Source organism: Tamandua tetradactyla, chromosome 5 (assembly GCF_023851605.1).
Source record: "Tamandua tetradactyla isolate mTamTet1 chromosome 5, mTamTet1.pri, whole genome shotgun sequence".
Classification (NCBI taxonomy): domain Eukaryota; kingdom Metazoa; phylum Chordata; class Mammalia; order Pilosa; family Myrmecophagidae; genus Tamandua; species Tamandua tetradactyla.
Window position 1 is genome coordinate 65,142,685 of NC_135331.1, and position 144,179 is coordinate 65,286,863.

At 38.1% G+C, this 144,179-nt stretch overlaps 1 protein-coding gene across 5 annotated transcripts; it reads right to left on the reverse strand.

The window, feature by feature from the left end:
- Nucleotides 1–13,409: 13,409 nt before the first annotated feature.
- On the reverse strand, nt 13,410–99,822 carry GOLIM4 (golgi integral membrane protein 4). Of its 5 annotated transcripts, none has more exons than XM_077160965.1 (16): nt 98,934–99,821; nt 44,315–44,389; nt 42,869–42,918; nt 41,278–41,331; nt 39,837–39,987; nt 36,696–36,778; nt 36,066–36,149; nt 32,726–32,884; nt 30,300–30,632; nt 28,245–28,498; nt 27,670–27,749; nt 26,191–26,297; nt 23,389–23,556; nt 22,995–23,063; nt 15,414–15,485; nt 13,410–15,079 (listed from the first exon to the last, which is right to left on the reverse strand). In XM_077160965.1, exons 1-16 carry the CDS (start codon nt 99,118–99,120, stop codon nt 14,930–14,932), a joined length of 2,076 nt encoding a protein of 691 aa, XP_077017080.1. In that variant the 5' UTR covers nt 99,121–99,821; the 3' UTR covers nt 13,410–14,929. The 5 variants fall into 5 exon arrangements, with proteins under 5 accessions (XP_077017080.1, XP_077017079.1, XP_077017083.1 ...); XM_077160964.1 differs by having other exon boundaries at nt 27,667–27,749; XM_077160968.1 differs by lacking the exon at nt 23,389–23,556 and having other exon boundaries at nt 27,667–27,749; nt 98,934–99,822.
- Nucleotides 99,823–144,179: the final 44,357 nt, after the last annotated feature.

Below are 144,179 nucleotides of genomic sequence, written 5' to 3' on the forward strand. Positions count from 1 at the left end.
GTATGGCTGTGAATAGGAAAATTATGTCTATGCAATTGAAGTCAAGTTGAAATCAGGCAAAACATGATTGCTATATACTTAGGATGTTAGGTTAAGATGTTAAATTTTAACTCCATGGTAACCACAAGGAAAATATATGAAAAATATGTGCCAACAGAAAAGAGAAGTCATTCAATAGGGTACAACATGAAATACCAAATAGATAAAAAGTAAGCATTGATAGAAGAATTGAGTGGCATAAAATGTATAAGACTTATACACATTAAATAGAAAAATGGCAGAAGAAAATCTTGCATTATAGTCCTGACTTTAAATGTAGATGGATTAAACTGTCCAGTCAAAAGGCAGAGACTGGCAAAATGGATAAAAAAGCATGATGTAGCTATATACTGTTTGCAAGAAACTCACCTTAGAATCAAAGATACAAGTAAGTTGAAAGTGAAAAGATAGGGGGGAAAATACCATTATGCCATGCAAGTAGTAACCAAAACAGAACTGAAGAAGCTATGTTAATATCAGATAAAATAGACCTTAAGAAAAAAAGTTACAAGGGACAAATACTGATATTGGGATCAATCCAATAAGAAGACATAAGGATTATACATTTATATTCAAATAGCAGCAGAGCCTCAAAATCTATGAAGTAAATATTGACAGATATGAAGAGAGAAATCAACAGTTCCACATTAATATTTGATATTTTAATATATCACCTTCGATAATCACTAGGACATATCTAGTCATAAGATCAATAAGGAAATACAAGACTTGAATGATACGCCAAACCAACTAGACCTAACAGACGTATATAGAACACTTCAGCCAGCAACCACAGAACATTCAACAATATTCTTCTATAGTGCACAGAAATCATTCTCCAGGATAGATCATATGTTACATCACACCACAAGACTCAATGAATTAAAAAATACTGAAATTATATGGTGTATCTTCTATTAGCACAACAAAATAAAGCTACAAATTATTACCAAAGGGAAAAATGGGAATTCACAAATATGTAAAATTAAACAACATATTCATAAACAACCATTAGATTAAAGAAGAATATACATAGGAAATATCTCCAAGTAAATGAAAATGAAAATGCAATATACCAAAATTGATGGGATGCAGCAGAGGCAGTGCTGAGAGGCAAATTTATAGCTCTAAATGATGACATTAAAAAAGAATGACTTCAGATCTGAGAACTAACCTCAAAACTAGAATAACTAGAAAAAGAAGAGTAAACTAAACCCAAAGCAAGAAGAAAGTAGCAAAGATTAGAACATAGATAAATGAAGTAGAAAAACAAAAAAGCAATTGAGAGAAAGAACAAAACCAAAACTTTTGGTTCTTTGAACAGATCAATAAAATTAACAAATCTTTAGCCAGTCTGACAGAGAAAAATAGATAGGATACAAATAATGACAATCAGAAATGAGAGTGGAGACATACCAACTCTGCTGAAATAAAAAGAACGATAAAAGGATACTCTGAACAATTGTATACCAATAAATAAGATCACTTATGTGAAATAGGCAAAGTCATAGAACACACAAACTACCTATACTAACTCAAGAAAAAGTAAAAGACCTTAATGTAGCAATTACTATGAAGACATTTAATCAGTAATTAAGGTCTTCTCCAAAAACAAAAAGCCCAGTACCAGAGAGCATCACAGGGGAATACTACCAAACATTACAAGAAGATGTAACTCCAACTCTGCTCAAATTCTTCCAAAAAAAAATTGAAGAGAAGAAAATTCTCACTATTCATTTCTTAAATCCAACATCACCCTCATACCAAAGTCAGATAAAGACACTACAAGAAAAGAAAATTGCTTCTCCCCTGTTGACTGTTGATGAGTCCTCTTCACTCAGTAGGGTCTCTGGCATTGAGGAATTTTGGCCTAGTCTCAGGGACTCAGCCAGAGGGGCAGGAAGGGGTGCACCTTCCAGTGGGCACCCGAACCCCCTTTTCTGACCCATGATAACTTAGACTGCCCCAGAAATGTCTTGGGATTCAGTTGCCAGGAGCCTGGTGCTGCTTCCACAGTGAGGGCTGAGGTGCCCATGGCTCTGTTTGAACATCAATCTCAAACATCAATCGTCTGTTTGTTTATCTGGTTGTGAATGGTTGCTCAAGGGGATGACAGTTGCAGGTGGAATTATTGACAATGCAGCCACTGGAGTTAGTGAACTTGAAAGATTGTAGTTATAGACTTAACCCAGGAAGAGTGGACCCCACTGGACACATCCCAGAGAAAGCAGTTCAGAAATGTGGTTTGGAGTACATCGGTCATCTGGTCTCAGTGGGACATCTGGACTTCAAATCAGATGTAATTTCCCATTTGGAACAAGGAGAGGAACTGTGGAGAGAAGTAATTGGATTTTTTCAACCCCAGAATTCAGGCAAGGAAGGTAGTCTTAATAGAAAAGAAATGCTATCCATGCAACATAACTGCAGGAAAGACATATCTAACATCATGACATGGAGGCAGAATTCTCCTCCTAAAAAGAATGGCATTAGGGACCTAGATTGCAAGCTCTTATAGCAGTCATATTTAGTCTGGAGTGGTAATTATTATTTCTAGATTTTGAGAGGCTGTTTTAAATTTGTATAGCCTGGTATTTAGAGACAAGAATGAAGCTGATCAGGTTGGGATTAAGGTAATTCAGACCAGGGGTAAGGAAGACATTGTCTATATTTTAGAACCTCACCTACTCTTTGAAAGCAAAGGAAGAAAGGTTTAATTGGTCTGGAACTTAAATTTTCTGTAGCACATAATCTAATTCAACTTGTCTGGATAGCTCATTTAAACAATCCAAACACAGGGAGCCCAAAATAAGGATGAGGGCCTTTCATCCTGGATGGCTTAATGTAATGCCTGGATACATCCTAGAATATATTAAGCTGATAATCAAAAAGTATTGGCAATGTCCCTTGAAGGTGGGAGAAAAAATATGCAATTTTTGAACTTTACCTCTGGGAATTGTAACCCATACCCAACTCTGAAAACTGTTCCTCAACTAATTATGGTGCTGTGCTTTGAAATTTACTGCTTTTTTGTATATACATCATTTTTCACAAAAAAGAAAAAAATAGTTGATTGTGATGATAAAAAATATTTGTTTCTTCTAGTCTCCAATTGTTCTTGAGTAGCTAGAAGGAAAAATCTGAGACGATGGTATGGTAGCCCATGACAAACTCTGGGATCTGTCCTGTAATTATTTGTTGAAGACAGTTTTGAAAACTATTGCTTTTTTTTTTCTTTGCTTTGTATATATGTTACACTATACAATTTTTTAAAAGTTAAGAAGTTATACAATCCTAAAGAACACCTAGGGCAATTTATAAGATTCCATAAGGGTTCCAGGCACTAGAGTAACTTGCCAGAAACCTACAACCTCCATATAGGTCCCTGATCCAGATAAGTCCTGACACCTAACCCAGCCTCTACAGAACATCAGATAGTTCCATCTCCCTGCCCCATATCAGTGACAGATCCTTCCAATATCAAAAATTTAGAATTGCCATAGCCCAAACAACCCCAATGAGAGGTATGGAAACATCAAAGGTGATGGTGGAAGTATACATAGAGGATAGGACTTAACAAATGAATATGCATGCTGAAGCATTAAATTGATATCTCTTTTAGTCTACAGTATTTTAGAACAGCTAGAAGTAAAAATCTAAAATCGTGAAATTGTAACCCATGTCAAAGTCTGAAATATGTTCTACAACTAATTGTGGTGTTATGCTTGGAAATTTATAGCTTTTTTGTATACATGTTATTGTTCACAAAAAAAGAAGGAAAAAAAAGTCGATTGGGATGATAAAACACTATTTAAGTCTTCTATATTCTGGAGCAGCTAGAAGGTAAAATATGGGATCATATGGTAGCCCATGACAAACTCTGGGATCTATCCTGTAACCATGTTTTAAGAATTCTTTGAAAACTATTGCTTTTTGTATTTCTTTGCTTTGTATATATGTTATACTATACAATTTAAAAAGGTTTTTTTAAAGTAAATTCTGTCATAATTAGTACTAACCAAAATTTAATAGATCTGTTTATCATATATTTCAAAAAAAAGGAAAGCTTTTCTGTTATGCTAAATATTCATACAAAGCTAAAGTTAAGTTTTCTCTGTGTTCTATTAACATAAATTTGTATATGCTCTTAATGTAAAGTATTTTAAAAAACAATTTTTCTTAATCATCCAAATATTGTATCTAAAATATTTTACATCAAAATAATAATCTTATTAATGTTTATGCTGTCATTATCCTTTATTTCAGAAAACAAACCTTCTAACTCTTAGAAAAAAACTGTTACAAATCATTTGTTCTTTCACCTTATATAAATAAAGTGCTAAGGTACTAAAATAACCCATTGCATAAGAAGTATTTAAGATATATTACAAAAGTTAAAAAAAATTATCTTGTTACTGATTAAACAAATAAATATTCATATATTTAAACATTGTATAAATTCCTAAAAAATGACAATATTCTCACTATCAATGTTATATCCTAATACTAATCTATATAATGTTAAGCAATGGTATAGTGTTGTTAATCCTGGTTTTAATTTTTTTAAAAAGGGTTACAAATCATAGAAACAGCCAATTGTCAGTTGCACTGCTTTGCTCTAGTACTTCTCTAAAAATATGTGTGCTCAATTTAAAAAAAAATGTTAGGCAAATATATATGGATCATATTTTATCTGTTAAATAACTTAACTGTAGTAAATATGTAAAAATATAATAAAACAAAATCTCTGCTATAATTTCTTAGCATAAAAAAAGGAATGACATTATATGTAGTGAATTGCAGATTTTACTTGCAGATCCAGATTGACTTACAGGCATTTATGCGTGTTGGAATGAAACCCTACTACAGCAATCTCATTGGAAAAGCCCTCAGTGACCAGTCATCTGCTAATAAACAAAAGCAAATGTGCACTAGAAATAAATCATATGAATGTCATCAGATTGGTAAATCATTTATTCAAAGCTCTGGTCTTACACATTACAATGGAATTGACATTGGAGAGAAACTATGTGATTGCCATCTACATGGGAAAGCCATCTCCATTATTCTATATTCAGACAACATGAGAGGAGTCACACTAGAGAGAAACCATTTGAATGCCATCCTTGTGAGAAAGCCTCTACTCATCATTCTTCCCTGAGACAACATGAGAGAATTCCCAGTGGGGAGTGATCCTGTGAGTGTCATCATTGTGGGAAAGCCTTTACTCATTATTTTGCCTTTAGAAAACATGAGAAAACTCACCCTACAGAGATACCATAAGAACATAATCTATGACCTTAGACAACATACAGAACCCAAACTGGAGAGAAACCTTATGAGTGCCATATATGTTAAAGGCTTCAGTCAATATTCTAACCTTAGATGACAAGAGAACTCATACTAAAAAATGTTTGACTATGGGAAAGATTTCAGTCCTTGAATGAACCTTTAAACATGCCAGAAAATTCATGTACTGAAGAAAAAAAACCACTGTAATCAATCTGGTAGAGCTTTCAGTCATCCTGATTACTGAATCAATAAGGTAATTTGTATTGGAAAGGACTGATGTAAATGTCACCTATGTATAAAGGCCTTTAGTATCTGGTTATATAACATGAGAGAAATCATAATATGCCTGTAATGAAAGTAGAAGAGTCAACCTCCACTGCTCTACTTGATAAAGGGACAAGTCTTTATGAGAGACTTTATCCCTTGCAGAGAGTGTATGCTGGAGATGTTATTCATATGGCAACATTTGTAGGGAAAGTATGAATTCACGTTGTATAAAACTCATTGGTGTCATGCATGAAAGTATGTCTTCAATGACCACTCATTCCTTAAAATTGATATTCTTTTGCTGAGAAAATAACAACCCTAAAGTCAATTTTGGAAAATCTTCAGCTGGATTTCACATCAGAAAATTCACAGTGTTAAATGAAATCTTTTATATGGACCCTCTAGGACAAGTTCAGCAAAGAGTCACAAATTTTGAACAAGATTTACTATTGAAATTGTATAGGATAACAATGTAGAAATGCAACATGTTATTGATACTATATTAAATGATGAATTTTGTAAGACTGTAAAATGAAGTGAGATTAATTCCATAGATTAGTACTTGCATATTTGTAAGCAACAAATATTATTGCTGAAAAACAGATATTTTCACCATGTTATAGTTTTGTTTTCATGCAGATATAAATGCAGATATTTGAATCAATCAAAAATAATTTTGAATGTTAATTCAAACACAGAATATAAAATTATAATTCTTAACTACTATCTTAGTATTGCATATATGTTCATGTCAAAGATGAAAACAAACTTGAATAAATAATCATCCTGGAGAAGTAGATCATATGGTACATAAATACCCCTCATTTAAGATACTATATTATACTACCACCAAAATTTAGAAAATAATTTAAAACTATTTTAAGTAAAATCAAACACATCAAAAAAAGAAAGAAAAGAAAATTACAAGCCAATATATCTTTGAGTATAATTACAAAAATCCTCAACAAAATACTAGCACACCAAATCCAAAAGTACATTAACATAAATGGAAGGGTGGTTCAACATAAGAAAGCCAATTAACGTAATACACCATACTAATAAAAAAGAGGGGGTTGGGCATGATCATCTCAACTGATGTAGAAAAGGCTTGACAAAATCCAGTAGCACCTCCTATTGATAAAAAATCTTAAAACACTAGGAATATAAATAAACTTCCACAACGTGATAATGGGCATATGTGGAAAGTCCACAACTAACATCCTACTTAATGGGGAAAGACTGAAACATTTCCCTCTAAGATCAGGAACAAGACAAAGAGGCAGACTGTCATCATTATTTTTAAACATTGTACTGGAAGTTCTTGTCAAAGCAATGAGGCAAGAAAAAGAAATAAAAAGCCATCCAAATTGGAAAAGAAGAAATAAAACTTACCCAAGTGCAGATGACATGATCCTATTCACAAAAATCCTGAACACTTCCCAAGAAAGCCCTTAGAACTAATAAATGAACTCAGCAAAATGGTGGGGTACAAGATCAACACCCCAAAATCAGTACTATTTTTATATACAAGCAATGAACAAGCAGAAGAAGAAATCAAGAAAAAAATTCCATTCACAGTAGCAAGTAAAATAATCAAATATCTAGGAATAAATCTAACCAAGTACGTAAAGGACTTATACACAGAAAACTATAAAAGGTTGCTTAAAAAATCAAAGACCTAAATAAATGGAAGGACATGCTGTTTTCATGAATTGGAAAACACAATATTGTTAAGTTGTCAATCCTATTTTAAGTGATTTATAGATTCAATTCAATCCCAATCAAAAAATTCCAACAACTTTCTTTGCAGAAGATGAAAAATCTGATCATTAAATTTATGCAAAAAGGTAAAGGCAATAAATAGCTAAAGCCATCTGAAAATTAGTATAATGTTGGAGGACTAACATACCCAGATCTTAAAATTTATTACAAAGCCACACTAATCAAAACAGCATGGTACTGGTACATGGACAGACATATATATAAATGGCTTAGAACTGACAGCATAGAAACCAACACTCACATTTATAGCCAGCTGATTTTTGACAAGGGGGCAGAGACCACTTAATTAGGAAAGAATAGTCTTTCCAACAAATGGTGCTGGAAAAACTGGATATCCATTTACAAAAGCAACTCAAAATAAATCAGATCTAAATATAAGAGCCAGAACTACCAAACTCCTAGAGGAAAACATAAAGAAGCATCTCCAGGACCCATTAGGTAATAGTTTCTTAGACTTTATACACAAAGCAAAAGCAACATAAAAATAAATAAGTAGGACCTCATCAAAAAGTTTTGTGCATCAAAGGACTTTATCATGAAAATAAAATGGCAACTTACACAGTGGGAGAAAACATTTGGAAACCTCATATCCAAAAAGGCTTTATATGCAGAGTATATAAAGAAATCATTCAACTTAACAACAAAAAGATAAACAACCAAATTAAAAAATAGACAAAAGACTTGAATAGACATTTTACCAAAGAATATACACAAATGGCAAGAAAGCACATGAAAAGATGCTCCACATATTTAGCCAACAAGGAAATGCAAATCAAAACCACAATGAGATGCCATTTCACTTTCATTAGAATGACTGCTTTTAAAAAATGGAAATTAAAAATGTTGGAGAGGATGTGTAGAAATAAGAACATTCATTTGTTGTGGGTGGCAATGTAAAATGGTACAGCCACTGTAGATGATAGTATGGTGGTTCTTCAGAAAGCTAAGTATAGAATATCATATGACCTGGCAATCTCACTACTAGGTATATAACCGAAAGAATTGAAAGCAGGGATATGAAAAGGTATTAGCACACTGATGTCCATATCAGCATTATTCACAATTACTAAAATTTGGAAGCAATCTAAATGTTCATCAGCAATGAATGGATAGATAAAATGTAGTATATACATAAAATAGAATATTATTCAGCTGTGAAAAGGAATAAATTTCTGATACATACAGCAACACGTATGAACTTTGAAGATATCATGTTGAGTGAAAAAAGCCACAAACGAAGGATAAATAATGTATGACTTCACTAATAAGTAATAATTACAATAAGTGCTTAATCTCAGAGAGTCAGAATCTAGGATATAGGTTACCAGGTGATGGAGTGGTACTGGTGGGTCTTGCATAAAGAATGGGAAGGTAAGGCTTAAAATGTGCAGGGTTCCTATCAGAATGACTGAGTTGTTTTGGTAATGGATGGTGGTGATAGTAGCACAACATTGTGAATGTAATTTACAGCACTGAAATATATATCTGAATGTGGTTAAAAGAAGAGATGTTAGGTCTTATATATGGCAACAATAAACATTTAAAAAATCCATGGAACTGCACTACAAAATGAATCTGAAGTTAAACCATGAACTATAGTTAATAGTACAGTTGTGTAAATATACTCTCATCAATTATAACAAATGTTCTACACTAAGGCAAGTTGTTAAAAACAGGGTGGTATTTGGGAATCCTGTATTTTTATGTATGTTTGGTCTGTAAATCCATAACTTCTCTAACAGAGAAAAAAAGGAGAAAATATGAAAGAGGCTATAGGACCAACAAAAGTTTTACTACTTGACCTTTCACAGAAAAAAATTGCCAATCCTTGATGTAGGCTAAAGAATGGGAATATATGAGCATTCATAGCTTCATTTCACTAATTCTTAAGCTTTATCACTGATTCTCCAGACCCCCCCAAAAAATCCAAGGGAAAACATGATGATCAAGAGATTGGCAAAAATATGTCATTATTTGTACATTCATTCAACCAATATTAATTACACACTTGCTACCTTTAGGGCAACATGACTAAAAGCTAAACAAAAGTATTTCTTCTGTTACCCTAATGTTGTTCTCTTCCATAAAAAATTCAAAGCTGAAGTCAGTATTTTTTAGTTTACGAATTACATAAAAAGAAACTCAAGCTATTCTAGGATGGTATTTCATCTATGCCTCAGGTCTGATGCAACTCATGCAAATAATGATTTATTATTTACTATCTCCTGATTTGAAAACCTCTCTACATTCACAACTCTATTTATCTATTTCTTGGGAAATTTTTTACCCTTCAAACTACAATTGGACTTCAAAGAAGATTTTTTCAATGTTACATCTTTCTTTGACCATTGTTTTCTTAGATCAGGTAGTTCAAATTACTTGTTTCCTCCTAGAACCAAGGAAGATGTTCTCCCCACAGCTGAAGGTTCACTCACTTTTTTGTGATTTACCTAAGATTTGTTTTACAAATCCTTTCTTAATATAGGATTTGGAATGTGGCACTGGTCAATGATTACTGTTGGAAACTAACTTAGTAATTAAATTCAGCTGGGAAGAAATCCTAGTTCTGCTTTATATATTGTTTAATTTTGACAATCAATAGCCTCCTTTTATAGATAGGACATTCTCTTAGCAATATTTATTGACATTCTACAATATGCCAGTGCTTGGGGTGCAACTGAGAACAAGAGACACATGGTCCCCACTCTCACAGAACTTTTATGTCAGGGAGAGTATAGGCAAGTATATAAATTATTTCAGTACACTGTGATGTGAAAACCTGAATGCTATGGCAGGACAGAAGGAAGATACCACCCAGATTTGGAAGCGGGGCAATGGGAGGTAGACCTTTCCCAGATAAAATGGTATCTAAGTTGAGTTCCAAAGCAATCAGTCAGACAAAGCAGAAAAGGGCAAATAGGGCTTAGGCAACGTTTTTGGGGAGAGTAGGTAGCATGCATAACATTACATAGTAGAAATAATGATTTAAAGGAACTGGATGCTATTCAAGCATTAATAGGGAACTTTCAGGTTGCAAGTGACAGAAATCCATTTCCAACTAGCTCAAATGAAAAAACATATTGGCTCATTGACCCACTTATGAGTAGACTTGGCTGGCATCAGGGAGAAGATAGAGGGACTTAAAAAATGCCTCAACTCTCTCTTCATCTCTGTCTCTGCCTTTTGATCCACTTTTTGGATTATATTTGTTCTCTACTTCGGTGGACTATCTTCTACAGCTGAGAAGAAAGATGCCAGCAGCACTAAATTCATAAAACAGTAGCTTTGTCATTAGAAAGAAAAAGGAACTGCTATTTTCCATTTGCTCCAGCTTGTGGGATAAGTGATTTTACCCTCCTTTGAAGTTACCAAGTTAGCCTCACACAGTTTCACGGATGCTGGCAGAAGGCATAAGATTCCTGGGTCAGAGACAAAGGACTTTCTCTTGGCACAAAAGTCAGCTTGAACTTCATGTTCACATCAGTTCCCTTTGCTTCCCAAGGATCGTGGGATGATGTGGAGCAGCCCAGGTAGATACTACACACATAGTGGGATTGTGCGCAGCTGAACAACCCTCATTTTAGGAAGCCTTTGACTTTATAAAGGGGTGGTGTTCTAGTTTGCTAGCTGCCAGAATGCAATATACCAGAAACGGAATGACTTTTATAAAGGGGAATTTAATGAGTTAGTTTACAGTTCTAAGGCCGAGAAAATGCCCCAATTAAAGCAGGTCTATAGAAATGTCCAATCAAAGGCATCCATCCAGGGAAAGATACCTTGGTTCAAGAAGGCCGATGAAGTTCAGGGTTTCTCTCTCAAGTGAGAAGGCACATGGTGAACACAGTCACAGTTTCTTTCTCAGCTAGAACGGCACATGGCGAGCATGGTGTCATCTACTAGCTTTCTCTCTTGGCTTCCTGTTTCATGAAACTCCCTGGGAGGTGTTTTCCTTCTTTATCTCCAAAGGTCGCTGGCTCATGGACTCTCTGCTTCGTGGTGCTGCAGCATTCTCTGCTCTCTCCGAATCTCCTTCATTCTCAAAAATGTTTCCTCTTTTATATGACTCCAGAAACTTATCAAGACCCGCCCAAATGGGTGGAGATACGCCTCCAGCTAATCCAGTTTAACAACCACTCTTGATTAAATCACATCTCCAGTGAGATGATCTAATTGCAATTTCAGGCATACATACTGAATTGGGATTAGAAGAAATGGCTGCCTTTACAAAATGGGATTAGGATTAAACATGGCTTTTCTAGGGTACATACATCATTTCAAACCAGCATAGGTGGCTAGAAAATCTGCCCAAACTCTGCTCTTCCAGAAGATTATTTTTATTATGGCAGTCAGGAAAGAAATCTGCTCTCTGACCTGGAGGGAGATTTCATCTCTAGCTTTCAAGGTTATTTGCTATGCAGACATCCTTGAAAAGACAGCCAGAAATAAAAGATGTCACAGTACGTGTAGAAATACCATGGAGAATTACTCTTAGTTTGCCAGGGCTGCTATAACAAATATCACAGACTGGTTGGTTTAAATACAGTAATTTATTGTCTCATTCTCTCAAAGGCTCAAAGTCTAAAATCAAGGTATTGGCAGTATCATGCTTTCTTCAAAGTCCTTAGCATTCTGGTAGTGTGTTGCTGCCATAGTGCAATCTCTGCTTCTGTTACATGGCCTCCTCTCTCGTGTCTGTCTCCTACTACTGTGTCCAAATTTCCCACTTGTAAGGACCCCAGACATATTGGATTAAGGCCTTCTCTGATTGTTTGGCCTTACCTAACTAATAGAATGAATCTTCAAAAGTCTTATTTACAAATGAGCTCACTTCAGAAGACCTGGGGTTATTACCTGAACATGTCTTTGTAGAGATAAAATTCAAAACATAATACCCTCCAACAAAAATTCTCATGGAAGGAATCAAGTTGGTGTGCCTTGGGTCACAAGCCCATCCCTAGACCAAGCACTTAGATAACAAGAGCCAAGAAATTGAGAGGATCATGCTTGATAAAGATGAGCCAGTATATTTTTTATGTGATTCGGTACAATCAGATGGTACAATAGAAGCCAAGGGAAAAGAAATTCAATAATTGACTTGAATAATTCTTCTTAATGACATTCTATAATCTAGATGTCCCATAATGTAATAAAGTAACTAAAAACAAAAACAAAACTAAGAATACAAAACCGAAGTTAAACAATGCCACATGCTTTAGGAAGATAAGGTTCTTCAGTTGTGAGTGAAGTATTCCATCTACCACAGCGGAGAACTGTGGGGATTACAAACCTGCGTGACACCCTATGAACAATGAAAGCAGTCAATAAGGGTCAACAGCTTTCCTTTGTAAAAATGAGTCACTGTGACCTACCCATGGCTCAGTGATCATACTCTTACTCCTAGATCTTTTTCAACCACTGTTACAAGTAACCAGTCATTATATTTGTAGTAATGCAGCTTTTCTGTACTCCCTTATACCAGTTCCTTATAAACAATGTCCTTTACTCCTTCTGATTATGCCATGGGTACCAAATCCTTTGACTTATCAGTTGCACCAAGTCATGGACTAATTGACAGGATATGGATGAGTGACATTTCATTTCTGTTCATCTCATTAATTTGGATCAACTCTGACTGATTAGTTCTCATCCAACATGAGCAAGAACGGCTCTGTAACTTGGTGCTGTACATAGGGTAGAATGATCTGTGACTGTTGTTTTTCAGGGAAGATGATAGATTTTTGTTTATTTATTGTGCACATGATGCTTTCTTACATTTTTGCACCTATTTCTTTTTTCTTCCCCAAGAATTGGCTCAAATAAAATAAAAATTCCTTAGTTCTTTCTTTAGAAAAGGAAAAAGTTATGTGTCAATTCCAAATAAAGGAGCTAAGGAAAATAGAAACAGATCAGGAAAGGACATTTTACAATTTATTAATATGTATCAGTACCTCTTAAAGTGTTTCTTTTCATTGAAAAGAACTGAAGAATGTTATAAAACCAGAAACTAGTAAGAAACCACATACTTTAAAAGATTTACCATTTGCTTTTTATAGCTTTATTGACTATTACCAAGTTTCAGTGTTTCAGATAATTAAATACTGCATTGGGAACATTAAAAATACAAACTAATTTACCAAAATAATTGTATTCTGAATATTATGTACAATATTATACATTTTACATTACATAAAGGGTTTTTATACATAAAGGTAAGATTTATGATTATTGAAAATCCAAAATACAGTTGAACAAAACATTCCTATGCATACATACACAATCTCTCATCCAGGATGATCAAAACCATGCATGAGTGTGGTTATTCAAAAATAAAATTATATTCATATAATGGTAGAAACTGAAATTTATCTTTATTAATCTGAGAGTATTGTTTTTAAAACTACATACATATGAATTATATAACCTAGTCCTTATATATTTAAAATTCTTACGCTTTCGACTGAAATATTGTCTGTTCCAAGGGAAAGTTTTTATTTTATTTTTTATTTTAAGGGATTTATTATGATTCATAATCACTAAATATATACATAGGCAAACAGGAGACCCAATCCCAGTAAAGAGAAAAATCAAGAGGGTCTATCATATTGCCATGTATATGTTACTGTAGAGTTTCAAAAAACAATCCTATTAAATTGTATGGCTTGGTTTGCCTTCCTACCATATTCATCATCAAAGGGATTACAAATTTGGGTGCAGAGCTTACAGGGGATTAGAATTAGGTACTGAAAAAAACAGCACTAGGGAACTTCAGAAAAAAGTACTGAGAACGGGTGCTCAAGTAGAAAACACCATGCATACAGACTAAATTCGATTTTAAACAATGTCCTTCAGAAAGGTTAGTACACTGATGTGTTATACCTCATTTGAACACTGAAATACCTAATTAAGTCCCGAATACTGTCACATGAGTTTTAGTACATGTCACCATTAGATTAGATTCCTCTCAAGCAGAACAGCTATGATTTTCAGTATTGCCAAACACTTTCCAATTGATTTGAAAAAGTCAGAAAAGCAAGCAAAATGCCTTTTCCAATTGTATGTCACTCTGTCTATAGAGATACATAAAATGGTGAAAATTCCACCAGAATTACGCACAAGAATCTGGAAAGGACAGCAATTTCTGCTTAAAGTCTGCATGTCATTTTGCAGCATTCATTGTTTGTATATCCTGCATTTTATCTAGGTCAAACCAACAACTTGGAAAACAGAAGGCAGAAAGATAACAAGTTGAAACATAAACAAAATCAATGTTCTTTCCAACATCACATAAACTATGAAAAATGAGAGAATCAGAGCCTAAAGTTTGCTTTATTGTTTTTCTTCTGGTTCACGTTTGGCTTGAATATAAAAGAAGATCTAACCTAGGTTATCAAAATATATTCATATAAATGAGCGTTTCTAATACAAAAGTTAAAAAAGTCTAAACTCTTAATTTTTTAAATTAAATATATCTGAGAGTTCAGTAGGCAGATTCATTTTTGAGCAGCTTGAAAAGAGCCTGATGGTTGAGCACTGTCAGTGAAGTCGGACACAGCTACATCTCAGCTCTTCGGTGTGATTTCTCAGCCACAGCAGCCCTGTCTTCCTCCTCCTCTTCGTCCTCCTCGTAGCGCTCCTCTCGGCCTTTGGGGCGATTTTCATCTCGGACATCTTGCTCTTCTCCATCATTGTTTTTATCATCGGCCTTAAAGTTAAAACAAAAAGAAAAACTAGCAAAGAGACCCAAAGTAGAGTTGGTGATACAAAGAATTCCCTCTAAAAAAGGGCATGTAAAGTTACTTAATTTTGGAAAAAGGAAACAAGCGAAGAAAAAGATCTTATGGGTACAGTCCCTCCTAATCCTTACATCACAACCTGTGCTAATCCGAGTCTGACCCCAGCGCATGTCGGAGGCAGCATTACCCAGTGGAACCTCAGCGAAGCAGGTAAGCTTTCTTCCGCCAAATTATCCAGCCACACATCTGGCTACCACACAGACACACACACACATAATAGAAATATATATATCCTAAGCATACATTTTCATCATAGGCCTCTTCAGCATTATGCTCCAATTCCCTTTTTTTCTCTTCAGTTAAATCTTCCTGAACCTAAAAAAAAGCAGAGATAAAACATGACACTTATTCAAAATAACAACTTTTGGTTTAGTAAGTTCAAAGTAGCAGAAATCAACCAACCAAACAAAAGACTGAAAAGAGATAAAAATCAATGGTGTGATTTGCCTACTAGGTAAGATACACCTACAATGGTAGCTAATGTGGTTGATTCTGAATTTTGGGACTTTTGTGTCTGAAGCTCTAATTTCTCTGAATAAGGATCAACACTCCCTTAAAACATATGAAGAAACTGAGCTCATGAAATTTAAAATTCCCCCTTTCTAAATGGGGAGAGCTGCAGAAGCTTGAAATCTCTGGTAGAATGTAAGCTCTCAGTATAGTCTGTCTCATTCTATTTGCTATCTTCGTTATCTAGATGTAAACCTGGAACATTGCAATTACTTAATAAATATCACTGAAAGAAGGAATCAATGAATGAACAGATGAATCAATGCAAAAGTATCTGCTCTACAGAGGTACAGTAAACACACACCATCACCTCTATACAATGGAGTAGACAACTGATGTATTTATTCTATAATTAAGAATAAACTTCTTTGGCTCAATTACCAAAAAAAATAAATAATTTCAATTTCTTCATGAAATAGTCTATTAAGCTGCCTCAAATCCTTACTCTCTCTAGGGCTCTAACATGATATTTTTCTGTTTTAAGTAGTTTTTAAATATGCTCTATTATTACTATTTTTCATTGAGCCCAATTATTTATCTCAAAATACAAGTAAAGGAATCAGACTCATTATGTTTTTGTTAAACAATGTATTTAATGAATATACATATTCCACAAAAATATAGGATGAAATATTTTCTAACTTGGTGACTATTTTGAAAACTATATATATGCCAAAAGTTTTAAGTCACTTGAATAATTTGAATACATTTTTAAAAATTGGTGACTACCAGTTAAGAATAATAGCATCCTGGTACCAACTGAAAGCCTAATCTTTTCTAGTGTCATAAAATAACAGGAATTCCTCTAGAATAACACACAAAATTACAGACATCTTTTTTTTTGGGGGGAGGGGACTGCATTAAAAATCTGAACAATGTACACAGGAAAGAAGGTATGCATATGCTGTAATTGAAAAGCAACAAATCAAGGGCCACCTCAAGACATCCAGCCTGGGTGAGACTGGAATGAACTACAACCTCTCAGACAAGTTCTGGGGGAACTTGGCCTGTCAGGAGCCTGAGAAGTTGATTCTGAAAAGATGCCCTAGACAGGGTCAAGCCTTTATGAGGTTCTTCCAACCAGCCCAACGTCGGCCAGACCCACAGCCTCAAAATGACTTTAGCACCAAATAAATACATTTTAGTGAGCAGGGCATGGAGTATCTTTTATATTCACTAAGAAGCACTTATTTCAGATCATATTAAGGTCTGATTAACTGAAACATCATTAAATTGCTTAAGCAATGCTGCTGATCTAGATTGACAAAGACATGTCTTCTATAGCCTTAATAATGAAAATATATTTGTGATCATTAGACATGTTATAATTGGGAGGAAAAATGGAGTTGCCCTTTTTCTGTAAAGGGCCAGATAGAGTAAATATTTTACACTTTCAGGACCATAAGGTCTCTCTTACAAGCACCCAGCTCTACCGTTGTAGCACAAAAGCAGCCATAAACAATACATGAACAAATAGGCATGACAGTTCCAATAAAATGTTACCTATAAATAGACTAGGCCATAATTTGCTGATTACTATTACAGACTATGGAGGTCAGACTGACCCAGACTAAAACTTTGGCTCCACAACTTTTCTGATTATATGAACAATGGTATTTGTCTTTATTGCAAGCAATTTAAAATACACACAAATAGAGAAAATAATTCGATCAGTTTCTTAAAGCTATCACCCAAGTTCTCCTCTACATCCTCCATCCCTTTTCCAATTTTTTTGATAATTAAAAAAAACATTCTAGACAGCATTAATTTCATCCCTACATAGTTAAGTGTACATCTTTAAAAACAATGGACATTGTCTTGAGTGACCACAATATACAATTAATAATTCCTTGGTATTACCTAATATATAGTCCATACTTATACTTTACTGATTGTCTCTAGATGCCTATTTATGGTTGGTTTGTTCTAATCATGATCCAAAGGTCACACTTATCATTGGTTTCACTTTCCTCCTTTTTCCTTAATGCTTATCACCTGTTGGCCTAGAGGATGACCCTCATTCTGGATTTGTTTATATCTTCCTTGGGTATCAGTTAACTCATTCCTCTAATCCCCACATTTCCCATAAATGAAAGTTAGCTTAAAGGCTTGAATAAATTCAGATTTAACTTAATAAGCAAGGGTATTTTAGAGGGGGTGCTGTAAATTTCATGTTTTCATTACATTAGGGAGCACACAATGCTGGCTTGTACTGCTTTCACTAAGGCCAAGGTTGGTCTGTGAGCTGATAAGGTGAAAGCTTGACCCTTCCATGCAAAAGTTCCCAAACCTCAGTTCATCCAGCAACTTCATCCGCTCATGACTGTGGCTGGAATCAATTATTTTAATTAGGGGTTACCAACAGTTACTTTCTAATTCCTTCATTCCTTCTGCATTTGCTAACTTCTCCAAAGAAGAACTTGCCCACACCAACTATATAGTTATCCTAAGATACAGTCTAGACAGAAAAGGCCAGATAGTTCATTTTTTCCTATTAATTTCCAGTGATCAGAGTAAGAGTTGTTGCTTTAAATACCTTCAATAATATCCAATGAGGAAAAAGAGGAAGAGTTATTATCATCATTTTGATTTTTTCCTTTTTTATGAAAAATAACTTATATACAAAAAAGCAACAAATTTCAAAGCACAGCACCACAATTAGTTGTAGAATATATTTTAGAGTTTGACATGGGTTACAATTCTACAATTCTAGGTTTTTACTTCTAGCTGCCCTAAGATACTGGAGACTAAAAGAAATATCAATATAATGATTCAGCAACCATATACATTGTTTAAACCCTACCTTCTCTGTATAACCTTACTGTCACCTTTTATTTTTTTCCCACTCTCTAGGGGTGTTTGGGTTATGCCCATTCTAACTTTTTCATGTTGGAAGGGGCTGTCAATAACATGGGGTAGGGAGATGGAATTAGCTGACATCACTATGATTTTTCTGCCTTCTCTCTATCTTTTGGAAAACTATTATAACCCAAGGTCTTTATGTGTTCATTATTCAATCAATTATATACTTTTTTTTGATGTCCACACTGTTCCATTTTTTGCCAATAGGAGTTCCTTTATATAGGCTCCTGTGCATTTTTGGCATGAGCCCTCCTGTCCTAGTTAACTTGTGAAAGGCACTTATAAACAGTATGAGCCTTACATTCCTCATATGTAAAATGAGAATAAAAAAAGTCTCTTTGTTGCCAGGTGGTTGTAGATGAGGTGATTACAGATACTGTTCATCACAAACCTGGTACACTGCTTGACACCAAATAAATTTTTAATTATGGAAGGTATTAAATCCGACCTGGGTAGGTTCTAATCACGGCTCTAACAATAGCAAGCTGTGTGGCCTTCAAACATTTAGTTAATTTCTCTTGAACAGCAAATTTCTATTTTTCTTTTTTAACCTCAAATTTCTTGTTTGTAAAATAAAGCGGTAGGATATAGAACCAGTAGTCACTAAATCATTGGTTCCATGGGTAAAGCCTGGTCCAGGGATTCGTATTTTTCACACATTCTCCAAGGTGATTCTTAGCTACACCAAAGAAGGAGTGCCACTCCCCTGACTGACGATGCATACCAGGTTAAGAATGTCCCTGGCACATGAGATAAGCCTTTTATGAAATCTTTCTTCACTACTCACAGGATCCACTGTGGAAAATTTAGCTTGTTTACCAGTTGTCAATAACATCTGAGTTGGGAAACACTGATTTAAATTACTAAAGAGTAATTAAAGGACTTAGTGAACCCATAAATTTCATAATTTTCCAGAATTTTAGAAAAGACTCTTTATAGATAGATACACTGAATGATTCTAATAATTTATTTTTCATGTTTGAACAAAAGTAATTCAAACTCATCTTTAAGGGATTACTGAAAAGGAACAAAATGACATGGACTTTCCAATCGATTTTTAAAATATGCTTAAAATGATAACCCAGAAGCTGGATGTGTTTTCTTTATAATGTAGACACACCAATTATGTGTCCACATAATTGGAACCCACTTTTAGCATCTTGCTAAAGCTTTGTCAAAGATTTTCCAACACTGTCTCTCCTTACTCATTTCTATGCATCGAAATTTAATGATTTAGGCATTTTAGAAACCAGCAATATGTAATTTGGAAAAGTTTAGTAATGACCAGAAAAAACCAACAACAATACTAATGGACCCGAGTCTGAAATGGGTTTCGGCTGGTTATTCTGCCCCTGTTTGTGTTATGCCTTTCTTCTACCCATCGAAGCTGTCATGGAATGAGCAAGGAACAAGGAGGCTTAGCCTGAATAATCAAATGGGCTGTGACGAAAGAAGCCCTTCCGCGACCTTAGCCATGGTGATGAGCATCACTGCTTGCTGAGTGATATCTAACAGGAGAGTTTCTACCGTCTGATAGCTTCTAGGCTTGGTGACTAAGAGGACAGTAGTCCCACGTGGGTGTGCACAATTAATTTCTTTTATTTAATTAATTTGTACATTTAGATAATTTTAAAGTATATAGTTTTTTTTGTATGCTGTATGGCAGGGTCCCATTTCATTGTTTCTCCATGTGAGTATCCTATTATTGCAGCACCATTTGTTGAATTTTTGTTGTTTGTTTTTCCTTTGTTTGTTTTTGCGTGTACTTTTGTTTTTGGGAAGCATGGGCCAGGAATTGATCCTGGGTCTCCCACATGGCAGGCGAGAATTCTACCACTGAACTACTCTTGCACCCCCTACATAATACTTTTTTGCAGTGTTGTAGCTTGTCTTCTGCACTCATAAGCAGATAAATATCTGGAGTATAAGGAACATGAGTATGGGATCACAGTGTGAAAGTCTTTCTCCTTCACAATCCCAAACAATAAACAATGCAGGTTTGTTAATAATTGATTATGTCCTAGAAAGACAACACTGCCACACTAAGAGGGAAGAAGGCAGGGATAGTGCACATTCCTAAAAGTTACACTTATTTTGAGTCTTCTACTCCCAGAGTTCAAGCCTACAACTTCAGTAGGCTGTACCTCTGAACAGGTATAGCCCTGGCAAGATGCAATTCTTCCCTAGGAGCAAATGCTAATGGAAATGAGTTTTGACCATGGAATGGAAGAGAGAGGAACTGACAGCAGCAACGGGTCTTCCATTCTAGTGGTTAATTGGGGCAGCTGGAAGACTCTGAGTCCTAATGGAGATTAAACCGACACATAGTTTTGTGACATACTATGATTTTCAGAGTGCATATTACGGTTTCCACAAATGCTGTCTCATACGCATATATACTTGGGAACAACACGATATCTGTTCCCACATATTACTTCCCTTTTTCTTTTTTTTTTCATTATGCTGTAGTCTCTTGGGAACATCTATATCACTAGTCCTTGAAAGGTATTTGGGGACCATTCTTTTCCCCTTTCAAGGGAAGAACTAGGAACAATGGAAAGAATGGGAAGAGCCAATAACTAAATATCTCAAAATCTACCCAAAAGTACAATACAGCCTGAACAAGGGAGGTTCAGGGACAGAAAGGAAAATGTATACAGTATAGGAGAAAGGCATGATGGGCTCCCACCAAGAGTCACATGGAAAACTAGAGCTTAGACAAGAGGGAATGAGCAGGTGCCAGCCATGAGAATTCCAGGCAAGCAACTATGAAAACTACCCGGGGTTAGGAACAGAGAGCAAAGGAGCCCTGCTCAGTTCCCCAGAACCACAGGGAGGTGAGCATGGCCTGAGGGGGAGGCTGCTGAGGATTAGGCAATCACTGGGCAGCAGCAATCTCCTCTGCCTTTTCACCATTCCTCCTTCCCTCTTGCCTCTCTGTCTTCCTTTTCTTTCTATCCTTGACCCATCCTGGAATTCAGGATTTCTCTTTCCACTTCAACTTATCATGATATAGAAATGAAAAATAATCTGTATTTACTGATTAAAATTTTATGTTTACCCTTCTGAATTTTTAAAAAGAAGCCAAGGTGAACCTTTTCTCTTTTAATCCCCCAAAGATCCCCGGCATCTGACATAATGGAACAAAGTGGTATTAGTATAGACATTCTGTTACGAGAGAAGCCTAGTGAGTATCTTTCTTGCCAAATGCCTTAATATTCAAGGCTGCTTCTTTCTGGAATGCTCTCTTCTGAAAGACAGCTCAGGGTTTTGAGATGAACACCAGGATGAGAGAAGGCAGAGAATAAAAAGGCCAGGCCGGTCAGAGTACACGTGACTAGAGATGCTGATAGAGATGCTGATAGAGGATGTGGGATCATTTCCTTTCCTGTTCTCCCAGTACACGCACAAATCACAGCATCAACTCTGAAAAGCTGAAAGATGCAATTCAATAGGGAACGCAGACCTAGTCAGGGGGTTTGGGCACACGGCTGCAGCAGCACATGTACTTGGAGCGGGGTCTCCAGAGGCGGGTGTGCTTGTTCAGGCAGCCACTCATCCATGCGCTCATACACACCTCCTTAAAGCCAAGGGCACACATTTGTAAGACAGCTGGCTGAGAAACGGCTATGAACCAGGGCTTTCATTTAAGGAACATTAACTGGTCCACAGAGACACTACACATGGGACCTTGCCTCACTCATATCATATTCCCAGATACTGAGCTTGATAGTTCACACCATGGAGGGCTGTGGCAAAACTGCTACAATGAATGGCATTCCATCAATCCATTACACAGATATGGCAGCACAATAAAGGGTACAGAAACCTGATTCACAATAATTTCTTGGAAGCCTGTAATTAAAAGCAATCATTATGAATGTTAAGACGTTCCTTCCAAATGCATTTTAGTCAACTGAGTTCCTTACATATTTTCCTTTTTTTAAATTGTTAACTTTAATTAAGATACTGAATTAGAAAGAGGCCAAAAGGAAGAAGAGTAAAATTACAAAACTGTTTGGGGGTGTTCGGTGCATTACAGTGACTTTATGGGCTACTCCTATTGTTCTTCCCTATTTCATGAGGGGAAGAGACAAGAGACAATTTCTTACATTAGGTCATGGAAGCCTTTTTTTTTTTGGCATAGGCAGGCTCCAGGAATCAAACCCGGGTCTCTGACATGGCAGGCGAAGGTCACAGAAGTCTTAACCCACAATTCCTGAAAATGTCTAGTAGTCACAGAGAGATGGATTCCTTTTCTCTGCTTCGATTATCCTCTAGGCAAATATCTCTGACTCCCACGATTACTTCCTCTTTAAACGGCCCTTTCTTACCTTGCCTAGGGCTCTACAGAAGACACGTCAAAGCTGACACTGCTGAGGTTATTTTATAAATAAGGTGAATGGGATAGAACAGATAAGTTGATTAGAATCCTGCATTAAATCCTACTACCTCCTCTTCTCCCTCTTCCTGGTATTGTTCTTCGACATTATCTTCCTGCTGGTCTGGGTTTCCTGCCATCTGTTGAAACAAAAGGAGAGGCTCTTATTACTGTCCATTGGAGATGTGTGTGCAGCTCTGGGAGAAAGAACAAGACCATGGAAAGTATGCTTTCAATGCATCAGCAGGCAGGAAATGATGAATAACCCTTTACCACACAAAGCTCAGGATGTCCGTTACCATTTTCCTCTGACTGCAGACATATCATTTAACAGAATGACCTCTAAACCAACCCAAGTGGCAAACCTTCTGTCAACGTGGGTTATGACTAATCTTTTACAGAATCCAGACACATATTAAAATACTTAGGTTAAAAAAATCACACTTGGTCGTAACATCTGCTTACCACCAAATGCTCCTCCATTTCTGCATTCTCTCGCTTTCGATTATTTTGTTTTTGCTCTTCATTCTCATCTGGCAGATTTTCCTCTCTCACTTGCTCGGCTTCCTCAAATTCATCTTCACCTTGATTATTAGGGTCATCTGCTGGATTTATATCCTCTACCACTGCCCTCTGTAACATTTTAACAGAAAGCAACAACTACTTCAAAATAGAGGATGGAATCGAATTTAATTTGAAAGGCCACATACTGGCTCAAAGCGAAATCACCCTTCACTGGACTCTTCAGACCTTTCCTAGCCATGACTCACTAATATCCACCCCAGGGTCAAAAGAGAAGATTCTTGTTTATTTGTCAGAGGTCAATGAATCAGAATAAAGTACAAATAGCACTTCTTTTCTGCAATTGATTCCAAAATAGTCCTCAAAACTCTGCTGTCACAAGTAATATGAGCCTAATCGAACAGATGAGGGGAAGAGCTATTAAGAGCCAAGGAATCAAGCAAGAGAAAAAAAAATCAATACAAGTTAAAATGAGAGATTTAGTCAGGCATATAGTAACCCCTTTCACTGGTAAGTTGATTTCTGTACAAACAAACTTTACTTTGCAAGCAATTTTTAAGGTGTGAGTAGATGAAGAGCAGGTGAAGGGAGAAAAGGCCCATTCCAGAAAGGACACAAGAAGAGGACCTGAAAAGGCGGCAGCATAAGAAGAAGGCAAACTCAAAGGCAAATGATTAGTTTCTGGTATGGATCAAATGTCTTTGCAACAAACACCACCACAAAACTGAAAGATGCTCCAGAGGCAAGGGGCACAAGGAGAAAGACCCGAGCTAACCTGATTTTTAGCAATATATTTGGAAAAATTACCTCCCCAAACTCACCCCGCCCCCCAAGCAGTCCTCAGTTACTGTGTTCCACAAAGACCATTCATATGATCAACATGAGAATAATATGATTTTTCACTTAAAACTCTCAAAGCACCTTCCAAAATAATACATTTCACTTTAAAGATGCAAAGTTTTAGAGCTTGAGATAGGTAGAAATGCTGAAGCTTGTACAAGCTTGCCCAATTTCTCCAGCATCATAAACAGGGCACTCACTAAAGCACTAAATGTTTCCAAGTGACCGAGAAGGCACAGAGCAAGATTTAGTCTCTACTGGCGTTCTCCAGACAACAACATTCTACTTCAATCCACTTAAGAGCCTTGACCACGAGCTCCACTGAAATCTTAGCTTATATATTACCTGCACGTCCCTGGCCATAGGCTTTTTATTCAAGTGCAAATGGCACTTTATTGGACATGCAGAGTGGCAAATCATCTTTACACTAATTCTAATTATTCCAAAATCTCTTGTCATATGGATTTCTTTTTGTGTTTAACCAATAATTTGTGTGGAAATACAGAAAAATGTAACACATTCTCTTTAGGAAAAAAGCATCAGATGTATTTTGCAAAGGGCTTACATTTTCACTAAAGTTCATAAAAATGGACGTATTAGCTCCAACTCCAATCCAGTAATAAGTGAGGTTTACCAGGCACAGTCTTTACATTGATTTAAAATAATTAGAAGAGATGAAGAGGGGATAAGCAAGGCTAACAATTTCTAATTCACAAAGGCACAGTAGAAAGGCAAATGTATTCCCCAGAACATGTAAACAGATGAAGTGAAAGCAAAGGTTTCTACAGCCAGGCATTCAAAGCATACAGCATTTTCCACATGTATGGATACTCGTCTTCTCCCTACCCCCACCCCATCTCCCCATGCCCCGTCCCAGGATCTAGCACTCTGTCTTGCTTTCCTGCTCTTGCACACTCTCTAGCTCTCTTACTCTTGGTCTTTCCTAAAAATATTATAGGGCTAGAGTGCCCTGGAGCATACTTTTGGAAATTCCAATGTAGGTGACAGTGGACAAATATGTTCTGCCACATCTCAGTGCAAATGAAGTAGAGAAGTGCTTCCACCAAGGTGGCTTTAGGCAGAGATCAGGAAAACCTTCTCAATGGTTATCAAGGAAGGCTATGGATCCTCCTTTCAACACACAGGGTAAGAGTGAACCGGGCCACAATAATAGCATAGACGGAATTTTATAAACATGGTGATGGATTTACTGGCAAATAATGAGAGGAGAGCAAATAATTTGTAGAAAATCATCTGTGCATGAACACCAGAACACACGCACTCAACATTTTCTGGCCTTTCCTGCAGGTGGCCAAGACCCTGGACCATCCAGGTGATTAGGTCTCTACTTATTTATATTCTAATTTTTCTATAGCATCGAGACAACTGAGCTCCTCTTTTCATTTCCCAAACCACACAACCCGATTTCTATATCTATTAAAACAGTCACTGGATTATTACATTACAGAAAGTGACCTGACATATCTAAAGCCCTAGCAGAGGGTTCACCATGCCCAGTCGAAGTGAATTCTCCTTCTCTGATCCCCTCCCCAATTCCCACCTTTGCCTTTTCTTCATCTTTCAAAGTTATTACATCTTTCAATGACTCTCAATTTTGCTTTATTCAATCTTGTTTTTATTATTCTAAAAGTCTTCAGATGGACAGTCTGATGTTTCCCTAGAAGAACTTTTCACCCATTCCCATCTCACACACACACACACACACACACACACACACACACACCATGGGTGAGTCCACATTACTGCTCATATTACATAATTATGCAAACCGTCTTCCTTCTACGTTTATACAAAAGCAAACATATCTGGAGTCATTAAAGCATTGGCATTTCCTTCCTGCCCTGTGAGTGTCTAAGTGCCATGACCAGGAGAGAACACACTTACGTCTGCCTCAGATTCTGGGTCAGTTTCTTGGGGCCCCTGTTCCTGGGGCTCATGCCCATTTTCTGTGTCTTCTGCTTCATCTTGGTGCTGGTTGTTTCTTTCATAGGCTGGCAAGTCAAAGGAACTAAAGTCAGCCTAAGAAGAACTGAACAGGGCTTTCCCTTTATACTCGAAGCAAAGCTAACCCATCACCCAGTCTCCTCCATCTAGATCAACTTGACCCAGCCATGGTATCTCAGCTTTTCTGAATAAAATAGCATCCTTTTCCCAGGCTCTATGTTTAAAGATATCCATGGGTAAGTGACACCATAACCTCCTAAAACAAATGCTTCTAACAGACATTGCATTTTTTGCCCCTACCAAAAAAAATTAAAAATGCACAACAATAACAAAAGCTCTTCTCAATAAAAGAAAGCCCAGTCAATTGGGCAGTACTGAAATTACCAACTATACCTTTTGGCAGTAACAGAAGAAAAGCAAATTACCAAAAGAAGAAATTGATAATGTTTCTGAAAATAAAAGAAAGAACAACCCCATATGTGGAGCTCGAAAACAAACACATCCCATCCTCTATATGACTGTCACCACATAAATTCATCCCATGCTTGTAATCACACAGATATTCACTTGCTACTTTTTTTGAAAAATATTTAAAACAGAAATTAAGAGCCCACAAAAAGGAGAACAAATACCTTTTCTAAAAATAAGTATGACACTAGGGGAAAATTTAAATATATAAAGAATATTAAGTTTATAGAAAATAGAGGAAAACTCACCGTCAGATTTCAAGTGCACAAAGGAACTTATTAAATAAAGAAGGGAAGAGACCATTCTCTAGTCCTACTGATAATGGAACAAAAGAGCTGAAAGTGCTGCATGGGGGATAAGGAAAACAATTTCTTGACTATAAGTGCTATAAAATATCAGAACAGGCTATTGAGGGAGTTTGTGCAATCATCTTCCTTTGGGCTCTTTAGAAAGTGATATATATCTAAGTATTAGTGTTGCCAGAGAGATAGTATAACCACTTTCTAGTTCTACGATCACAGTAAACAACATTTGATAAATGATATCCTAGATGCTCACCAAAAGCAAATGCTATTATTGACTTAATTTCAAAAAAATTTAAGGCAATCTACAAAGACTTCCAAGGTAAGGAAAAAATGTAGTTTTCTAGAGAATAACAGCCTTATGATCATTTGTCAGAAACTACCTATTTACTCTACAAAAAGGCTAAAGACTAGGGAAGAGATGGAAGAGAGCAAGTAGATCAATTTGGGAAGCTTTGGCTACCAGGTGCGCTGTAAGTAAAACAGACAGCAACCCATTAAAACAAAGTTTAATGAAGGAAAGAACCAAAAAACAAAAGGCACACGATTTACAAATCTTCTTTGCATTTTGTTATGCATACAGCTGGTGGATTGATAATAATACCAAGTAAGCCTATTAAAACACTCATCATCTGCGAAGTCTCACCACCTCCATCCTCTTCTGGGATCGGCTGGTCCTCTGCTCCCTGAACCACATCGTTGTCCACCCCATTGTAACGAGCGTGCTGCCTGCGAGAGACACACGTGTCAGAAATCCAGCGGCACAAGTTAAGGGGCGTAACTTGACATAGATCACTTATCTCTAAAGATAGAAACAAGCAAGCATTTTTAATAATAATGTAAGAACAGTAATAATTTAATAGTAATAAACAAGCATTCATATTTTTAAGAGTTATAAAAAAGTACAATTAGGTATAATAAAGATTCCGTATGCACACCCAAAAGATACTTAAAAGGGTAAAATGCCTTTAAAAATATAAAATCAGAGAAAACATAAAGCCTGCTAGATCATTTTGAGACCTAAACTGTCCTGTTGAAGCAGAGAAAAAGGTGGATTATTCTTTTTTAAGTAAACATTTGGCATTTAATCCTCAGGTTGTGATTCCAGCTCAGCGACACTAGCAGGACGAGCCCCTCAAGTTCTCAGGTCACAAATACACAAGGCTACTAATCGGCTTATAGAAACCAGATGGGTCGTGGAAGGCCACCAGGAGGAGAAGCTACCGTAGGCGCTCCTGTTGCAGCTGCGGCCCCTCCTCCAGCTCCGCCTCCCTCTGCCGGGACAGCGCTCCGGTGCGAAGCTCCTGCTGCTGCTGCTGCCGTAACAGGTGTTCCTGGAGCCTCTGCTGCAGCAAAGCTTCCTGGCGTTCTCGGAGCCGCTGGGCCTCCTCAGCCCGTCTCGCTGCCAGTTTCTGCTGCTCTAACTGCTCCTCATATGGAGACTGCAATTTGGGAGCTGGCTTGATTGAAGGATTCACCTGGGGGAAAAGCAAGTTGGCTCTGAGCAGAAGCATTCAGTTCCTCTGGGTTATCCTTCCATTTCTTTCTCCTGACAAACTTTGGAAGGAAGATTGGTTTGTCAGTACCTATTATTTCAGGTGAGCTCTGACTACACAAAAAGTCCAAGGTCACCAGTGACAGGACACCTACTTCACAACTTTGAACCACTCACTCTCGGTTTCTTTTAGCAGCTTAGCTTCCCAGTTTGCTGGCATCAAGGCAAAACAGATTTTCAATGCACTTTCTCTCAAATGGAACAGAGGGCACAAAAGAAAAAGTCAGTTTTAAACCTTATTAAACTTATGTTCAAAAGGTTCCCTTATAAGTGGCACTTGGTAACCTCATACTAATGGGGCAATTTGCAGGCTGATGCTGGAACCCAGGCTTTCCATGGACAATTAAAGACCTAAGGGTACTGGGAGTCAAACACTAGCAATGTATCTAACAATCTCAGGCTGATCACAGCACTCCTCCCTCCCCTAAAAAGAGACTGGGTAAGGAAAGCAGGGAATTAATTTTCTTCAAAGAAACAAAGAATGGCTGAAAAAAATAGCAGGTACTTTCTGACCAAAGGAAAATCTGATGCAGGAATTCTTAATCAGAGCTCCCAACAACACCCCTCCCCATACACAGAGAGCACAACAATTCTCTTTGAAGGAAAGAGGATAAATAGTTGAGGGGAACTAACCTCAGTGGGGAATTAATTTTGAAGAAGGCTAGGAAGGGCATAAGACAGGGAGAGGTTTCTCGATGCTGTTTGCAACCTCTTAAGAGCTCAGCTTTATGCCTTCATGCCTGCCTAGCCTAAAGCACCAAGTAGTTCGAAGTCTTGGGAAGTTTAAGGGCAAAGCTTCAGAGTTATAAATAAAAGGTGGGCACACCTATATAAAGGCTGGACAACCTATTGTATGGTATCAGTTTAGAAGAGGTGGAAGAAAAATACCTACGGGACTCAAGTCTATACTTAGGTTCTTTTAAAGCACTGTTTATAATAAAAACGGCTTGTGTTTTAAGAACGGGGAAGTTTTACTTATGGAGAGAGGGGGATGCAGCAAAGGGAGCCCTCAGCAGAGACTGGTTACACATGATCATCCCTCAAGTGGTAAAAGCAGCTTTATTATCACCTAATGACTGACGTGAAGGTGAGCGTGGAAAGGCCACCATATTTGACAGCAAGCAGAGCAGGGAAAGGGGTACCTTTGAGCATATACGAGACCGTTCTTGGCTCTAAAAGCCTACAGGACTGACAAACTCTGGGATCCGTCCTGAAACTACTTATTGAAGAGAGCTCTGAAAACTATTGCTTTTTTTCCCCTATGTTTTATATATATGTTATGTTATGCAATTTTAAAACTTAAAGCCCACAGGACTTGGGCACATGCTAGGAAGGCACCAAACAGGCGCTCAGCTTTTCTCAGACCCCCGTAATGGGATGTAAGGATACATCTCCCTTCCCAAGCAGTACTGATGGAGAAGCATACAATCACACAACCAATCGCACAACAATCACACTCTGGCAGCACTTTCTCTTCTCCCCAGTTACCTTTTGTTAAATATGTAATTGCTGTGTTCCGATTTTCCCTTTGTTATGTTATTAACATTACAACAGAAAACTTAAACGCAAACAGGTAACATTCCATGAAATCACTCAAATTTGTATTTTGGAGGCTATCATACATGAGGAGGTGTTTTTCTCCGCTGACATTTAAAATAAAGCCGTACCCCCATCCCCACCAGCACGCTACAAGCCCGGTGGATTGGAAGAGGGTGCCGTCACACCTCTGGGTGAGCTCGCCCTTCCAGAAGCCCGGCTGCTTCTCTCTGTGTTCTCTGTGCCTTCCACTCCCGGTCCTGCTCCTCCGGGGAAGGGTCGTGCTCCTCCTCCAGTCGCTCGGCCTGCCCCACCTGCTCCATCGCCTCCTCCTCCAGGGCCCTTCTGTGCTCCTCCGCCACGCGGCGCTCCTCCGCCTCTCGGGGCTCCGCAGCCTGCTGGCCGAGCAGCGCTGGAGCCTGGAACTCCGCCTCCCTCTGGGTCGGGGGGTAAGGCTCGGTCTCTTCTGTCCTTCCAGGAGCTGCTTCGCGATTCTGCCACACACGATCATTTCGAGACACCTAGGCCAAACACAGCACTGGAGAGGACACGCTTCCATTTCAAAGGCAGGGATATAATTTCTTTCCTACCATTTGTTACTAGATAAAGTCCTGGAGTCAAGAGATAGATACTCCTGACTTAAAAATATGGCTGCAATGGAGTCCCTTAACTCTTCTCACGGTGCAGCCTAAAATAGAGATAATGTAAGTACAATTTCATCTTGGCAAAGGATCCTGTAAATAAACTGGAAAGTAAAACCTGCAAGTGACTATATCACAGAGGTGGGCCCTTCTCCCAAAAGCAAGCTAATTCCTGCTGTCCCTTTAGAATACAAGGAAAAAACGTCAAGTTCCAAGAAATGAGATGTTTACATAATTGTCCTCAAAGATCACATTGAGAACAAGCGGGGTGTACTTTTATTAGTTTAGTGAACTAAGAAAAGGAAAAAATACCATTATCAATGGACATCCATGTCAAAAATAGTGCCTGTTATTAGACAAGATACAATAAAATAAACGTAATTCATGAGAGTAGTATTTCTTCAAAAAGCAGAGTCTCTTGTAAATATTTTGTACAGTTAATTAAGAATAGCCTAAATAGAAAAAAGAAAGATCTTTTTTAGAATAATCCACCTCTCAAATTGGTAGATTGAAATCAGTTTTCTCCATGAGTTTTAGAATCTTCTATATGATCTTCATTACTTAGAAAGAAAGAAGAGATAAAAAATCAATACGAAAACTTGTCACCTCTTTCACCCCTTAACCTTCTTTATCAGAAATATAACTTCTTTGGTCAGACTGTTCTCCTATAATTGAAATAAATATGAAGCCCTATTCTTAAATTAGCAGAACTATAATTATGAAGCTTGAGAGACTAGATTGTACAGATAAAAAGATGGAAATAAAACCCTTTCTAAGATATCTGAGACAACTTTTGGAGGTGTACATTTTATGAAGTTCCTCACATGTCTGGCAAGTGTGACTTAACACTGTTCAAGATTTCTATGAAATATTATTTCTCCAAAGAGGTCTAAGTGCCTTTAAACATCTTCACAACATCCCTGTGAGAAAGGTTAGAGCAGATAGCTACTATCTCCACCTAACAGATAGAGAAACTGAAGCTTGGAGTTGTTAAAAGATTAATCTAGTATACTGAGAATCAAATTAGGGTAGAGAATAGAAGCAATTCCCAGGCCTGGGATCTGGTCATATTTTCTTCAGTTAGCAGTATATCAGACACAGGAAAAAGAACTAAAGGTTGATAGGATGCTGAACCTGTCTTTGAAAGAATACTCTGTACAGACTGAAGATACTCATATATGAAATCCACTCAAAATTAACTTAATTATTTCTGTGAAATGGTAACTTGGGGCAGGTGTTCTCAAACGTTCTTTGTTAAAAACAACTTTGTCAGGAAAAAATATAACCATAGTTTCCTCTTTTATTACACAGGTGATGACAAAAACAACTGTAAGAATTAATAAGGGTGACAAGAATTTTGATGTCCCACTTAAGAGATATATTTAAGCAAGGCTTAATTTATATGTAGAACATAGAATAATGCTTTATGAAACTAGCACTCATACCCCAGTAGTTTGATAAGGCTGTTTTATATATATTTGACATGTCCTGTATGGCTCTAGCAGGGCATCAAGTTCAAATATTCACATATATTATCTATTTTAATACTTGAGTTGAGTGGGCTGATTGTCATAATAAACTCATGACCAAATCACCCTATCCTACACCCCACAAAAAAAAATCTTAAAAAAACTCAGAAGCAACAGTTCTATTTAGACAAAGAAATAAACCCACATAAATAAAACAAAGCTAGTAAAATCTTTCCCAGAAAATACTGCAGCAGTGGTTCTCAAAATGTATGAGCTGGACCAGCTGAATCAGCTAGAAATGCCAACTTGGCCTCAACCCAAACCAAATGAATCAGAAACTCTAGGGATGAGCCCAGCAATCTCTGTTTTGCTGGGGATTCTGATATATGCTAAGTTTTTAGAACGACTGTTTTGGAGGAAGATTTGGCCACATTGAGGGCAGTTCACTTGACAGCTCAATAGGGAAAGTAACATAACCACAGAAGGCCAGTTCCCACCTCTTACCTCCCGTGGCTCTTCCGATGGCTTCTGTCTAGCAGGGCTGTAGCCTTGTGGAGAATGAGCCACCCGAGTAACATTTTGTGGCTCTACTGGTTCAGGTTTTCGAAAGCTTGGAATCCTATTCAGAGTATCTTTCAGTTGCTTATATTCTGCAACTTGGGTCTGCGTATAATTGCACAATTGGATGCAAATTGCACAATTTGAGGAGAAAAAAAAACATTCATAGATGGGCATCTGAGTTCACCAAAAGACTAGACAAAAATATTACACCTAAATACCAGCTGGGAAAAAATATGCAGATTGTTTCCATGCATTAGTTTTTCACACTTTGACATGCTTAACCATTTTGAACACATGCAAATTAGAATTAAAGTTAAAGGAGACAGAGAAGAATATCTAAGGCAGATGTTAGGTTTCCGTGCTGCATTAAAAAAGCAGTCAGAATTTTTGAAACTTTCTAAAATAAATATCATTATTAAAAGAGAACTAAGTAATCAGTGTTTTATTGCATTAAAAAATCCAAGAAAAACTCACAGTTATATATAATATTTATATATGTCTATATGTATATAGACAAACATACACACATATAAATCACTCAGAGCATCAGCTTGCCTTGTGCTCAAATAGGGTCCCTTCCTAGCTAGAACAATTCCTGTGCTCAGGCTGTGCAGCTCTGGAAAGCAGTGGCATAGGCTGGATTTTAATTTCTCAATCTTGAATATGACTTTCTTATAAAGTGGCAAAGGTATTAATACAAGTATAGGATTGGAAAAAGCTCACATAGATGCATGTGTATAGACATGGTGTGTGTGTATATGCACACAGGTGCATTTGTGTGTAATATTTTTAATATAAGGATCTGGAAAAGCAGGTAAAAAAATAACTAAGAAAATCAACAGACCCTGTATATACTTGGCTTATCACGTAAACCAACATTGTTCTCCTAAAAACAATGTGTAAGCACGAACTTACATAAACACATACATAAGAATGTAAAAGACTTTTTCTAAATGAACTAATTTCCCAGAAAGGGCCACGTCCCCAGTACACAAAGCAGAGGGAGAGTGGGAACTGAAACCCAGCCAGCATTCCTTGTTGTCCGAGCCATATGCCCTGGCATAGTGGTCTTGCACCTCAGGGAAGGTGCGGGGAAGAGGTGTTTTGTTTTGTTTTGTCTTTTTCTAATTCTTGCAAAGGTAAAGAAGTCTGTTGGCTAAATCTGCCCAGAGGGGGTGCTTTCTTACAAACTGTATAAAGGTACACCATATGGGCTAGCAGTGGCCCTCATCCCAAAAATTTATCAAAACATTTGCAGAGCAACTTTGGAAGTCAAAGAAAATATCAACTGACATCCACACAGTGATACATTAAGATGCACAGGGATGAATCACAAACTAAATTCTACTCTCTCCCCTCTCCTATTCCTGGGTAGTCTTTGAAGGCAGAAATACTGTGGTTCTCAGATATCAGCGGGAATTAAAGTTTACAAAAGGATCATGTTTAAAATGTAAGCTCCTGGGTCCACACTCCAGAAATTATGAGTCAGTAGGTCTCCAGCAAGGCCTGGGTAGCTGGTTTGCAGGTAAATCTCAAAAATCACTGGTTTAACAATCAAGCACGACTTTAATGCTGGGCTGACCTGGCCTTCAAGCTCTGGTCACTGATCTTGGGCTAGTTTCCTGCATTTTAGCCTCTCGTTTTAATTATCAAAGGCTTTAATGTTACATAACTCATAGAGTTGTGAGTATTAAATATGATCTTGAATATAGGGTTCTTATAATGATCCCTGATAAATTATCAACTCCCAAATTCTATTCCATTTATGCTTTTTCCCCCTCCTTCAACTGTATTTAAAATTCAGGTTGTCAGGGCAGAATCTCATGAGACGATTTACATGAAAGGTGTGGATATCTGAAACAGTATTTGTTTTCTCATGAGATCTGGGAAAAGCTGTAACATGGAGACTGGGAATGGGGCTCTTATTAAGTAGTCTACCTACTTCTGACATAATTTCAAAAAGGAGGGGGTGGCAGGACAAATTCAGAGCCACTTCCTCCAAAATCCAAAAAGATATTTAAAGAAATAGAAAACTACACATATGTTAAGCAAAAAAAAAAAAAAATTTTTGTTTTTACATTACAAAATTCTATCAGTAATATTTCCAATGTGCCCACTACAGAATTTGGCTTTGGCCATTAAATCAACAATTTTGCTTATATTTCTACAGATTTTCAAATTATTGCATAGTTAATATTTAAGGCTATTATAGAGCAGAATATTTTGACATATTTTACAGCACGAAGAGCAGCATCATATAAAATTAATGGTTAGGAAGAATTTTATAAAGATGGTTTTGAATGAAATTATCTCTAAAGTCAATTTAATTTATACAAACGAAAAAAATTAGCACACAGTTACAGTTTCGAACGAAGACAAAAACTGATGGCTATCTTAAAAGGAAGTCCCAAAGACACTGAAGCTATAACCTCTGAGATGGTCAGGTTCCAGGATATTATAACTTTTAATAACATTTTTATAACGTTATTATAAAATAAAAAAAAATCATGGTTTCATGATAATCACAGATAGCTGGTTTCCCTTTGCCCTTTCCTCTTAACTCCTCCAGGAAAAGGAAAAGTGAAACCTAGATTCATATAGTGACTAAGCTAACCATTCCTATTTCTTTGCTTCTACTAGAAAGCCGCAAAAAACTCAGTATGGTATCACTTTAACACATTCTCTCAAGTTTTTATTTATCGGTTTCAATAAACATTCAGGAATAACTACTGAGGGTGTGCCTGGGACTGTTCTAGGCTGTGACAAACAGAACTGATGACTTGGTCTTCCTTTTCTGTTGACGTGAGTCTCCTCTCAGTTTCTATAGCTTGACTCCCAACATGTAACCCTGGTCCCAAAGGATTGTCTGTGAGGGCTGGAATGCTGGGAGTTAGGAGGGGCAGAAGAAAATGCTGACAATAAATACTTTAGATCCTATTCCTTTAACAACAGTCAACACATTCCTTTACCAAGATATTGTACAAGAAAATGTCTATAGGATAGTTTCTGTGGTTGAGACAAGTATTAGATGACCACACATAGAGGAGGGTGGGTGGGAAAGGGGACCAGCTGAGAATACTCACACGCCTCCCACAATTAGTACACACATAACCAAAGGTTTATTTGATTTCCTCTTGATTGAAAGCATGCATGATCCCCAAAATCAGGGGAACTCTGTCCTAAGGCACTCGCTGAAGATTGGCTTGTAAGAGACTACATGCATAAAAGAATTCAGAAATGTTAAGCAGACTTTAAAAAGAACCAATAGAACTTTAAAAAGAACCTGTGCAGCAGCTAGCGCACTCTTGTGGTCTTCCAAAGTCACTACAAGTTGCTCATGCTCGGAGAGTAAATTCTTATGCTGTTGCTACACAAAAAAGAATTTTACATGTTGAGCTTTAACATCCTAAGACAAATCCATTGTTGGCTGACAGTGGTATAACCACCCAGATGTTGCTTGCTTATTTATTCATTTGTGGTTGTTGCTGCCACTGTCACTGCAGCATTGGTTAAGTTTAAGAATTATTAAGAGATGACTATGGTTTGTGTAGTGCTCCAAAATTTAAAATATGCTACACCAAATATCATACCCCCTTAATATGAAATAAAAAACAAAGGAGTTCTCATCCTTTATTAATAAACCTATGTAAAATAAAACATCTTACTAAAATGCAACCATCTAATCAAAGAATCATTTCAGCACTGACAAAAATGGTTAGGTCTTCAGACAATTTGTCAGTTTAAGTTCCTGAACCGGTACAAAGGTTGTGTACACAACACTTTATGAAAAGTAAAAAATAACACTCTGGATTTGTAAGGCAGGACACTTGAGGAATGATTTTTGAAATCATCTTACAAAGTAAAACAACAACAACAAAAACACTAAATTGTCAGATGCTTGGTTTTATTTTACCTTGACATCTTGAAGCTGTGTATGCATGTCTTGATGTGCTTTCCTTAGTTGTCTATTCTCTTCTCTCAAATTGTACACGGATTCTAGTTTAAAAAAAGAAAAAAAATGCACAAAGCCTTGAAAATTTAGATGGTGGCTCTATTATCTTCACATCTAAATCCTTATATAACTTGTAGATTGGTTTGGAACCGACAGCATACTATTTCCATTTCGACAGATTATGCCATATTGGCACATGGTGTGAATTTGGCCAGACATCCCAATGCACTCGAGTTTAGTACATTACATACTTTTAAACAAGCTACACAATGTAGAAATTAAGGACCCAAGCCCCACTGTTCAGATATCAGCCTCAGCTGCTTAAAGATTCTAGACCCACCTCTCTTACTCCCTTGGTAATTCTTCCACCTTCCCTGAATCTGGACAGTGCATACTGTGAAGTGAAGCCCTTAGGCTGAATCCAGCACAAAGGCATTTTTTCGGGGGGGGTGGGGGGTGGGCTGCCATGTTGGCCTATACAGTGTTTTCCACACCTGAATAGTTGTCACCGTTTAAAAATCAGAAACCTGGATTTAATAAGATTTGGCAACACTAGCCCAGTAATCAGGTGACAGCCCTGAGTGGGAGCTGAGTGGTGGAGGGGTGATTATAGCATTCATTTTCCAACAGGGGAGCTTCTGAGAGTGAAAGAAGGGACTGCTAATGATTTTGCTGAGATAGCAAAAGTAAACCTGGACTGTCCTGGACAAATCACCCTAAGTGCCAGCCACCCTCTTCAGACAAAGCCCTAACTCTACTGTGCCATTCAGCACAAAGGAAAATATCAGTCACCCCCTCTCTCATATTTTTGGCCACTTCCACTCCTTTATCATTTCTGTGACTCCATTTGTGACTGGGTTTGTAGGAGAAACCAAAAGCTAGGTGGGAGATGTGACCACTGTTTGGGTTGTTCACCAACTGTAATAATGGCTTTTCTCAAAAAAGTGAGAGACCACCTGAAATTCAAGAGGATCTGATGTGTGTCATAGTGAGATGGGGCTTCTGTACACACACACAGACACACACATATACACACATGCACACACATATGAAAGACCCAAACTTTACTATCATTTAAAAGAATTTCAGGTTATAAACTTAATTGTAATGGAATACTTACGGAGTCATATGCCTAAATTTGAAACTTGGCTCCCATGCCTTTGCTACATCTCCTTGAGCAAGTTATTTAAATTTCTTAGGCTTCAATTTCTTCATCTGCTAAATAAGGCTAAACACAGTGCCTACCTTACAGGTTATGAGAATTAATATTACATATGAAGAGTTTCAGCTGGTACTGGCATATAGTAAGAATTTGTTGTGTCAGCTATCAGTAATGATGATAATGAAAAGAACAATTATCAAAGCTTACATGCCATTATCTTACCTCCCCAGGAATTTTAAATTCTCTCTTCATATCACTTTAAACTATCATAGACTCCTTGGTACCAGGAACTTCAAAGAAGTTATGAGGACTGCACTATCTTAGTATCCAGACTCACATATTTGTGCCCTCCTATTTTCCATGGCTCTGATTTCTTACTGCTATTTATAATTTGTTAAAATTTTACTGCACATGGACTCATTTCAAAACAAGAAGGAGTAAATATAAAATAGACATAAGAAAACCTGCTTTTCAGGGCTATTTCTAAAATGTAAACGTGACCATTTATGTAAGGTTCTTAAAGGATGCCAAGCACCAATCAGGCACCCAGTACATTTTATTTCTCATTCTCTAATGAATTTACTTCTTATCAGTATAATTTATGCATTCAGCTTAGCCCAAGTTTTCAAATGCTAAACCGTATCCAATAGGCCAATGTGTCCCACCCCTCTCCATGCAAAGGTTCAGTCTCCAGGTGAATGCCACCTGACACTGGAGTCATCTCATTCTCTTTTCCTTTAAATAGTCTTTGTCATCTTCAGCATCCCCTCACCACCAGCCACATCACCAACGAGCCAAGGACCCCACACATACGTACCGCTGGGGAATCATCTATCAGGGCCACCTTAATCCTTTGTACTATCGCCTTGAGGACTAAGTACTCCACTATGCCTCTTTTTTAAAACTGTTTATTTTGAAATAATTATACATGAAAAGTTAGAAAAATAGCACAGAGAGGTGCCAAGGACCCATCATCCAGCATGGCTCAGGGGTGACATTCTTTATAAATGTAGGACTCTACCCAAACCTGGAGACTGACTGGCACAGTACAATTAATTTAACTATGGGTTTTACTAAGATTTTCACCATTTTTGCATGCACCATGTGCCTTTTAAAACCAATTCCCAAATTTTAAACTTACTTAGCAGCTGAGTATTTGATTATAGAATGCACTGGTTCCCATACTCAGAGAAATGATCCACTTTGTTCCCTATTATTTCAAAAATACCAGATGATGTTGGTGGTGGTGGTGAATATATACTGAATGTCTACCCTCTACCAGTGATTATAACAGATGCTTATTAATGCTTTAATCTAGTATAATGAAATGACTATAACAGATGCTTATTAAATAAATTATTTAATCCTCATGTCAACCCTATGAGGATGAGACTTTTATGATTATTCCAATATTACAGATGAGGACAGTGAAGACCAGGATGATTACACAACTTGCCCAAGGTCATATAATGGCTTTGAAATGAGAGAAGCCAAGATCTATCCAGGCAGACTGAGTCTAGAGCTTAAGTTTTTTGCAGGTACCATTACTGCTCAATAGGATGTCTCTCTGCCCTCTTGGGTCCTTTTAGCAATGTGTGGGGCTATTTTTGGTTGTCACAACAACTGAGGAGCAGTGATGGCATTTAGTGGTAAGGGACAGAGATGCTAAGTTATCTTTTGACACATATAAAAGAACTGTCTTTCCCAAAATGCCCATGTGTCCCCATTGAGATACACTAAGTATTCTATTCTGCTTCCCTAAACAAATTCAAAGAGATAAGAATCAATGTGAAATGCTGCAAAGGAGCAAGGGGCTGGTAGAGGCCACATGACAAATGTAAATCAATCTCTGTGTGAAAACAAACAAACCAAACCAAAGTCTTTTGATCTTACTGAAACACTTATTTTCAAATTAACAAGCTAATTAGATTTCCAAATACCTTTTAGCTTAGAAAGTTCTTGTTCTTTCTCCTGCTGAAGCTGCAAGTATTTTTGCTTGTGATCATTAAACGTTCTACTGAAGTCTTCCCCCTGTTTGCGGTGTACCTCTTCCAAGTCACTGTGCTGTTTCTTCAGCTCTTCATGTTGACTCTACAAAGAAGAGTCGAGCAGAGATACAATCTCTATATATATTGTATGGAAAATTTCTTGACTGCATAGCCTTTCTTTTGCAATATAAGAAAAAATGAAGGAGTAGGCCTGATTTCCTTCGGGTTGCTTTTAATTTGTACAGATCCCTACATTTCCCCTCAACTTCAATAAATACTTAGTGATTATGGCCTAAAATAATTTTAATTATTAACATCAATGGGAACAACAAGAAGTCAGCCTGAGAGAGGGAGAGAGGGAGGGATTTGGGGAAATTTCCTGGGATTCGGATTACTATGAAAACAAGGTAAATCAATGGCAAAATTATCCCTCTGTATAATTTTGCCAAATAGATGGCCTGGATATCTATTTCCATGTGATATTTTCTTAGCAACATATGTGATTTCTTTTCTCTGGTTTCCAGGTTTTTCTGCGACTCAGTTAAAAAAAGAGAGAGAAATTAGCAACGATGACTCTTTTTTCTTTTGGGACAGTAATAAATTGATTGTTTTTGGAATTATCCTTATTTATCTTATTCCTGGTTATAATACTGTACTGTAATCACAGTCTAGATAGATTCTACAGTCTCTAAATGCCCTCAGTGTACAGCTGGTCTCTCTAATTCAAGTACTAGATTTTTGAAAATAGGAATGGTTTTGATATGGGGAAAGTCAACAGCAAACAAAAGGCTGGGAAGACAAGGGGATCAGGCTGGTCTGCAGGCTAGGTGGAACAGTATAACAGTAAGCAGCTCCCCTTCTCTAGCTGCACACAAACAATGAATCAATCTCTCTCTCACTTTCTCCTCCTCTCTCTCTCTCTCTCTCTCTCTCTCTCTCTCTCTCTCGTCTTTCTAACATACAGTAATGAGTTTTACCCAAGAACCAAAGGAGAATCTTTAAATATAAATTATGTTCCTGTGGTAGGTAAAAGGACATTATAGTCTAAGATAAATGAAAATGTCTAAGGAAAACCACAGTGAGAAATTAAACAATGAACTCCCAAAACTCTAAAGGACAAAGAGAAAAACAAAATGAAAAATTAGGTGACTAGAGAACCTGATTTATAAGAAAATATATAAGTAACTAAGTATGTTCTTAGTAATCAGGTGATATATATGATTAGGCATTATAACTGTACATAATTTAAAGTCAAATATGACTTTAATAGACCATACTGCAATGCAAATCAACTTTCTGTAAACTTTGTTTAATCGTTTTAAAGATGGGCAAATTAATCAGTTCAAACACTAGGTAATCCTTTCATTCATTGAGAACAACTTCAAATACTCACTTTCAACATCTGATGTTGGACATTCAATGCACTGTATCTGCTATTGGAATCTTGCTGCAAATTGCAAAGAAAATGATCAACACAAAGATAAATATTCTTGCTAAAAATATAACTTAAAACCCTCAACAGAATAATTCCCCTCTGAATTTCATTTGTGTAATAATTTCATTTGTGTAAGCTAAAATAAATTCTATTCTTGAACTAAGATGACTCTGGAGTTCTCTCTGTTATAGCAAAAGTGAAGTTCTGACACTCCCGTGAGTTCACCAGATTCTAGTAATGAAAAAGGACAAAGACTATAAAATGGTAGCTTGTAAGGGTCCTTAGAACGGATTTAGTTCTGCCTCTCATGGTCAGATGAAGACCTGAGGACCAGACACTCCAAGAGACTTGTCCTGAGACAGAGGTACCCGACGTGGCTCATTCATGTTCTGAGGTACTCCGGTAAGGGGGAGCGGAGGGTAAACCAACTAGGACCAGACCTCACAAGCTTAGTATGGCTTAAGAGGAAAGGGCTTGGAAGAGGGGCAGAGGGGAGAGAGGCACTTTCCTTCACAGAGCTTCAGTGGGTAAGCAATTCTACGTACATTATTTCCCCCACTCCATTTCACAGACTGAGAAACAAACTAAGAAAGTGTAGAGGACATGCCTAAGGATAGACACTGTTAAGCAGCAGAATCAGGACTGCAATTCAAGCCTAAGCCTTCCTCTGAACTTCCTTCTAAGTTCTGAATTCCACATATAACTTTGTGCTCCAGGGGAGCATCTTCACATATGAATCTAACATGTTTTTCAGCCCAAAGCAAACCAAACTGGTCAGTGTACAAAGGGAACCTGGAGTGTTCCCTATGCTATGTGGTTTTAACTTCACATCCCTCCTCCTAGTTTGTAGCACCAATGCAAGCAAACACATTCTTAAGCACTTTCTTTAATATTTGCGTGACTTTTAAAGGAACTGCATTTTCGCTTTATTACTTTATTTTATTGCTTCACTATTTCATTTATTTATAAGGAAATTACATTAGAGTATGTACAACAGAGAGCATACTATATTGGCTAGGGCTTATAAAATCAAGTAAAAGTTGAATACTAATAGTCTCCCAGGCTATCCAAGGAACTGACTCATCTGAGTTTTAATACTACAAAACACCAATATTTTATACAACAAATATCTATTCATTTGTCTAAGAGTAAGAAAAAGATTTAGACTTTAAAAACATTTTAAAATGCCAGTGCTATTCATTTGCTCATTCATTTATTCATTAAGCAGATGTTTCTGAATGCCTACTCTAGACCAGGTATAATTTTAGAGGTGATGCATGCAAAGGCAAACCAAAATAAATTATTACATTCTAGAAACAAACAAGCAACCTTCTCTTTACTGTTAAACACTGAAACTATTCCTTAATTGATGATAATTTATCATTATCATCAATAATGAGATAAGCCAAGACAGGTTTGCAGAGAACAATTTGTAAGGTCTTCCTCTTGGAATTTTTGGCAGCAAAAAAAAGAAATAAAATGCATTTTATCTGTACAACTCTAGTGATGAAAAGAATGAAAGAAAAAGGTAAGGAAGAAAAGAACTTACCCTTCCTTTATTTAGTGTTTCTTGTGCTTCTAATTTATAAACGAGGAAATCTAGGAAATAAAAAATGGAGAAAATAAGTGTACAAGTTACTTTACTATGAAATATTTCAAAAAATAAAAAGAAAAGTTTTTACTCAGACTTGCAAAAAAGTTTCCAGGTTTAATATAATTTACTCATCGATTTAAATAAGAGTTGAAATGAACAATTATATAATCTTGCCCCTTACCTTGAAGCCGTAAATCTTGTATCCACAAATCCACATTATAACCAATTGATAAAAAGTACATTTAGAATATCTCTGTGTTAACTCTCCTCGAAATGAAGATCAAAAAATGAAGCTATACCTAAAGGCATGGATGATTTATCGCTCTCCACTAGATGGCATACTAAAATCATTCAGGACTTGAGAAGAGAAGTCAGGACACCGAAACCATCTTTAACGCTCTTAAAGCTTTATTATCCACTAGATGGCTCTAAAAATCACTCAGCATTTGAAGGCAAGGAAAAATCCAAATCCGATGAAAGCATTTTAATGATGTGAAACTTCCATTCTTCACACAGGCTTAACCGAGGGTCAGTAAAATCTTCTAATCAACACTGCCCTCCCCTGCTTTCCCTCCTCCACCCCATCAAACTAACTAGACAGAGCACCTGTTACTTCAATCCCAAGATTTATCACAGAAGATGAATAAATAAAAATAAGAATGCAGAGAACTTCAAATCACAAGTCCTATGAGGCCTAAGCTTTATAAAAATTCTGATAAAAAATCAATAGCATTGCTTAACATCCGTGCTACTGTGTTAATTTTTCAAACTGAAATAATCAGCTGTGTCAATAAAAGGCTCTGCAAAGTACAAAAAAAAGTGCCTAATTTGAGAGATACAAGACAATGTGATCATTTTATTGTGTTAAAATATGTATATACTTTATAATGCTTGAAATGTCTCTTACAAAAGGCAATTGAAAAATGTTATGCATGTTGTTTTAAAAAAAGGTTCGTTTTATCTGACTGACAATTCATTTTACACTCTATATAATAAAATTCCCACAAGAAAAAAAAAATATGTATATATATTCCAGACTATGCATTCTGTTAACTTTACCTCCACTCCCCTCCCAGAAGTTCTTTGGACAGAAGTTCCAGCTATTAGTAATATATGTGTTTGGTATTTAGTTGAAGAGTTGCTTGTTATATGTGAAATAATATGTATAACCAATATATGAACTAAAAAGGTGGTAGAAACTGAATGAAGGATTCTAAATCCAATCCTGAGCAGCAATTATTGTGTAAAACATAATATACTGCTTGATATCTCTTTCCCAACAACCTTTATTACTGATTTTGAGTTGATTTGAGAAATTTCTCAGCAAAAGAATAATATAGAAAATACATGATGCTTCAGAGAATAGTATGATAACACATGGAATACGCATTATTTATTTACCTTCCTTTGCTTTCTTGTGTTCAAGTCTTTCCTTTTGCAAGGATTTTTCTAATCTTGACCTGTGTTCATAAACAACTGGAAAAACAAAAGTAAAAATTTGTCTTAAAAGAATGAGAAATTCTGTAGCATTTTTCAAAACAGGATTAACCTGGGAGGAAAACAGGTATATTATACAATTAAAATGCATATTTGTAATTTGCATGTATTTGTATACAGTATAAGTTCTATATTCTGGATAAAGCACAGACATTGAAATGTTATTCTGGGCCAACTCCCATATAGTGTGCCCCTTTATACAACCAATACTGTAAAATAGGCTTCTACCTCCTTTTCCTTCTGCCCCTTAAATGTGAGCAACTCATGTTTCAGGGTTCCATTCACAAGTGATTCTTTCTTTTTTTTTTTCTCTTTTTGGCATGGGCAGGCTCCGGGAATCAAACCCAGGTCTCCGGCATTACAGGCAAGAACTTTGCCACTGAGCCACCATTGCCCACCCTCACAAATGATTCTTGATCTAAATTTCTTCCTAAGCAAAAGAACCATGTCCATTCTCATGAGTTCAACTACTATCTGCCCAGCATTTACCCCTACATGTACATTCCCAGCTCATACTTCCCTTAGGCACTCAATATTCCTGAAAGCCTACAAGATGCTTCCACCTAGATGTCCCATTGGTACCACAAAGTCAAAATCATTACATTGGAATTAAGGCCGCTTGGTGAGGACAACCTCAGGAGTATTCCATTAGATGCCCTGAGGATGAAAAAGGAATCAAAAGCCACTGGGTCAGAGACGGTGTATTCCCTGTGTTAAGGGAAACATGGTGGAAAGAGCATCAGAAATGGGAGGAGGGAGGAAATTCTCTCCAAAGAATCTATAAAAGTGCCCACAAAAAGAATGGGACAGGTTTACTATCTGCCATGGTCAGAAAAAACCAACAGCAGGGCGGGCCACAGTGGCTCAGCAGGTAAGAGTGCTTGCCTGCCATGCCTGAGGACCCGGGTTCGATTCCTGGTGCCTGCCCATGTAAAAAAAAAAAAAAAAAAAAAAAAAAAAAAAAAAAACCGACAGCAAATTCATGTCAGTCCTGGTAGATCTTTCTGCACTTTGTCATCCTTACCTACAGAGTCCACCGTGAAGAAGTCAGAAGTGCTTGGTGGAGGGGAGGTAGGGTAGATATGTTGGTGGGAAACAGGAAGAAGTTCATCAGAACATTCTTCCCCACTACAGAGTTCGTAGTTACAGTAACTGGACTGGGAGAGAGGGAGAAGCTTTACCTTGAATGAATAAAATCTATAGATTGGACATAATACTCACTGTATTAGGATAAGAGTTATTGGAAGGTTTTTAAAAATTATCTGAGAAAGATAAGACAAATAACCAATTATGTCTTAGATTATGCAGAGAAAAAAACCCAGAATGGCTTGAATAGGTAATGAGGGAACAGGAGAGAACAAAGTGAATTTCTGATGTATCCTTTGAATCCTGTTTGCTATGGTCACCTGATTTCATTCCCACCAAGCTAAGCCAGACTTGTTACTTGGTACTTTACCAGCTGCAAGCCCCCCATGAGTCTTTAAGATACAGTTTCATCATCGATCATCTGGTAGAACATGTATAATACACAGAACTTCCCCAACCCTACTGCTCACATCCAAAGTTTCTATGGTCACCACAGCTCCCCAATACCTACCCATGCATGACCCCTTGCAGCTCAAAGAATTTTCTGCCCCTTCTCCTGCCTTTTCCCATTATTGCAGCTGCCACTATTACTACAGACTATTGTCTTCCATTGAGCATGGCCATCTCCTGGGGCCTCCACCTCCTCCCCACACTGCATCTTCCATCTTGAATTCCTATATAACCTTCCATTCCCAGGGCTCAGTCTACTAGTATCACAACCTTGACCTCTACTCACACCTCTATTAATTCCCTGTCCACAACTCCTAGGGTGCCTGTCACCAACCAAACTGGTATGACAGGTCCCTCACGTTATGCTTGCCCTAATCTCATCTTCCCTTCAGCCTCAACCTTCCACCAGTCATTGCAATAATTTCTGCCCATATTCTTCCTTCACTAAGATTCCTATTCTCTTCTCCAGATGATCCCTTCCCTAGGAGTTTTGTTAAAAAGGACTCCAATACAGCTCAGAATTCACTAAGCCCCTACTATGTACCTGGCACCATACTAGGAATGGGAATACAAAGTGAATATACACAGGAGTTGCCCCCAAGAAGCTCAACTCTAACAAAGGAGTTAGATTAGATAATTTTTAAATAATTAGAGCTAAAGGCCTATGGCACAATAAATGTATATTTAAGCCCAAAGAAAGAAGAGGATGAGCTCTGGATGGGAGAGGGATGAGGGAAGGCATCTCAGAAGTGGTGATCTCATGGCAGGCTGTGAAAGTGAAGAATGTTTGGTAGGTAGAAGCACCCCAAGAAAAAGCTCCTGGAAGACAGATCACAAGTGCAAGGGCCTAGTGGATGAAATTGGACTAAATGTAATTGTGCTCCAAAACGCTTAGTTTCAAGCCCAATGATGAGAAATCATATTTTCTCAAACATTTATATGCAGGATATACAGATCCTTCAGCCAGTTTCGAAAAGCTTATTAAACCCAAGAGGGTCCTTAGACTGATATTAATAGCATCACCTGGATGTTGGTGGAACATGCCCTGGTGAATCAGGAAATAACATAAAGGTTAGCACTAAAGAACCTCACTAAGACAAGCCCTGAGCCTCATGCTCATAGTCTTAAAGAATTTCAGTCAAGAGATGGGAAGAGACTTACATGAACAGATAAACTGCAACACTGTGATGATATAAGAGAGATGAGAACGGGATGATATAGGAACACCTAACCTCCCCAGTTGGCAGGAAAAACCACATACTTTCAAACGACTGGCCAAAGTTCCCATGGTATGGGGTAGAAGGTCACACAACCTCAACATGCCAGTTAAAAGGGAATCTTCATGCAGTGTGTGGCTATATTATAGACAGGACTTCAGCAAGCACGCACATCACTTTCAAAGGAAGGGACAGACAAAGGAGTCAAGATCTTGCTATAGTGGATTTGAAGTGGCAGCAGCGGGTACCAGAGTCCAGGGGCTCAGAACCACTATGGGAAAACAATGCCAGCCTTGCAATACCCATGGTAAGTTCAATAAGAATAGCAGCATAGTCAAGAAGGCATATGCAAGGAAGGCTGCTCACCACCCAGCCCCAGCTGTAACTGAGAAGTTAGGATTTAAGAGATGATTACGATTATTGAATCATTATATAGACATTCCTTTTTACTCTTTGGTATATTAGAATAGACAGAAGGAAATACCTGAAATCTCTGAGTTGTGATCCAGCTGCCTTGATCTCTGATAATGATTGTACAGCCTTTATCTTGTGCCCTTATGATTGTAAAACCCTGTGACTAACCTTCATTTGTACGCATTTATCCAGTTTTTTGACTTAGAGTCTTGTGATCACTAAAGACAGCCCCTAATGTTCATTCATGAAGTGTGTCTTGGATCAGTTCAAAACTAACTCACCCCAAGAAAACAGTTATCTCGATAACTGAAGCTGGATCTAACCAAATGGACCCACCTGACATGAACAGTAGCACTACATTTTTAATACTAAAACCACATCCAGGGCTGGCGATGATGGCTCAGCAGGCAGCGTTCTTGCCTGCCATGCCGGTGACCCGGGTTCAATTCCCAGTCCCTGCCCATGAAAAAAAAAATCATGCCCATCATCATATTAAGGTCACCATTTTCTTAAATATGTTCTGTGACTAAGCATGTAATCAATCTAGCATGCTCAATAACTAGATCACCTCTAATCACATCATCTAGAACCACTGTGCTCATTATCCTAAAACCTGCCCAACTTTTGATGCTTTAAAACTATCAGAATTATTGCAGTTTGGGGAGATACATTTGGGGACCGATAGGCCATCTATTCTGCCCTGTGCCTACCAGTAAACTCTTTCTCTTTTTGAAACCCTGGTATCTCAGGAATTGGTCACTGAGCACATCAGACAAAGAATCCACTGCCTGTGTCCAATAACACAGTCACCTCAGACTAAATATTAAATGTTATTTTGGGAGATACAGGAAAAGAGTTTAATTTAATCCCTGTGACATGTTCCTTAATTAAAAGCAGTGATAAATGCAAACTCACTATTGTAAACTCAAGGTTGTATCATGGTAGGTAATCAGGAAATTACTTTAGGTTTAGCACACAGAAAACTCATCAATATGATTTAATTCCCAGTGAGAGTCAAGGATCCACTAGAATAAACCAAGTAGAGAGGGACGGTGAGGGGCAGGGGTGAGGAGTATTGGGTATGGCAGGGCGGGGGATGGCATTCCATTATTGATTTTCTTCTCTGGAGTTTGGTCAGGAATGATGAGGTGCCAACAGCTGGTTCCAAATACACATTTATCAAACTGAATCACACAATTGTCTTCGACAGTTTCACGCTCAAGTGGAATTTATATATTCAATAAATTAATAGCAGAGGGTCTCAAGAGCCAGAAGATCCTAGGATACATAGTCATAAATTTTTATAAAAAACTGAATAGGTCCTGTATGATGTCCACATGGAGACAAGTCATCCATTATGGATTACAGTGAAAATTCAATGGCCCTGGGAAATCTGGAGACATAATCATGAATACATGGAATGGCATCACTAATAGCAAACTCTAATGCAAGAAAAACATTTTTGCAAATACAGTAAAAGAAAAGATGTGGTAAACAGGAATAGAGGACATGGGTAGAAACCATGAGGTAATTGTACTATTAATATCATCTTACTCATAACTGATTAAGCCATTACTACAGCACCAGATTCTGGTCCTGAAGGTAATATAGCTTAAGAATGCAAGAGTGATTTGAGGGTTGGAGAACATCACTGAGGAAGAAGAGCCTGCAATAGGAAGGAAACATGGAGAAGTACTTAATCACCAGGCTTAGAAATAGGAAACAGAAAAACAAACGAGAAAAAGAAGCCTTAAGTCTTAGGCCAAGGAAACCGCATTAGATAAAGGAAATAAGATTGAAAATTGATCCCTGAATGGGTATTATGAAACTTTAGAAATTTTAGCAAGAGGAGAAGAGAGCAAGAGGGAGAGGAGAGGCAGGCAGTGACGTAAGCACAGACTCTGGCTCCGGGGTTTAAATCCCAGTTCCGTCCCTTAAGGGGTGAGTTGCTGAACTCTTTTGTACATCAGTTTCCTTATATGCAATGTGGAGATAATAACAGTATCTACCTCTCTGGGTAGATGTCGGGGCGAATGAGTTCATATACTTCAAGTGCTTAGAATATTGCCTGGCACACAGTAAGTGCTATAAAATGTTGAAATAAATTTTCACCTGTCTGTGGTGGATTAAAAGTGCCAGAAGGAATCAGCCTTTCATGAGCCCTTCCAACACTACAATTAAAGTCTAATAATAACAAAGTAAGTATATGTACTATATGATACACATATAAACATATACACACATAAGCACATATAGAGAAGAGTCTCAAAAAAGGCAAAATCATAATACAACATTCATCTCAGTTTCCTTTTACTTTAAAAAAAAGAGAGAAAGCAAATAATTATTCCAATAGCCTATAAAAACCATAAGCCTATTTTTTTCAATAAAAAATGAAAGACAGTAAAACAAACCAGATAGAATCTTTGTGTCCGTGTAGTTCTTCTAGAAAACTTTACTATCAATTAAACATACACACACATGCTATCCTTAATTCATTCAACATGCACTTCTACGCTTTTGAGCTGATGATTTATCTAGATGAGTTTACTGTTTCGCTTAGAAGGAGGATTGCTAATCAATCCTTGTCACCTATCTCTATTTTTCTATTTATACTCTGAAGTCAAGGGCATCAGTTAAGATGAACTAATGCTGGTAGAGCATCTGCAACAAAATGTATATAAATAATATTCGCAAAGCACCAAGCCAGTTAAAGATCATGGTTCAATCTTAGCACTCACAATTTTCAAAGCAGGATAACACTGCAACAGGAATAGGATTTGAATCACAAGAACTTATTGAACAACAAAAAAAATGAAAATCCTAATACCTACCCCCTCCCCGGCTTGCTGAAAAGTAGCTTAATATCAAGAATGGAAGGTTTTACTGCCCCCTCTTAAAAGCACATGAGAGTTTTAAAACACATCAGCTTCCTCTAACAATTTTCTTTGTTGAAGAAAAGAAAGCTTTCAACTTTAACTTTGACTTGCATCTGAAAGTCAGAAGAGAAAATCAGCTGCATATATACAGTCACCTGCAGCATACATATCTGGATTTCATGGCAAACTGCTCCAATTCAGAATTAGAAAACAACACTCTAAAATTAGAGAGAAAACATAACTAAGTCTTTTTTTTTTTTTAACACCTTAAGCCAAAAGAGGACAATGTTTCTTTGGCAGCAGCAAAAATCCATGGAATTCTGCCTTTGGTCCTGACTATAAAATATCTTATTTTTATAAGACAAAAACAAAGAACTGAAGCTTGGTATAAAAATCACACAATTCAACTTATGAGAACAATAAGAATCACAAGTACCTTTATCATTGCTAAAAATTAAAATGAATAAATGTGTGATTTGATAATTGTAGCGTTTTAAAATAAAATAGCAGGAGAAATGACAAAAAAGGGGGGGGGAAACCTGAAGTTAATTGAACAATATTGTGCTCCCAGAGCACTATACTTCTGAGATTTTCTTTAAAGATCTGAAATCACAGCTATTTATTCTATTTTTTAAGAACGGTTATCGGTTGTCCTACTTGGCTGGACGTGACGTGGAAGCCAACCACCTGCCTCCTGGAACAACGAGCTGGTAACGTAACAGGAAGACAACATCATAACTGCATTTATTCCAATCATCTTTCTTTCCTTCTCCCATAACTTTACCTCATAAAGTCTGAGAAAGAAAGAAGACAGGAAATTTCCTTAGAAAACCCTCCCTATAAAACACGTAAGTAAAAGAAAACAGGCAGGGCCAAGTGCTACCATTTGCAGGACTTTATGGACCCTTTGTCCAGTTCCCCTGGGGAGGGCGGGGCATCCCCTGAGGGTCTCTCTCCAGCGCCTCGGCCTGTCTCTTCCAACAAATCCTCCTCAGAGCTCTACCTCCACCTCCCTAACTCTACTATTACCCCTCACAGGTGATGCCTAAACCATTAATCCACTTGTTACTATTCAACAGCCCCAGTTTCACGGCTTACAATACCGTTTGGCCTTTCCAATCTGCCTCACAACTTGCAGTTGAATTTAATGAACCCTTTCTTATTGTCAGCTCCCTTTACTAAAGTATGTGTCTGTGTCCCAGGCCTGAGGTCAAACCCCTCCTATGGCTGCTCACTTCACACTGAGAGAAAAATGTCATCTTCACAAGGCTTTATCTCCTTGCTCCAGCCACAGCAGCCTCCTCCTTGCTGTTTCCTGAACATGCTGCACAGGCAGGCTCTCACTTCAGTGCCTCACACCGTCTCTTCCCTGTGCCTCAGCCTCTCCTCCTTATGGTATCTACATGACTAGCCCCCTCTCTCCTGTCAGCTCTTTATAAAAAGATTCCTTCCCATGAAGTCATTTCCTGGACAACTTATCTACAATTGCAACCTGCTTTCTATCTTTTTCTTCTTAACACTTAATCACTATCTATTGTACATTTTATTTATTTATCTTTGTTATTGCTTGTCCATCCCACTAGACTGAAAGTTCAATTAGAGCAGGGATTTCTGGTTTGTTTTATTTCACAGTCGTATCCCCAACACACTGAATAGTAGGCATTAAATAGATGTGACTGAATGAATGAACGAATGTAAGTTCCTTAAAGACTGCAGTAAATGCTGAAAAGGCAGGGACGGGCTGTCTGCTTGTTTCTTTATCTCCTATAGCCTGAACCATCATTACCACTTCAGTCCCAATATCCAGTTCCTAAAATCATGTGGTATTCAACAATACCTGTTAAATAAATAAATGCATTTGAAGATATTTTATTTTTTTCTTCTCTGGCCTGCCATCTTTATGACCTAGCATTTTAAAACTGAATTCCTACATTGGTTGGCTCATTGGTACGCATGTATCCCAGAATAAATATAAATTTATCTGTCACTGATAGGTCCATATGACTAGAATTAGTTAAATCATAGCTTTGGAATATAGAAGCTGTCAGAATGCTGAGAGAAAAAAGCACAGTCTCATTAAATATTTTTCTACCACATGGCAGTTGCTGTACTTTTTTACTGCACAATAAAGTTCCTACAATAGTTCACACGAGTGTCTATTTTTAAGTTTGCTAATGCACGCAGTTTGTACAGTAGCTTGAATGGAAATATTAACCTTGATTTGAATTGGTGCTTAATGTCTTTTCTATTTTACTAAAACTATACCCGGCCTTTCTCTCATGAGGCTACTTAATTAAGAGTTGGTTTTATCAAACAAGTATTGTTATTAGCTGACTTAAAACATATTTCCTCCTATGAGTTTTCTTTTTGGCTTTCTTTCAAGTGCTGAGCTACTAATATTCATTCTTTTCAGATGAATCTATTCACCCGTCATGAAAGGATTCTTTTCTTAGCTATTCAGAGCCCAGCAGTGTTCCAGGCACCTTGGGAGACACCAAACTGTAAGAACTACTTGTACAAGGAGCTTATAATCAATACATTCAGGTAGTGAGAAGAGGCTAAGACAAGTAAAAGAGTAAGAAGATAATCAGAGATCACCAAAGTTTAGGCAGGCTGAGATAACCAAATGAAAAATCTGTTGAGCTGGCAGATTTTTAAACAATGTCTCATTGTGAGCTTTAAGAAAAATATCTTCTTGTCCTGTGAAAATGTTGCACTCTACAAAATAATATTACATTCTTGAAGACATGTATAAGTATACATTAGACATTTAGGGCACAGCAATAGAAGCGGAAATTATTCTAAAGTTAGAGGTATACAAATAGACCCTGTACAGTAGCATTCTTCTTGTCTAGCAATCAGATTTCAGTTGGTCAGCATCATAGTATTTCTGGGAATAAAGAGAAAGGAATTGAGCAGGGAGAGGCAGGAAGTTACCCAAAATTGATTCAAAGATATTTAAGAATGCCCTTAAGATAAGCTAAAATAAAAGCACACAAGTTTTATAATGGGGCTATGAATTTATGGCTATATATTTCCAAATGGTTGAGCTTGACCCAAACATCAAATACATCTAATTTTCATAAGGTGTCTAATTTTTTCATAAGAACAGGCCAAAGTTTATGAACACTTTAAGTAATAGCAATGTTTCAGTTTGCTAAAGCTGCCAGAATGCAATATACCAGAAATGGATTGACTTTTATAAAGGGGATTTATTAAGTTACAAGTTACAATTCTAAAGCCACGAAAATGTCCAAATTAAGGCACCCAACAAGGAGATACCTTCTCAGAAGAAAGGCTGATTTTTTCTGTCCGGGGTTTCCTTGTCACATGGAAAGACATATGTCAATGTTTGCTGTTCTTCTCTCCCAGCATCTGGTTGCAAACAGCTCTCTCAGCTTCTGGCATCTACTTCTGGGCCTTCTGGCATCTTCTGCATCCCCAAACGTCTGTGTCTCAGCATTCTCCAACATGTTTCCTTGTACCAGCTCTTTTTGGACTCCAGTAAACTAATCAAGATACACCTTAAATGAGCAGGGCCATACCTCCACAGAGATAATCTAATCGAAAGGTCCTAGCCTGAACGGTAGGTCTGTCCCCACAGGAATGGGTTATAATTAAAAGGACATGGCTTTTCTGGGGCACATAACAGTTTCAAAACAGTACAACTGAAAAAAAAAAAAAGGTAACAACCAAAATCTAGTGCTCAAGTGCCAGCCTGAAAAGGTTATCATTGTATGGAATAATGTTTGGGAGCTATATTAGTTTGTTAAGCTGCTGAAATGCAATATACCAGAAGTGGAATGGCTTTTAAAAAGGGAATTTAATAAGTTGCAAGTTTACAGTTCTAAGCCTATAAAATTGTCCAAGCTAAGGCATCCTGGGAAAGATACCTTAATTCAAGAAAGGCCTATGGGTCTGGAATACATCTGTCAGCTGGGAAGTCACATGGCTGTTTTCCCTTGCTCCTGGGTCCCATTGCTTTTAGCCTCTGTTCCTTTGCGGGGTCCTTACTTTGCTTTTCCGGGGCTGGCTTTCATCTCTTGGCTTCCCTTAGCTCTCTACAGGCTCTGGTTTTCTTCAGCATCTCATGGTGACATCTGCTGGGCTCAAAGCATCTCCAAACATCTGTGTCTCTGTTCTTGGAAGCAACTTTTCTCCATCTACAGCTGCACTCTCTGACGACTCTAAGGTTTCTGTTGTTTCTGGCTCTCTCCAAAATGTTTCTTCTTTTAAAGGAGTCCATTAAACTAATCAAGACCCACCTAGAATGGGTGGAGTCACATCTCCATCTAATGAAAAGGTCACCCCCTGTGCTGGTTTGAAAGGAAGCATGTCCCCTAAGAAAAGCCATGTTTTAATATAAGTTCCATTTCATAAAGGTAAAATAATCCCTATTCAATACTGTATATTTGAAACTGTGATGAGATCATCTCCCTGGTTGATGTGATTTAGTTAAGAATGGTTGTTAAACTGGATTAGGGGATGACATGTCTCCACCCATTTGAGTGGATCTTGATTAGTTTCTGAAGTCCTATAAAAAGAGAATGAGAGATTCAGAGAGAGCAACACTACAAATCATAGCGTCCACCAGTCAGCGACCTTTAGAGATGAAGAAGGAAGACGCCTCCCGGGGAGCTTCATGAAATAGGAAGCCAGGAGACAAAGCTAGCAGATGATGCCATATTCGCCATGTGCCCTTCCAGCTGAGAGAGAAGCCCTGACTGTGTTCGCCATGTGCCATCTCACTTGAGAGAGAAACCCTGAACTTCATCGGCCTTCTTGAACCAAGGTATCTTTTCCCTGGATGCCTTTGATTGGACATTTCTATAGACTTGTTTTAATTGGGACATTTTCTCGGCCTTAGAACTATAAACTAGTAACTCATTAAATTCCCCTTGTTAAAAGCCATTCCGTTTCTGGTATATTGCATTCTGGCAGCTAGCTAACTAGAACACCCCCAAAATTGGGCATGCCACATCTCTGTGGAGATAATCTAATCAAATGATTCTACCCTACAATTTTGAATCAGGTTTAAAAGAAATGGCTGCCCCCACAAAATTGAATCAGGATGAAAACATGGCTTTTCTGGGTACATAATACTTTCAAACCAGCACAGGAGCCAATAGTTCCAGAGAATACCCAAAACGAGACTGTAATGAGCCAAGCTATACATGGCCTCTCCTCCAAATCACTGCAGCAGTATACAAGCAACTCCACCTTTATCCAAACTCCCAAGGTCAATTTTCACCTCAAAATCTGAAAATAAACAACACATCTTAGAAAAGGTTTCATAAAACCTAGTTATACAGAGATATTATTTAAGTCCTATTATTTAGATGCAATCCATCTATTGCATGCAGACTATTTCATTCAACAAATCAAACAAATATTTATTATTAAACACCTATTATATACCAGCCTTGTTTGATGCGTGGGAATACACTGTGAGCAAATAGTAAAAAAAAAAATCTGCCTTTGCAGAGCTTATATTGTGGCACAGCAATAAATAATATATTAGAAGATAAGGAGTGCCATGGAAAAAGAACAGGATAAAAGACTGGAGGTGTGGGGAGGGTGAACAGGGAAGGTGATCACTGAGAAGGATGTATTTGAGCCAAGTGAGGCACTTGATTGGGTAAAACCTACAAGTGGGATTTCTAGTCTATAAGGTATGCCTATGTCAGCTTCAGAAGATGCTGTCAGTTTTCCAAAATGGTGTACCAGCTTACATATCATCAGCAAAGAATGAGAGTTCCTTTCTTAATATTCTTGTCAACTCTTTTCATTTTGTGTCTTTTTAAAAAAAATGTTTAACTATTCTCTTGGGTCAGGAGTGGTATTGCAATATCATTTTCATTTGCCTTTCCCTGATGACTAATTTAGTTCAGTACCTTTTCATATATTTAATAACCATTAGGACATACTTAAATTCTCATTCATGTTCTTTGTCCCACTTTTCTTCATTTTCCAAAAATTTTATGTATTCCAGATGCCCCCACCCTCCCCAAATAAACTTTTTTTATTGGATTTCCTTAGGCCGAACTGGGGATCATCTTATATTTGGGAAATATGGTAGTTTAACATTCTTCTTACTTTTTCTAGGTTATTGCAGTGACCTAACTGATCCACCAACCTCCACTGTTTCTCTACTCTGTCTTCACATCATACATGAAGTTATTTTTTTAAACTATACATTCGATCAGGTTATTTGGGGCCTGTCTCATGCATGCTCTCCCCACCGTGACTGCCCGTGTTCCCACCAACCCTAGGCCAAACACAGCGTTCCAGTACTTCCCTATAAAAACTCTATGAGGTGTGAGCAGTACTCGCTTGCTGAATGTCCGTATTACTAGGCTTCTTCCTTGGAAATTTTGATTCAGTGGATTTGGCTTGGGCCCCAGGAATCTGTCCTATTATCAAGCACTCCATATTATCTTTATTTTCAGGGGAGTTTAGAAAATACTGCAAACAGGTTGTGCTTTTGCCTTGGTGTTCTTGCATATTCTTTCTCTACTGTCTCGATTTTCTGACCTTTTTCCATTGTCATATTTCAACACCTACACAAATGTCACCTCTGGTCTATTTTGACTCCTCCATTTTGAATATATCACTCTGCAGTCAATAAATGTCTATACTTGATCTTACTCACAAACCTACTCCACTAGCAGCCATCCCCATCTAACAGAAGTCATATTCAGCAAAAGCACTATTGATAATGGTCCCAAATGGAAACACCATAAATATCTATCAGAGTTGAATGGTTAAACTGTGGTTGTTCATATAAAATGGAATACCATTCAGCAATGTAAACAACCAAATGTTACAATAGACATGAATTTCACAAACATAGTGTTTAGGAAAGAAGCCAGACAACAGAAGGATACTGACTAAATGATTATATTTATATAACATCCAAAAACAGCAAAACTAATCTGTAGTGAGATTATTTATACTGTTTTGGGGTCAGGCAATGAATGGAAGAAGGCAAGAGGGAACCTTCTTGAGACAGTTCACCTTCTTGGTCTAGGTGCTGGCTACACTGTTTGCTTTGTGAAAATTCACTGAGTATTATTTATGATACATGAACTTTTGGGGATTTATAAGTTAATCAAGTTTATTTAAAAATTTAGAGTTGCATAAAACAGCTACTTTTTATATAGCATTATGGCATTCGTTATTTTTAGCTATATAAATGAAATTAAGATTGCAACAATATAAAGCACTTTTAGATGCACTGCTTTTTTTATGTATCCACCGCTCCCAAACCAATTTTATTCAAACTCTTTACATGCATGTCAGACATCTGTGTCTATGTCAATTCAAGTCAGTTTTTTTAGTCCTCTGGCAGTTTGCTGAAGAACAGTTTTCTTCACTTGAGATACAGCATCTGTGGAATCTGTCTGATGCCATCATTGGAAATCTTGTCTGAAAAATTAGGATAGATGCCATTTTTGTTTGTCCTATAGATGCATATTCATACTTTCTATTTCCTTACCTCCAACTGTATTGGATTTTTTTTTTTTTTTTTTTTGGTGGAAAAGCTTGCTTATAAAGATTCTTCACATCTGCAATAGAGGACATATTCCTGGGAATAAATACCCATACTATTTTAAACGTTACTGCATCTTAAAATAAAAATAAAAGATGTCTCAGGTGCCCTCCATAAATATCTAGCTAGCACTGAACATTCTGGATTCATGTGACTTCCTTACACTGTGCTGTGTTTAAAATAAAGCAGTTGAGAAAGCACCCAGTAATATTAGAGGTTTTGCACTGAATCCAATACAAGGCAATTCTCTCTCTATGGAGGGGTAATTCTGCAAGGCAGAATGAATCTGTGGGGAGAGGAACATGCAGAACCAAAATATATTTAGGAAACAGAGTCAAAATGCCTGAGTGATCGATTCAAAGTTCATTATGAAATTGGATCCAAGGATGGTGCCATATACTGGCTTAGGCTACTGTGTGGAAGGTGGATTTAGGATCAACCAGGAATCCCTAATGAAGGTGGCTTGGGAAGGGGAAGGGGTGCAGGATGAATTCCGTTTTGGACATGATTAATGTGATGTCATGATGGCACAGAAAAGTATAAATGACAAAGTCAGAAACACTCACGTTGCTGGTAGCCAGACTTTAAGGTCACTGCTAGGATGGCCTATTTCACTCACCTTTAAGTCTTAGACTTTTGGGTTAGACCTAACTAACACAAGGACACCTCTGAAGTAAACCCTGCCTTCTTCTCTACCTCTTACTGTTCCTTAACTCACTTTCTTTACCCCCCAGCTCCCCCCACCACCACAATGCTTAACTGCTTATACTTACCACTGAGGAACTTAAAACAATGCTACACTAAGGGACCATGGGGACAAAGTCAACACTAGATGTCTAAAACCTGCTGCGCCTGTTTGATTGGAATTCTCAGTAACATCCTGCATTTTTGTTTCATTAAGGACACTTTAAATCCCCTTTGGGATAAGAGCATAATTGGATATAACTATTTTCTTTCATCATATTTGACGCAGAAGATGAATATTTTTTCTTGATGGTTTGGTAAAACCAGATGTGCTATGAACAGGAATATCTTTGGCACTGATATTGGCTTTAGCCTGATGGGGGGGAAGGGAGGGTGTAATTTAATCTCTAATCACTGTGCAGCATGTAAAACGGCCCTAAAAGGAAGGCAGCGATCACTGGATGAGACCCTCCAGGGCACACTGCTTATCAAGAGGTGTCAGCTGTAAGAGTGATGGTGAAGACTGCTAATGATGAGATGTGGGGAGGACGTGTAGGGATTTTCAAAACCCTATTCTGGTGAGTAGGCCATTACTCCAGCCTGCATCACATAAATAAAGTCACCCCAAACTGTAGAAACTAGGGAGAGGTTAGCCTTCACCATGGCCCCCGGAGACTTTCCCAAGGTGGTTTGGATGTCCTCCTCTATTCCCCATGGGGCATTAGGCACATCTCATCCATATTCTTTCTATATTACATTATGTCTAGATTAGTAACTCCCACTAGGGGGATTAGCCAGTTTCTTTAATTAGTGCATTCAGTCACCCAGCCTCATGTCTGATAAAATGTGGGTACCTGCTAAATGTTCGTTAAATGATTGTCGAATACAAATAAATGAATGGCCAAGGCAGCACATAATTTCAACACCTAATATTTCATAAAATTTACACTTGACAATTGTTCATGGTTACATATCAAGATAGATTTCTAGAGTCTAGTTTTAAAAAACTTTACACTGGATACAGCTGACATACCATTACAAGCATAGGAATTTATTAGCAACCTCTAAAGGTAGAGAAAAATACATCCATATTGTTTAAATGACAAAGTACAAGGGATTTTTTTAAAAAAGAACAGTAAAAATTGATAAATACTCCAGGTGTGTAGAAAGATACATGGTTGGATGCTAAAGGAAAGAAACAAAAACTTTAATGATATAAGCATTCTAATTCGCTAAACTGCTGATTTTTCTGTTCAATCCCATCTCATAGTTAACAGTCAGATTAAACCATTGAAAATAAGGAGGACTGAAATGGATTAGCATGGAAAAAAACAAAGAGAGAAAAAGAGAAACAGAGACAAACGGGGCTAATAAATAATTCAACGAGAACTCCCAAGTAGTTTGGAGAAAATAACACTGGCTTGAGCCAAGATTCCTGGGTGCCCCACTGCCCTGTCACTAAACAGTTCTGTGCACACAGCTAAGAAACTTCACCTTTCTGTTTTCTCAGCAATAAAATGAAATAGTTGGAAGGCTGAGTCACCAAGGTCTTTCCAATATTAAAATTATATGATTCTAAATAAGCATATTTACAGTATAGGAGAAAAGTTGTGGCATGGGCAAGACATAAGTCCTTTCAATGTGGTTTCGAATATTCTCAGTGACTTTAAATTTGAATAAGAGAGTAAAGATCCCGTTCAGCAGAATACTGGGAAAGGCTCTAATTTTTTTTCAGGAAAAGGTTTTTGGAAAAATAAGATTATTTCTGATTTATCTGTCACCTATTATTTTCAATAACTTGAAAACTATTATACATAAACTAAGAAGACCCAGTGTCCTATGGTAGGGCTGTCCTTCACTACACGCATGACTGTGAAAAATGCAAACACTTTCTCCTTTTCTGATACTGAATAAAATAAAAGCAATAGAGCACATACGAACAGAACTGCTACTGAAATTGCAAAAGGGTCTATGTGCTTGCTTGTTTTTTTTTCCCTGCCACACATATGAGTTTCATTTTGCTCTTACATAGCATATACTGAGAAATAACCAAGCACTGATTTAGGAGTGGACAAAGAAATGGGAGAATGTAAATGCTAGATGGTCCTTCATGGAGTAAGCAGATACCCACACACATCTACTTGCAAGTATCTGCAGGTAACATGTCATGGTTGTAGAGGTCAAAGTCTAAAAATCCAGAATTTGGGGTTTAATTTTTAATCTGAAGATGATTTGTTTAATGCCCTTTGTTTCATCACTGGTAAAATAAAGGCATTTACCAACTGATTTCCAAGGCCTCTCCCACTCTAAAATGTTGATTCCTGACCTGGTTTAGCAAGCAAGAACACAGAATCAGAATTGTGGAATGACTCGGACAAATTAGAGAGGAATAACGACGTGCAGAATGCTGATCCTACCGAACAAAGGAATCCAGCAGGAATATAAAAGAAGACGAGAGGAGAGGGGCAACACGTCTTTGGATACAGGGCTCAAGACCCTAGATTAGGGTTGAAGGGTTTAAGGCCCTGTTTGTCCTGCAAATGATTAAACTTATTTTGACAGCTGTAAGTAATTGGGAGGTAGGTGAAAACAGGAAGTTCAGTTACAAACTAATCTTACTAGTTCCAGATTTCACTAATTCAATATTTTTACTTAATGTGGACATGAGTAGTTGATGTTTATTATTATATTAAATATTGATTTTCAAACAATAGAGTAAAACCAATTATAACCACTGCCTCTAAAACAAGATCATTAGCATACATGATCCATTAGCATACTAGCACCTCTATTTTATGTTATTTCTTGACAAAGAGTACATCAGAAATTCTCAGGAAAAGCAAATCTTATTACACAGAAGATCTTTATCATCCTATAAATAAACTTGTCAGTAAGAGTTTAAAACATACTTGCAGATGAGTGCTCATATTTTCAGGAAAAAAAAAGTATGTCCTTGTATTTTAAAAACATTTTAGCAGCAATCATAATCAACTATGCTTTTATAGCCCTTTACAGTCTATACACAAAGAGTTTTTATGTCCAATTCACACGTAATTTGTGGGTGAACAAATAAGGTGCTAATTAGGAATTAGGCCTATCTATTCATTAGAGGACCTCACAACCTTTCCAGCTATTAGCTCTTCTTGCATGTGCAGTACTTAAAACTGCATTTATTTAAAATACATTAAAGTTTCCTAAGATTTAGAATGGACTCACATTATTTTGAATTTCTGAAGAGTTAAATTCATTAAGAAAAGGAAACCTAGTAATACAGTGATTTTGTGTCATTCCAGAGACTGTGAGAAAGGACAGCACTGTCTTGAAATTTACTTTAAATCATTTATAAAACATAGTCTGCACCCTCAAAAAATAATGCTGTGTGAATACAAATAAATGTATTTACTGCTGAATATTAATTGTCATAAGTGAATTAGGAAATTTTAAGTTAATATTCATGCTTGCTTCTTTCACTTTTGCTTTCGAACCTTGAGAGACAGATCAGGTGACTTTTGTTTAACATTTTCAAGGACCTGCTTTTAAGTTCTACTTTCAACAATGATAATTTTGTGGCTACTTCATTACCTATTTAATGACCAGATAAGAACAACTACGGTACCTATAAGTAACCTACCCCTACAATACCAATGATTTAAGAATTAAGAATACTAGTCCTTGATCTCAAGCATTAAATATATAACATACATTAGGAAGTTACTTAAATGAATACATAGTAAGGAGTATATGTAAGCAGAACAAAAAAAGAGCTAAACAGTTATTATTAGCTTTTGTTCAAAGCCACCAAATACACAAACACACACACAAAACAAAAACAGTAAAGCAACCTTTTATCTAAAAGTATTTGTCCATGTACTGACAATTTAGTAAATCATCTGCACACTAAATGCATCAGAGAATTCAACAGTCATTTGAGAAATAAAACAAGGCCAAGATCCATAAAAAATTCCTGTAAGGTAAAAAGTATAATTTTATATTCCCAATACGCAAAATATATATTAGGATATTTATCTGTGATGCAGAAAGAAAATTCTTTCATCATAGCTCCTTTCAGTTTTGTGACTCTGAAAAGAAAATAAATGAAATCTTTCAAGAGTATGTTATTTTATGGTCTTGTGTTTCACTAGGAATATGCAAAAATGATTTTACAGTTACTTAACCTCAGAATTAAGATATAAAAGATGATATGCACTTAATTTCTCAAATCTGAATTTAAATGAGTTTACAAAATACCACTACATATCTGATAATAAAGTCACTGCATTATAGAACTAAAATAACTTTCACAAGATTTCCCTCATTAAGTCAATGAGCAATAATTAATTGATCTTAAAAAAAACACAAATATTCATAATTCACAGATGTATTTTTCCATTACACTTGCATTCCTTTCTGTGATGAAAAAAGCAAACATACCAAAAATTATGGTGATAAAAATGCTCACTTCAAAGCTCCAAATAAGAAAAATAAAGGCAAAAATCAAAAACCTTTAAAATTTTGGTTTCTGAATGTTTCCATTTTCAGAGTAACTTTTTTCCAAATTTTGAAAGCAGAGATGTGATTTTATTTATTATTTACATATCAACTTGGTCTTACAGAATAAAAATCATTTTCTGTATACCCAAGAAGATTCTGCAGTGTTGAAAGTTTTGCTTGTTGTTGTTTTAATCATAAAGGGAGGCTTCTTTTCTACTCTTTTTCATCCATTTTTTCTTATAGTTTCTTTAAAACTCAAAACAGAAATAATACATTAAGCAAGATACCATCTGAAAAATTAGGTTAAAAAAAAGAACTGCACATCCATTTACTTTTGATTATGTACATAAAGAATGTACTGAACATCAAAATTTTCCAGGTTTCTTGAGTGACAGGATTATGACTTTCTTTTCTTCTGGCTCTTAAAATTTTTCTATATATTTTTAAACTCCTTACAGAAACATAAACCATTTGCTCTTTAAATACATCGTATCAGTTAATTATGCTGGTATAAAAAGAAGTCCAAGGCACTATAACTCAACTAAGTGGAGGCTTGTTTAGTTTGGTTTGGTTTTTGTACTCAAATTCTAGTTGAAAGGGGAAGATCAAAACCTATTTTTAAAAATCTATTCAAGAGACAGTATATATTCAGTTGAATCTTCTATCTAATCCCCATCTCTAGTGTTGGGAGAGAATTGCTGTTTCCCCTGATGACCATTCCTACCAATGATGTAAAACAAAACAGTTTGGAATGCTTTTTAGTAATATAACTTGAAACCAAAGTATTTTTTTTAACTGATTTCCCTTCCTTCCTAATGCCAAGCCATATTCTGAAAATTCTGAAGTAAGGGAGTAGTTTCCCAACTTCTGTACATTGAATAGTAAATTGAATACTGTTAGTTGAGTGGAGTCCTTCCATCTAAACTGCTGAATCTACTCTAAAGCCAGTCCTTTTGTTTCATTTTGTTCTTAAAGTCAATGGCAAAAATGACAGCTTTCAGTCTGCAGGCCGGGGGCTGGAATTACAGTCAAAGTGGGCAAGAGAATGGGACCTGATGCACATGTGCTATCCACTGCTGACAGCAGTCATCTCGGCCAGTTGGAGGGGGATGGCCAGTGGCACTGAGTCAAACATGACCTAATGAAGCCTTCCATTCACATCACCAGCGTTTCTCAACCTCTTGGCATGCCTGCAGGAAAGGGGAATAGTTCTAAATGAGAGAGGAAACTGAATTTGGAGTCGGCAGATTTGCAATCCAATTCTACCTATCGTTTATTATCTTCGTCATTAGGGACACATTAACTTCATGAGCCTCATTTTGCTAATGTATACGGTAAGTATAAGGACCTGAAATTCAGTGTATTTCATATAGTCAGTACTCAATGAATTTTAGTTGAATTTAAAACTAGAAAAAGGGCAGAATCTTAGCACTGCTCCAAAGGCAAAGACGAGTAAATACAAGAAACGGAATGTTTCAAGACACAACCTGGAGTGGAGGAGCCAGCAATGGTGGGAAGTTCTTCATGGTCAGTAGAAACCAGCCCAAGGAAAGAACAAGGAAATGTGGCAGCAGGAAGAGGCCAAACTGAAATGAGAATTTCTGGGGCTGACCAGATAGTCTGGTCAGCCATAGACACAGAGATGGATCATTTTTGCTTGATGACTGGACTCTTCAGTGCTGACTTCACTGATTTTGCTACCAACTGACACAAAAGGGTGGGTAACCTGAGAAAATATGTAAGGGAGAAGAAAATATAAATAATTACAAGAATGTCATGGTCCTACTTTAATTAGAAAATTCCATGCTCTGAATGTTTTGTTAACTTTGAGTGTCTATAGTGAGATACCCTATGAAATCTGCCTAGACTTATTCCTGTTTATGTCTGAAATGCCTCTGATTGAGCTCTACCGTTATAAATCCCAGACAAGAAGGGTTCTGAACATCAAATATCTTAAGGATCCACACATACGAGTTTGATTTTAGGGCCAGTCTTGGATTCTGGATTTTCCCTGGTACGATTCTGCAGGGAAACTCAATCGTGGAGCATCCCTCAAGTTGCACTGACTATGTTAAAGAAAGGTGTCAGCAGGCCTGGTCTTCTGCTGGAGATAAGCCAAGACCTCCTTGTCAACGTGGCATGCATTATGGGTGTTGCCTCCAAGGCGTTTGTCACTGAGAGTGCATGAAGCCAATTCACCCTGGAGGGGACTGACTGGGGAAGAGGAAACGTAGGGAAGGAAATGCTGTGCCAGGTAGCATTCTAGGCCCCTTACATGTATCATTTACTCTTTACAACCACACTGTAAAGAAGACATGACTTCAATTTTTTTTTGATAAAATAATGAGACTCAAGGATTCAACAGCCTACTTAAGGACATAAGACTAAAACTTGGCAGAGCTATGAGTCAGTTTGACTCCACAGCCAACTATGAAAAATGGAAGAGAACAAAAGTTCAATAGAAAAATCAAGTAAAATAATGTCTTTCCTACCAAGAGAAGTTGTTAAAGTATAAGTGAGTATCAGACAGATATAAAGATGAACCACAATTACTTAAAAAGGAAACTTTATTTCAGTTTGTGGTAGTTAGGGTCAGGTGTCAACTTGTCCAGGTGATGGTGCCTAGCTCTGGTGCTGTGGGCTTGAACCATCGGCATGTGAAGTTCAACTGTGGCTGATGACATCTGCAGTCGGCTAATGGGAGTGCCTTGTGCAATGAGTGACATTTAATTTAATTAGCTGGAGGCTTAAAAGAGAGAGGTCAGAAGAGAGCTCAACGCAGCACAGCCCAAGCAGTTCAGCACACCTCATCTCAGCACTCACAGCTCAGCCCAGATGTTTGGAGATGCAGAAAGGAGTCGCCCAGGGAAAGCTGCTGGAATGCAGAAGCCTGGAGAGAGGGCCAGCAGACATAGCCCTGTGCCTTCCCATGTAACAGAGAACCTCAGCCTTTCCTCTAAAGAACTATGTTTTTAAGTAAATAAATCCCCTTTTATTAAAAGCCAATTCATCTCTGGTGTGTTGCATTCTGGCAGCTCTGGAAGATTAAAACAAAGTCTATATATTCTTATTTTATATAATTCTGTATTAAATTTGGTTATTTGGCTTTCAAATCCACAGCAAAATTAGGTGAAGCAACTTCAAGGAGAAGGAGACAGAATGACTACAGTAAGAAGCAGACATAGGAAGAACCTACAAAAAATAACCACCACTCAGAGAACAAATTCCTACAATGCAGTAATTTTGGGCTATTGAGTGCAGGGACGAACTGCCCTATATATGATGACCATATATAAAGAAACACTTACAATCTCATGTATTTTTAGTCATTTCAGCAAGGTGAATTTTATAAACATATAATTAAGTAATTTGCACATAAGTAAGCCAGGTTTCTTGATTTTTTGTTCAGAAAATATGGTTTCTTTCCTTTTTACATTCTGAGAACCCTGAAAGGAACACAATATTAAGCATAAAATAATAATTGTGCTGACCTGACCCCAACACATCAGAAAGGTGATATATCGTCATGGCCTTCTTCAATTTCACTCTTACCCAGTCCCTATAACTTTTCCCTCTTCTTGATCTTACTTTATTTCATATGCCACACACCATAGTCTGTCCTGCCTTACTAAAATGACTCCTAGAGTTAGGAACTATGACTTACTGGTGTAGTAACTTGAGAGTATTTAGCACTGTGTCTTCTATACAAGGTAAGCTCAATAAATGCAAGTTAAGCTACTGAAATTTATGTTTAGTAACTCAATTTTAGAATATAGGGGTATCTGTAGAAATATCTCCACATAAAATGGTCAAAATAAAGCTTCTCCGGCTTAAAGGTAAACCTATTTGTACATTTATCGAATATTTGACTATCTGCTATATTTTAGGCATTGTTCTAAGTTCAAGGATTAGAATAGTGGACATTAAATACAAGTCCTTATAATTTCATGAGGGAAGACAGGTAATCAACAAGAGAGACAATAAAAACGAAGATAGAAAATAAGATTTCAGATTGTGTTAAAAGTAAATGAGAAAATAATGATGACAAATGGGATAGTGTTAGAGTCAGTGGACTATTTTCTTCTTAAATAGGGCATTCCCTCATATCAAGTAAGAGATGTACTTATGACTCCCATGGATTGTTCAAAGGTGGGAAAACCCCTAATTCCCTAATAATTAAGAAAAATATGAAAGGTGCAGGTTTCTCATGGGCAACCAGTGACATCCCCCACAGGTGTAACAGCCAGCCTTCCAGATTTCCTCTAATGATCACTGCCTTCGGATACTCACATCCCCTCCCGCTCCCCTCCCACTCCATATTACGGTTTGCCTCTGTGACCAATAATATACAGCAGAAGTGGTGCTACATAACTTCCAAGATTAGGTTCCAAAAGACCACAGCTTCCATATTGGGCTCTCTCTCCTCCCTCCTGGATCCTTCACTCTGTGAGAAGCCAACTGCCACGTCATGAAGACACTCAGGCAATCTATGGATAAATTTAGGTATCTGGCCAACAGCGAGGAACGGAAGCCTGCTAACGACTACGAGTGTGAGCCTGGAGGTGGAACTTCGCCCAACAGATCTTTAGGTGACTGCAGACCCATGTGACTCAACCTCAGGAAAGGCCCTGTCCCAGAACCACTCAGCTAAGCCATCCTCGATTCTTGACCATCAGCAAACGACGAAATTATCAATGTCTGTGTGTTTACTGCTTGAAACTAAGTTTTGGGGTGATTTGCTATGCAGCAACGGATAAATAATACAACTACCTTTCTAAGAGAAGGACTTTATAAGCAGCTGAGGTCTGAGAAGAGGCCTGAATAAAGAAGAGCCAATTATGAAAAGATGTCGGGGAAGAACATACTAGAGAGGGAAAACAGCAGTGTCAGGATCCCAAAAGAGTCTGAGCTTCGGGTATTCCTGAAACAGCTAAAAGCCACTTGTGATTGGAATCTTGTTAGTAAACCTCAAAGTGGTAAGAGGAGAATTAAAATTTCCTTCAAAGAGAGAAAGGAAGCAACATTCCCTAATTTATATTTTACATAATTATGGGACACTTTGTGGGAAGTAAGCAAGGAAGCAAGAAAATTAAGTGGAGGACTATGCACCAATCCAGCCAAGGGATGTTAATCACTCGGGCTAGGATGTTAGATAAAGAAAAATGATAGGTTGGCAAGGTTCAGAATATATTTTGAAAGTAGAGTTAGCACAGCTATAAAAAATTTATCCATGCAGACTAAGTCATGCCAACAGGTTCTGGTTTTCAAGTAGCACGGATAACACTAGATTAGACCTAAACAGAGAGAAAATAAGATATAATCTACTGAGATGTAACTCAAGATTTGTAGGTGTGGTAGTGCAAAATTATAACTTCTTATTGTCAAAATTCTGTGGGGTCTGGAAAGAAAGACTTTTCCCTTTACAAAAGAATAAAGCAGGCAGTGGATAGTCTCTTTTAAGATGCCTGTTCTGATCAGTAGCCAATCAGTTTATTTTCTAAAAAATGTTTATGCAATAAACTAGTGAATTAAAAAAAAAAAAGAAGCAATATAACAGCAATGAGGAAGACCAAAAATAAAGCCAGATTTCCTTCCCACAGGAATATACCTCCAAAGGAACAAAGTTCATGACATGAAGTACTTCTTCAAGTTAGAGAATTTATACTTATATTGTTAAATGACAAACTCCTAACCGGTTTCACAGAGCATTTAGAGCTTCATTTATTAGAGCTTAACAAGAATCTACATGTTCCTATTCTGAAAATTTTCTCAACAGGCACTGTTCACAAAGAACATAAAAATGAATGTGTCAAAAAAAACATGCCTTATATTATACATATAAAAAAAGCATGTCAAGACAACTTACAGGAAATACCCATTTCCACACCAAGACCACATCTGTGTACCTAAGGACCAGCCTTTAGTTCCCTTTTTTTTTAGTAGAGAATTCCAATATTCTTAAACTGAAACATGAAGAAGCTTTAAAACATAAAAAATAAAAACAAACTGTTATTCAGTATTGCTTCATGATTGCTCAATACTAAAGAAGGCTAATACACAAACTAGTCCCACATACACACTATACATATATATATACACACACACATACATATATGATCACATATACATATACACAAATATATATATATACAGATCACACATTAAATGAAAGGAAGTAATCTGTGCAATTTGAAAAGAATGTTTTAAAGAAATGTTTAAAATCAGGTAAGTTCTTAAAAGACAGAAAGAAAGCGAACAAACCCAGAGCATTTGCTGCTCTGAATCTTCCACAGTTTTTTCCCTATGGCCTTGGGTATAAACATACATGTCAGTCAATACATGCCAAAACACTGATACTATATATATTTTTTCATTTATTTTACAAAAGAATCTAGGCATACATGCAACAACATTTTAAAAAATGCAAAGGGCACATATGTTCACCAGAAATTCTATGTACGATTTAAAATGACTGAGCTCACCTAGGTTTCCATGCTCTACATTGTTTCAATTATTATTATTTTTACCAAATAAACTACGGTAAACAAATAAATCTTATGTTTTATCATGTCTATTTTTACTGCTAAAATCTGCATGTTAAATGCTGGAATACTTTAGAAAAGAAATTCTATTTATTTCATGTCACTAAAAGAGCAGTACCAGAAAAATCCAATGGGGAGTTAAAGAGCTTCCACTTGACCAAGATGGGAGTGTAAGATTCTCCAGGTTGCCAATCCCCCACAAAATCTTTGAACAACCAGCAAAAACTGGCAAAGCCATTTTCCTCAGAACCCTAGAAAACAAAGAGTTGGAGTACCTGGGTGAGTGCTGAATTAAGAAAATGCAGCTGTTAAAAATGTTAGGAGATGCTTATGGCATCTTGGCTGGCTCCTCCCTCACCCTCTCCCCAGTGCAGTGAGGAGCCAGCTTGGCCTCCCATTGTGGGTCCCTGGCCCTGTTCCTCAGAGAGCAGAGTAACCCCTATGCACATACCACAATGCTAGTATGTTGATGGCAGTCTGCCTGGGGGCAGCCTAAAAAACTAAACCCAAAAACTCATCTCAGGCTCACCTTTCCAGAACCTGCCCTACAAGCAAAAGCTGCTTATAAATAGCTAAAGCAGTGAAAGAAACAATTAAGCAGAAATAGCCTGAGACAAAGGTTTTCCTGCTTTATGCCACATTAGAGGGGAGAAGCAAGTCTATTTCACAGGCAGTAGAGGGAGCATTCAAATTCCTGTAAGTGGAGGAATCATAAGGCCACAAGCAAGCACTAACTCAGGGCAAGACATGGGCTTAGAAAATAGAGAGAGCACCCCTGCACTTCACAGTTGTCCCTGGCTGATCTTGTTAGGAGGGCTGAACTCTAAAGGAGAGCACCTGCCAACACAGGGCCGGTGTGCAAAGACTGTGAAAGGTACTTCCTGCTTTGGTTTGTTTGTTTTTATTAGTCCCTGGCAATCAAGGAAATCTCTCTCATATCACTAGCTTAAAGGAAAGACAACTCAGGAACTAAATCCCAGGGTTAACACCTTAAAATGTTAAAATATACAGTACAAAACAAAAGACTATAAGACTAAGCAAACAAACAGGAAATGATGGTCAATTCAAAGGAACAAGATCAAACTCCAGATACCATCAATGAAGAGGACCAGACACTGGACACACTAGACAAAGACTTATTAAAAATGATCTGATCAAAGAGATGAAGAAAAACACAGAAAAGGAACTAAAGGATATCAGGAAAACACTAAATAAACAATATGAGAATCTCAATAAAGAAAGAAATTTTTAAAAGGAACCAAACAGAAATACTGGAACTGAAGGTCACAATAACTGAAATAAAAAATTCTCTAGAGGGTTTCAACAGCAAACTGAACTGGCAGAATAAAGAATCAGGGAACACAAAATTAGACAACTGAAATAATTGAGGGTGAGGAGCAGAAAGAAAAAATAATTTTTAAGAAAGAGAACAGAGTCTAAAAGATCTGTGGGGCATCATTAAGCATGCCAATATATGCATAATGGAGCCCCAGGAGGAGAAGAAAAAAAGAAAGGGGCAGAAGGCTTGTTCAAAGAAATAAAAGCAGGAAACTTTCCAATCTGAATGAAAAGACCTGAATGTGCACATTCAAGAAGGCCAAAGAAACCCCAAATGGAGAAACTTCAAGAGAACCACACCAGACCCACAGTAGTCAAAACTGTTATTTAACAGTTGGCCTTGGATATGGGGAGAGTACTGAAAGTTGGAACATAAAAGCAATGTTTTACGTACAAAGGAGTTCCAATAAGAATAAGACTTAGTGCCGATTTTTTTCTTCAGAAACCATGGGGGCAAGAAGACAGTAGGATGAAATACTTAAAGTGCTGGAAGAAAACAATTACCAACCAAGAATCTTCTAAGCAGTGAGACTGTCCTTCAAAAATGAGGGAGAGAGTAAGACATTGCTAAATAAACAGAAGCTGAGAGGATTCATCACCACTTGATCTGCCTTACAAGAAATGCTAAAGGGAACCCTTCAGACTGAAAGGAAAGGACAGCAGACAGTGGATCAAAGGACAAAAAGAAATAAAGAGATCTGGTAAAGGTAACAATATGGAAAGTTATAAACGCCAATACTCTTGTATAATATTTTTTGGTATGTCATGCCATGTTTTCTTTCTTACAGATACTAAAGTGCAAATGCAAAAAGTAATGATAAATCAGGGTGGGCCACGGTGGCTCAGCAAGCAGAATTCTCGGCTGCCATGCGGGAGACCCAGGTTCGATTCCTGGTGCCTGCCCAAGCAAAAAAACAAAAAACAAAAAACAAAAGTAATGATAAATCAATGGTTCTGGATGTATGATGTAAAAATACCTAATTTGTAGCAGGTACAACAAAAAGGTGGGGGAACAGAAGGGCAGAGGGACAGTATATGTACATGTTATTAATGTTAAATTGGTATAAAATTAAACATGATTATTATAGACATGGCATGTTAAATTCAAACCATATGGTAACCACAAATAAAATACATGAAAAATACGTATGAAAAGAAAATATATGGAGCCCTATTCCACAGAAAAGTTAGAAAAGGGACAGGAGGGCGACTGAGGCAGCAATTTGGGAGTGCGGCTGACCTGGGAGAGCCTTCTGCACCACATGCAGCAGCCCTGGTTGCAGGGGCCGAGGAACAGAGAGGCAGAGGGCTGGAGCCTGGCGCTGAGGCAGGAACACAGGACTAGGAAGTAAGCCAGGCTGCTTTCCTTGGTGCACTACACTCACCAGCTCAGTCTCATCACCAGCGACTTACCCCACACTCCAGGCACCCAAATGCCATCACCTGCTCCCATTCCCCGTACTCCAGACATCCCCACTCCACCAGCCCTCAGTGCACGTAGCTGCCCCCCATCCCCACCCCAAGTGCAGCTCGACCCACCTCTCCTGCACCCCTCCCCAGCACTACCTCCTGCTCCCTGTTCCCCACAGGCCGTTGCCTAAGCATCAAGGTTGCAGACACTAACCTCCATACCTAAGGTAACCTGCACCCCCTCCATAGTGTCGCACAGCCTCACCCCACCCTCCCTGAGCTCAGGGAATCCCTTTACAGCACTCCCAGACCAGCATGCGCATGGGAAACCAATCTGGAAATGGCACTTGACACTAGACATAGAACTGCACATGCACACAGCCCTCAGCCTCACGTCCCAGCCCTGAGAAAGTGCCGACCTGCACAGCCAGGTCACATCTGCTCCCAATCCAAGAAGGTGTAACACAGATCTGCTGCCACAGCTCTACACATGTCACAAAGGGTCCCAGGCCTTAGACCCACACACACCAGGGTTATACGCCCCAGACCCATGCACCAGCGCACCTCCATCTTCCCTGACCGCGGGGAGCCCACGTTCACAAGCATCAGCCTAACATCTTGCACCCATACCTGCCCTGAAACAAATCACTGTACTGAGTGTTCCACCTTGTGTCTGCTCCCTGCTGTACACCCACCCTGCAAACACAAGGCCTTAGTCTACTGAAAGAAATCAACTCCCAAAGTAAATCAATCAAGATATCTACATGCCATGAAGACAGCAGAAGATCATTAAGCATATCACAATGCAGACAGATACAACCCTGCCTAATGACCAAATTAAAACACCATAGGAGACACAGACATTGAAACAACTAATCAAAGATGTTCATACAACTCTACTTAATAAAATAAGTGGGACAGCAAATGACATATCGTCAAGAGGGAAATTTTAAGTTGTATATACATTACTAGAATTAAATTTAAATAAAATAAAAACATGGAACCGTAAAAAAAAAAAAGTGAACCATAGATGTAAATTATAGACTATAGTTAATAGTATACTTATATAACATTGTTTCATCAATTGTAACAAAGGTGCCACATTAGTACAAAGTGTTAATAACAGGGAAAATTCTATGTGGGGTATATGCAAATTCAATATTTTCTGCAAACCCACTATTTCTCTTAAAAAAATCCAACAGGGTGGGCCACGGTGGCTCAGCAGGCAGAGTTCTCTCCTGCCATGCTGGAAACCGGGGTTCGATTTCCAGTGCCTGCCCATGTTAAAAAAAAAAAAAAAATCCAATGGGCAAGTCTTTACTGAATACTTAATTTTCACCTATTTCTTGATGGTATCACCTGTACAATCAAGTTTATATCCTTCAAGGGAACTTGTGAATAGCAGCTGCTTCAAGAAAAATTTTGTGAATAAAGGAACACATATAGTTATTCTCTTTTGTCAAAATGTGGTTTAGTTTCCTAGGCTGCTTCATCAAATACCATGAAATGATTTGGCTTAAATGATGGGAATTTATTCACTCATGGTTACACTCCCAAAAAGCATCCAAATCAAGACATCACAAAGACGACACTTTCTTCCTGAAGACGAGCTGCGAGTGATCCTTGGCTGCTCTGCCACATGGCAAGGCACACTGTAGTGTTTGCTCATCTCTCCCTTTTCTTCCAAGTTCTGAGTTTCATTGCTTTCAGCTTTTTGCTTCCCTGGCTTTCTCTCTCTCTGCGTAGTCATTCTGTTTATGAAGACTCCCATAATAGGACTAAGACCCATTCCGACTGAGGTGAGGCACACTCTAACTGAAGCAGCCTCATCAGAAGGTCTGCTTACACTGGGTTCACACCTGCAGGAACAGATTTGATTTAAGAACATGTTTTTCTGTGGCACATACAGCTTCAAACCATCACGGAATGTATGCTACCTACTTACTCATTATACATTTAGAGTGTCTGCTGAGAAATAAATAAATATGGCAAACGTGCTGTTTAATGTTAATCTTTTTTTATTATTAATTAAAAAAATTAACTAACACAACATTTAGAAATCATTCCATTCTACATATACAATCAGTAAATTCTTAATATCACATAGATGCATATTCATCGTTTTTTAGTACATTTGCATCAATTTAGTAAAAGAAATAGAAAGACAACAGAAAAAGAAATAAAATGATAATAGAAAAAAATTAAAAAAACAAAAAAAGGAAAACAGAAGAAGAAAAAAAAAAACTATACCTCAGATGCAGCTTCATTCAGTGTTTTAACCTAATTACATTACAATTAGGTAGTATTGTGCTGTCCATTTCTGAGTTTTTGCATCCAGTCTTGTTGCACAGTCTGTATCCCTTCAGCTCCAATTACCCATTATCTTACCCTATTTCTATCTCCTGATGGTCTCTGTTACCAATGACATATTCCAAGTTTATTCTCGAATGTCGGTTCACATCAGTGGGACCATACAGTATTTGTCCTTTAGTTTTTGGCTAGTCTCACTCAGCATAATGTTCTCTAGGTTCATCCATGTTATTACATGCTTCATAAGTTTATTCTGTCTTAAAGCTGCATAACATTCCATCATATGTATATACCACAGTTTGTTTAGCCACTCGTCTGTTGATGGACATTTTGGCTGTTTCCATCTCTTTGCAATTGTAAATAATGCTGCTATAAACATTGGTGTGCAAATGTCCGTTTGTGTCTTTGCCCTCAAGTCCCCTGAGTAGATACCTAGCAATGGTATTGCTGGGTCGTATGGCAATTCTATATTCAGCTTTTTGAGGAACCGCTAAACTGCCTTCCACAGTGGTTGCACCATTTGACATTCCCACCAACAGTGAATAAGTGTGCCTCTTTCTCCGCATCCTCTCCAGCACTTGTCATTTTCTGTTTTGTTGATAATGGCCATTCTGGTGGGTGTGAGATGATATCTCATTGTGGTTTTGATTTGCATTTCTCTAATGGCCAGGGACATTGAGCATCTCTTCATGTGCCTTTTGGCCATTTGTATTTCCCCTTCTGAGAGGTGTCTGTTCAAGTTTCTTTCCCATTTTGTAATTGGGTTGCCTGTCCTGTTGTTGTTGAGTTGAACAATCTCTTTATAAATTCTGGATACTAGACCTTTATCTGATATGTCGTTTCCAAATATTGTCTCCCATTGTGTAGGCTGTCTTTCTACTTTCTTGATGAAGTTCTTTGATGCACAAAAGTGTTTAATTTTGAGGAGCTCCCATTTATTTATTTCTTTCTTCAGTGCTCTTGCTTTAGGTTTAAGGTCCATAAAACCGCCTCCAATTGTAAGATTCATATCTCCCTACATTTTCCTCTAACTGTTTTATGGTCTTAGACCTAATGTTTAGATCTTTGATCCATTTTTAGTTAACTTTTGTATAGGGTGTGAGATACGGGTCCTCTTTCATTCTTTTGCATATAGATATCCAGTTCTCTAGGCACCATTTATTGAAGAGACTGTTCTGTCCCAAGTGAGTTGGCTTGACTGCCTTATCAAAGATCAAATGTCCATAGATGAGAGGGTCTATATCTGAGCACTCTATTCGATTTCATTGGTCGACATATCTATCTTTATGCCAGTACCATGCTGTTTTGACCACTGTAGCTTCATAATATGCCTTAAAGTCAGGCAGCGTGAGACCCCCAGCTTTGTTTTTTTACCTCAAGATACTTTTAGCAATTCGGGGCACCCTGCCCTTCCAGATAAATTTGCTTATTGGTTTTTCTATTTCTGAAAAATAAGTTGTTGTGATTTTGATTGGTATTGCGTTGAATCTGTAAATCAATTTAGGTAGAACTGACATCTTAACTATATTTAGTCTTCCAATCCATGAACACGGTATGCCCTTCCATCTATTTAGGTCTTCTGTGATTTCTTTTAACAGTTTTTTGTAGTTTTCTTTGTATAGGTCTTTTGTCTCTTTAGTTAAATTTATTCCTAAGTATTTTATTCTTTTAGTTGCAATTGTAAATGGAATTCGTTTCTTGATTTCCCCCTCAGCTTGTTCATTGCTAGTGTATAGAAACACTACAGATTTTTGAATGTTGATCTTGTAACCTGCTCATTTGCTGTACTCATTTATTAGCTCTAGTAGTTTTGTTGTGGATTTTTCAGGGTTTTCGACGTATAGTATCATATCATCTGCAAACAGTGAGAGTTTTACTTCTTCCTTTCCAATTTTGATGCCTTGTACTTCTTTTTCTTGTCTAATTGCTCTGGCTAGAACCTCCAACACAATGTTGAATAACAGTGGTGATAATGGACATCCTTGTCTTGTTCCTGATCTTAGGGGGAAAGTTTTCAATTTTTCCCCATTGAGGATGATATTAGCTGTGGGTTTTTCATATATTCCCTCTATCATTTTAAGGAGGTTCCCTTGTATTCCTATCCTTTGAAGTGTTTTCAACAGGAAACGATGTTGAATCTTGTCAAATGCCTTCTCTGCATCAATTGGGATGATCATGTGATTTTTCTGCTTTGATTTGTTGATATGGTGTATTACATTAATTGATTTTCTTATGTTGAACCATCCTTGCATACCTGGGATGAATCCTACTTGGTCATGATGTATAATTCTTTTAATATGTTGCTGGATTCGATTTGCTAGAATTTTGTTGAGGATTTTTGCACCTGTATTCATTAGAGAAATTGGTCTGTAGTTTTCTTTTTTTGTAATATCTTTGCCTGGTTTGGGTATGAGGGTGATGTTGGCTTCATAGAATGAATTAGGTAGCTTTCCCTCTACTTCAATTTTTTTGAATAGTTTGAGCAGGGTTGGTACTAATTCTTTCTGGAATGTTTGGTAGAATTCACATGTGAAGCCGTCTGGTCCTGGACTTTTCTTTTTGGGAAGCTTTTGAATGACTGATTCAATTTCTTTATTTGTGATTGGTTTGTTGAGGTCATCTATTTCTTCTTGAGTCAAAGTTGGTTGTTCATGCCTTTCTAGGAACTTGTCCATTTCATCTACATTGTTGTATTTATTAGCATAGAGCTGTTCATAGTATCCTGTTATTACCTCCTTTATTTCTGTGAGGTCAGTGGTTATGTCTCCTCTTCCATTTCTGATCCTATTTATTTGCGTCCTCTCTCTTCTTCTTTTTGTCAATCTTGCTAAGGTCCCATCAATCTTACTGATTTTCTCATAGAACCAACTTCTGGTCTTATTGATTTTCTCTATTGTTTTCATGTTCTCAATTTCATTTATTTCTGCTCTAATCTTTGTTATTTCTTTCCTTTTGCTTGCTTTGGGGTTAGTTTGCTGTTCTTTCTCCAGTTCTTCCAAGTGGACAGTTAATTTCTGAATTTTTGCCCTTTCTTCTTTTCTGATATAGGCATTTAGGGCAATAAATTTCCCTCTTAGCCCTGCCTTTGCTGCGTCCCACAGGTTTTGATATGTTGTGTTTTCATTTTCATTCACCTCGAGATATTTACTAATTTCTCTTGTAATTTATTCCTTGACCCACTGGTTGTTTAAGAGTGTGTTGTTGAGCCTCCACGTATTTGTGAATTTTCTGGCACTCTGCCTATTGTTGATTTCCAACTTCATTCCTTTATGATCAGAGAAAGTCTGTGTATGATTTCAATCTTTTTAAATTTGTTGAGACTTGCTTTGTGACCCAGCATATGGTCTATCTTTGAGAATGATCCATGAGCACTTGAAAAAAAGGTGTATCCTGCTGTTGTGGGGTGTAATGTCCTATAAATGTCTGTTAAGTCTAGCTCATTTATTGTAATATTCAAATTCTCTGTTTCTTTACTGATCCTCTGTCTAGATGTTCTGTCCATTGATGAGAGTGGGGAATTGAAGTCTCCAACTATTATGGTATATGTGTCTATTTCCCTTTTCAGTATTTGTAGTGTATTCCTCACGTATTTTGGGGCATTCTGATTCGGTGAGTAAATATTTATGATTGTTATGTTTTCTTGTTTAATTGTTCCTTTTATTAGTAGAGAGTATCCTTCTTTGTCTCTTTTAACTGTTTTACATTTGAAGTCTAATTTGTTGGATATTAGTATAGCCACTCCTGCTCTTTTCTGGTTGTTATTTGCATGAAATATCTTTTCCCAACCTTTCACTTTCAATCTATGTTTATCTTTGGGTCTAAGATGTGTTTCCTGTAGACAGCATATAGAAGGATCCTGTTTTTTAATCCATTCTGCCAGTCTATGTCTTTTGATTGGGGAATTCAGTCCATTAACATTTAGTGTTATTACTGTTTGGGTAATACTTTCCTCTACCATTTTGCCTTTTGTATTATATATATCATATCTAATTTTCCTTCTCTCTACACTCTTCTCCACACCTCTCTCTTCCGTCTTTTTGTATCTGACTCTAGTGCTCCCTTTAGTATTTCTTGCAGAGCTGGTCTCTTGGTCACAAATTCTCTCAGTGACTTTTTGTTTGAAAATGTTTTAATTTCTCCCTCATTTTTGAAGGACAATTTCGCTGGATATAGAAGTCTTGGTTGGCAATTTTTCTCTTTTAGTAAGTTAAATATATCATCCCACTGTCTTCTTGCCTCCATGGCTTCTGCTGAGAAATCTACACATCGTCTTATTGGGTTTCCCTTGTATGTGATGGATTGTTTTTCTCTTGCTTTCAAGATCCTCTCTTTCTCTTTGACCTCTGATATTCTAACTAGTAAGTGTCTTGGAGAACACCTATTTGGATCTATTCTCTTTGGGGTGTGCTGCACTTCTTGGATCTGTAATTTTAGGTCTTTCATAAGAGTAGGGAAATTTTCAGTGATAATTTCTTCTATTAGTTTTTCTCCTCCTTTTCCCTTCTCTTCTCCTTCTGGGACACCCACAACCGTATATTTGTGCGCTTCATATTATCATTCAATTCCCTGAGCCCCTGCTCAAATTTTTCCATTCTTTTCCCTATAGTTTCTGTTTCTTTTTGGATTTCAGATGTTTCATCCTCCAGTTCACTAATTCTAGCCTCTGTCTCTTTAAATCTACCATTGTAGGTTTCCATTGTTTTTTTCATTTCTTCTACTGTATCTTTCATTCCCATAAGTTCTGTGATTTGTTTTTTCAGACTTTCCATTTCTTCTTTTTGTTCATCCCTTGCCTTCTTCATGTCCTCCCTCAATTTATTGATTTGGTTTTTGAAGAGGTTTTCCATTTCTGTTTGTATATTCAGAATTAGTTGTCTCAGCTCCTGTATCTCATTTGAACTATTGGTTTGTTCCTTTGACTGGGCCATATCTTCAATTTTCCTGGTGTGATTTGTTATTTTTTGCTGGCGTCTGGACATTTAATCAGATTTCCCTGAGTGTGAGACCCAGTAGGTTGAAAGATTTTCCTGTGAAGTCTCTGGACTCTTGTTTTTTTCATCCTGCCCAGTAGGTGGCGCTTGTCTGTCTGCGGGTCCCACCAGCAAAAAATGTTGTGGCTCCTTTATTAATGCCACTATTGGTGTTTGGTTGGACCCAGTCCCTGCCACTGTCGGAAACTCCAGGCAGCCGCCTGTGGGGGAGGGGCGCCAGTCGCCGGCCGCCGCGGCCCGGGGAACTTGCCACCGGACCAGGAAGCCACCTGTGGGGGAGGGGCACCGGTCGCTGGCCGCCGCAGCCTGGAGAACTCACCGATCCGAGACCCACCGCCGGACCAGGAAGCCACCGCGGGGGAGGGGCCCCGATCGCTGGCCACCACGGCTTGGGGAGCCCGCTGATCCGAGACTCGTAGCCGGTCCAGGAAACCACCCACGAAAGAGGGGCGCCAGCCGCCGTGGCTTGGGAAACTTGCCTCTCCGAGACTCTCAGCCAGTCCGAGAAGGAGGGAGGGAGGGGCGCCAGTCGCCGTCGCCTGGGGAAGTGCGTGCTGCTCGGGGAGCTCACCGCAGCGGAGTCTCGCAGATGGTCTAGCCAGTCCAGACTGGGGTATGCTGTGTGTCCATTCCCTGCCGTGGCCCCGGGAGCTGTTCTGCACTGTTTCTGGTCACCCAGTAGTTGCTCTGGAGGAGGAACTAAGACGCGCGTACCTTACTAAGCTGCCATCTTGGCCCCCTCCTAATGTTAATCTTTTAAAACGTCTATGGCAAATGACTGTTAAGTGGTTCTTCACATTTGAAAAGTGTCTTTTTTTCACACTGGTAGCAATTTTGAAATTGACTAGGCAGATGGGGTCATCGTCCCAAATCCTTTGCTCTCTCCTATGGGAATCATCCATCCACAGCCTGCCATGCACCTGCAGCGCCCACCACCAGGGACAGCATGTTCTTCCCCGCCCCAGTGATGTCAGGCATGACTGTGTGACGTGGCTGGCCAATGGACTGTCAACAGAACTGACAGGGTACTGGTTCCAAGCCGTAAGTAGCAATGTGTGTCAATACTTGCTCTTCTTGTGTTCCCATGATTCACCTTGAGGAGAGTAGCCCACTAAATCTATCTCTTCAGTCCAGGCCCTAGAACAGAGACATGCAGAGCAGACCAGAAACTGAGAAAAAAAAACCTGTTGAAAAGAACCCAAGCCAGCCAGATCCAGCCCATAATGGCCAAACCACAGGCAACTTGCAGACCTATAAGCATCAGTGTTTAGTATTGTTAAGCCACTGACTGAAATTGTTAGAGAACAAAAACATATATATTGATGCTCATTCTTTACAAGGTTGCCTGTATAATGTTAATTGCAGCAAGTCACACCTTCTGGATTTATCTATTCTAAACTAACAATAATTTTCTTTGACTACATTATATTTCAGAAAACAGCATTAGAAATTTTTAATAATTTTTAATATAAAGTTGTCACTGAAAGATATTTTTTCTTAACTAAATACTATTTTCCAGAATAAACTATTACATACAGAATAAACTATATTTCAAGACCTGCAAGCAATGATTTTGTCACCTTGGATGGTCCTACAAGTTACCAAGCAGTCCTCCAAGTGAAATAAAAGTAACCCACCTCCCTAAATGTCTGGTATAACCAAGAACCTTTTATCTTTTTTTTCTGAGCTGCATCCATGTATCGTCACTTCAAAATCTCACAAGTCAGAACTAACTACCGTCGGGAGGGGGAACCAACATGAATTAGTAAAAATACTGAAATAAAGAAGACTCCAATAAGTATGATTTTATTACTTTTGAATACTAATTCTTTCTCTCTTTCCTGGCAAAGTTACCATAGGGCCTGCCTGAATTACAATGTTCCTATGTGACTTAGAAATCTGTTTTTTTAAAAAGTTACAGAAGGACACATATTCTTGACACAAACACTTTATTAGTTAATTTTTCAAGTAAAATTTGTGCAGGCAAACTTTAGCCTAACCCAACTTCAATTAGAAGTTACAAAAGTAAAATTATTGAGAATATGCTGGTCTAATTCTAAGAATATCATTGCCCGTTCTACCATGTATACCTAATAAAGCAAAATGTATTGTGAAAATTTACTGTATATTAATAAATGAGTATAAGTCACTACTAGTAATTCTTATTTTTATCATTATTCACTGAAGCTAGCATCTCCCAGTTTAAAAATCACAAAATCTTAGCTTAAAAGGAATTGAGTTGAAGCTAGCCCAACCACCCATTAAATACCTGAGATACCTCTATAAGAGTCCTCCCAAATGCTCATGGCCTGAGCCCTTCCAGTCAGAAGCAGCATTTCCAAATTAGGGGTTTGTAAACTTGTTTCAGGCAATTACATTAACGAAAAGACAGTAATTGGGTCTGCTTTCATTTCTACTTTTAAAATTAATAAACCATTTTTTAAACATCCCCTACATTTCACTATACAAGTGGAAAAATCATGTACCAGGTGAGCATGCATACTGGTTAACAGAGAATAGGTAAGCCAACTCACATCTAGGCAGACACCTGGGCAGCTTAGCCCCTGATTGAGCAATGCACCAATGCTTGCGGTTTAGAGCATTACATTTTAGTTGTTTTGGTTTTACGCACATCTTTAATTTGTACTAATAACAGACCAATGCTTAGAGACAGGACATACAAGGATATTAACTTGGCATGAGTTGAGTGACAATGATAGACAATGACTTTGCAAATGCATTCAAAAGAGTGCATAAATTGCATGATCTTGCTCAAAATGGTCATCAAGCACAACAAGAACCTGCTAGCTGTAAAAAAAAAAAAAAAGCAGTCAAAGGAACCAAAACAATCATAATTGCAGTAACTGATACTATCCAAATTTCTATTACTAGTAGAACAGATAAACTACGATAGATTTACATAAAGGCATACTATTAGTAATGACCTATACTACATATAATAGTCTGGATGAATCTCACAATGCTAAGAAAAAGAGCCCAAACACAAAAAGAGTATATATTGTTTGACTGCATTTCTGTAAAGAAAACAGGCAAAACTAATCCATGGTGGTTACCTGACAGGGGTTGGGGATAAGCAGTGACCTTGAAAGGAGCGTTATCTGACAGGGGTCAGGGATAAGCAGTGACCTTGAAAGGGGCTCAAGAAGGCTTATGGGGTACTGCTATTGTTAATTTATGTTTTGATCTGGTTGCTTGTTATGCAATCATCAAGCTGTATGCTTATAAATTGGGTACTCTCATGTATGTGGGTTATAATTCATAGTTCAATAAACAAAATTCAAAAAAAGCAACAGTAAAGGTTAAATTTGATTAGGTTATTCACATGCCCAATGTTTCATTTGTGAAGTGCTTGAATCTTTAATTATTTAGATAAATGAAAAACAACAAATTACAAAATGAAAACAATTGTTCATCTAAGATATGAAAAGAACTCAACACATTAGATCTAAAAGTAATTCTTTTCTAGTTTTAAAGCTGCAATAAGCATTAAATTTCTAACTACATTTTAACATACATCTTGTGTCAAAATCAACATTATTTTGAATGCATTACAAATTTTATAAAAGTCCTTCAGAGAAATTAAGTGGTGGTACTTAAAAATGAGCAAAAGTAAAAAATAGTTTTTATATATTAAGAGTATTATTAATTTTATCATCTTTAAAATTACTTTTATTATATAATCGTTAATAATACATGGAACAATTCAATTTTCTTTTACATAAAATCACTTATTGATCATTTACCACAGATAAAATTATTAGATTATATATCATAATGAGAAAGTCCTCAGGATTAGAAGAAAAATTAGGCAACACTTCAGCAATGAAGAAAAAAATACAGTCAGGACTGAGGAGATCTGCTAATAAATTCCAGATCTGCCACCGACAAGCTGTGTGACCTCTATCAGGTCCCTGCTCTCTACTGGAAATATTATGTGAACCATATTTTCAATTCAAAAAATTCTACTAGCCACATTTAAAAAGTAGGAAGTACATGTGCACTGCAATACACAGTACAATAGTTAAAGCGAACCGTAGTGACACAAAAACAGCCAAGTTCCTTACGAGAAAAAGATTTCACATGGCTTCAGTTCTAACATTTTTAAATTTAAATTCGTTAAAATGAAATAAAATGAGAAATTCAGTTCCACAGTCAGGCTAGCTACATTTTGAGTGCAATTGCAACAAAGGACCAGTGGCTAGGGTACTGGACAACACAAGGTCAGGTCATTCAGTCTCATCGAGGCTCACTTTCTCCATCAGTAAACTTTAAAAAGTTATGCGAGAGTAAGAATCACAAATTCAGCAGCTTACTCCGGCTGAAACTTTGACACCTCAAGCACATATGCCCAATTCAAAGCGGGAAGCTGTTCATTTGCCAATCAGGGACGCAGACCCAGCGTTGCAGGGCAGGGCATTATTACTTTTCAAACAAAGTTGGAAATCTGATGTTTACGTAAACTTTCTTCTTCAATCACTGTGAAATTTTTCAAGGCACTGTGAGGGTCAAACAAAAACTTATCTGTACACTACGGCTAGCAATCTGGTTCTATGAACATTCCTTCCTGCCCTACAGTCTGTGATGTATTTAATCTGACTTCCACATCTGGAAGTTAAAAAACAGCTGGAGAATCAGCTGAGGGGTGAGCTCCACAGCCCCCTTGTGCAGGCAAAGTGAAGCTGGGGACCCGATTAGGACGTGGCAGCCTGGAGTGAACTTGAGCAGGATCCCAGCAGGATCCTAGCCCTGCCTACACCACAGGATGAGGACAAACCTGAAAAAGAATCACCGCAAGATAAGGGAAAGTCCATCTGGATACAGGACAATGGGTCAGATAAGGTTGGACAGGTTGGCAAAGCCAAGCTTACCACAGTGACTACTACACTGCCTAGATCCTCCAGAGCACGTGGGATCAAAGGAGAAATAAAATAAACTACTAACCAGGAATTAGTGATGAGGACAGCCGTCACCACTGTCCACAGATAGGGTGCAAGGCAAGGGAAATGGGTGGCAGGTGGATGCCAGGTGAGTCACCATCTGGGAATATTCTCAACTGATTCATGGACTCTGAAAAGGGTAGCATTCCCTCAGAGAAGGCAAAGTCACAAAAAGCCTATTCTGTGACTTCTGTTAAGGCTGCATTTTTAGTTCCAGGGTGGATGAGCCTTGAAAACTCAGAATTATTAATAGGAGCCCTACGTTAGGATCCAATCAACCTGCGTGTTAATCCCAAATGTGCCACTGCCTTGCTGCATGGCATCTGTTTTCCCATATTTGAAATGGTAATAGCATATAACTTTACATAAAAGTTGTTTCAGGATCATTTGATTTGAAAAGTCTCATGTAATTGCAAGGCATTTTTTTTTATTATTATTTACCAATTACTAGTGGTTTCTAAGAGTGCAATTTATTGAATGCAATTCAAGTCCCTGATCAGGATTCTTCTTTAATTTGGCAGGGGGTCAGCTAGGAGTTTTAGAGGAACAGCAGTGAGCACTAATTAGCCCATAGCAAATTCAGCCACACACAGCCGGGTCTGGAGGGTTCATGATGTGGGACCATGAGAGGTCAAATTCCAAGATGGACTGGAAAAAACCACAGAAGGAGGAATTTGCCCTTAAGCAATGGTTCTTAACCTTTTCCAGGTCACTGATGCTTTGATGATCTGATAAAGCTCTGTCTTTGTCTTACAGAAGTGAACAAGTATAAAACTGACATATAACTAATTTCAGGAAATTCATGGAAACCCTGAGGCTCCACCACGCATCCAAATTTAAAATGTCACCCTTAAGGAAGAGAGGGTCACAAGACACACAACTGTGTCTTAGGCAATGAGCTCTTGCTGGGTCGAAGGCAGTTTGAGGATAGCTAAAGGCCAACCACAAAAACAAAGAGTCTTTCGTTAAAGCCTCAGTCCCTTCTCTTGTTTCTGTGGGAACCTCAGATGATGACTCCTTGAGGTCTCACATACAACTCACAAATACCATTGAACTAGCTAACTAGTAGCTTACTGACTCCTTGGACAGTTTCAACAGAAAAGAGAGAAACTCTGAGCTCAGTCCATGTGGATCTTAAACAAACTCAGGGAGTAAAAGGTGTATAAGAAAAGGTATACACAGCACATGCTGCTCATACATTATGGTACATGCAGGGAATTTTTCCTATTTTGACTTTTGGGTCAGAGTACAAAGAAGACATTGCATGTGTGTCACTGGGTGCTTAAAGAATTCATGCAAGTATCACCAAGAGTAGGAAAAGCTCACAGCCACCTAGAATAACAGTGAGCATCACGGAGACAACCGGGTACCTACACTGACATCAGTGGGACGTGAGGTGAATCACTGACTCTGCGGAAATTAATCACACTTCAAGTTCTCACTGACAAGAGCAGAACTTTGATTTTTTAATGGAATACAACTTGTCAAATGCATTTTGGCAAAACATTCTGTAACCACTTCTCAATCCAGTCTTTTATAGAAATACATTTAGGAAAGTACAAGGGAAACCAAATGAAAAAGATAAATTTTTATTATCTTATAAATATGTTTAGAAGAGTAAGGTCAAACTATGAATTTGGAAATGCAACTGTTCAGACCACATCTAATGTAATGATCTTTTCATAATATAACCTAATACTCTAGTTTTGATATTAATATTGTAAAAGAAAAAGTAGGGGTAAATGAATAAGTTGAAATTACTAGCCATGTAACTAGTATTCCTTCCTTAAATCAAAGATACGTATCTTTCTAAGAACAGTGAAACTCTAAAAAATTGTCTCTGGACTGTCAAATAGCAAGGTCCTCACCAAAGACTACAGTCTATAAAGCCAGAGCGGAACATTCAGGAGCAGGTTAATATACCATATGAAAAAACACCCTGTACTGCATTCCTATCTACTTGCCAAGGATAGTCACTTACAGGAGTAGGCGATTTTCCTCTATTGTTAGTGAGTTTTAAAACTCCTCAAGAACACAATGCCTTCCACTTTGGTATTTACCTTGGCAACCTACCAGTCAACTGGAATTTTAATACTTTCAATTGAGTTGGTTTATATTTTTTTAATTTTTTTTATTGTATAATATAACACATATACAAAGCAAAAAAAAAATGAGAAAGCAATAGTTTTCAAAGCACTCTTCAACAAGTAAAGGACAGATCCCAGAGTCTGAAATGGACTAAGATACCAACATCTCAGATTTTTCCTTCTGCTGCTCCAGAACATTGGAGGCTAGAAGGAATAAATATTTTTTTATCATCACAAGTGACGTTTGTGTGTGTGTGTGAAAATTTATATATATCTAAAAACAATAAATTTCAAAGTACAGCACCACAATCAGTTGTAGAACATATTTCGGAGTTTGACATGGGTCACAATTCTACAATTTTAGGTTTTTACTTCGAGCTTCCCTAAGATACTGGAGACTAAAAGAAATACCAATATAATGATTTAGCAATCATACTCATTTGTTAAACCTGACCTTCTCTGTATAACTCTACCATCAACTTTGATCTTTCTCCCACTCTTTAGGGGTATTTGGGCTATGGTCATCTAACTTTTTCATGTTGGAAGGGTCTGTTACTAATATGGGGTAGGGAAATGGAACTATCTGACGTTCTGGAGAGGCTGGGCCCTCTAGGTTTCAGGACTTATCTGGTTCAGGAACTTATCTGGAGGTGGTAGGTTTCTGGGGAGTTATACTAGTACATGGTACCCTTGTGGAATCTTACATATTGCCTTAGGTGTTCTTTAGGATTGGCTGGAATGGCCCTGGTGGGGTTTGGCAGGTTATGATAGGTAGCAATGTCTAACTGAAGCTTGCATAAGAGTGACCTCCAGAGTACCCTCTATTTGAACTCTCTCAGCCACTCATACCTTATTTGTTACACTTCTTTTCCCCCTTTTGGTCAGGATGGCATTGATGATCCCATGGTGCCAGGACCAGCCTCATCCCTGGGAGTCATCTCCCATGTCAGGTCAGTTGGTTTAAATGCCAGATAATTTTCCTCTGCAGTGCCATAATTTCAAATGCCACGTCCTGCTAATATATTTCAAATTTAATGATAAATCAGATTTAATTTTTTCCCACAAGTATAAATAATTTAATCCAAGAAAATCATTGAGAACAGTGCCTAGTATATAGTATGTGCTCACCGAATGTTAGTTAATTCAGGTTGGGGATAGTGCTATGTGGCAAAAGATAATACAGATTTTAGAAGTGGGCTGTACTAAAGACGTAATTGTGCAGTGAGCCTTGATAAAAGTATTAATGAAAGTTTAAAATGACTAGAACACATTGCTCACAGAATTTTGGACTTTGAGAAGATTGTTGGTGAGGGCGTAAGGAAAAGCGAGAAGACTTCATTGGAAACCAAAAGAAAGTTTGGTAATACCCACACTTACACAACTTGCAGTCACTTGCAATCATGTGCAAAGTCAAAAAAAAGTACCAAATGAACTGAGTGACCTGTTAAAGGAGATTTTGAAGCACAGTGTTGAAGATGTCACCTGTTTTATTCTTGCTGTTTACATTAACATAGAGAGAAGGACTGCCAAACAAAAAGGGGCAAAGATCTGATGGTTCTGAAATTTCAATTCCAGGGCACCTCCTGGAAAACAAAGTCTAAAGTCGAAGCTAAGGGTGTAGCTATCAATTTCTTTTAAGATTTCAGAAAGATCAAAAGTGGTGCCTCCAGGTTCTATTAAATCAGACAATAGGGCCTCCCCAAGTTTAAGGGTGTAGATTCTCTCAGCTGTCTCAGCAGAAGCCCAAGGCAGAGAACGATTTATCTCCAAGAGACACACGTGTATGGTTTTTGTCTAATGGATAGGACCAAGACATTTCACAAGAGACCCACAAAATTTCTGAAAGGATTTTATCAACAGAAACAGTGTCAGATAAAAAAAAAGGCCATCAATTTCCAAAATTTGACAGGTAGGAAACAGGATGAGAAAACTACTTTGCTACAAACACATGCTACCTTTTATAAAAAGGAAGGATAACTGAAAGGGCAGAACCAAGAGCACAAAGGGGAGACTCAAAGAGCCTTGGAAAGTTATTCCTAGGATTTGAGAGCCAATCAAGGAAGATTTGCCTAGCTGGGTCTTAGAATTTGCCTAGCTGGATTTTAGCATTGCAACAGCGAGTGACTCCTGTGTATTTCATTTTCTCTGTCTCTTTGAACAGAACTATGCATAGTTATATGGACAATAATGGAGAAATAACTTGGGCCTGCCCCACCGTTGTATGCTGGTTGTTTTTTGAGGCAGGTAATTTGACTCTTTCACAAGCTCTACAGATGAAGAGGACCTCTATTTAATGAGTTGTATTTAAGGAACTATAACCAAGGAGCCATGCCCACAACAGGATCTAATTTAGTTAACATCTGGATTTTGAACAGATGCACACCTCCACAGTAAAGAGGAGTTGCTCTTCATCTCCTAATAGAAATTATGTTTGGCACCAATAAAATTTAACATATTTTACAGCATCAAAAACTTCTAAATAGCACACAAAGTCATTTACAAATTTGATCTGCTTATTAAGATCCTAATGCAATGGGGCAGGAAATATTGCTTTATATTATTAAATCTCATAATGTAAAACTTGATAAACAGCTCCACATTAACTAAACTAAGCCTTAATTACCAACCACCCAATTTTAATGTATGTTTATAATATGTATTTATAGCATCATAAAGCCGCTGTTAAGAGAGCACATAAGCAGTGTCAAAGCTGCTTTAAGTATCTTGATGTGTACATTTTATTATTGCTTGTAACAAAAATACCACGTAAAGGCTTTAAATGAGATGTGAACTATGAAACAGAATGTTTGAGTCCACTAAGATATTGGTTTTTTTAATCTACTTACTTTCAAAGGAAAGCAAATGGTATCATCCAGAGAGCCTATAACGTCTTATCAATCAGAATGACAGCACATCTGTTGCTTTTCTATTCACTATCCACCTTGTTGAGGCATTTTATATATGAAATAATATTTAAAGCAATGCTTTTTAAAATGTCGAGGAACAATTTATTTCACACCTATGTTCCTTGGGGCTCTGAGCCTATTTACTGAAGCTTATTAGTGAAGGACAGTGACTGACGTTCCCTGTATAAGCAACCCATGGGCCAATAAAAATAAAAAGTATAAATACGCAGTCAGAAACATAGAGCCCACTTCTGCTAGAAGTGAGACGAGAGGGATACCGGTCTACTCAGGCAGCCCAGCACAGTGCAGAAACATTGTGTCACGTTGAAAGTCAGGATATGTGGGTCTGTGTTTAGCCTGAGACACACTGTTAAAGTGATTTATCTGCCTCAGGACTCAGCTTTCTTAACTGTAAAATTCAAGATTCGTATTGGATGTGGTCAGTTAATGCATTCTTCAGCTTCAGACATTCAGAACCCTTCACGTGACTTCTTCCCAGACCCATGTAAAACCCACACAGGTCCTGTGAGTTACCAAACACACATTTTTTCCCTTAAAATTAGCTTCTGCAAAGGAAATTGTACACCATTACTTTGTAAATGAAAAATCTGATTTACATGCCATTAATGGATGGGAACTGTAAAAGTTAAATACAATCAAACAAGAAAACAATGATTAAATTCTAGCCATCAGGCTGAAGACTACCCTGAAGTCTGTTCTCGCTGGCGACGGTGCCTAGGAGAGGACATCAAACTGAGACAGCACTGAAAGGCAACTGAAAAGGGCACATGTTCCTCATTATATGATTCAATCTATTTCATGCAACATCTGCATACCACCTAAAATCAACTCCAATGCCAACCAAAATCATCTCTCACGTCCTACCCTCTAGAAGTACTGCATCAAATAATCATAATCACGCCTAGTACTTCTGATTTAAAATTTTACCTTGAATCCTCATATGGCCCACTTACCCTACTTTTGCAAAAAAAAAAAAAAAAAACTATTAATATTGTCACAAGACATGTAAAAATAGTTTTGAGGGCACTGGAGTACTGTGGAAAGAACCCAGGCTTGGAATCAGATTAAGGTTCTAAGTTTTTCATTTTCTTGACCCACAAGTTAATTAACCCCTCTGAGCCTCAGTTTGCTCATGTGCAAAGTTGAGATAATAAAATTCACATTCAGGTACAGCTGTCACAGTTAATAAGGCAATGTATGTAATATGTTGAGCACACTATGAACCACAGACACTCAATTAATGCCATATATTAAAAATAAGTTACTTTCTTCCAATAAACTTTCAAAATTCTACCAAAATAAAACAAATAGTAGTCTGGAAGGAAAATAGTTTACCATTTTCCTCTTTGGCCAACCTGAATTTTACATACACTCATACACACACACACACACACACACACACACTTTCACTTCCAAAGTTACAAAACTCACAAACTATTAGCAAATGCAGCAAAAAAATTTTGTCCTCAACAATAAAACAAGAACACTCAGTGGCCAAAATGAAAAACGGCAACTCTAAGTTTGCTACCATGTAAAGTATTTCGAGGTGTTTTTTCTCGCCCCAAAAAATGTCACTGAAGAAAAGACCAAGTGAGAAAGTTTTAAATCAAATAAAAGCCAGCCTGTTTGGGCACAAAGCTCTGAAAAGAGCCTCATTTAGGTCACAGCTAATAACACTGTTTCCTAGTAGATGCAGTAAATGGTGGATAAAATAAAAAAATCCCAATACTAACCCAGCAACAGAAGTTCTAGTCACCCAGTGCATGGCAGCAGTACATGCTCCAGGACTCATGTTAGTCACTTTTCTTTTTTTTTTTTTTGGCATGGGCAAGCACCGGGAATCGAACCCGGGTCTCTGGCATGGATGGCAGGTGAGAACTCTGCCTGCTGAGCCACCGTGGTCCACTCATGTTAGTCACTTTTGATGTATTATTTCTAATCTATGCAAGTGTGCAAGGGTAGTCCTTGCTAGCCCCAATTCAAACATGAAGCAATCGAGGTTGAGAGGTTAACTTGCTTGCTCAAGGCCACCTAGCTGGTAAATACCAGAGTTACACTCGCACCTCATGACGCCCAAACCCAATATTCTCCCTCCACTCTTCCCTGTTGATTTTTTTTTTTTAGGTCAAGATATGTATAAGAATCTTACTCACTGCCCCTCTGAACAGTTACCATGGGATGTCATTCCCTTTTTCCCTGCCCTCCCTGTTCTGGATTATCTCAAAGCCTTTGCTTCCTGTCCATGCCATACTCAGTTTTCATCTCCCCAACTCCAATTCACTAATTTCTGAGACTCTGTAACCTCATTTTGTGTCCAAGCCCTCAGGAAACTGTTTTGCTAAGACATACAAGACTAAAAATAAAATAAAATAACCTGGGGTAAGGCTTTCCATTCACCTGGGCCTTAAACTAAAAGGCTCACAGTTAATGAGCAATTCTCTTGCATGATCAACCAATATTTACTCAGACACAAGTTCTCTCATTACAAGCTGGCGTTTCAATTTACCAGTGATGACTAAGACAGCTACAAAGTGTGCAATGGGTTAAAAATTCTTGTGCTACCATATATATTTAACAAAATGCTTCACTGAGTCAGATTTTCAAAAGGTAGCTAGAAGCATTTATTCAGTGAATGCACGTTAAAGCAAGGCTCTGCATAAAAATAAAAACTATTGAACTCAAGAGTGTTTATTTCTGTTCCATTTTTAAAGAAACAACAATTAAAGAAAAAAAGCTTGATAAGTATCTCCTTTTAACTACAAGATACAGTTCAGTGAAGACATCTATTTAATAGACAATACCTAGCTGATATTTGTAAGTCCTAACTTTGTACAAGTATATCTAGCACTCATTGCCCAAACTTGAAACTCTAAATTACTGACGTTTGTGAACTGCTCCATTCTGCCTGAGGTTCCCCAATAGTCTAAATGCAAGTCACACTCTTCTAAGCATTGTGCGCTGGACTATTCCCTGATTATTATACACAATGAAACTGAGTTACAGAAAAGTCAAGCAACCTGCCTAGTATCACACAGCTGGTAAACAAGACTCAAGGAAATCAAACCCAAGTGTTTTGACTCTTGAGCCTATACCCACCATACTTACCGACTTCTACATATAAACATTTTTATAGGCAGTGAGACAATAGAGCACAGGTGTGCAGACCTATTTATTGAGCACCTACAATGTGCCAGGTACCAACTGCTGGAGAAGAAGGAATTTTAAAATGCCTGGGAGGCTTTTTTTTTTTTTTAACAGATTGAGGGTACGTTGAAAATAAAGTGCCCAGTTACAATACGATGTGCTTATGCTCAGGCTAGCAGCCCATCATAAATGCTGGGAGAGCCCAATGCAAATGACAACTTAGATAATAAATGTGAAACTTAGAAGTACCAAACTTTTTTAAATTTAGTGGTGACAAATACATTTAGAATAGGAGGGCAAACAATCATATGTAAAAGTTTTCTGGTTTTCACTGGGAAGAACCCAAGTGCTATAATACTGGAATAGTGCTTTAGGAATGTGGAACTCTTTGCCCGTAAACAAAATATTTGGTTTTGGGTTCTGGTTTTTCATTTAAATAGTTACATATCTTTTTTTGTACCTTATTTTTCATGCAGCTATTGGCTGTTTCAAGCAGTTACACCTTTCCTATTCTGATATGATCCAGAAGAGAGCTAACCATTAACCATACTCTTAATTCTAAGCTTAAACTGTCAGGGCAAGATCCCTTCTCTAGAGTAAAGTACACTGGATTTATGCCCTTCATTTATCTATTATTCTCGCTGCTCAGATACCTGAGGTCCCTCCAGCCTTCCTCCAGCTTATTCTCAGGCTTCAGTTCTGAGAAGTGATGGTGACAGATACTTATACCAGAAGTATTAATGCATTACTCATTGTTCTTCATTTTCTCCTAGGAACTTTTTTTCTTACTGTAATTAACAAAAATAACATACTAGAACGTGGGGAACATGTTACAAAACTTAGTACTGCCCTTCTATCAAAATCACAAATTCACACCTTAAATTATCTGAGACATGGTTCTTAAATTATTAACAAAATGAATCAGTGGAGATTTCATTTTATAACTTAGTACTTGTCATATATTTTTCAAAACCAAAATGTTACATTTGGCAATGTTACTCTAGCCAGGTAACTTCAGACTGAACAGCTAATATTCTAGAGGCTACCTGCTGCTTTAAGCAGAATTGCCTTAAGACCTGCTCTCCTCAGTGGCTTCAGACAGAGTCATTTCCAGAACTGTGGCCATTTCCTAAACTCACAATCATTGGAGAACTTTAGGTGCCAAATTCAGCCTTCAGATACATATGCCCCAGCTGGGGCTGAATTTGGAACAGCTCTGAGAACCATTTCAAGGACCACTTAGTCAATCTCACCAGCACTGAATTTCTGTACAACAGGGAGCCTGGACAAGCTAATGTTGAACAGGAGAAAAGCGACCACAGTAGAACAGTTCAGCTAAACACAGATTCACGTGGGTGGAACAGTTTTGCTACCAAGTGTACAGACACAACCCCAGAGTCTACTGGTACCACAAGAGAGACAAATTATCCCTGGGGATTTGGGGATAAAAAGGCTAGTGTGGGAAGACGATTCTGTGGAAGACTGGGAATCGGGATAGTCTATTTGTGCTCATCCAATAATACATAATCATCTGTGTATCATTTTTTGAGCATCTGCTGTACAGCCTCTGCTGTAATGTACAGGTGGTATTGTGCTTACTCATTTGTAACAACTTCACACTGACGATCTGAGGTCAACATAATTAAAAAGATGAGGAAGCAAAGGTGGAGAGAAGTTAAGTTACTGGGCCTCATTCACTGGTGGAGCTAGACGTGCAGCCAGGTATGGGACCGCAGTCATGCCATTAACCACTCCGGGAAGAACTTCTAAGAAGATGAAACAAACCATAAAGTTATAGAGGGAGTGGTTAAGGTAAGATTTTCTGCTTTGTCCCAAACTGAACAGAGAACACACCATAAAGGAAATAGAAGAAATAATGATTCTTACATCAAAGAGTTGTCCACTCAATCTAAAAAGCCCAGTCCAAAACTTCTGGTTAAAAAATGGACACTAGCATCTGCTGGAAACATCAGATACTGGGCACCTTGATTGGGGATCAGGGTAGTGAAAGTATTTGGGTCTTAGCTGCCGGGTTTCTATTCACCTGACTTCAGCAACAGTCAGTCTCCAGTTGTCAGATGGGGATAAATCCTTCAAGCACTCTCCATCCCTGTGCTTCACCTAGAACCTGATTCCCAGCTCTGGGGCCTGTGAACTACGCCGGCACCTATCAGCACGCCTCAACCCCACCTCATCCCACCCCCAGCTACAATGATTGATTCAGGGATAGGTATAAATCCTTATTTGGTCCAACCAAAGGGTTAGAGCCACTGAGAAGAGAACCTCACTTAACCACTGGAACTGAACCAGAAAGTAAATGTCCCAGGAGCTTCTGGGAGCAATATATGAAGGTTGAGGAGCCATCCCAGCAGAGGACAAATACGGGGCTAACGGAAGAATATCATTAATTCACACAAGAATCTCCTTTCTCTGCACTCCAGCCTGTCATTTGTTTTTCGGAGGCAACTGGAACACTGATTAGAGAGAGAAAATTTTAAGAACATGCAGTATTTGGGAGCACTGGGCAGGGTTTGTAGATGTTCTAAGTGTAGAACTCTTGACAGCAGAGAAAAGGATTCTAGCTTAGCATCTACATATATAAAAAAGAAAAGGACCTGGATAACTATAAAAATAAATTCTGACAATTTCATAATTTATTCCTGGCAAACCTGAGAAAGAGAAACGAAATATAATCTTACCCCAAACAGGAACTCTTTGCTCACGCTAATAATCACAGGACTTACTATGTGCCAGGTATATACTAGGAGCTTTATAGGCATTTCCTTATTTAATCCTCACATTATCTCTAGGAAATAGGTCACTCTGATCTTTATTTTATAAATAACAAAACCGAGGCCCAAATTCATACCAAAAGTTGCAGATCCAGAATGTGAACTTCAGTCTGTCTGTTTTACTACAAACCATTGTTCTGGCTTTGAATCATATACTCAGGGTGAAAAACACACTTTGGGCAAGTAAAGTAAATGTGTGAAATGGCTCAGTTTTGAGGCTATAGAACTGTGGTTCTTAACTTTGGCTGCGTGTTGAAATCACCTTGGGGAGCTTTAAAGACTATAGAATCTTGGGTTCTACCCCCAAAGATTGAGATTTAATTGGTCTGGGAGTTTCCCAGGTGATTCTAACTGGCAGTCAAGGTTTAGAAAGACTCTATAAAGATAAAGGGAAGGATGCATCGCCCACTAGAAAGCAGTTCTTTTTTTTTTTAATTAAGTAAACACTGTGACCCACATGTGCCTCACTCCTGAGTATACTTACGGTACAACACGAAAGAAAAAGAGAGAAAGGCAGACACAGCCAAAGACATAAACACAGACACAGGTTGGTATTGGTACTGTTTTTTATATTGGTATTTGTTTCTAGTGGAAGTGGGATTGACTAATCTGCCCACTTCTTATTTATACAATAAAATGAACTTGAGGTTAGAAGTATAACTTACATTAAAGTTAAGCACTAGCGACCAACGCATTCCAAAACTGAAGACGACAAAAATATGTTCACTTAACAAATGTATACCTTCAAGATTATCGGACCAAACTACTTAAACTTTTCAAGAGTCATTTTCTTAAAGGAGTCCAGTTATAATTAACTCTGGTGTTAATCTAGGCCAAGAGAGCCTGTCTAACTAAGCAAGTCACAAGAAAATAGGGTCTGATAACCTAAAAACCCTTTCACTTCAGGTGGTACATAGCCCTGAGTAAAATGCCATTTGTCACTGGAAAACTTCATCATGAAATCTTCAGCAAAGAGCCTTAGATGTGAAATGCAAAATATATGTTACATACAGAAGTCAGTTGACAATAGCAAATAATCTACTTAAAAAAAATGATAATCTACTTAAAAAAAAGGAAATTTTTGCCTTCTTAGGAAATCGTTTTTTGTGCATAATTATGTTGCAACTGTTACAGCACCACAACTCAGGAGGAAATGACAAAAGAGAAAATTAAGAAATGGACTTTAAAACAATTCATTCAAACTAACTAGAACATTTTCATTTCTTGCTGCAAAGCAAACATCGAAGATTTTAGTGACCCTGTCCTACCACTCACCACCCCTCTTCCACAATCAACCACCAAAGGTAGCATATAAAAGGAGGAAGAAATTAGAAACTGATACTGAAAATTTAATACTGCAAAGTCATGATTTTTTTATTTTTTCAGGATTTCAGTCAACAAGTTCCAGAATTGGCAGTTCAAGCAATAAGCCATTTGGGCAAAGTATTTTTTTAATTTTTTTCTTGCTTTATTTGGTTTTCAAAGTAGAGAAAAGTAAGTGAAATCTGAGAAAGCAGGTAAAAGTGATTGGGATTAATTTTCTCACCACAGTGCAGAATGATTCTGTTTGTTGACTGAAAAAATGTAAGTATAATTGATCCACCCAGAGTAGCAGACACTGTGTGGTGCTGAGGATTTAATGGTGAACACGACAGTACCTGACCTCATGGATCTTCTAAATAAAGAGACCAGGGCACACTCATATAATCCATCACACATGTCACGTGTAGGCATATTTGTTAAAATCCAGTCCTGGTGCCAACTATTAGACAACAAATTTTTCCCTTGGTGTAACTGCATGGAACTTCACAGGGAACTCGCTGATGTCCTATAATTAAATAAATATTAAGTAAATGCATATTTACCCTTTTCATACCAACAATAACTCATGGGTAAATCTCAACAAGTCCAAAGACTTTTTTTTAAATCTGAGGCTGGACCAAAGCAGTTTTTCCATTTGAACCAAGCCAAGCTCACAGATTTTCATTGCCTGTAGCTATACAGCTTCAGGAGACTAAAAATACTTTCTTTAGTTCTAAGTTGGGAAGAGCAAATATGACCCAGCAATCAGCTGTGTATCATTTTCTCTCATCTTAAATATTTTACTAGACAATTCTCAAAATAGCTGGAGAAACAAAAAGGCATCTGTTTTACATTTGTGTATACATACACAGACAGAAACATCTATCCAGTTTGTATCTTCCTAGTAATATGAAACAAGCTACAGCTGCATTATCAGCAAAAACTGCCAACATTTCCACTAGGTACAGCTTCTTTTTCGTTTCTATTTTTTGGCTGGGGGCAGGGCTGCATGTATGGTGAAAACTCACCACAAAGATAAGTGAACATTCTCAAAAATATGTATAGGATAACTATGCCCTTAGCAAAAACCACAGGTGCTTACTCTACAGCCACACCATGTATGGTTCTGAAATACACGTTAAATAAGATTGTAAAATAGAAGGACACAAACTATAAGCGGTTCTAGGGGTCTCTGCCCAAGTTCGCGGTGTCTGGCAAAGAGATAAATTGTGTCTCTCCTCTTTGATTTCCCAAAGCCAGCTGGTCAACACACACACACACACACCATCCCCTCTGCTATGAACCAAAGCTACTCAGAAAGACAGAAAAATCACGTTAGTCAAAAACATAAACTGCAGGATGGTGAACAGTCAGTAGCGTGACCTTGTCCCCCAATACATCCAACAAATCTAAAGTCACCCGATGACGTTAACAAAAGAAGAAACTGGCAAGTCTAGGCTCCATTCGATTGGGCCATTACTTTAGGCTGCTGGGTCAGGCTTTCATCTTTCCCTTGACAACGGCCCACTTTAAGAAGCGTCTGAAAAGTCAACTGGAGAAAGAAAAAGAACCCTGTCCCTCCGGGATGTGCTGGCAGACGAGGCAAGAGGGCTACTCCTCAGCCCGCGGAGACAGCTGCCGGGCCGCCCAAGTGCCTGGGGAAAGGACGCGGGGCGGGTCCGTCCACCAACCGCCCAGCGCGACAGGCGGCCGGCGCTGCCAACTTCCAACGTGTCCCCCGCGAACAAGCGGGAGGATGAGGATGTCATCTCCCCCGCCCCCTCCAGGCGTCCCAGACGGCTGGCAGCCCTGCATCCCTCGCCTCGGGTGTCCCCGGAGGTCAGAGGTGACACCCCGCAGTGCCAACGGCTCGCCAAAGCCACCCCTCCGGCCCGGGCGGGAGGGCGCGGGGCCAAAGTGGCCGAAGGTCGCGCGCGTGGGGTCAACCGTACCTTGTAACTGGGCGGAGAGGGACTCCTGGTGCTGCTGGTACTTGAGGGCCACCGCCTCGGCTTTCCGCAGTTGAGTCTGCAGCTCCAAGTAGAGCATCGCGCCGTAGAGAAAGCCGAACACCACGGTCAGCAGCAGCAGCGTCTGGAAGATCCTCTTCTGCTTTCGGGAGCACATCCCGTTTCCCATAGTCCCGCCGGGACCCCGCGCCGCGGCCGCCCCCGCCGTCTCCTCCTCCGCCTCCGCCTCCTCCTCCTCACCTCGGCCCGAGCCAGGGCCTCAGCTGCGGACGCCGCAGGACCCAGCCGGCCGCAGCATGAGGAGGAGACGCGAGACACAAAAGCGCGGCCGGAGGGGAAGTGGCGCCCGCCTCAGTCCCCGCGCGCCAAGGGGCGCTCGGCCCTCGAAGCCGCCACCGCGGCCGCAGCCAAACTTTTCCGACGCTGGCTCTCGGCGAGGCGGGTGCCGGGGCCCCGGGAGGAGGCCCTGCGCCTCGCGCACACTTCGGGGCGGGCTGCCCTCGCGCCTCTTCCCCGCCGCCGCCTCCCTTTTTTTTTTTTTTTTTTTTTTTACCTCCCTCCCACTTTTTTTGGCCCCGCGGTGCCCGGGTCACTCCCGGCCCCCTCGCGGCGGCTCCCGCGGCGCGACTTTGTTGCCACCTAAAGGAGGGAGAGCGCGCCCAACAAAGGGCGCCCGGTCCGCGAGCGGCCCGCCTGGGTGGGTGGGTGGTGGGTGGGTGGCTGCGTGGAGGCCGGCTGTCCCCGCCGGGGTCGGGGCAGTGCGGGCTGGTGTCACTGTCCCGGTGTCCGAATCGCGGCCGCCGCCGCCTCCCACCCAACTTACGTGTCACCCACGGTCCCGCTATTCTGGCCAACAGGATTCCGAGAGGAAGTCCCACTCGGGCTCCCAGCTCATTGGGCCTGTCCGAGCCGCCGCTCCCTCCCTTCGGGGAGGCAGTACAGCGCGCGATTGGACGCCCTCTTTGTCCGTCCCACCCCAGGGCTGCTCCTTTTCCCTCCCGCCGTGGGGGCCGGGGAGGGGCTCCGTGGGGAGCCCAGCCGCCTGGCGCCGGGGTGCGCCCACGTGGAGTCGGGACTTTCTGGGAGAGGAGGCGAAGGGAGGAGCTGAGGGGGTAGGGACGGGTATGGGACGTGTCCCGGCCTGCGCTGGTTGATCTGCGATGCGCACGTGTGTGTGTGTGTGAGAGAGAGAAAAACAGGGTGTGTGTGTGTATGATCTAGCGGTCTAAGCACACGTGGGGAGAGGAGTACGGTGCATATATGTGCGAGGGAGTAATTGGGAGCAGCTGCGTGCACTTTGCTGCGGACCCTTTATTTTTTCCGTGTACAGTTTGGGCAGATAGCTACTTGGCATCACGATCTTCAGAGTAGATCCGGAGTCTTGCTCCGGACCGAGTCTTGCTCCATTTAGAGTACAAGCCTGGGTGCGTCTGTGCCCACGGGTCGGCAGACTTGAAGCATGTTAAACTTACTGCTCAGCTGTCCACGTGGGTTAGGGAAATCAGCTAGCTTTTGGCAGAGGGAAAAGAAATGAGCTCATATTTTTCCTCCGGCTGCAAATAGAATAATTTAAAATCAGACCTTACCGGCTGAAATGAGTTTGCATTCATTTTGTTTTACGGAATTGTTTTATTGGTGGCAAAAATGAATCAATGAAAACGTTTCTAACTTAACACTTTAAAGACCAACAGAGATTCCCTGTGTAAAAACAAGTAAAACAAACTTGATGGCCACAAACGTCTCCAGAGAAACTCCTTAGCTGTATGTTCTTTCTGTATATTCCACTGGGGGACATTGAGATAATGCATGCACATGCGCTAGTTGGTATAAATGATAATCATGTTTCTGCTCTTGACCTTAATTCTAAGAAAAGTACCTTATTTCCCCGAAAGTCTCAGTAGCGTGTGGAATTCATTATATCCTCCATACTGTTATGATATTATAACAGGGTTTTAGTTTTCATCAATAATGTGCAAGTGAGTGCTTAAAATGAGTGGAGATCTGTTTAGACATAAAGATAGTCTGGATACAGGATTTTTTTTGTTTTTTAGGTGCACTCTAAAGTTATAGGTTGCTAAAAGCCATCAAATAAATTGAATTTACAACCTAGCTAGTCTGTAACATTTATACTACCATGAAAATTGTGTGCTTGGCATATGTTTTTCCCCCAATAAATATCAACTTACATTGTATTGTTCAAAATACCATCACAAATCCACTATTTCACTTATCACGGTCAGGTTAGACATTAGACTTATAGTTTGGTAAATAAAGAAAAAAGCTTGTTAAAGTGATTGTGTTAGCTCCTGGACTTTCTGGGTCATGCAGAAAGTTTAATCATAACAAGACCAGAATCCAGAACAGAATTCCTCTCTTTCTACCTCTATTTCCCCTGTAGAAGCCACTGTTGTTGTTCTACTTAACCAAGTTATATTAATAAATTAGATCTGGGTCATTAAAAGGAGGACTTAATTTTTTAAAAAAAGATGTTTTGGAGTTTGGTTTGGTTTGGTTTCCTAATATTATATAGACTCTCTTCTTGTTGGATGTGCCACTGTTTAAATTTCTCTCTTTCAGTTGGATCATTAGACATTGAGACTGGATAATTACTGTGATCCCTTTGGAATTCTCCATGACTAAAAATTCCTTATTGTCAGTGTTAATTTTGCTAAATGAACCCTTCCTCCAAAAAAAAAAACTACCAAAATTATTCTGGAGGAAATGAAGTTTTTCAACGACGATCCTAGCCGGTACTTGAAAAGTATCCTAGCTACAAAAGAAAAAGAAATGTGTACAGAGAGTTGCAAGAGTATTTCTCCTACATTATATAGTATCTCAAACTCTTTGGAAGATTCTTACACTTCCTGAGTACATGAGTTCTCATTTTAAACCTCTGATTCCTTAACATCTGATTCAGACTCCAAAGGTATTCTTTGCCTAAAGCTGCTGGCTGACTTTACAGAATTTAATAAATGTGGGCCATAAAACACAACTCAATATTTTAGTCATAAAATTTGCAAGAGAGCAAAAATTATTACCTGAGCTTATCCATTATTTCAAATTCAAGAAGGGTATGTGGAGGTACATAAACTCACTAATGGCAGTGTCTTTATAATACTACATTGCCAAGGTGAAGTATGCTGCTAGTCCCTTCATATTATCTACGTATAGCTTTTGGAGAGGCCAATATTAGGGAAGCCACCTAGGACCAATAAATTGGTATTGATATAACATTGCCTTCATATAGAGATTGTAATAGATGAGCTATTTATACTGGTCTTGGTAGGTCTGTGGTTACTACTATGCTTATTTATCATTTTAAGACTAGTTCTATATCATTATATTTCTATATGCTATTTATTTAATAATATATAAAATTTAAAATTTGTAAAGCCTGAGGAATTTCACCTATTTAATATTTTATTTCCAAGTCAGGAAGAAATTAACCTAAAGAGATTCAGAATCTTTTGAGAAGAACTAAGATTTGGGAACCATGGTATGCTTTTGGCTTCAGTGAATTTGTCATTTTAATCAAATTTGTTCAGCTTCGAAATAGGGGAAGGCAAGGAAAATAAAGTAGGGGAAGGATACATAGGACATATAATTTGTAAAAATAAATTGTTCTAAAGTTCAGAATCTAGAGTAAATCATTTCTATTTCATCTGTGAACATTTTCACTTAAATCTCTTTAGTACAAATAGAATTCAGTATTTTTTTTTAATTTGCAAGAGAAATCAACACCTAAGAAAAGATGATGAACATTAAGTAAAATTTAAAATGATATTAGTAAAACACCATTTTAACCTTTCCGTGTGAAAAATAGTGAATTCAACTATCCTTCATCCTTTATAGGCACTCTTTACTCTTTGACTTTTTCCACGTCACCCCTTTGCTGTCACCTAATTAACACATACACTTCCCTGTTTGCCACCTTTTTCTGATCTGTTTTGAGTGGGAAAGGAAGCTACTTCAGGTATTCTGTCTTTCTGAGGATTCTGTGAGAGATGTTTTGAAACTTCTTTTTCACAAGATTTTGCTGGTGATATGGTGGTAATTGTTGCCAGGTTAACAAAGTAAGAAGGCCTGTGGCTAAATACAAAAGAGTCATTAAACCTGGCTCAATGCAATGTGTTCCTTGGTTTGGCCAGACATGAAGCTTGGTCACCTTTGCAACTTCAACTACTTAAGGAGATGGAGGAAGACAAAGGGGAAAGTTAGACGATTAGCTCTTATTTATAAAATATTTTTTAAATAAGAGAAACCACGATCAGCGCACAAATAAATACCCTTAGAACATGAGCTACTTTCATAGTGAGGGAAGTGATTTAGACGGCCCTGCCTGCCACAAGATGTGTAGTCGGACTGAAAGAACAGGATGCTGTCATTTCAGATGTCTTTACAACTTTCTAAAGCAGGACATCTTCGGAATTCTATACTGACACACAAGATAGCTATGGATTTGTTACTTAATGTTTGTTGTAGCTAGCATATAATGAACTAACTAACGTATTGATTTTAGAAAAACTTTAGTTTCATAGAATGTTAGAATGAAAAGGGACTATATGCGAGACTCAAAGCAGTGAGCAAACTTCCCAAATCTTCCGACGGTTGGTTCCGCAAGCTTTTCACTAGCATGTGGCCATCGTGATCTGAGGACTTCACATAGGCAGAGAAATAATGGAAAGGTGAGTGGTGAGACTGCAAGCTCTTATAGCAGACACATTTAGTCTGGAGTGGTAATTCTTATTTCTGGATTTTGAGGTACTTTTTTTATATATGTATAACCTAGTATTTAGAGATAAGAATGAAGCCAGTCAGGTCAGGATTAAGCTAATTCATAATACAGGGGTAAGGAAGAGATTGTCTATATTTTACAACCTCACCTACTCTTTGAGACCAAAGGAAGAAACATTTATTTTGTCCAGAATGTAAATTTTCAGTAGTGCATAATCTAATTCAACTTGTCAAGATAAATCATTTAAACAATCCAAACACAGGGGGCCCAGAATAAAAATGAGAACCTTTAATCCTGTATAGCTTAATGTAATACCTGGATACAACCACAAATATATTAAGTAGATAATCAAAAAAGTATTGGCAAAGTCCCCTGAGGGATGGGAGAAAGAATACAGAACTATTAAACTTCCCCACCGGAGAAACCCTGGATACTGTGTCAACATTAGGGACACTGAAATCAATAGGCCAAGCCCTAGATCTTGAGGTTTGCTCTTGTGGAACTTATGTATGTAGTGGAGACACTTAGTCTTCCTATAGGTATGCCCAAGAGTCACCTTCAGAGGGCCTCTTTTGCTGCTCAGATATGGCCTCTGTCTCTCTAAGCCCAGTTCTGTAAGTAAAACCATTGCCTTTTCCCCTATATGGGATATTCATCCAGGGAAGAAAGTCTTCCTGGCAGCATGGGAGGTAACCCCCAGGGATGAGCCTGGCCCTGACACCATGGGATCAACGATGCCATCCTAACCAAAAGGGGAAAAGTACTGTAACAAATAAGATATCAATGGCTGTGAGAGTTCAAATAGAGTTGAGAGGATACTCTGGAGGTGACTTTTATGCAAGCTTCAGTTAGACCTTGCTACCTATCATAACTTGCCAAACCCCAACGAAAACTATTCCTGTCAGTCCTGAAGAATACCTAGGGCCATATATAAGATTCTACAAAGGTTCCATGCATTAGAGTGACTTTCCAGATACTACAACCTCCAGATGGATCTCTGGACCGGATAAGTCCTAAAATGCAGAGTGACCAACCTTTTCAGAACATCAACTAGTTCCTTCCCCCTATCCCATATTATCGACAGCCCCTTCCAACATGAAAAAGTTATTAATTTCCATAGCCCAAATACTCCTAAAGTGTAAGAGAAAGATCAAAGTTGATAGTGGAGTTATACAGAGAAGGTCGGGTTTAACAAATGAGTATGATTGCTGAATTAGATATTGATGTTTCTTTTAATCTCCAGTATCTTAGAGCAGCTAGAAATAAAAACCTAAAATTGTGGAATTATAACCCATACCAAACCCTAAAATCTGTTCTACACTAATTATTGCAATGTACTTTGAAATTTATTGCTTTATTGAATATATGTTACTGTGCTGGTTTGAAAGGATGTATGTCCCCTAGAAAAGCCACGTTTTAATCTAAATCCCATTTCATAAAGCCAGAATAATTCCTATTTGATACTGTATGTTTGAAACTGTAATCAGATCATCTCCCTGGATGATGTGATTTAATCAGGAGTGGTTGTTAAACTGGATTAGGTAACGACATGTCTCCACTCATTTGGATGGGTCTTGATAAATTTTTGGCGTCCTATAAAAGGAGAAATATTTTGGAGAATGAAGAGATTCGGAGAGAGCAGAGAATGCTGCAGCACCACAAGGCAGAGAGTCCATGAACCAGCGACCTTTGGCAAAGAAGAAGGAAAACACCTCCTGGGGAGCTTCATGAAACAGGAAGCCAGAAGAAGAAGCTAGCAGATGATGCCGTGTTTGCCATGTGCCCTTCCAGATGAGAGAGAAACCCTGACTGTGTTTGCCATGTGCCTTCTCACTTGAGAGAGAAACCCTGAACTTCATCGGCCTTCTTGAACCAAGGTATCTTTCCCTGGATGCCTTTGATTGGACATTTCTATAGATTTGTTTTAATTGGGACATTTTCTCGGCCTTCGAACTATAAACTAGCAACTTATTAAATTCCCCTTTTTAAAAGCCATTCTGTTTCTGGTATATTGCATTCCAGCACCTAGCAAACTAGAACTGTTATTTTTCACAAAAAAAAGAAAGAAAGAAAGAAAGAAAAACAAAGAGAAGGAAGAGTATAAAAGAGAAGATAGGATTTAACAAACGACCATGACTGCTGAATGAATTTATTGATATTTCTTTTGGTCTCCAGTGTCTTGGAGCAACTAGAAGAAAAAATGAAAAATCATGGAACTGTAACCCATACCAAACTTTAAAATCTGTTGTAACTATTTGTTAATATGTACTTGGAAATTTATTGCTTTTTTGAATATATGTTATTTTTCACAATTAAAAAAAAAGATGAGTGGTGGATGAAAGATGACATTTTACCTGTCCCTGCCCCCAAAACAATATATACTTTATTGGGTTCCTTTGTTCAAAAGATATACTTTGTTTGTTCATGACTATTTTATAGAATTGGTATTATAAATTTAATGTTATAGCACAGATATTTAAAATAATTTCTTAATTATCCTGATTTATATTTATGATATATCCAATGCTAAGTCCTGGATCAGAAATTCAGCGTTAAATTTTAGAACTATTCTTAAAGGAAAGCATGATCTACTTCATAAACATTCTTTATGCAATTGTTTCTGGGAACATTTTGAGTCAAAACAAAGGGACTACCAATATTTTTACTTAGAAGTGAACCAGAGTTTCAAGTAAAGAATAATAAGAATCAAGTTATGTCAACATTAATGTAAATCCAGATTAAAATTGTGAAATAGAAACATCAAGTGGGAAGTAAAACTTCGATGCTCATAGCAATATTATTCATAATTGCCAAAAGATGGAAACAAACCAAATGCCCACCAATTGATGAGTGGATCAAGAAAATATAGTATATACATATGATGGAATATTATGCAGCAATAAGACAAAATGATATCCTGAAGCACATGACAAGATGGATGAGCTTTGAGGGCATAATGCTGAGTGAAATTAGCCAGACGCAAAAGGATAGATACTGTATGATTCCACTTTTATGACCAGCATAAAGGTATAATCAGAGGTTTATATTACAGAATATGGGGGACTTAGAGATAAATAAATGCTAGAGATGTGTGATCCATTAGCTAATGAGGTTGAATTCCAATGTAAGGGAATAGATAGGAGTGAAAGTAGTTCTCCAGTGGCTCTATAAGTAATATTACCATATTGAAGATGAACAAGATTGAAAGGGGTTGTATAGACCTACGTGTCCCACTGATTCACACTAGAAATATGGATTAGTTCTAGCAAGAATTACTTAAAAGTTATAATTCTTATACAAAGAGTGTTTAAGTCCTGGGTACAGGGGGAAAACTGCTATTGCATGCTATGAGCTATGTTCAAAAGGAAACCATCAGCACTACCACGGCAACAGCAAAGGTAAATAATGGGGGGATGGAAAGAGTTAAGAGGAGGTGCAGATTTCCTATGTGGCAAGGGTGTTTTTATTGGTTTTCTTTCTCTTGGGAACAATGAAATTATCTAAAATTGAGAATGTTGATGGACTGTGGACTTTGGGCCTCCTACATGATGCCTGATGAATGCAGGCGGCTGAAGGATGCACTGACAGAGAAGTAGATTGGTGAACAATCATGTAGACTTATGAATGAAGGTTGTGCTGCTACAAAAAGGAACCAAGTCATGAGGCATACAATGATGTGAATGAACATGTGGGACATTTGGTGACACAAAATAAGGCAGAAACAAATAATAATTGTATGGTCACCTGTAGAAAATGTTTATAAGAAAACAGGGGCCTAGATTGTAAGCTCTTATAGCAGTCATATTTCATCTGGAGTGGTAATTATTGCTTGTGGATTTTAAGAGGTTGTTATATATATATAACCTGATATTTAGAGATAAAAACGAAGCTGAACAGGTTGGGGTTAAAGTAATTCAGGACATAAGGGTAAGGAAGACAGTGTCTATATTTTAGAACCACACATACTCTTTGAGACCAATGGAAGAAAGGTTTATTTGATCTGGAACTGAAATTTTCTGTAGTGCATAATCACATTCAACCTATCTGTATAGCTCTTTGAACAGTTGAAACACAGGGAGTTCATAAAAAGAAAGGGGTCCTTTAATCCTGTATAGATTATTGTAATACCTGGACATGTCCTAGAGTATATTAAGCAGATAATCAAAAAGCATTGACAAAGTCCCCTGAAGGATGTGAGAAATAATATGAAACTATTAAACCTTACCATCAGGGAATCCCCCAATACTGTATCAAACTTTAGGGACACTGAAATCAATAGGCAATGCCCTTAATCACGTGACTTACTCTTATGACGCATGTGTTGGTAGCAGAGAAGCTTAGACTACCTATAGGCATGCCCAAGAGTTACTTCTGGAGGACCTCTATTGTTGCTCAGATGCGGCCTCAATTTCTCTAAGCCCATCTCTGCAAGTGAAATCATTACCCTCCCCACTATGTGGGAGATGACTCCCAAGGGATGAATCCAGACCTGGTACCATGGGATCAAGAATTCCATCCTGACCAAAAGGAGGAAAAGAAGTGTAACTAATAAAGTATCAGTGGCAGAGAGAGTTCAAATAGAGTCTGGAGGTTGCTCTTACACAAGCTTCATATAGACCTCGCTACCTGTCATAACCTGTCAACCCCCAACCAGGACCATTCAGCCAATCTTAAAGAACACCTAGGGCAATATATAAGATTCCACAAGGGTTCCATGCACTGGAGTGACTTTCCAGAGACCTACAACCTCCAGATGGGTCCCTGGTCCAGATAGGTCCTGAAACCTAACCCAATGTCTCCAAAACATTGGATAGTTCCATCCCTCTACCCCATATTAGTGACAGACCCTTCCAATATCAAAAATTTGGAATTGCCATTGCCCGAACACCCCTAAAGAGAGGGATGGGAAGATCAAAGGTGATGGGAGAGTTATACAGAGAAGGTAGGATTTAACAAATGAATACGAATGCTGAATCATTAAATTGATATCTCTTTTAGTCCCAGTATTTTAGAGCAGCTAGAAGTAAAAACCTAAAATCGTGAAATTGTAACCCATGTCAAAGTCTGAAATATGTTCTACAACTACTTGTGGTGCTGTGCTTTGAAATTTATTTCTTTTTTGTATATATGTTATTTTTCACAAAAAAAAGAAGAAAAATGTCAATAGTGATTATAAAAACAATATTTACACCCTCTAGCCTCCTCTATTCTGTAGCAGCTAGAAGGAAAAATATGAAAGGATCATATGATAGCCCATGACAAACTCTGGGCTCTCTCCTGTAACTACTTGTTGAAGAGTGCTTTGAAAACTATTGCTTTTTTATTTCTTTGCTTTGTGTATTTGTTATACTATACAAAAAAAAAGTTCAGAAAAAAACAGTATTATTACAACCGTATCAAAATACATATAGAAAAATAATGTATATTATATCATCGTTTTTAAGTAAGGAGGTAAATATCAAAATAAGGTGGTTATTTTTAATAACCCGTGGAAATCTTATTTTCATCAGGATAATGGTGCATTCTACTAAATCACAGTCTTTAACGTTGTTGAGCGTGTCCCTCTCATGAGCTCTGCTTTCTCCAAACAGTAGGTTGACACTGCACCATTCAAAAGCAGGACAGAGTCCTAATGATTAGCGCTGGCATTTTATGCATTATTCCCCTCCCACCGTCTCGTGCCATCCAAAATCAAGTGCATTTTCTCACTGATCTCAGATGTGTCTTCAGTATCCTTACCAACATTTATTTCTACGAATCATGTCTCTCACTGTTCTTACTACTTAGTAAACAGTGAATAAATTTTTAATGGATGTGTGAATGAAGTTGGCATACAAGGAAGAATCTATATGCCACCCCTGCCATATGTCAAAATAAATAAAAGAGGAATTCAAAAGCCAAACATTAAAAAGGGAGAGAGAAAGGAAAGAGAAAGAAAAGTTCTAAAGGCAAATGTAAAATAAAATTCATCTGAGTTTAAATGTAGTGTGACTCTCTGAATAGTGAAGCATTAGAAGAAATCAAAAAGGAAATCAAATCAATAGATGAGACTGCTTAAAAATTAAAACTGGTACAATTTGAACTATACTGAAAAACTTAAAAGTAAACACATAAGGAGAATATTTTCAAGTATTAAATAGATTACATAAGTCACATAGGTTTAACAATTTTATATAATTTTTTAAATTATATAGTTTTATGTAGATTGCTTTATTAAACAATATGAGTAATAAAAAATTTCAAAGGTTGTAAACAGTTAACTCAAAAGAGAGATACAACCAGTAACTTTATGAGAATGTATTAAGAAATGAAAGTAATACTAATAATCTTATCACTAATAAAATTAGCAAAGATTTTCTTTTTAAGTTCAGTCTAAGATTGGCTTAATGTGGTTAAAAAGAGAGAGAAATGCTGCAAAGGGGACTATGAATTGATGCACATTTTCTGGAAAGCAACTTGGCAATACAGACCAAGCCCCATAAAATATTCATGCCCTTTGATTTGATAATTTCCCTTCTAGGAATGTATCCAGTGAAAATAATCTGGAATGCAGAAAAAAAATGTTACATGCAAAGATAATCATCACAAAGTTAGTTATAGCTGAAAATATATAGAAATAGACTAAAAGCTGCACTATTGGAGTATAATTAAATTATGCTCTAAAGTATAAAAGTAGAATATTAATCAAACATTACGTCTTTGTTTCTGGTCACAATTCTCAGAAATGGACCCTTAAAAAAGATGTGAAAGAAGATTGTCAGAGAGAGTTCCTAGGAAAAACAAGGATGGGAGGGGAAAGTCTGGTAAACAAAAAGTCCCAAAGAAAGTAACTTTTGCTCCATCCCAAAGAGAGCTCTGGAGAAAGTATAGGTTATAACTCAGAGTTGGTTCCATCAGGAGCAAAGTAGCTAAAGTCTATACATCCCTGAACCAGTGATTAAGGACCAGGGTGTGTGGGAGTAGATACAAAGGAACTCCCTCTCACCTGCTTTTTTTCTTTCTTTTTCCATGGGCAGGCTCTGGGATTGAGTCTCTGGGTCTCTGGTACAGCAGGTGAGAATTCTGCCACTGAGCCACCGGTGCACCACCCTGCTTTTTGCTCTGTGCAAAAATCAAAGTGGCTTCAGCAGCCTAGGAGTAGTCTCCAACAGAGTCCCTGCTACTAGCTCTCGGGAGTGGAAATCCACTGGAAGCTTGAAAGCAGGAAAACGTGAAAAGCATCCAAGTGTCTATGAGTGGAATACTGTCATCATCTGTTAAACTGATGTTTTCAAAGTATATTTAATGAGACGATGAATGTTAAATGAGAAAAAAAAATTCGACATACAAGGGGATTAGACAGATTTGCATCCTGGCCTAAAAAAACTAAAACATTGGACAAAATATATGAAAATGGTTTTTAGACATTAGTCATCAGACGACATTAATCCTAGAGAGTGGGTAAGCAAGAGAGGTAGACACTATGATTGATCTAATTTACAGCTTGGAGAAAAAATCCAGGCCCAGATGGAACACTGCAATCTACCTAAAAGAGGAAACAGAACTGAGAGACCAAAGAGGCATTTTGCAGTAGGGGAAGCTAAGTGAAGGGTATATTAAGAACTCCACTATTTTTGCAACGTTACTGTAAAACTTCTTTCAGCTAACTTCGCTGTAACCATCTAGCCTTATTCCCTATATGAATTCTCCATTATAAGTGAATTATGTCTCTACAAATGTAACACCTACCTCTGGGCCATTGCTTAGTCTTTCCTACTCTGATTGCATCCCAGCCTCTGCCAATAATTTACAAACAACCCATCCTTCATCAAGTAAGATTCACTAACTCTTTAAATCTTCAGTGATTATCCTGCTCCACAATCATCTTTTCTTCCTGAATTATTATCATCATGACTATAATCTTTGCCACAATATTCAACATTAGGTTAAAATATTGTGTCTTATATTCTTTTGGTTTTCTTGCATGAAATTCTGTTGACCACAAAATGTGTTGACCAAATAGACCGATTCCTCAGTGGTTTGAGACTTTGGCTTTTATGTCATTTGAAACCCCTGAGCATAATAAACAGTCATATGCTAGTTAATTCGAGATTTTTATTAACATTTAAAAATTGTAAAGTTAACCCTTATATTATTAAATTACTTTAAAAATTAACTGAATGTGTAATTTTGTAATTATTGACTGTTCAACATGCTTTCTTATCATTTGCCTTTTGTTCCCTTAGGAAACTATGCTCATTCTGTTTCTAGTGTGACTATATGAAAGTCAAACAGAACCCATAGTTGGCTTCTCCTGGATCAGAATATGGAAATTGGAAAGGAAAAATCACTATTCTGCTGAAAGTGCTAGGCTACAAGTATGTGATCTGAAACTGCTGGTACCTTTCTTGACCATCATGTGAATGAACAGCTTCTTGAAAAATGAGGCCAAAGAGATATAGAAGGAGCAGAGTATGGAGACAAAAAATTACAACCTTCTTTGAGCCCCTCAATCTTTATGCTTGAAATCAGCTGCATCCCTAGCCTGCTCAATATATGGGGCCAATAAATTCTCCTTGTAGAAATTAAGCCAGTTTGAATAGGACTTCTGTATTTTGCCATTGAAAGGTACCTAACTCATACATGTGTAATATCATTCTATTATAAAACACACTTGCATTTTATTTTATTCGTTTATGCAAGGCACTGTGATAGCTATTATGAGTTATACAGAGTTAATACGGAGATGCCTATCATCCTGCACGGTAGATACTTACACTCTAATAGAAGAAAAAAGATGTATTCAGCAATAATAATACAATACAATACTAATGCCACATAGGAATTACAAAGGGCTACACAGTTTCAGATGAAGGACTAATTCCTTTTGTCTGGGGGATCAGACAGATTTCATGAAGAAAGATACATTGGAAATAGGCCCACGGGCAGTACAATGCTTGCTCAAGGAATCATGAATGCTACAAAAATATGGGGATAAAAATTTGGTGTACAGAGGATTAGAGACTAAATTAGAAAGATAAATTGGAGGCCACAGAGTGGAGAACCTTAAACATCTAAGATAAGGCACATACGCTTCATTCATTAGGACAACGGGAGCCATGTCAGGTTTTTGAAAAGCAGTCAAGTGTTGAAATAAATACCTAGAATTTTTTTAATGGTATCAGTACATCATTCAGGAACTTGGGAAGGGAAGGCTTCGTAGTGTGAATATCAACCTTTAAAATCTGGTTTTGTCCATAATGTTTTCTTAAATATCATTATCAATATCTGTGAACAAAACCTATCCTGAGCAAACTATACCCAGAATGTGAAGGAATTGTAATTAGTATCTATGTTACAAAGATCTTAATTATTTATAGTACCCATATTCTTTGAAGATGAGCTGCATAGATTAATCATTACGATTGATTTTTAATCATTTTTTAGTGTTTTAAAACATGTTTATATCTTCTAACTGTTCACTTAATATAGTGGTGGCAACTATTGTTATTTTCTTGGATTATTATATAGACTTGAAGATAGAGTTCATCTTTTGGGTTTTATTATTCAAGGTATTTTTAGGGAATAGATCATTTTATTCCTTCATCCTTTACGCAGTTATCCTTCGCACTCAGAAACCTTGACCTTGCGTTGCATGCCCAGGCTTAGAGAGGATCCCAGAGAAGTCCTCGTTCGCCTAGTTGCGGGCAGAAAATTCCAGGCTGTGCAGCACTAGCCAACAGAGAAGCAAACTTCCCACAGAATCATGAAGCAGGACATCTGCAATTCTGGGTGTAGCTGTGGTCACATGCCAAATCTTTTCTCTGGGGGAGTTAAATAGGACTCTTTCCCAGAACTTCTGAGAACAGTCATGTCAGACGGCTGGTGAAGGGCTGCTGCCGGGTATCTAATGACCAGTGTCCTAGAAATCGGAGCTGTCCTGTCCACCCAGCAGTTGCTACCTGGCCCCTAGTCACTGGGACAGGGCACATTGCTCTGTGACAAAGAGAAGTCTTAATCTGAAAGACCAGGACCCACTGTGATAACCCTGAGTTAGTCAAGAACTAAATTATGCTTCATTTGCCCTATTGGTAGAGTTGAGGAAACATGCATTTTAGAAAGATCACTGCTACAAAAAAAAAAGTGTTACAATTCAGTTCAACTATGAATAAACTGGGACTATGAGTAAAGGCAGAAGAGGGTGTGTAATTTTAAAGACTTCTGGAAGTCTGAGAGAATGTTTCCTGGGAGTGGACCTGAAGGGAATAGTAGTTTTATTGTTGCGAGCATGCCTAAAGGATCTTCCTTTAGTTCCTTTCTTTTAGTTCCTATGTACTCATCTGTGTTAGTGTTAATAAATGACTCTCTCCCTAAGCATTCACTGGAAGAGCCTGGAACATTGCCTCCACTCCCACAAGATGCAACAAGCAAGAATGCCTGAGAAGGGCTGCAGTGAAGCAACATTCTGCTGTACTTTCTTTGCTCTTTAGATAGTGATGACTCTGGGGAAAGGAGAGAAACACCAGAATTACTTTGTTCTCTTCAAAGCCCAGCTTCAGGAGAAAAAGCAAGCCACGTCTCAGGACAGAAGAACCACAAACCCTGCTGGCCTGTACCTATGGCCTTATTTTGTTATATTTGCTACCCTGTTTTGAAAAAATGACTCCCTTGCAAAAAGAGACAGCTGAGGATAATGACTAGAGAAGAACAGAAAAAAGCTGTAACAGTGACATTTAAATCGAGATTTTAGTTTGCCTCACATGCATTTTCAATTAAATTTCCCCTTGAAGGAAGCAGGATTTTAATGGGCGAGATGAGAAATACTGATGAAAGTGAATGAAAAAAAAAATCTGGATTCTCATCATGCAATTAAATTCTGTTTAAAAAAAAAATGAGCATGTCCCTGTAATTATTGGACTTTCACAGATGAGTAAAGAATTACTGAGATTTACTTTTAGTTCACATGCTGGTTTTTAACAAAAAAGGCAAATTTGAATCCCTGGGATTGTCCATAGGATTAGAATGAATTTAAGAACTCAGCAATGTACTGGCTAACCAGTACATGGACCACCGGAGGGGTTTAAAAGAATGAGTATGAGTGGCGTGCGGAGGTGCAGATTTCCCCAGGAGCAGAATCACTCCAGATCAAATTCGTCTTCCCCAAGCTCACCCTCATCCAAGCGCCTGTCCTAACTCTAGGCTCAGTAGGCTCCGACCTGCTCAGCTCCAACCAACTCTGCAAGCTCCGTAACCTTGACTAAGTATTCTCACCTCTTCTGCTCAGATTTACTCACCTGTGAAATGAGAAAAGGGAGTTAGGTGATCTCATGTCTTTTTTCAACACTGTCATTTTATAAATATAAGGATTTGAAACAAGTAAATGGATATCATATTGCATCTCTTCTTAGCTCAGTGATGTGTGTGCATGTCTCTAGGAATTCTTCCTGAATCTGTTGTAATTCCACATTTTCTAAATGTCCATAGTCCCTTACAGATTTGTCCTCTCTGAATCCAATTATCTTTTTTTTGTCACATTGTAAAAATTACATAATTATACGATCATCTACAACAATCAAGGCTTCTAGAACACAGTTTAACAGCTTCAGGTATTTCCCTCCAGGCACTTCAATACACCATAAACCAAGAAGAGGTATCTATATAACGCATAAGAATAATCTCCAGGATAACGTCTTGACTCTGTTTGGAATCTCTCAGCCACTGAAACTTTGTCACATTTCTCTTTTCCCTGTTTTGGTAAAGAAGGCTTCCTTAATCTCATGATACCAGATCCCAGTTTATACCAGGAATTCTGTTCCACATTACCAGGGAGATTTACACCTCTGGGAGTCATGTCCCACATAGTCGAATCCAATTATGTTTTAACATTCAATTACATCTTCATATTCAACAAATTGATCACTACGTTTAAAGCTGGACCAGGTAATCCCATGAGAATGACCACGCGGATGTTAAAGAAAAGGTTTTAGAGATCAGGAGATGATAACAGGATAGCTTCAGAGGTATAGACTATATTAGAATAATTTGTGAGTATAATTGTTAAGATTGATAAGGGAAGATATAACACAAATACAACTCCTGCCACTATATTTTCCTCATAGATTTTTGATGCTGATCAAACATATGAGCTTTGTTTGCCAGAATTCCCTCAAACTCCATAAAGCAAATCTCTTCTTGCTGATAAACAATTTCATTTTGAATTCTTGCAGGCAGAGATTGGATTTATGGCTGTTCTTCTTTGAATCTTGAATGGACAAAGGAAAGCCAACTGAGGGCGTTTTTAGTGAAATTTATGATACCATGAAAATATTTAGTTGTGATAGTAAAACTTTATTATATTAAGTCCTGTAATAGCAGATTATCTGTCTTTTTATTATGAGCAATATTTTAAAAAGCAGCCTCAAAGCCTTTTTTGAGATAGGAAAGGATATATGCTTTTGGTGTATTTATTTACGCAAAGACATACTATCAAGTATTTCAATAGTAATTATTGTGTCACTTTTTAAAGCTTTTGTGGGGGAAAAAAAAAGTGAGGGGGGAATTTACTGACCCTTGTAACTGGGAAGTCCAGGAGTTGGCCCAGTGGATATAGATGCTCAATCTATGTGTCCAGAGCTCTGTCTCTCTGACTCTTGGGCTGCTCCAATGCAGACTTTGTTTAGACGATGAGCAGTCATACACCTTTGTGTTGGGGATTTTAACACCAAGCAGGTGTATGCATGGTTTGTGAAAGAAGGAAACTCTTCATAAAATTTTAATAGGACAGTATTTATCCTTGCATGAAGGGCTCTGGGCTGCTCACTTGATGAGGACTGGAAAGTCAATTCTTCTGAAGGGTTCTTTCAAATGGCTGAGTTGTCCCAGCAGAAGTCCAGTGTTCACCCTGACAAATTTGCTGAGGAGGCTTTTTTGCATCTTCATTTGTGCATATGCAGGTACTAGGGACTAGAATTTTCAAATACTCAGCTCTATGGCCTCAAACATATTTCATAGGACAGTTATTTCCTCCCTGTTCTATTATACATGTTGCCAGTGTAACACTTAAGGCTACTCAATGTTCCCCCTTGTGATACACAGATGTTATTTCATATGTATACCACTTAATGGATAAGCATGACTGTCCATTTCATATCCTTTTGGAGAAAAAAAATAAACCAATTATCAACCATCATCGACAATCTCACTCACTCACAATTCATGACAGGTGGTACTGCATAAATTCAGTGAGGGTAGGACCAGGTCTGCTTTGCTGAATGAGTGAGTGGGTAAATTCACAAATTCCTCATGTCTTCCTATCCCCTCCTCTGCCCCTACAAGTTTCTCCTGCTAGCCCTTCATAGCCCCACTGTGGTGGCTTGAATTAAGAACTCCAAATCTAGACATGTTCTTGGGCTTAATCCACATTTCTGTGGGTGTGAGCGCATCATAAATAGGATCTCTTGAAGGTGTTGTTTTTAGTTAAGGTGTGGCTCACATGAATGAGGCTGGGTCTTAATCCAGATTCCTCAAGGCTTTTATAGGCAGGGTAAATTCAGTAATAGTGACAGGCAGCCATGAGGAGGGCCTAGAAGTCAGAAATTAGTGGGAACCAGGAAGAGAGAAGGTGTGGCATTGTCATGTGCCTTACCACGTGATGGAAAAGCCAAGGAACCCAAGGATTGCTGGCCAACCAGAGTGCTACCAATGGCAGGGAGAAGTAATTCTTCTACCTCTGAAAACATGAGCCAATAAATTCCTGTTGTTAAGAACCAACCCAGCATATGGTATTTGTTTTAGTAGTTAGGAGACTAAGAGACCAACCAACAAGTATCTCTACCCAGTATTTATCTATTTGACCAGATAGAATAGGTACTTTCATTCTTCTCAGCTACTGAGCTTCTGGAAGAAGCTCAATTCATTTGACTGAATGTATAATAACACCTTCGTTTGTATTTTGATGTACAGAATATAAAATTCATTCACATATATCTCACTTAATGTGCACAGCTGCAACCACCTCCAAGACAAGCTTATGTGATCGAATCCTCTCTTAGCACCCACTTTTCCTTTGCAGCTTTAGTAATTGTTTATTTAATATCTGTTAGCTGGATGTGAACAGTTCTTGGCACACAGAAAATGCTCAACAAATACTTTTCAAATGAATGAATGAAGGTTTTAATCTCCACTTTATGGTTCAGAAAACTGCAGAAAATTTGAGTATCTTGCTTAAGTTCAGAGTTAAAAATAGGCTGAGTCAGAACTCAAATGCTTCTGAACTTCCAGCTCGTCTTTTCTCATCCTACAGCTGCTAGACTCAACAGAAATCGCCAAAAAATTTTTCAAAAAACAACTTGAACTGAGAAACCACATAGGAAGTATGATGGTAGAAACAAGAACTAATGGTGAATAATTTGAATATGGTTGAAATATTTTCACATAGCAACTTGCCATAGCACTAAAATAGTGTCATTCCAAGTTTGTCTCTTTGAACACTAGTTCTATAGGATATTAAGAATTAGTGAAAGAAAAAAAAACAGTCAATCAAGCAAGGTTAAATAGTCATCTTGCTGCAGGACTCCTTGGACATTTAATATGCCAGAATGCATTGTGAAGAGGTAGTAAGTTTCCAAAACTATTCCAGTGACAGACCATTTTTTAACTTGAGTGCTGTCCCATGGGACACCCTTTATGGAACCCTGACTTCATAGGTAATATTATAGCTATTTATTTACAGATTTGTCTCTTCTCATTAGGGTATAAAACCCTGAAGGGCAGAACTCATATTTCAAATGCCTAGAACACACTTAGGGTCTCTCAGCTCTAGGACCCCTTGATTGTATGGACTATTACATGAATGATGCTCCTCAGACTTGTGCAATATGACAGTACTGAATGCAGGGAGTAGACATTGTATCAGTTAGGACTGCTTTCAGACACATGTCACAAATCCTGACCACCCTTCCTTGAGCATAACAGGTTTACTTTACTCAGGTATGAAAAATTTGGACAGATGCAGTCCAGAACTGATGCGCAGGAGCTCAAAAGAATCAAGGACCCAGGTTATCATTTTTTTTTCTTGGAATTTAAAAAAAAATTATTTTTATTGGCAAATCTTCACACACATAAGTCCATACATGGTTTACAATAAATGGCTCACAATATCATCACATAGTTGTATATTCATCACCATGATCATTTTTTAGAACATTTGCATCACTCCAGAAAAAGAAAGAAAAAGAAAAAAGAAATAACTCATACATCTCATACCACTCACCCCTCCTCTCATTGACTGCTAGTATTTCCATTTACTCAATTTATTTTACCCCTTGTCCCCTATTATTTATTTATTTATTATCCATATTTTTTAAATTCATCTATCCATACTCTGGATAAAAGAGCATCAGACACAAGGTTTTCACAATCACACAGTCACATTGTAAAAGTTATATCTTTATACAATCATCTTCAAGAATCAAGGCTACTGGAACACAGCTCAATAGTCTCAGGTACTTCCCTCCAGCTACTCCAAATGCACCATAAACTAAAAAGGAATATCTATATAATGCATAAGAATAACCTCCAGGATAACTTCTCGGCTATGTTTGAGATCTCAGCCACTGAAATTTTATTCCATCTCATTTCTCTCTTCCCCCTTTTGGTCAAGAAGACTTTCTCAATCCCATGATGCTGGGTCCCAGCTCACCCCCAGAGTTTGGTCCCACTTTGTAAGGGAGATTTACATCCCTGGGAATCATGTCCTCATGTAGGGGGAAGAGCAGTGAGTTCACCTGCCGAGTTGTCTTAGAGAGAGAGGGCACATATGAGCAACTTCTCAGATTCTCAGAATGCCTGAGTCTCAGAATCTGAGAAGTGAGGTTCTCTGGGCCTGACTCAAGCATAATTTTAAGCAGGTTTAGCCTGTCCTTTGCAGGAATGAGTTTTATAGGGGTGAACTCCAAGATCGAGGGCTCAGCCTATTGATTTGGTTGTCCCCACTGCTTGTGAGAATATCAGAAATTTTCTGGATGGGGAAGTTGAATATTTCCTCCATTTTCCTCAGTCCCCTTGGATTTGCAAGTATTTCTTTATTCACTGACCAAATTACTCTGGGATATATCATGGCATCACACTAACTTGGACAAATCAACAAAATCTCATGGCCTACTCAAGATTCCATGTACTTATGGTGTTCAACTAAAGTGACCATACAAGTTAAACTAGGTAATGTGCTACCCAAAATATGAATTTTGCAGCAAAGAAACATCTCTCCCTTTGGTCTCACACAGAAGTTGAAGCTTTAAAGTAGGAATGCTGTAATCCTTTATCCTCTATTCTGATCTAACTTAGTCTGATTCCTTTTTCAACTTTTTAAACAGTTCTTCTATTTACTACCGACTTTCATAGTGTTCTAGTTTTCTAGCTGCCCGAATGCAACACACCAGAGATGGATTGGCTTTTAATACAAGGGAATTTATTTTGTTAGTTCTTCAGAAGAAAGGCAACTAACTTTCAACTGAGGTTCTTTCTTATGTAGGAAGGCACAGGATGGTCTCTGCTGGTCTTCTCTCCAGGCCTCTGGGTTCCAACAACTTTCCCCAGGTGACGTCTTTCTGCATCTCCAAAGGCCTGGGCTGAGCTGCAAGTGCTGAGATGAGGTATGCTGAGCTGCTTGGGCTGTGCTATGTTGTGCTCTCTCATTTAAGCACCAGCCAATTAAGTCAAGCATCATTCACTGCAGCAGGCCCACCTCCTAGCCAACTGCAGATGTCATCAGCAACAGATGAGGTTCACGTACCATTGGCTCATGTCCACAGCAACAGAACTAGGCACCTTCACCCGGCCAAGTTGACAACTGTCTCTAACTGCCACACATAGCTTCAGAGCTCTAACTCTGAGTACAGGTAAATAACCCAGATTATCTTTTTTCCTCCTCTACCTTCTATAATAGGATGTTTTCATTCTCAATGTTGCAGGATGACTGTTTCACACCCAGCGCTCACCTCTGAGCTCTGGGTAGAAAGGAAGGGAAAAACTTTCTTCTATTAACCATTCAGTAAAACAGTAGCTTCCCTGGAAACCTTCCCAAGAATCTCAACTTATACTTTATTGCCTAGGACTGGGTCATATGACCACTCCCAGCTGTAAAGGAGTCTAAGAAGGTGTGTATTATAAACTGAGCTCACTATCAAGTCAAACAAAATTGGGTCCTTTCAGTAAAGAAGAAAAGAATGTTTTTTGAGTAGTAGTTTCTCCAGTAGTGCATGACATACGCTTGTTCATTATTATTGTTATGGTTAACTGCATTAGAGTTATGGCTTAGGCTGACCTATTATTGTCTTCATAGAAAAAAAAAGAGATAGTTTTTTTGTTTGTTTTAAATTGAAAATTTTGTGGATTTTACATTCCATGATGAAGAGGATTGCTTCAATAATCACTTGAGCTGCTAGGTTATATAACCTATTAGTAATAAACTATCTTGATGATGGAGAAAAATGTGTTGGAAGGTGTCCCAGGAGTTCTGGACCCAGAACAGTAGGCTAATTGAGTGATTATGCAATCATTGAATAAATTCACAATACAACTGAACAAAGAATTAAGAACATAACTTCAAAATAGTCCATTGATTCATTGCATTGGAAAATCAGTATTAACTCACTTCATCTTATTGATTCAGCCTGATAAAATAGAGCACTTTTGTCCGCAGCCGTCTCGTTCGGCTTCTGATCCCCGGCCGGCGAAGGGAACAGGAGGGGAGAAAGAGACAGGCGCAGGCAAACCGACTCGAGTGATAAACACGGGTTCGAGGCACGCAACGGTTGTGAGCACAGACCTTTACTGGAGTTAAGCTTGCATTCTCTGTTACAGGTTCCACGCGGGACAAGATACCCCGCGGGGGAACAACCTCTATGCGGCCGTCAGGTACGGCTCCCTGTGGGTCGTCTCCACCCACCCTGTCCGGGTAACCTCTTATATACTGTGCCCAAACCCAATAGGTTAGTGCCACGTATACAGAGGTGATTGGAAGATAGGGTTGGTGGGCGCGTACGTCATACGCGGAAACAGGATGCGGGCGCCATCTTGACTCACTCGATGGGCGGGGGGAACTCTAGAGCAGGCCGCAGCGTGTCCACTAGGCCAGACCCGGGAGGCGGCTCTCCACACACTTTAATGAGGGCTTTGATTCCATAATGATTTAATTCTAACATCTGCACAAATCTTAAATCAGCCAGAAAAACAAGTAGTAAGCCTTGCTGGTTTAATGTTTGCTCTACGAATTTGGTTCCCTTTCCTTCTTAGATACAGCCACAATCAATTAAAATCATGCAATGTTGGCTAAGTAACAGGGCCGCAGCCAACATTTATATTGTAGAGAAAGATTTTCAAAGTGTTTCTGTATAAAAGGAAGCAGGAACTCAGAAATAGGAACTAATTTTTGCTGTGATCACACCAGTGCAGCCATTAGAAATTTTTCCATCGACTTGGGGAGTGTAGGAGAAGCAACTCAAAAATAAATAATGGTAAGCAGTACTGGCATGGCTCTTTCTGTCATGTTTAGTTAATTAGAAGTTTGGAAAACTTAGGACTTTGATATTGGGTTTTTTATTTGTCTTTTATTCTACTTTTTGCCTTCCTGTTCATATTTAGCATGTGGATTTCTGGGATATAAGACCAGCTCTCCTTTAGTTATTATTTTTAATGCTTTCTATTAAGACAATTAATTGATGAACCACCTTAGATTAAATATGACATTACAGCATCTCCGAATTCACAAAGATGAATAAAGTGGAACTGACTTCACCCTCATTCAGATGTAAGCTCATAATAACCAATTTTCTGGGAGTGAATGCAGCAGCTTTTGTGTATTTTCACTGCTTTTGACTTGTTTCCAGTTTCTAAATGAAGCCCTCTGTTTTATGCCACAGACATGCTCAGGCCTCAGCCTCCTAGGGAATTTCTTAGTGCCCTTTCTTGGTTTCTTCCCACCTCAGGGCCTTTGTACAGGCTGTTTTTTCATTTTGTTTTTACCTAGAACATTCTTCCTTCTCCCTATTTCCTTTGGCTTTATGTACCCTTCATGCCTTATTTAAAATTTCACTTACATACTAGGTGAGCTTTCCCCAGTTCTGAGCTCCCTAGTACCCTTCTTCCTTTTTAGTAATCATATTTATAATTATTAATATATTTTAAATTATTTGTTAAGAACCTCAATGTCCTTCTTGATTTTAATATATTTTAAATTATTTGTTAAGAACCTCAATGTCCTTCTTGAGTGCAAATCAATGGGGACAAGTCTGAGAGGTTTAGAGTACTGTGGAGTTATCCCAGCGCTGTGCTTCCACCTCTGTTTTAACACTTATCACAGTGTATTATAATAACCTCTTTGCCTGATGCTTGTTTTCTATCAGATCGTGGGGGGCCCAATACCTAGTATACTCTAACACTAGCTAGTCCCATACCTTAGAAGCTGACAATTTAGGGTTTAGACGTTTATTCATGAAAACTAATTCATTTTACAAGCTAGCATATGCCAAATAACTAACAAATCAACAAATGTGATAGGCGTGCCCTGTCCAATATGATAGTCACTATCCACGTGTTGCTATTGAGCCCTAGCATGTAAAATATCTACTAATAATCCTCATATTGTTTTCCTGTTGAAATTATGATATTTTGGATCCATTTTTGCAAAATAAAATATATTATAAAAATTCGTTTCATCTCTGCACACTCAATTCTACTCTACTGGTCAGTCCTTCTGTCTTAGTGCCATGCTGTTTTGACCACTGTGGCTTTATAGTAAGCTTTAAAGTCAGGAAATGATAGACCTCCCAGTTCGCTCTTCTTTTTTAGGAAATCTTTAGCTATTTGAGGTCTCTTTTTCTTCCATATAAATTTGATAACCAACTTTTTCAAGTCTTCAAAGTAGGTTGTTGGGATTTTTATTAGCATTGCATTGAACCTGTAGATCAGTTTGGGTAAAACTGACATCTCGACAATATTCAACCTTCCTATCCATGAGGATGGAATATCTTTCCATCTATTTAGGTCATTTTTTATTTCTTTTAGCCATTTTTTGTAATTTTCTGTGTATAAGTCCTTGACATTCCTGGTTAGGCTTATCCCTAGGGAATTCTTCTGGTCACTATTCTGAATGGAATTTTTTTCCTTAGTTGTCACCTCAGATAGGTCATTGCTTGTGTATAGAAACATTTACTGATTTTTGTACATAAATCTTGTATCCTGCCACTTTGCTGAATTTGTTCATTAGCTTAAGTAGTTTTGCTGTAGATTTCTCAGGTTTCCTAAGTATAGGATCATGTCATTTGGAAATAATGAAAAACTTACTTCTTCCTTTCTTATCTGGATGCTTTTTATTTCTTTCTCCTGCCTAATTGCTCCATCTAGTACTTCTAATACAATGTTGAATAATAGTGGTGACAATGGGCATCCTTGTCTCATCCCTGATCTTAAGAAGAATGCTTTCAATTTCTCACCATTAGGTATGATGCTGGCTATAGTTTTTTCATATATGCCCTTTATAATACTGAGAAAGTTTCCTCTGATACCTAATTTTTGAAGCGTTTTTATCAGGAAAGGATGTTGGATTTTGTCGAATGCTTTTTCAGCATCAATCAATACGGTCATGTTGTGATTTTTCCTTTTTGATTTGTTAATGTGCTGTATTACAGTGATAAGTTTCTTATATTGAACCACCCTTGCATTCCTGGTATGAGTCCCACTTGATCAGTTTGTATAGTTCTTTTAATGAGATATTGGATATGATTTGCTAGTATTTGTTAAGAATTTTCACATCTATGTTCCTTAGGGAGACTGGTTTGTAATTTTCTTTTATTGTATTGTCTTTACCCGATTTTGGTATTAGAGTAATGTTAGCCTTTTTCTTCAATTTTTTGGAAGAGTTTGAGCAGGATTAGCATCAGTTCTTTTTGAAATGTTTGATAAAATTCTCCTGTGAAGCCATCTGGTCCTGGGCTTTTTTTGTGGGAAGATTTTTGATGACTGATTCTATCTCTTTACTTGTAACTGATTTGTTGAGATCTTCTATTTCTTCTTGAGTCAATATAGATAATTCATGTACTTCTAGGAATTTGTCCATTTCATCAAGTAGTCTAATTTATTAACATATAGTTGTTCATAATATTCTCTTATGATTTTTAAAAAATTTCTTCATGATCTGTGGTATAATCCTCCTATCATTTCTGATTTTGTTTGTGTTGTGTCCTCTCTCTTTTCTTCTCTGTTAGTCTAGCTAGCGGCCCATCAATTTTCTCAAAGAATCAACTTATGGTTTTGTTGATGCTTTCTATTGTTTTATTATTCTCCAGTTTGTTTATGTCTGCTTTAGTTTTTATTATTTCTCTTATTTTATTTGCTTTGGGATTAGTTTACTGTTCTTCCTCTAAATTTTCCAGGTGAGCAGTTAAATCCTCAAGTTTTGCTCATTCTTGTTTTTTAATATAGGCATTTAGGGCAATAAATTTCCCTCTTAGCACTGCCTTTGCTGCATCCCATAAATTTTGATATGCTGTATTCTCATTATCATTTGTCTCCAGATATTTACGGATTTCTCTAGCAATTTCTTCTTTGACCCACTGATTATTATTAAATTCGTAGAGACTCAGTTTCTGTCCCAGTACATGATCTATCCTGGAGAATGTTCCATGTGCACTCGAGAAGAATGTGTGTCCTAGGGGTTGGGATGTAATGATCTTTATATGTCTAGTAGACCTAATTCATTCATCCTATTGTTTACGTTCTCTATTTCCTTGTAGATCCTCTGTGTGGTTGTTCTATTGATAGCAGAGAATGGTGTATTGAAGTCTCCCACTATTACTGTTGATATGTCTGTAGTTCCCTTCAGTTTTTCCAATACATGGGTGCAAACACAGGCTTTACAATGATCATACGTATACTTTATTTAAACATGTCTATGAGTAAGCTAACTAAGATATCCATTTTGGGTGGTTCTAAGTGTATTGTTTGTTTTCGTAAATAAAAATTTTTAAATAAGAAGAAGAATTCATTTCATCTATTTCTTTTCACTTTTATAATGTAGCTACTAGAAATTTAAAATCAGGTCTGTGACTCACATCTGTGGTTCACATTATATTCCTTTCAGACAGTGCTGCTATCGAACTTTAGAAGAGGCTATGTCCTTTCTAGGTAACGCTCAGGTGATTTTGATGAGCGTTGAAGTGAGGAAGCAATGTGATTAACAAAGAAGAGAATTGGGAAAGATATTCAAGGTCTATGCTGACAAAAACCAAAGACAGAAATGTTTACGCTTTCTAATGGCATGGGGAAAATGCATAGGCCTCCATGTCCAGAAGTAGCTGCTGGAAAGCATTAGAGTAGACAGAACCAACTCCAGAGTAGATAGGAGACAAAAGGGTAGAAGTACTATAGCTAAGTTTCAGGTTCCAGAATAAAGAATAATGATTGTCTTGGTTGGCTAAAGACAGAAGTCAAAGCTTGAAGAAAAATTGCTGACGAGTGGAAAGACAGAAGAGTATTGGCTCTAAAGGAACTTTAACTGCAAGGTCAAATGCTGCAAGGACCATAAGACAGCCAGAATGAATGAATCATTTGAGGTGTGTCAGGAAAGTGGTTCAATACTAAGCTATTGCAGGCTCATTTTTTTGGTATTAACTGCACAATGTGAGGTGGGTCTTAGACTAAAAATGCCTGGAAGATGAGACAATAGTGTGCTGGGCATGGCCTTGAATACCACGCTAAAGACTTTGGAGACAGGCTTAGAAAATTTGAAAGTTATCTGCAGGAGAATGTCAAGTGATTTATTTAAAGCACCTTTTAGAAAGATTCATCTAGAGGTAATGGGAATGGGTGTATTGCATATGAATCGGGCAGGGTAAGGAAGCAAGGAAGGTGAGGAGCCAAAAAAGGATTTCAGAGGTTTTATTTTTTAATCTGCAGATTTTATTGAGATGTATTCACATACCATATATTCCATCCAAAGTACACAATCAATGTCTCACAGTATCATGCACACCTAGTTGTGCAGTCATCATTACACTCAGTTTTAGACCATTTTCACTGCTCCAAAAAGAAAAATATCAGACAGACACATGCAAAAAGAGAAACCAAAATGCCTTATATCCATTATACCCCCTATCATTGGCCCCCTAGTATTGGTGTGGCACACTTGTTATGTTGATTAAAGAATATTAAGGTAATTCTGTTAACCATAGTCTGTTGTTTGCAATAGGTAATTTTTTCCCAGATACCACTCTATTATTAATTCTTTGTACAAGTGTCGGACATTTATGCTAGTTAATGCAATAACGTACTTATATTTGTGATATTAATCAGTGACATACGTGACTCTAAAGAACCCCTTTCATCCAAATTCACCTACAAATGCACTATTACATATAATTCCAATAATGAACTACCTTCACCTCTAGTTTTTGTCTATCTTTAGGTACCTATATTCTATAACTTAGGACTCTGAGTTAACATATTCTAGTTAGTTCATATTAGTGAAATCAAACAGCATCTGTCCTTTTGTGTCTGACTTATTTCATTGCCTTCAAGTTATGCCTTCAAGTTCATCCATGTTGTCACATACTTTAGGACCTCATTCCTTCCTTCTGCTGCATAATATTCCATCATATGCATATACCACAATTGGTTTACCCATTCATCTGTTGATGGACACTTGAATTGTTTCCATCTTTTGGCAATTATGAATAATGCTGCCATGAACATCAGTGTGCAAATGTCTGTTCGTGTCCCCACTTTCAGATCTTCTGGTTATATACTGAGTAGTGGAACTGCCAGGTCATAGGGCAACTCAATATTTAGTTTTTAGGAACAGCCAAACTGTTTTTCACAGCAGCTATAGCATTTTACATTATCACCAGCAGTGAATAAGTGTTCCACTTTCTCCACATTCTCTTCAACACTTGTAGTTTCCTGTTTAATAGTGGCTATTCTTATAGGTGTGAGATGATATCTCATTGTGGTTTTGATTTGCATTTCCCTAATAGCTAATGAAAATGAACATCTATTTATGTGCTTTTTAGCCATTTGCATTTCCTCTTTGAAGAAATATCTATTCATATCTTTTGCCCGTTTTATAATTGGGTTGTTCGTCCTTTTATGGTTGAGTTGTAGGATTTCTTTAAACATATTGGATATCTAGCCCTTAGCAGATATACGATTACTGAATTTTCTCTTGTATTGAGTTGGCTGCCTTTACACACTTTTGATAAAGTCCTTTGACGAGAAGAAGTGTTCTCTCATTAGGAGTTCCCACTTACCTATTTTTTGCTTTGTTGCTTGTGCTTCAGGTGTAAGGATTAAGAAGCTACCTCCTATCACTAGGTCTTGAAGATGTTTCCTTATATTTTCTTCCAGAATTTTTTTGATACTGGCTCTTATATTTTGGAGTTTGATCCACTTTGAGTAAATATTTGTATAGGTAGGGGGTCCTCTTTCATTCCTTTGAGTACAGATATCCAGTTCTCCCCATTTATTGAAGAGACTATTCTGTCCTGGTTCAGTGATTTGGGGAACCTTGTTAAAAATCAATTAACTGTAGATATGAAGCTCTATTTCTGAACTCTCAATTTGATTCCATTGATCAATATGTCTATCTTTGAGCCAGCACCATGCTGTTTTGACCATCATGGCTTTATAATAAGGATTAAAGTCTGGATTTTTTTTCTTTTTTGGCTATTTGAGGGCCCTTTAACTTCCAAATTTTGATAATGAATATTTCAAAGTGTGCATAGTCGATTGTTGGAATTTAGATTGGTATTCTGTTGAATCTGTAGATCAATTTGGGTAGAATTGACATCTTAGCGACATTTAGCCTTCCTATCCATGAACATGGAATGCTTCACCTATTCAGGTTTTCTTTCAATTCTTTTAGCAATTTTTTGTAGTTTTCTGTGTACAGTTCCTTTACATCCTTGGTTTAAGTTTATTCCTAGATATTTGATTCTTTTAGTTGCTATTGTGTATGGAATTTTTTTTTAATTGCCTCTTTGGTTAGCTCATTACTAGTGTAGGAGAAACAGTGTTGATTTTTGCATGTTAATCTTACATCACATCACTCAGCTAAAGTTTGTTGGGCTCCTTTAATTCACATATTTATATCTTTTATAGGAGTTGGGAAGTTTTTTCAATCATCTCCTTAAATAATCTTCCTAGCCCTTTTCTCTTCTCTTTCTGGGACACCAACGATTCTTACATGTGTGCACTTCATGTTGTCAATTATTTCCCTGAGATTCGATTCAAATTTTTCCATATTTTTTGCCATTTGTTCTTTTGTACATTCTAATTCAGTTGCTCTGTCCTCTAGTTCACTTTTCTTTCTTTTCCCTTTAAATTTGCTGTCATGTGTCTCTAGTGTATTTTTCATTTTATCTACAGTGTCTTTTATTTATTTGAGATCAGCTGTTTTTCTATATATTCTTTCAAATTTTTCTTTATGCTCTTCAAGTGTCTTCTTGATATCTTTTATCTCTTTAGCCATTTCACTGAAGTTATTTAGGAAATTATCTGCACACCTTAGATTAGTTGTTCCAAATTCTGTGGCTCCTCTGGTGTTTTAATTTGATTATTTGGCTTGGCGATGTCACCTTGCTTCTTCATATGCTTTGAGATTGTTTGCTGGTCTCTTGGCATTTGATTATCTCAATAAGATTTCTTGAAAGTTGATTTCCCCATTCAGCTAAGATTTGTAGTTGCTTGGCTTTGTGTTGAAGGTCTCCTTTGGCATTTGGTTTGTTAGTAATTCCCAGTCAAACCAAGGCCAGGGCCTAATGCGGGGTGTACAACACTTTTTGGAAGAAAAGCAGCTGGCCAGACTGTACTTTCCCTGTCTTCCCAGCAGATTACTCACTTGGGCCACCTCTTCCCCTCCAGCCTGCTTCTCTCTGACTGTGGCAGCCCAACGGACAGTGTCACAACCAGGCAAACATTCAGGCAAGACCACAGGGCTCCATGCATGCTGGGCTGGGAAGTGGGGGCTGGGCACTGGGCACGTTTGTGGGCACAAGTGTCTGGTGATTCCCAGACTCCAGTGTGGAAAGACTCTGAGCTGTAAGACCAAGAGGTTCAACTTCCTCAGCCAGCAGCTGGCCCAGGAGGGCTCTGCTTCTCACCAACCAGTAAGACCCAGGCTGGTGTGTACCCATGGGCCTGGGGGGGGCGGGGCGGGCACCTGACATTGCAATGCAGCTCCTTCCCTTGGTCCCTCCTCTCCGCTCCTGCACACAGGGAACTTCCTAGGCCTCTGTGGAGAAAGGATCAAGGCAGGGGGACCCAGAGTGTGTCCCTTGCCAGCTGATTGCTAGATCAGCATTGTTCTGTATCCCCGTCTCATCCAAGGGGAGGGCTGCTTCCCAGTCTCCCCCAAAACCAGGGGCTGCAACAGAGTCTCTGCATGTGGATAAAGTGAGTCTGCTGGCTCCTGGGTTTCCGTGCTGGAACTCTAGGCTGCAGGACTGAGAGGGTTAACTTCCACAGCAGGCAGCTGAAGTAGGGGTATGCCACTCCTCAACTGCCTCATCCAGCAGGCAGGCAGCAGTGGGCCTCAGGGGTGGTCACGATTGCGCATATTCACCCATACTTCCCAGATGTAGTTGCTCTGCTTTTTCATCCAGGTCTTCCCTATGTAAAGCAGAAGTCCCCAGAACTGCTCTCCTGGTCACTCTCTGCCTTTTCTCCCGTTGTTCTATGTGGGCTCTGCCTATCCAATTCCACCATCTTTCCAAAATTCCTCCAGAAGTTTTTGTAATAACCAAAGCATTAGTTAATATAGATGATAGGCAACTGGAGCAGGGTAGGAAAAAAAGAGGATCTAAGATAAATTAAAGGAAAAACAGTTTACAAAAGGCGATATATGTTGGAAACAGAGAGAAAGGGCCAAAGAATACACCAAGGTTTTGATCCTGATTTATTGGGTGAACAACAGATATATGGAAGTTAGGAGAGGGACCTTTATAAAGAGAAAAGAAAAACATCCTTATTAAACAAGTTGAATTTGAGGTATTTGCAGAACATTCAAATCGAGATTCTTGAGAACAAAAGTGAGCAAAGGAGAAGGGGATGGGACTATGGGGAGCATCTACAGAGATCTAGGAAAAATGAATGAATCACAGTGAAAGAAATTCTGGAGAGTGGCAGAGGGCAGAAGAGTAAACCTTAAGGAATGACTTAATTATGGAAGCTGAAAGAGTTGAGACTAAGATGGGAATCAAAACAGATGGCCACGGTAAGGCAGTGTCGCAGAGGACACAGGTGTGATAGTCTTCTATAAAGGACGATCAGTCCTGAAGTCCATTCATTGAGTGAGACCATCAGCTTTGAGAGTTCAGTTTCAATAGAAAGGGAAAATCTGTGGAGAATTTTCATGGAACTGTGCAAATCTCTCCAATTTTCTTTCCTAAATTATTGTGAATATGCCCTTCCTAAATTTATCTAATTCTTCACTAATCTGTTTTTCCCCTAAGATCTGTGAGAACCTCCTATTTACCACATGAATTTGCACCATGTTTGCAGGACATCAATTTTCGTTTACTAAAGCAGCAGAAATGCACTATACCAGAAATGGACTGGCTCTTAGCAATGGGACCACATCAGTCTATAAGCTTACAGTTCTGAGGCCATGAAAATGCCCAAATCAAGGCATCACTGAGATGATACCCTTTTCCTGAAGACAGGCCACGGGCAATCCAGGACTCCTCTGTCACATGGCAAAGCACATGGTGGTGTCTGCTGGTCTTTCCCTTCTCTGGGTTTTGTTACTTTCAGCTTCTGGCTTCTGTGGCTTTCTCTCTCAACTTCTGTGTCTTTCCCATATTCATCCCAATTTATAAAGGATTCCAGTAAGAGGATTAAAATCCATCTGGAGCATGCCTTAACTAAAATAACCCGTAAAAAGTTCCGACCGACAATAGGTTTACACCCACGGGAATGGATTAGCTTTTTGAACATGATCTTCTGGTGTCTACTCAGCTTCAAACCACCACAACATCCGAAGACAATGTGCTGCAATGGAAATAATTTTGGAGGGAAAAAGAACTCAGGATAAGGGATCAAGAAACTAGATTCTAATCCTGAATCTGCTATGTAATCAAGAGCACTTGGCTCAATTTTTCTGGGCCTAAATCTCTTCTTCTATAATGGAGAGTTGGGAGTATGGGCTAGATCTCATTTCTTCTAAATCTGTCTTTGTTTCTTGGGGTGTGTATCTTGTTTAAGAAAAATTTTAAGGCACTTTTTTTTTTTTTGCTATAAGAATCTTCCAAATGGGCATGTTATTCATTAATATTACACCCTTCTCAAGAATCCCCTTCCTACCCTAATTTATATGCCTCTCCTTATTTGTATTCCCCATATGAGATGAGAAACAGCTTATTTAATAGCTGTTTTGATGGCTGGAAGGGATAATGCATTAGAATAAAGAAATGGCATGTCTATAAATATAAATTTAAATATTCCCTAGTTTATAAATTGTCATAATGAAATTCTACATATTTCTAAATGTCACAGAATACTGAAGACTTATACAAAAAGTTAAAACTACAGCATCAAAATACTGTAAAGGGACGTGGAAGTGGAGCAAGATGTGATATTAATGAAAGTTTACTATTTTCAGAACTAGCTTGGGGCATAGTAATGTCTCCCAACAGTATATAGCAATTTGTGGAATATTATTAAGTTTTGAATTTTGTACTATATGAATGAACTCCATATGCAAAAATAAAACTAATAATAGGACATATGAAGAAAAGTGGTGATATGAATGTTTAACTTTTAGTTATTAACTATTAAATATATTAAAGCTGATTCTATAAACATTATATTTTGAGGATGATTTTCAAAACTATAAACATATTTTATTGAAAATATATTTTGAAGATGTGCTTCAGGAAACCAAAATAGAGTGCAGTTTATGTGACAATAGGGATTCTGGAACTCTAACCAGAATACATTTAAATTGTACAGATCTTGACGAGATCACGGTTATTGAACCACTTCCCAAATAGTTGGTTTTATGAAGTTCTTCCAACATTCTCTTGCAATTCTGACTTTTGTCATTGTTTTAAAATTAAGAATTTGGATTTTTTCACTGTTTTCCTTTAGTGCATTTGTTGTACAGAATGTCTTTATCTTTTTCCACCCTCAATTAGTTTCCCACCTAACTATATGCTATTATAAAGGAAATTGGCATTTAAGAAATCTATGACTAATAGGTTAAGAATATGTTGATATATATTATGAACAAAATGGATGTACGTCTTCCAGTCAATACTTCTGTTTTAATGCTCCATTGGTGCTTAATGCACTCAATGAATGCTACCGATTGCATCGTGCAGTCCGTTTACAAAACGGTTGCACGTTAGAATCGGTACATCAAAGTTACTTACTAGATAAATCCTCCAAACACTCAAAACAAGAATGTTAAGTTTCCTCTTGTAACATTGCAAAAGCACACTTACCTCAAGACTCATAATAACTTCAAATATTTTTTTAAATATCGTTTTGTTTCAGTTTATATAATTATTAGAAAACCTTATTCCTAGATTATACTAAATTACCCAGAATTTGCAGTTATCTTGCAGTTGCAAATACTTCTTTGCTGCATGTTGAAATTTCAATACATACTAAAGTCTAATTATTATAGAATTTTACTGACTTTTCCCTTCATTCATATTCTGTGGAGAACATAAAGTTAAAATGAAAAGGTTTGGATAGCTTTCCATTTAGAAAAAAATGATGAAATACTGCCAAGTTATTTGATGCACTTAATAGTCTCATCATTAGTGATTTTCTTTCTTGTAACACAGGAGCTTTAATTGAATAAGATGTCACTGGACTTTCCTAAGAGTGAATAGTATACTCTGACACTTTGAAATAGTCTGACTTTTTTCCCATTGTATTCAAACCAAGAGGATCATGTTAGGCTCACTATTTAAAGTAGGTTCAGTATTAAAAGTAGGTAATGTGATCAGTGAAAAGATGTAAGTCCGGATATAAAAAACAATATTGTGGAATAACCAGATATAGATTAAATAAATAGGCCAGGACTTCTATTCTGGTTTGCTTAGCGATGAATATGTAAATAGGTTGAACTTTAGGTTAACTAAACTCTGAGTGTTAAATCAACCATCTTTCAAATCCTTATTTTCATTCTTCCCACTGGGTTAACCTCCTGCATTTCACAAGAGCCCAGAGACCAGAAGGAATTCACATTAGTAAAGGAATGTTGGCGACCCAAGCAGAGGCAGCTTCAACACATGATGCCATTGGCAGAATCAAGCTACAGGTGTGTGTTTTGCACTTTGCACCAGCCAGCAGTGCACTCCCTCTTCTTCAAACATAACTTCAAGCAAAGGAAAGTTAAGCACATATGATATCCCACCTGGCTGGACTCCAAGGGAAATGTAAACGCAGCCAAAAGGACTGGTAACAAGCCTGACAAACTTGTTTGGGTCCCTGGATTTATTCTTTCTGCAAACACTGTTAAAAGATGGAATATGTCTTTGGCACAATGTCAACTGTCTTCCATATTTACTTCTACTTCATCTTGTCTTGACTTATTTATTATATGACCTTAAACATGACAGAAAGCTTAGAACAGGATGTTCTTTCAAAGTTTGTTTGAAGATGGGACTAAGTAGAGTCACTAGAGCACCAACAAATAGTGGATCCAAATCTCAACTCTGCCAAATCCAGGTGTGGCAAGTATAACCACTGACTCTCAGTTCCCTCACCTGTACCATGAAGTTACTAAAGTCTCCCACATAGAGTATTACCAGATATTTAAAAAGCAGGTATACCAGAAGCACTAGGCACATACTGGGGACTCAGTAATATTTTCTCTGAATATTTTCTCTCTTTTAAGGTGACCCAAAGTCCTAATAAGGTCAGCTTTTCTTCTACTCTCAGATCCTCATGAAACTGAGGGCTATGCTTGCTATGAACACACTTTAGGTTGGAGACTGTCTTTCTTGCATTGACAACTAACTCTCTAGGAGATTTCCCCCACCCATTAAAAAAACAATCATCTTGGACATTTGCACACCAATGTTTACAGCAGCATTATTTACAATTGCCAAGAGACGGAAACCACCAAAATATCCATCAACAGACGAGTGGCTAAACAAGCTGTGGTATATACATACGATGGAATATTATGCAGCTGTAAGATTGAATAAAATTATGAAGTATGTAACAACATGAATGGACCTTAAGGACATTAGGCTGAGTGAGATTAGCCAGAAACAAAAGGGCAAATACTGTATGGTCTCACTGATATGAACTAACATTAGTGAATGAACTTTGAGAATTTCAGTTAAGAACAGAGACCATCAGGAGATAGAAATAGGGTAGATATTGGGTAATTGGAGCTGAAGGGATACAGATTGTGCAACAGAACTGATTGCAAAAATTCAGAAATGGATAACACAATACTACCTAACTGTAATACAATAATGTTAGTACACTGAATGAAGCTGAATGTGAGAATGATAGAAGGAGGAGGGCTGGGGGCACACATGAAATCAGAAGGAAAGATAGACGATAAAGACTGAGGTGGTATAACCTAGGAAAGCCTAGGGTGTATAATGATAGTGACTAAATGTAGAAATTTAAAAATGTTTTTGCACGAGGAAGAACAAAGGAATGTCAATACTGCAGAGTGTTGAAAATAGATGGCAATACATATTTTAAAGCTCTACCATGTATGAGACTAAAGCAAAAAACGTTTATTTGGTACAAAATTTGTATTTTGACTAGTGCATTTCCTAATATAACTTATGTGGGCAGTTTAATTGAATACCATAAGTACATGGAACCTTGAGTAGGGCATGAGATTTTGTAGGTTTGTCCAGAATGATGACCCGATAAATTCCAGAGTGATTTGAACAGTGAATAAAAAAGTATTTGCAAAGTCCCCTTGGGGGAATGGTGAGAAAGGGGGAAAATTCAATTTGCCCATGTGGAGAACTCCTGATATTCTCACAAGCAGTGGGAACAACCAAAGCAATAGGCCGAGCCCTCAATTTCGGGGTTTGTTCATATGAAACTTATCCCTGCAAAGGACAGGCTAAAGTCTACTTAAAATTAGGCCTAAGGGGCACCCCCAAGAGAACCTCTTTTGTGGCTCAGATGTGGCCCCTCTCTCTCAGCCAACACAACAAGCAAACTCACTGCCCTCCCCCTCTTTATGTGGGACATGACTCCCAGGGGTATGGATCTTCCTGGCAACATGGGACAGAAATCCTAGAATGAGCTGGGACTCAGCATCAAGGGATTGAGAAAACCTTCTTGACCAAAAGGGGGAAGAGAGAAATGAGACAAAATAAAGTGTCAATGACTGAGAGATTCCAAACAGAGTTAAGAGGTTATCCTGGGAAGTCATTCTTACCCATTATATAGATATCCCCTTTTTAGTTAAGGTATAATGGAGAGGCTGGAGGGAAGTGCTGTGTTCCAGTAGCCATGTTTCTTGAAGATGATTGTATATAACAATATAGCTTTACTATATCACATATGTAATGTGACTGTGTGATTGTGAAAACCTTGTGTCTGATGCTCCTTTTATCCACCTTAAGGACAGATGAGTAAAACATATGGATTAAAAATAAATAAATAATAGGGGCAACAAATGTTCAAATAAATTTAGTGGATTGAAAAGCTGGTGATCAGTGAGGGGAGGGGTAGGAGGTATGGTATGCATGAATTTTTTTCTTTTTATTTCTTTTTCTGGATTGATGCAAATGTTCTAAGGAGTGATCGTGGTGATGAAAATACAACTATGTGATGATATTGTGTTATTGATTACATATCAAGAATGGAACGATCATATGGTAAGAATATTCGTGCTTGTATGTTGTAATGTTTAAAAATAAACAAACATATAAATAAATAAATAAAAGCATATTACTCTGAAAAAAATTCAGCTTGGGCAGGCCACGGTGGCTCATCAAGCAGAGTTCAAACCCATGCCAGACACCCGGGTTTGATTCTCGGTGCCTGCCCATGCAAAAAAAAAAAAAAAAAAAAAAAAAAAAATATCAGGTTATTGATATCTTAATGTCAGGAAATGAACTTCGCATCTTTATATTAAAAGAAAAGTGTTTTTTGTGTTACTGCTTATTCTGTACTGACTTTCAACTTGTATATTCCATCCAGAGTTTCTTTTTATTATGTATTTTAATACCCTGAATTTTGCCTTTCCTACTTGGAACACATATTACATATTTCCAGTGTTGCAACAAGGAAGTGAGGGGATGAAAAGGCAGAGAATGATGTTACTGGGCAAAAGCAAGCTATTATTTTTTTCTCTTCATGATTTATGGATCCAATATTTGTTTTTCCAACCTAAGGAAGGGGAAAAAAACATGTCTTCTTCTCTTTCCCAGATATATATATTTTAATTCAGGGTTCCTGAACACATTGACTTGCACACTACTGAAACAAGTAGACTGTCTGAAAAGAACAGAAATGGAAGCGTTTTTAAGTATTGCGCTTACTATGTGTGAGGACTGCACATGGACTGCCTTGTTAATTTGACAAAAGTCGTTTCACTACCCCCTCGGTAACAGATGGGGAAGTTGAGGCACATCACGTTAGATGATTTGCTCAATATCTCGCAGGTGGCCGAGGCCAGGATCTGATGTCCCAGGCAACCTGGCACAAAGGGTCACACTTATACCTAATACCGTGTGGATAATTCACTGGGGACCACGCTCGGTCTCTACCCCTTAGAATCACGTGCTCCAAGTGTGGTCCTCTACCCGAAGCACCAGGATGACCTCGAGCTTATTTAAAATGTTAAAACATCCTTTCTGGGAGCATATATATAGATTTTGTATAAAGATGCAGGGAGTAAAAGTCATGGAACTTAAATCTCAAAGGAATCAGGAATTAGCGACAGTAGAGTTCAATCCCCTCCCATTATAAATGTTGCAGATGAGTTACCTGGGGGTTAAATATGTATTTAAGAATAAATGTTAATTCATGAATTATTTAGATTCAGGTATATTACCTGCTAGACTATATGCCAAATGGGATGGAAACAAACAGACATGGAAATGAGGTCCTCCAGAGCCCAGATGCTGTGATAAAATCTTTAACTTATAGTGTATAGTAGAGCACACATAGGAAGGAGGTTGGGCTGAGGGTCAGGAAAGACTTCTTGAAGGAGGTGATATTGGAGCTGAGTCTTGAAAGATCTATAGGTATTGACCAAAGCTCCTGGAATTGGCCTTTTCATTTGCAACTGGGTCAATGAGCATCAGTAGTCAGAGCAATGTGCTATTTAGGGAACCCAGGTTCTTAGAGGAGTGGATCTCAACCTCGACTTCACATAGAACCACCTGGAGAACTTTAGAATAACTGTTCCTAGGCCCACTTCCAGATTTACGGGTTTTGTTGTTCCGGAGTGATACCTGGACATAAGTATTTTTAAAATCTCTACAGTCAATTCTAATGTACAGCCAAGGCTGAAAAAAGCAGATTGATTGTCTGTTGTTATAAATCTCCTATGCCTAATTTTCCTCTTAATGGTCTGTATCTTCCTACAATTTCCTCTGGTTCCTGGACAAGATTCTTTCCCTGGACTTGAAACCCACTCTTATCATGAAGCTCTATGTGTTACCTCTTGGACTTGATCTAAGTCAGACAGCAGATGCCTTGTCTGTAACCCCTGTGAGCATGGAGAGCTCTTTCTGCAAATCCCAACATTCTGGCACTTGAGATAATCTACAGTCAGGGAAATTGGCATTAGAGAAGAGTTAGAACAGGACCTGATTTCTGTGTACTCTACTGCCCTTTCCACAGCATAAGTCATCATTTTCTCCCCCAAAGTAAATAAAACATCAGAAATTAGTTCTTTACAGTTTTTACAAGCCTGTTTTCTAACCCAATTATGGCATGTGGGTTCAGTAGGAGAGGAGTCAAAATATTCGTAAAGGAAGCAAATGTCTGATACATTTTACTGATTATGTTGTAGAGCAAGTGCAAAAGAGAGAGTGTGTTTCTCAAAGCATGGCACATGGACCACTTGCATCAGAATTCCTGGAGGAGATCAATGAAATTCAATTCTGGTTCTTACTCCAAACTTACTGAATAAGAATCTCTAGAGATGGACCCCAGGAGGCTGAATATTTAACATTCACCAGAGGCAATTCTGATTGAAGTAATTTCCTTAATCAGATAAGTTCATGTTTTCTTTTAATTATTCTTCAGTGCTTCTTATTCCAATTATATCCAGTGAAAGTGTCAAAAGCAGTCAATGGAACACTATCACTACCATAAAACAAGAATTACATTTCAAGTATTTGATCATATAAATACATTGATGATTTCTGTGTTTGAACAATTTTTTAAATGCATGGTGAGGATTCTGTAGAGTTAAGAAATGGAAGGGTTTTTAATGTCTGGAACAAGTATTTGTCAACGTGATTTCATTTTAAAGCAGTGATTTTTTTAAACCAAGGGCACCCAATAGAATTGGCAACAAGGGGAGAGTCTAGTGCAGTACCCAGGCATCAGTTACGTTAAAAGGCTCCGTGGGTGATGTTAATAGGCAATGCTAGTGAGAGGTTCTACTTTAAATGCTCAGATTTGTAGAGAGCATAAAAGTGACCTTCCCTCTGTGCTCATCAAGTTGAAGAGGAGTTGGTGAAATTAGATAAACTGGTTGGGGACAGGTGAGCTAGGGGAGAAGGTCTCCTACCACTACTACCCATTTATTTTACTTAATTTCCATTTTTCTCCCATTAATATTTTCACCACCACCTCTCATTTCGACTATTAAAGTGGAACGCTGCCTAAATACGGACTCTTATCGTACCTACTCTGCGATATTGCAAAAGCCTCCTAACTGATCTTGTGATTTTCATTCTCTTTCATACCTGCTGCCAGAATCTCCTTTCTAAAACCAGATTTGTTTCCTTTTTGAGATTAAACTCATTCATTGGGTTCTCATTGCCTACAGGGTCAAGTCCAAAATCTTCATCATTCTAATGAAGACAACCAGGCTCCAGCCAATCTGTCCCTTTCTTGTTCGCAGCCACTTATTCCCTTACATGTTTATAAACCATAGTCCACCAGTTTGATTGCAGTTCATTGAACCATTCATAAACTTTCATCTCTCCATTCCTCTTCACAGGTCAGAGATAGGCAATGTAACAATTCAAACCTCTAAATGCTACATTTCTGGTCAAGGCTTTTAAATATCAAAAATGTAATACTCCAACATCAGCCAATGAACTTTCAAATTATATAACTATTATTGGGAGAGAAAGTACACATCATCTTGAGCTGAAAGCTTTTACCTTAACTCAAGGGACTTTGTCCTAGGGAATACCTTCTGATCTTCTTTATGTGAGCTGGGGGCAAATTATGATAGTTCCTTCTGAACTGGGGAGTTTTCCTGGACTCCTTGGTACTGAAATCCCATCTCCACATCCAACTTCATTTGACTGGGTTATTATTCAGGATATCACTAGTCCAGCATATCAGCTGGGGGAAAGATGAAGCACCTGAGACAAAGAGAGAAAGGACTATCACATAGTGTGCCTTACAGATTAGGAAAGAGGAGGGAAAGGCTCTAAATTGCTGAATTTTGCAGCAGCTATCACTCCACGGCTCTGATTTGCCTACAGTGAGTGTTGAGGGTGCTTAGAACATTTCATTAAAAATAGGGGAACTTTTAAGTTCTCTTTCCTGTTTTCTAAAGATACTTCTAGTGTTAAATATTAATCAGAGACAAAGTTAATAGTTCTGTTCAATCCTGACAGTTCTCCTTTTCTACAAAAATCCCCAGCTGTCTGCAAATGCTTAGATGCTTGCTCTCCAAGAAGATTCTGAAACACTTTAGGACAGATAGTCTTTGCATCTCTCAAATCAAAATTCTTCTATCAGTTTGTTTGATTAAAAATTTTGTATTTTGAGCTTTAGGGGCCACATGTGCTTTTGAAAAAAGCACATATCTATCTAGACAGATAAGAGAGGAACATGGTTTGCAAGCAATTGCAGAATAATAGTGGAATAAAGGGCTGGTCTTCCTTCTTTGCATTCTGTCTCTATTTCCTTTCCTTCTAAAACTCTTTCTTTATTCTCTGTTTTTTCTTTTTCTTTTATCTTTCTTTCTCTCATGCCTTTCCCTTTTTCTTTCTCTTTTCCATTTTTTTCTTCAGTCTTTGTTTCTCTTCATTTGTTGAACACTGCAATAGGCCAGACACCATGCTAAGACTTAGAAATAAAAATATAGAAAAAATCCATTACTACACACAATCTAGTATTGGGAGAAACACACAGGTACACAATTAATCATGAAGTTTTAGGTTAAACTGACATTTTTCAAGGGAGGGAAGCAGAAAGTTTTCACTACTTCTCTCTCATTTATCCATTCATGGCACCAGAATGCTCTGAGAACTGATGTCACTCTATATAGCTATAGAATGTGGACTGAGCTGGAGAGTGCTGATGAAGAAGCTGGAAGAGATGCAAGAGTCCAATAATCATGAGCTCAAAGTTCATGATAAGGTATTTGGAATTTGTCTTGACATCTATAAGGAGCTACTGCTAAAGGTTTTTAACAAGGGGACAAGGTGATTATGTTATTAGAAAAAAATATTTGATGATTATAAGAATAATATGAGTAATGCAGAGGGGGATAGAATTGGTTTGGGAAATCAGAAGTAGGGGGGCATTTTAGGATGGAATAGCCATCGTCTAGATAATGAAGAAGACCTGCACTAAATCAGTGGAAGTTGGGCAACTAAAGAAGAGAAAAGGTATGGTAACAGAAAACATGCAGGTGAATAATGGAAAGGAAGAAATTTTGAATGATCCCAAGGCTATACATCATGGTGCCACTGACAGAAATACAGACTCCAGGAGAAATAGAAGGCCCGGGGTGGGGGTAGAGGAAAGAGGATAATGAATTCAATTTTGAACATGTTAAATTTGAGATCGCTTACTGGGTATCTGATGGATATTTAGAAAAAAAATGTTTGGAGTTCAAAAGAGAGATCAGCATGAAGGGTGTAGCTTTGGAGTTGTGAGACTGTAGGCAGTATTAGAACAATGAGAGTGGCTGAGATCACTCAAGGTTGGGGTGAAGAGTCAAGGTAGAGGAAAAAGATCAGACTCTTGAGGAAAACTAACATGTAAAGGAATAAAAGATGGCAACTAAGGAGCTGAGATTAAATGGCTTGTGGGGTGGAGAGAGAGGTTGACTAAAGCAAGTGATTTCAGGAAGCCAAGGAGGAAGAATTCCAAGAAGTAAATAAAAGCTTCTCTACAACCAAATGTTGTAGAGATGTCACGCAATATGAGCCCTGAGGAAGGTTAATTGGATTTAGCAACAAGGCGGTCACGGTGACCTCAGTGAGAAAGGTTTCTTTAGAGCAGGACCGGGGAATGGATGTCGCATGCAATTGTCTGAGGAGAGATTAGGAGGCGGCATTGTGCAGCTTGGCAGTGGCTCATGAGGGATGCCTTGGAGAAGCATTGGCAAAACTAAGCCGATGCCAGTGAGGCTGTGAATCAAGGGATTCGGTGTGAACAACCTGATTGCTGGGGTGGAGGTAACCCTTACGTATAGACCCAGCAGCTGGAACTGAAAGATGTGCTAGTCCTGAGCGCCCACAGGCAGAGACACACTGGTCTACGCAACATTAGCCGGCTCTTGCCTCCCCGCCCCGTGACTCAGTCACAGAACGACTGCGGGCTCGATTCTGAAGGAAACTCGAGTACCTTGTGAGGGTCTGTTAGAGCACTCAAGATCAGAAAACTGAGCCCACTTTCTCTTCGTTTGTGATTCAACACCAATTCTGTAGAAGGAGGAAAATAAACCCTTGGCCTCCATCTTTGTTCCCCATACTAAACCTTTCACAAACTCAAAATACTAAATAAATAAGTCTGTCCTTCCTTAGCTGAGCTCATCTACAATATTCAAAGGTGAAAGATGTGAGTTCAATCTGCTTATGGAGAAGGATTCCCATTAGATTTTTCTCTGGGACACATTTTTGTTAGTTATGCCACTGGGTCAAAATTTTTTTTTAAATTCTTGTTCTGTTATTTTTGCAGGAGTTGGAAAGACCTGAGCATGGGTATATATATATATAAAAAAAAAAACCCCAAAGAGAGAGTCTAAAGATTCTACAAATGAGCTCTGAAAGATGTAAAGTGTCAGGTACAGAGCTGCAGTAAAGGCAGGAGGAGAGACCCCTTTCCACTGAAATGGGAGAGCAGAGAAGAGAGGCTACTGTGAAAAGTCAGGAATCTGACTTTCTGTTCTTTGGCATTCGGGTTTTCCAGATGGAGAAAATTCACCTTGGGCCTGGGCTGCACTGCAGGCATGCCAGGGCACAGTGGAGAAGTTAGAGAAACAAACCCCAGAGCAGTATTCCCTCCCAGGAGAACTTTTTCTTCAGTGAAATGGTAAAGTTTAAGGAGGTTTTGTTGACTGGAGGGTGAAGATGGTTGGGAATAAAGAAGAAGCACCAACTTCAAGCCCCTCTGAGAGGAGGCCACCAGCAATAACTGGTGGAGATTTTTTCTTTCTTCTTTTTTTGAGATAAAGAAGAACAAGCCAGCTCTAGATAACAGAGTTTGTTGAAACACAGACTTACCCAGTCACCTAGAAGACACTGGCACTTTGGCTCCATGTGCTGCAATGACAGAGACCTTGGGACCAATGGGATCCATGGAAAACATGGATGTACCCAGAGGATGCCCAATTGGAGATGGTGTTGGCTTACATACACCTCCATGTCTCTCAGTTTGGGTGGACATTCTACGGGTACATAGAGAAAATTGAAGGAGCAGATGAAGGCAAGAGCCATGTTAATTCAGGTTACAATTTCATGAAGATGGTAGTCAGGTCACTTACATGGAGAAATGAGTGTGGTCTTGAGGATAGATCTGAAGGTTAATGGAGAAGAGTACAGAGCTCCATCCAGCAACGTGAAAAGTTGCTGAGCAGTGTGGAGAGCCTAACTAGAGGTGGAGAAGGTCAGCTTGTACTGCAATCATTTATCTGGTTTTCTTCCATGTCTAGCAGCTTGGAGATAAGGATGCGGATAGCAGACAGCAGGGTTAATTCAGGGTTGAGATATTTTCTGAAAAAGAAAAAGACAACGTGGATTCTCAGAAAGTTTGTGGAGAGCGAGAGAATTCTGGAATTCCCACGAAGTGAATGGAGAACACAGGTGATTATAGAGAACAAAAAAAAAGCCCTACTTTTGTAAAAGGTTATTGTGGCTGGTATGGCCTGGGGGAAATCTTTGTTACACTTTTAGTAAGGCAGCCTACAACTACATTAGCATTTTTGGCAATCACATCACACTGCTGGCTTACATTGAGCTTACAGTCCACCATATCCCTAAATCTTTTCCCACATGCTGCTCTTAAGCTCCCCCACATCTCATACTTGTGAAATTAATTTCAGTTTTGAACCTAAGAGTAGTCCTTTATATTTATAGCTATTACATTTCATC

Bases quoted from the DNA above. Each gene is read 5' to 3' on its own strand.
- GOLIM4 (XM_077160964.1), bottom strand. From the start codon at position 99,120: ATGGGAAACGGGATGTGCTCCCGAAAGCAGAAGAGGATCTTCCAGACG. The intron at 39,988-41,277 runs GTGAGTATTTGA...TCTTCTTTGTAG, and splicing joins TCCAACATCAGATGTTGAAA to AGTCAACATGAAGAGCTGAA. The intron at 23,064-23,388 runs GTAAGCAGATGT...TTGTTTCAACAG, and splicing joins AAATGGAGGAGCATTTGGTG to ATGGCAGGAAACCCAGACCA.